Source organism: Coregonus lavaretus, assembly GCF_964263955.1.
Source record: "Coregonus lavaretus genome assembly, chromosome: 3".
Lineage (NCBI taxonomy): Eukaryota > Metazoa > Chordata > Actinopteri > Salmoniformes > Salmonidae > Coregonus > Coregonus lavaretus.
In genome coordinates, this window is record NC_139990.1 from 17,266,468 (window position 1) to 17,398,133 (window position 131,666).

The 131,666-nt window shown below is 42.6% G+C and overlaps 2 protein-coding genes across 2 annotated transcripts; one reads left to right on the top strand and one right to left on the bottom strand.

Moving 5' to 3' along the window:
• Window positions 1-27,128: 27,128 nt before the first annotated feature.
• LOC311122740 (uncharacterized protein) lies at window positions 27,129-94,686 on the top strand (the record flags this gene model as incomplete). The annotated part of the gene is made up of 62 exons (XM_084158097.1): window positions 27,129-27,222; window positions 27,500-28,066; window positions 36,541-36,621; window positions 52,595-52,706; window positions 54,260-54,383; window positions 54,617-54,892; window positions 55,477-55,557; window positions 55,799-55,918; window positions 56,101-56,145; window positions 56,270-56,332; window positions 58,568-58,606; window positions 60,273-60,326; window positions 60,532-60,585; window positions 60,692-60,745; window positions 61,813-61,866; window positions 61,997-62,041; window positions 63,699-63,752; window positions 63,876-63,929; window positions 66,178-66,213; window positions 66,405-66,434; window positions 66,733-66,786; window positions 66,951-67,004; window positions 72,536-72,589; window positions 73,996-74,049; window positions 74,216-74,269; window positions 74,401-74,454; window positions 74,759-74,812; window positions 76,928-76,972; window positions 77,094-77,156; window positions 77,284-77,337; window positions 77,693-77,734; window positions 78,123-78,155; window positions 80,204-80,257; window positions 80,599-80,652; window positions 81,977-82,030; window positions 82,133-82,186; window positions 82,336-82,389; window positions 83,354-83,458; window positions 84,242-84,286; window positions 86,343-86,420; window positions 86,520-86,555; window positions 86,675-86,773; window positions 87,004-87,039; window positions 87,155-87,268; window positions 87,719-87,772; window positions 87,938-88,045; window positions 88,208-88,261; window positions 88,470-88,523; window positions 88,725-88,778; window positions 90,576-90,629; window positions 90,736-90,780; window positions 91,419-91,472; window positions 91,568-91,621; window positions 92,069-92,122; window positions 92,545-92,616; window positions 92,825-92,860; window positions 93,037-93,081; window positions 93,172-93,351; window positions 93,538-93,604; window positions 93,717-93,899; window positions 94,163-94,240; window positions 94,493-94,686. 62 exons carry the CDS (start codon window positions 27,129-27,131, stop codon window positions 94,684-94,686), a joined length of 4,875 nt encoding a protein of 1,624 aa, XP_084014223.1.
• Window positions 94,687-99,098: 4,412 nt separating this feature from the next.
• On the bottom strand, window positions 99,099-120,846 carry LOC311108778 (uncharacterized protein; the record flags this gene model as incomplete). Its single annotated transcript, XM_084151522.1, has 38 exons — window positions 99,099-99,307; window positions 99,517-99,603; window positions 100,170-100,364; window positions 100,469-100,523; window positions 101,207-101,353; window positions 101,560-101,592; window positions 101,696-101,740; window positions 101,846-101,881; window positions 101,979-102,104; window positions 102,353-102,406; window positions 102,526-102,579; window positions 103,003-103,047; window positions 103,459-103,512; window positions 103,659-103,712; window positions 103,844-103,897; window positions 104,023-104,076; window positions 104,232-104,285; window positions 104,384-104,437; window positions 104,834-104,887; window positions 105,036-105,089; window positions 105,353-105,409; window positions 105,679-105,720; window positions 106,113-106,184; window positions 106,453-106,506; window positions 106,650-106,673; window positions 106,828-106,863; window positions 106,973-107,017; window positions 107,643-107,714; window positions 108,150-108,185; window positions 108,342-108,434; window positions 108,642-108,659; window positions 109,325-109,405; window positions 109,967-110,116; window positions 110,432-110,678; window positions 112,551-112,680; window positions 113,754-113,828; window positions 117,081-117,166; window positions 120,818-120,846. 38 exons carry the CDS (start codon window positions 120,844-120,846, stop codon window positions 99,099-99,101), a joined length of 2,865 nt encoding a protein of 954 aa, XP_084007648.1.
• Window positions 120,847-131,666: the final 10,820 nt, after the last annotated feature.

Consider the following 131,666-nt stretch of genomic DNA (forward strand, 5'->3'; position numbering starts at 1 on the left):
CTGTAACCCCACTATAACACTACTGTAACCCCACTATAACACTACTGTAACCCCACTATAACACTACTGTAACCCCACTATAACCCTACTGTAACCCCACTATAACACTACTGTAATCCCACTATAACACTACTGTAACCCTACTATAACACTACTGTAACCCCACTATAACACTACTGTAACCCCACTATAACACTACTGTAACCCCACTATAACACTACTGTAACCCCACTATAACACTACTGTAACCCCACTATAACACTACTGTAACCCCACTATAACACTACTGTAACCCTACTATAACACTACTGTAACCCCACTATAACACTACTGTAACCCCACTATAACACTACTGTAACCCTACTATAACACTACTGTAACCCCACTATAACACTACTGTAACCCCACTATAACACTACTGTAACCCTACTATAACACTACTGTAACCCCACTATAACACTACTGTAACCCTACTATAACACTACTGTAACCCCACTATAACACTACTGTAACCCTACTATAACACTACTGTAACCCCACTATAACACTACTGTAACCCCACTATAATACTACTGTAACCCCACTATAACACTACTGTAACCCCACTATAACACTACTGTAACCCTACTATAACACTACTGTAACCCCACTATAATACTACTGTAACCCCACTATAACACTACTGTAACCCCACTATAACACTACTCTAACCCCACTATAACACTACTGTAACCCCACTATAACACTACTGTAACCCCACTATAACACTACTGTAACCCCACTATAACACTACTGTAACCCCACTATATAACTACTGTAACCCCACTATAACACTACTGTAACCCCACTATAACACTACTCTAACCCCACTATAACACTACTGTAACCCCACTATAACACTACTGTAACCCTACTATAACACTACTGTAACCCCACTATAACACTACTGTAACCCCACTATAACACTACTGTAACCCCACTATAACACTACTGTAACCCCACTATAACCCTACTGTAACCCCACTATAACACTACTGTAACCCCACTATAACACTACTGTAACCCCACTATAACACTACTGTAACCCCACTATAACACTACTGTAACCCCACTATAATACTACTGCAACACTGCTGTACTGTATACTGGTCAGCTCCCAACACTGTTGCCACATCCCACTGACATAGCCAAGTACAGTATTCACTATTCACCCCATAACAGACTACACTGTATCAAGACTACACCGCCAAGGTAAAACAAGAACCAGTCTATATACTCATACATTTCCAAATTCATTCCTTAACAAGACATGTTACAGTTAAAAGACTTGAGTTCAAAACCTTACCTGCTGGGGCAATTACGTTTTACTCCAAGAAGAAGTTATTAACTAATTCATTTCGTGCATTTATTAAGAATCACCCTCCAGCAGAGATAGGATAGGCATCTCATTTGAAGCACCAAAAACAAAGTGAAGCTCATATTTGTTCAAGATAGATAGCGTGGCTTAAAAAGTCATTTTAGTGTTGGCTTAAGGAGATGTGAAGAGAGAGAGAACATCTCTAGCCCCCAGACATCTACAATGATCAAAATACAAGACACTTTGAGCCAAATAAGATATAATTCTACATTCCGATTCAGAATGACCTAGAAGAATCTGATTTAGACTGGATAAACATGTGAGCGAGGATCTTACTCACTGACTTACTTCAGCCTCCATTCCTCTCTATCCTTTCTGTGATTATAAAGATGAACTGGAATACACCTGTGTGTGCTCGTAATTAAAGCACAAGACAACTACCAAACTGATTTTAATTCACACCAAACGCTAAAGAGATGAACTGTTGTACTGAAATGCCACAGGAGGCCGATACTTGTCTAATACAATGTCTGGGTGTAGAGGAGATGGGTGGAAAAGTATTGAGAAAGTCTCCTTATTACACAGAAAGAAATCAGCAGCAAAGTTCCCCAAGCTTGGTGTGAAATGTAAATGAACCACAGTGACAGACTGAGAACTCATATTGCCTCAGTGAAGGTGTGTGTGTGTGAGGATGGTGATATACAGATATAGGCTGTAAATAGCAAAAAAGGTCTATATCTGGAAATAGCTGCCAATGCCTGGGGAAGATGCATACTGGGCTGTGTATGTGTGTGGTGTTACAGAAGGGGTTCAAACCCAGGTCTTCTGCACACTAGAAGAGCACATTAGTCCGCTAAGCCAAAGTCTAGGCATAGAGATGCAGGAGGGGGATGCTGGAGGACGCTGACTGACAGAAGAAGAGGCCTGTGTGTTCTACCGCTGGATGTTCCCTTGCCCTTTTTCAGTAGGTTGGATCTCTGCAGAGCAGAGCAGAGCGTGGTGATCACTGCAGTCCTATTTATCCAGCCCCTTGCTCTTATGTCTTCCCCCTCATCCCACACCATGCTAATTACACTGCCAGAGCCACGGACGTCAGGGATGGAGGAGGACAATAAGAACAGTGGTGGTGCTCTCTGTTCAACATTAAGCCTGTAATTTCACCACAGCTCAAATGATCATCTAAGCAGAGCCAAGTTTCCTCTGGATGGATGGAGGAGGGGTTTTATATACCAGCAAGAAGGTGCTGATGGTGCAACAGAAACAAATGTTATTTTATGTAGGATTATTTGGGAAGTTAGTGAATACATGAATGACTAACAGGGAAGATGGAAGATGTGTGTGGCACATGAATGAGACGGTATGGGAGAAAAACTGCCTCAAAGAAAACCAGCTGGCTGAAAACCACCGTGATGTGAGAATTCATGAAAACAAAAATCCAGTGGAGTAGGCAGAAATCCGTTGATGGCAGGACCAGCAAAAATTTAACTGGGACAAAACATTTGCAATCAAATCATCATTAAATGATCATAAAAGAATAGCCTACCATGCCCTCCTGTAATTGATTGCACACAACTAACATGTGATTTCGCAATACAGACCAAATATTCTTATAGCCCTACAGTACGTAAATCTATGACTCTTGCATTTAACATGTGACTCACATAGACCTACACATAATAACACATAGCCTATAATGAATAGATTATGAGACTAGAACATAATGCCCTGATATAACAGTAATAATCACAATAGACAGCCATAGCCTATATAGACTAGAACAGTGGTCACCAACCCTTTCTTAGTCGAGATCACTTTATGAGTCAAAATGCAAACTGAGTGTAATTCTCTGCTGGGTGCAGGAGATCAAGTGTGCCTACAATGTATTTTGTGATATCAATGAAATGATCAATAGTCTATAAGGCCTAACTATAGCACATGGGTGGAGAAGCACAGAGCAAAGTTCTATTTCCAAAACTCAAGTCTCAAGCTAGGCAATATGATAAGACTGATAATAGGTCCGTTGTTGTAGCTCATCGTAGCATAAATGGAAGTCACTTTTTTATTTTTTTCACTGGACTGATGGTTGAAGTGGAGAAGTGTGTTTCATGAGTTCTAAAAGCGTTGAATAAAAGCATTGTTGTAGCGATGATCATGGTCTCTGAATGTACTGAAACTGTCTTTAAGGCCCAAGATTAGATCAATGCAATCAGTGATTGATATAGAGGGGGACTGGAAGCCCTTCGTGGCGAAATCACTGATATCAAATAACTTGGCAAATGCTCCAACATCCTCTTCTATACACAGACTCTTGAAAAAATTTAACAATGAGCTTTGTTTGGCCATTTTACTGTTTTTTGCTAGCCAAGTTGGCTAGTGAGTCTTGGCTAGCTAGCGAACGGTGAGAAGCCTACACAGTGTAGCCTAGCCTACACAGCGATAGTTACTGTTTACTGCACATGGTATCAGTGTGAAGTGACACATGCCAGAACCCACCCATTATTTTGGAATTGATAAGTAATTTGTTTTTATTGTTTTTTCCCCCGGTAAATAATCAAGCATAATTCAAATTCATTATATAGGCCTAAATGAAATATATTTAATGTACAGCACTAGATTTTATGTAAGATGTCTTTGAGTGTCCTGAAAGGCATCTGACAAATAACATGTATTATTATTATTATTATTATTATTATTAGTAGCAGTAGTATTACTGAGCATACAAAACATTAAGAACACCTGCTCTTTCCATGACATAGACTGACCAGGTGAATCCAGGTGAAAGCTATGATCCCTTATTGATGTTACTTCAATCACTGTAGATGAAGGGGAGGAGACAGGTTAAAGAAGGATTTTTAAGCCTTGAGACAATTGTGTACGTGTGCCATTCAGAGGGTGAACGGGCAAGACAAAAAACGTAAGTGCCTTTGAACGGGGTATGGAAGTAGGTGTCAGGCCGGTGCACCGGTTTGTGTCAAGAACTGCAACATGCTGGGTTTTTCATGCTCAACAGTTTTCCGTGTGTATCAAGAATGGTCCACCACCCAAAGGACATCCAGCCTACTTGACACAACTGTGGGAAGCATTGGAGTCAACGTGGGCCAGCATCCCTGTAGAACGCCTTCGACACCTTGTAGAGTCCATGCCCCCGACGAATTGAGGCTGTTCTGAGGGCAATATATATATCCCTTTAGTTTCCCCACCCCCTCCCTACCCCCACCCCCTCCCTACTGCTTGCTATGAATTGCATTTCATGGTGTATGCATGTTCAGGCCAGTGCTTGACTTGGACTGAGAGAGGCGCCGGTACTCATTTTGGGTGCTGGTACCATTTATATTTAGGTGCAGGAAATATTCTATAAGAGGTGCAGGAACTCAAGCAGAATAACATTTTAGGTGCCGGTACTCAGTTCTTGTAAGCTCCTGCCCAAGTCAAGTGCTGTGCTTCGGGTAAAAAGACAAATAATGACCTGTTGAGAACACTGACAAGTAGAGAATACATTTTTTGGGGGGCTCAATCTGATTGGGTGGGCCTGGCACCCAAGTGGGTGGATCTACGCCCACCCGTGTCCACCCGTGCCTATGCCCCTGCAAAGATCTACACCACCTTGTAGACAATGGATAAAAGTGTCAGTTAGGTCAACTGGAGGTAAATCATGTACAAACTTGCTGCTGTTTGAGACTGATGTTGAGATACAGGAACTCCTGCAGGCAGCACACTAGAGTCTCATGTCTAATCTAACCTGTCTGAATAGATTTACACAGGAATGTGAGTAGGTAACTGCATGCCATATGCAATAGGCTACCGATTAAAGCAAGATCACAGACACTTTTGTTATTCTAACCTATATTACTCCCATGCATAGTGGCACATACAATACACTGTAGCCTGCTGTCAGATAGCAAACTAATATTTCTCTATCAGTTTATGTAGAAATTAACTAAGGGCTCGATTCAATCCGTAGCACTGAAGTTCCGCGTTACAGCATGATTGAAATTTAAAGGCAATGTTCCCGCGTTCGCAGAGACTGCATTCACGGTAAACTATGCAGATGTTGGCTCAATCGGAAATTACCTTTACATTTCAAGTGCGCTATAACGATACAGATTGCATCAAGCCCTAAGATATTTGGATATATTGACAGACAAGATCAGGTACATGTCCCTAGCTTCCTCTGAAGTTCTCCAAACTCCATCCATATCTCTGGAATCACTACTTGACTTCTATCCAGTGATGCAGTGAGATAACCACACACTGAGAGTACCACAGTTCAGAAACAGACTTCAGTGGTGTCTGGCGACATCTAGTGGTCATAATACAACACTAACATTCCCCATTATGATTCACTCCTAAATACATTTGATTTGAACAAAATGCCATTGATCTCATGTAGTTTTCTAGTCAATAGGCTTTAATCAATAGGTCATTAAAGAATGAAAACAGTATTTGATAACTACCCTGCATGTGGAGCCATTGGCCATTGGCACACTACCCTAGCCTCCTGTAGCTCAGTTGGTAGAGCATGGCGCTTGCAACGCCAGGGTTGTGGGTTCGATTCCCACGGGGGGCCAGTATGAAAAATGTATGCAATCACTAACTGTAAGTCGCTCTGGATAAGAGCGTCTGCTAAAATGACTAAAATGTAAAAATGTAAAATGTCTGCTACATGTGGAGTCATGGTTATTAAGGATGAAACCAGTACCAGTCCCCAGGCTGGCTGGCAAGCTGCTGTCCAGTACCATCACCCTGACCCTGTATGAACACACTACCATGTGGAGTCATGGTTCTCTCCAGGTGTCCCTGAGCTGGATTTGGGATCATTACAGATGGCCCTGCTGCCCGCTGACCCTAATCCTCCTAATGATCTTACAGCCAGTCAGCAGGCAACTAAAACCTACCTGCCCTGCCCTTTACTGTAGTGTTATCCCATCCCCTGCTTTCAGGCCAGTGCTGGACACAGCACGGAAAGGGACAGGGGAAAACACTAACAACAACAGCCTTTCCTCCTGGGCTCTCTCAGGGAAGAAATGATTCTGCAAAAATTCAAGCTAGAGGAATTTGCCAAACCTGTGAGTATTATAGATGTATATCATCATCACTTACCTATCTCCTTCCTAGTTGTGTTGTATCTTATTGGGATTATATATATACACTGACTATACCAAACATTAAGAACACCTTCTTTATATTGAGGTACCCCCCCCTTTGCCCTCAGAACCTCAATTTGTCGGGGCATGGACTCTACAAGGTGTCGAATGTGTTCCACAGGGATGCTGGCCCATGTTGACTCCAATGCTTCCCACAGTTGTATCAAGTTGGCTGGATGTCCTTTAGGTGGTGGACCATTCTTGATACACACGGAAAACTGTTGAGCGTGAAAACCCAGCAGCATTGCAGTTCTTGACACAACCGCTGCGCCTGGCACCTACTACCATACCCAATTCAAAGGCACTTAAATATTTTGTTTTGTCCTTCACCCTCTGAATGGCACACATACACAATCCATGTCTCAATTGTCTCAAGGCTTAAACATCCTTCTTTAACCTGTCTCCTCCCCTTCATCTACAATGATTGAAGTGGATTTAACGTGACATCAATAAGGGATCATAGCTTTCACCTGAATTCACCTGGTCAGTCTATGCCATGGAAAGAGCTCATCATGTTCATACTGTTTTGTACACTCAGTGTATATTGGCGGTAGGACACATTGTATGATGCTTATTAATGTACACATGCAGTGAAATTATCAGACATTGCTTGTTATATGCGGTCTATAACCTTTTCAGGAATGAATGACACTATTTAGAAGAGGAAGAAATTATTGGTTAAATGTGTACAATGTTTGCATCAGTTTCTGTAATGTACAGCTATATTATAGGTTTACATTAACCACTATCTTCAGGAAATTGTTATTCTGATTAATTAGGTGATTCATTAGTTTAATGTTATACAAAATATATGAGCTACTTTAACAGTCTTTATGAGCTGAGAAATCACAAAGAAAATTGCATTTTCCTCATAAAACTAATGAGAATATTGAGATCTGTGGAAAACAATCTCAAGTAAGATATTTAATTCTTGATATCAAGGTTTTTTACTGAGCAATCATTCAGTTATGAATGTTCCATTCCTATGCCAATGTTTTTGAATGAATTGAAGCTTTAAATTGGCTATCTTTGTGGAAATCTGCAATGGAATGTTGAACTCAACAAGACGTTTACAATGAGTATACAAAGTAAGACAGTTCGACAACCTCTAGAGCATACAGTATTTAACATTGATGGGTCTGCTTTATAAGTATAAGTATTCAATACTTTGCTATAATTTCATCTGACGGCTTTTCAGTGTTGATTGTCTGTGTTAGATATTCATGTAATGTAAGCGAGTGAGTGATATTAATTTGTGAGTGATGTGTGTTTTGGTGCAGGGCTTGCCCCGACCAGAAGGCCTGCTGACCTCTCAGGCTAAAAATACCATGATGCATCTCACCGGCCAGAACCACCGGCTGGCGTCTAAAAATGTATGTGATTCCAAAACACCTGGCCTCCATCTGTCAGCTACACAGGGAGGGGAAGAGGAGGAGGTGGTGATGGTGAGTCGGCTTAAGCCTGGCTCTGCCATACTGCCAACTCTGGGCCTAGAGGGCCCTGCCACCCAGAGAGACTCCTCGCTCCTGGTCAGGTATGTATTATGTACTGTTGGCTCACTTGGCTGAGGCAGCTGTACATGTATTTTAAATTTGTCAACAAAAAATAATTTGTTCATTCATTCATTCATTCATTCATTCATTCATTCATTCATTCGTTCATTCGTTCATTCGTTCCTTCCTTCCTTCCTTCCTTCCTTCCTTCCTTCCTTCCTTCCTTCCTTCCTTCCTTCCTTCCTTCCTTCCTTCCTTCCTTAAATCCTTCCTTCCTTCCTTATTTATTTCCTTCCTTCCTTCCTTTCTTCCTTCCTTCCTTCCTTCCTTCCTTCCTTCCTTCCTTCCTTCCTTCCGTCCTTCCTTCCTTCCTTCCTTCCTTCCTTCCTTCCTTCCTTCCTTCCTTCCTTCCTTCCTTCCTTCCTTCCTTCCTTCCTTCCTTCAGGTCCAGGTCTCCCCTGCCTGGCTCATCTCGAGAGAGGGAGAACCTGCCCCCGCGGCGGCCTCTGAAGCTGGCCCCTCTGGAGCTGCCCAGGGAGGTACAGAAGGCCCAGAGACAGAAGATGAAGGGGATTGGGCTGCAGGCCAAGACTGCTGCCCGCAAACTGGACACTACGGTAGGGGACCAACACTGCCACAGGAAGGTGAAGGCCTGTGGGGTGAGAGGAGAGGGACCAGAACTGGTTAAAGGTGCGGCAGAGTGTGTCTCCACCCCAGCCACACGTCCCCTACCCCTGACTGAAACAGCTCCCAGAGTCCAGCGACAGCAGAAGGTTCAGAGAGCGGATCTTGCTCATACCAACCCAATCCAGAGACAAACAGGAGACAGGCTCTCAGAAGACGCTGGTACTGCCATTAAAGACCTCCATCCTCCTCCTAGCAGCAAACCAGCCTCTCCCTCTGCCTCTTTCCCCGTCAGTGCCAAAGCTCAGGCCCAGCAGGCGGTAGCACCATATGGCGAGGAGAGCGTATGCCAAGCGACCGGCACGTTCCAGCAGGAGACCGGTAAAAAGAGGCTACGTCTGAGGAGGGCAGAGCGCCTCGAAGAGGATCAGAGCAAATCTAACATGTCAACAGGAGGATTACCTGGGGAAGAGGCCAAGCTGGCAGGAGGTGTCCAGCAGGGAAAAGCCCTGAGGGTAGAAAAGACAGAGAAGGCTCTGAGGACAGAGAAAGCCCTGAAGGAGGCCAGTCGCATGCTGGAGAAGGCTTCCAGGAAGAACGCCAGGCCGGAATCACCGGAGAACCCGCTGGAAGTGTCTGGAAAGGCCATCAGGAGAATGGCAGTGAGCAACCTCCAGGACGCTGTCCTTTGACCTCTGACCTCTGATCTTTGACCTCTTAACCCCTGACTCCTTTTGACCAGCCCAGGAATTAGTGAAAACAGACTTGATAGTGTTAAACGGTGTGTTTACTTGCGCTTATCACCTGGAGATTACTATAGAAAAGCCCCTGTATCTTACTTCACACAACATCTGGTATTCAAAGCAACAAGCCAGTTACCCTGGCAGGCAGTATGTACAGTATAGTATATAACACAGGATAAATATATTATGGACCAAAAACATACTTATTTATTTATTATTTTGTAGAAAGATGATGCTTGTAATAAAAAATGTTGCATACCAACATGGTTCTATTAGAATATGTCAAAAATAGTAACATTTAACCATTATAGATATTCTGATGAGATATGTCTGCATATGCAGGTGACATAATTATATTTGAGCTTCACAGAGTATGTAAAGCTATGCGAAACTGACATGCATTCAGGGATTATTATCAAGGACTCATCTGACCGATACATTGGCTTCATCTATGACCACTGAAACAGTTCCATCTAGTCCAAACAATGGCATTGATTCGTAACATATCAGAACTCACAAACAGAGCCGCAGCAGTAATCAGATGTTTACATTGACAACAGCAAATAAAGTTCATGAGATTTGAAATATGCCATTGTTATGTCTTTTCTGAATCAGCCACCCCATAGATTGGGTACTGTGTGTTTAGTCCTTCAGTTCATTATATCATCTTTCTGCACCTTAGCTACTTTGTCAGGTGTGCATTAGATTCCTGTAGTTCATATAATCTAAGAAGAATGCAGTAGTGGTGCGTGGGTAAAATCACAGGGGAAGCCAGAAGAAAAGCCATATTACAACCTATGTGTTGTGATAATTGCGTTGTTTGCTCTATAACCTGTTAGTTCATATGCCTTGACACCGTGATATATAGGACTAAGGCTGAGACAATAAGAAGACACAGTGGCAGAATAAATTCAACCACACCTTTGTTTCATCACAAAACCGGAGAGCAACATCTGTCCGGTGGAGTCCACAAATCATATTGCATGTAACAAACAGTTACATGACCTGCAGCATGGTCTAGCGAGTTAATGTTTCCAACATTTTCGGACCATTAAACAACTATTGATTTAGAACCACGGAGAGTTACCACAAATCGCAAAGAAAACAGGAGCTGCCTCCACTATTCTAACACCATTTCAACATCATCAAATCACCTATGGTTAATCTAATACAGTGACAATTAAAAGATACCAGAAACGATTTTGTCCAATCAACGTAAGCTAAATATGATATGGCTGTTTTCTGTGTGTGTGTGTGTGTGTGTGTGTGTATGTGTGTGTGTGTGCGTGCAAGTAGAAAAAACATGACTCACCCTACTTGTAGAGAAATGCCAATGCTATCCTCTCTTTCATGTTGATAAAACGGTCTATCACTCTGTCATACAGTACACCAGCTTTCTTCAATTCCGGTCCTGGAGGGCCGAAACACCTCTGTTTTTCATCCTCTCCTTCTAATCTGGGGCTAATTCAGACCTGGGACACCAGGTGAGTGCAATTAACTACCAGGTAGAAATAAAAAACAGAAGTGTTTCGGCCCTCCAGGACCGGAATTGAAGAACCCTGCAGTACACAGTTTTATATTTTGTTGTCCAAGGGTACCTGGCTAAATTGCATGCTCTCTAGCCTAACTTCCATTCATGGGCAACGTTAGCTAGTTACATTAGTTACATTAGCCTTCTACATCTAGCTACATATTGAACTGCAATCCTCTCACAAGAGGGGCACAACAATGAATGAATGAATGGTTGGATCAGAATCGCCATTATAATCATTGGCCAGTACTGAGAATTAAGTAAAACCACAAGTCCAAATCCCTATCTCCATCAATGGCTAATTTAGGAAAGGGCCAATTTTAGCTAGCTAACCACCGGAGGACAACAACAAAACGAGATGCAACAATTCAAGTTGTTTCTGTCAATGAGGTATGCTCTCAATGCGATTTGATAGGAGTGACGCCAAATCAAAACTGGCTTCCCTTTACACTTTTTTTGGTGTGCCAGGACCATTCACAGTTGAGCTCACTCAGTTTAGCTCAATGATGATTGGCTATTATTTAATACTTTTCAAGGGAGGGCAAATGCTCGCTGGCTTCCCTTGCATTCAATGCTATGGGCAGCAACAATGTCATACTCTTTTGGACCAGACAGCATCAGATAGATGTCCTACACATACAGAGGCAGAGGGGCGCTGTTTCGCTCGTTCAGATGCTTTCTCCGGTGAGATACATTCAGCTTCTTGCGAATTGAAGGAAAATTATGAAACACAGATAGACGAAAGATAAAAATGTTATATACATTGTAGAATAATAGGGAAGACATCAAAACTATGAAATAACATATAGTAACCAAAAAAGTGTTAAACAAATCAAAAGAGACTTTATATTTGAGATTCTTCAAAGTAGACTCCCTTTGCCTTGATGAAAGCTTTGCACACACTTGACATTCTCTCAACCAGCTTCACCTGGAATGCTTTTCCAACAGTCTTGAAGGAGTTCCCACATATGCTGAGCACTTGTTGACTGCTTTTCCTTCACTCAAACAGTTTGAGCTTCTACTTCTAAAAATCCACCTCTCCAGAAATAAGTCTATCACTGTTGCCGCTTGCTACAGACCCCCCCCAGCTGTGCCCTGGACACCATATGTGAATTGATTGCCCCCCCATCTATCCTCAGAGTTCGTACTGCTTGGTGACCTAAACTGGGATATGCTTAACACCCCGGCCGTCCTACAATCTAAACTAGATGCCCTCAATCTCACACAAATTATCAAGGAACCTACCAGGTACAACCCTAAATCCATAAACATGGGCACCCTCATAGATATCATCCTGACTAATTTACCCTCTAAATACACCTCCGCTGTCTTCAACCAGGATCTCAGCGATCACTGCCTCATTGCCTGCGTCTGTAATGGGTCCGCGGTCAAACAACCACCCCTCATCACTGTCAAATGCTCCCTAAAACGCTTCAGCGAGCAGGCCTTTCTAATTGACCTGGCCCGGGTATCCTGGATGGATATTGACCTCATTCCATCAGTAGAGGACGCCTGGTTGTTCTTTAAAAGTGCTTTCCTCTCCATCTTAAATAAGCATGCCCCATTCAAAAAATTCAGATCTAAGAACAGATATAGACCCTGGTTCACCCCAGACTTGACTGCCCTTGACCAGCACAAAAACATCCAGTGGCGTACTGCATTAGCATCGAACAGCCCCCGCGTAATGCAACTTTTCAGGGAAGTCAGGAACCAATATACACAATCAGTTAGGAAAGCAAAGGCTAGCTTTTTCAAACAGAAATGTGCATCCTGTAGCACTAACTCCAAAAAGTTTTAGGACACTGTAAAGTTCATGGAGAATAAGAGCACCTCCTCCCAGCTGCCCACTGCACTGAGGCTAGGAAACACTGTCACCACCGATAAACCTACGATAATCGAGAATTTCAATAAGCATTTTGCTACGGCTGGCCATGCTTTCCACCTGGCTACCCCTACCCCGGCCACCAGCTCTGCCCCCCCTCCGCTGCAACTTGCCCATGCACCCCCCACTTCTCCTTCACCCAAATTCAGATAGCTGATGTTCTGAAAGAGCTGCAAAATATAGACCCCTACAAATCAGCTGGGCTAGAAAATCTGGGCCCTTTCTTTCTAAAATTAGCCGCCGAAATGGTAGCAAACCCTATTACTAGCCTGTTCAACCTCTCTGTCGTATCATCTGAGATCCCCAGAGATTGGAAAGCTGCCGCGGTCATCCCCACAGCTCTCCTTCCGTAGCCTCCAACTGCTCTTAAACGCTAGTAAAACTAAATACATGCTCTTCAATCGAACGCTGCTTGCACCCGCCTGCCCGACTAGAATCCCTACTCTCGGCGGGTCTGACTTAGAATATGTGGACAACTACAAATACCTAGGTGTCTGGATAGACCGTAAACTCTCCTTCCAGACTCATATTAAGCATCTCCAATCCAAAGTTAAATCTAGAGTCGGCTTCCTATTTCACAACAAAGCCTCCTTCACTCATGCTGCCAAACGTGCCCTCGTAAAACTGACTATCCAACCGATCCTTGACTTCGGCGATGTCATTTACAAAACACTCTACTCAGCAAATTGGATGTAGTCTATCACAGCGCCATCCGTTTTGTCGCCAAAGCCCCATATACTACCCACCATTGTGACCTGTACGCTCTCGTTGGCTGGCCCTCACTACATATTCGTCGCCAAACCCACTGGCTCCAGGTCATCTATAAATCACTGCTAGGCAAATCCCCACCTTATCTTAGCTCATTGGTCACCATAGCAAAACCCACCCGTAGTATGCGCTCCAGCAGGTATATCTCACTGGTCATCCCCAAAGCCAACACCTCCTTTGGCCGCCATTCCTTCCAGTTCTCTGCTGCTAATGACTGGAACGAACTTCAAAAATCTCTGAAGCTGGAGACTCTTATCTCCCTCACTAACTTTAAGCATCAGTTGTCAGAGCAGCTTACCGATCACTGCACCTGTTCACAGCCCATCTGTAATTAGCCCACCCAACTACCTCATCCCCATATTGTTATTTATTTTGTGCATTTGCACCCCAGTATCTGTATTTGCACATCATCTTCTGCACATCTATCATTCCAGTGTTAATACTAAATTGTAATTATTTTGCACTAGGCCTATTTATTGCCTTACCTCCTTAACTTGCTACATTTGCACACACTGTATATAGATTTTCTATTGTGTTATTGACTGTATGTTTTGTTTTATCCCATGTGTAACTGTGTTGTTGTTGTTTTTATCGTACTGCTTTGCTTTATCTTGGCCAGGTCACAGTTGTAAATGAGAACTTGTACCTGGTTAAATAAAGGTGAAATAAAAATCAAAAATAAACTCTGCGGTCCAACTCATCCCAAACCATCTCAATTGGGTTGGTTGATTGTGGAGGCCAGGTCATCTGATGCAGCACTCCATCACTCTCCTTCTTGGTAAAATAGCCCTTACACAGCCTGGAGGTGTGTTGGGTCATTGTCCTGTTGAAAAAAAAAATGATAGTCCCACTAAGCGCAAACCAGATGGGATGGCGTATCGCTGCAGAATGCTGTGGTAGCCATGATGGTTAAGTGTGCCTTGAATTCTAACCGACAGGGTCACCAGCAAAGCACCCCCACAACATCACACCTCCTCCTCCATGCTTCACAGTGGGAAACACACATCTAAAAAAATCTCAAATTTGGACTCATCAGACGAAAGGACAGATTTCCACCGGTCTAATGTCCATTGCTCGTGTTTTTTGGCCCAAGCAAGTCTCTTCTTCTTATTGGTGTCCTTTAGTAGTGGTTTCTTTGCAGCAATTCGACCATGAAGGCCTGATTCACACAGTCTCCTCTGAAAGTTGATGTTGAGATGTGTCTGTTACTTGAATTCTGTGAAGCCTTTATTTGGGCTGCACTCTGAGGTGCAGTTAACTCTAATGAACTTATTCTCTGCAGCAGAGGTAACTCTTGGTCTTCCATTCCTGTGGCGGTCCTCATGAGAGCCAGTTTCATCATAGCGCTTGATGGTTTTTGCGACTGCACTTGAAGAAACTTTCAAAGTTCTTAAAATGTTCTCTATTGACTGACCTTCATGTCTTAAAGTAATGATGGACTATCGTTTCTCTTTGCTTATTTGAGTTGTTCTTGCCATAATATGGACATCGTCTTTTACCAAATAGGGCTATCTTCTGTATACCACCCCTACCTTGTCACAACACAACTGATTGGCTCAAATGTATTATGAAGGAAATATATTCCACAAATTAACTTTTAAAAAGGCAGACCTGTTAATTGAAATGCATTCCAGGTGACTACCTCATGAAGCTGGTTGAGAGAATGCCAAGAGTGTGCAAAGCTGTCATCAAGGCAAAGGGTGGCTACTTTGAAGAATCTCAAATATAAAATATATTTGGATTTGTTTAACACTTTTTTGGTTACTACATGATTCCATATAAGTTATTTCATAGTTTTGATGTCTTCACTATTATTCTAGTAAAAAATAAAGAAAAAACCTTGAATGAGTAGGTGTGTCCAAACTTTTGACTGGTACTGTATGTTTTTTCCTTTTTTTCGTGGTCAAATTTTTGGGGAAGCCTGGCTTCCTTTGGCATCCACGAATACACACCACTGGAAAAATGTAAAAGTGAAATATTTTCAGAGTCTTTAAGCCAGCCAGGTCAACCGTGATACATGTCAGTGTTCGACATCCATCCATGTCTGAGGAAATCAGGAGATTACTTGGAAGCCAGCCACTTTTGGCAACAGCGAGTGCTGTTACCTTCAAGTAGATTTCAGGCATTATGGACGGGGATGGTGGATGGGCATAAGCATCTGATTCCAAAGCTTGCAAGTTCAAATCCAGTGATAGAAAGTTGTTTTTGAGATGTTTGTTTTTAAGCTTATCCCAAACATTAACCCTTACCTTAAGCATTCGGACTTAATGCCTAATCTTAAAATGTCTGTGTTAATCCCTAAACTTAACCTTAAACCCTTTGAAATTTGACGTTTTGCAACAACTTCGAAATTTGACATTTGAGAAACATGGATGAATGTCTAATTCTGACGTGACACTGTGAGAGCTAGTTGCTTTAAGCAGTGTTTTTTCTACTATCAAAATGCATTACAGCTCTGTGTGTGTTTAGCAACAGATCAAATCCCATCCCTCACTGCAACAAGTGAATCACTCTGAAAAAGTGACTGAAGAACACTCACATAAAAATGTCTACTTTCTGCCAATCGGAACAGAGGATGCTACTCTATACATCCAAACTTTGAGATGATCCATTTCTTTTCAAGTTATTCCTTAAATCTAGATTTAGAAATTCCAGACAGTAGTTATGGAATTTAATTTAGGTAATGTATGTTGACCCTTGACTAAATCAGGTAGTTTATCATAGAAATGTCTCCCAAAACATACAGTTGAAGTCGGAAGTTTACATACACCGTAGCCAAATACATTTAAACTCAGTTTTTCACAATTCCTGACATTTAATCCTAGTAAAAATTCCATGTCTTAGGTCAGTTAAGATCACCACTTTATTTTAAGAATGTGGAATGTCAGAATTATAGTAGAGATAATGATTTATTTTAGCTTTTATTTCTTTCATCACATTCCCAGTGGGTCAGAAGTTTATATACACTCAATTAGTATTTGGTAGCATTGCCTTTAAATTGTTTAACTTGGGTCAAACGTTTCGGGTAGTCTTCCACAAGCTTCCCACAATAAGTTGGGTGAATTTTGGCCCATTCCTCCTGACAGAGCTGGTGTAACTGAGTCAGGTTTGTAGGCCTCCTTGCTCGCACATGCTTTTTCAGTTCTGTCCACAAATTGTCTATAGAATTGAGGTCAGGGCTTTGTGATGGCCACTCCAATACCTTGACTTTGTTGTCCTTAAGCCATTTTGCCACAACTTTGGAAGTATGTTTGGGGTCATTGTCCATTTGGAAGACCCATTTGCGACCAAGCTTTAACTTCCTGACTGATGTCTTGAGATGTTACTTCAATATATCCACATAATTTTCCTTCCTCATGATGCCATCTATTTTGGGAAGTGCACCAGTCACTCCTGCAGCAAAGTACCCCCACAGCATGATGCTGCCAACCCCGTGCTTCATGGTTGGGATGGTGTTCTTCGGCTTGCAAGCGGCCCCCTTTTTCCTCCAAACATAACGATGGTCATTATGGCCAAACAGTTCTATTTTGTTATATCAAACCAGAGGACATTTCTCCAAAAAGTATGATCTTTGTCCCCATGTGCAGTTGCAAACAGTAGTCTGACTTTTTTATGGCAGTTTTGGAGCAGTGGCTTCTTCCTTGCTGAGCAGCCTTTCAGGTTATGTCGATATAGGACTCGTTTTACTGTGGATATACAGTGGGGGGAAAAAAGTATTTAGTCAGCCACCAATTGTGCAAGTTCTCCCACTTAAAAAGATGAGAGAGGCCTGTAATTTTCATCATAGGTACACGTCAACTATGACAGACAAAAGGATAATTTTTTTTCCAGAAAATCACATTGTAGGATTTTTAATGAATTTATTTGCAAATTATGGTGGAAAATAAGTATTTGGTCAATAACAAAAGTTTCTCAATTCTTTGTTATATACCCTTTGTTGGCAATGACACAGGTTAAACATTTTCTGTAAGTCTTCACAAGGTTTTCACACACTGTTGCTGGTATTTTGGCACATTCCTCCATGCAGATCTCCTCTAGAGCAGTCATGTTTTGGGGCTGTCGCTGGGCAACACAGACTTTCAACTCCCTCCAAAGATTTTCTATGGGGTTGAGATCTGGAGACTGGCTAGGCCACTCCAGGACCTTGAAATGCTTCTTACGAAGCCACTCCTTCGTTGCCCGGGCGGTGTGTTTGGGATCATTGTCATGCTGAAAGACCCAGCCACGTTTCATCTTCAATGCCCTTGCTGATGGAAGGAGGTTTTCACTCAAAATCTCACGATACATGGCCCCATTCATTCTTTCCTTTACACGGATCAGTCGTCCTGGTCCCTTTGCAGAAAAACAGCCCCAAAGCATGATGTTTCCACCCCCATGCTTCACAGTAAGTATGGTGTTCTTTGGATGCAACTCAGCATTCTTTGTCCTCCAAACACGACGAGTTGAGTTTTGACCAAAAAGTTATATTTTGGTTTCATCTGACCATATGACATTCTCCCAATCCTCTTCTGGATCATCCAAATGCACTCTAGCAAACTTCAGACGGGCCTGGACATGTACTGGCTTAAGCAGGGGGACACGTCTGGCACTGCAGGATTTGAGTCCCTGGCGGCGTAGTGTGTTACTGATGGTAGGCTTTGTTACTTTGGTCCCAGCTCTCTGCAGGTCATTCACTAGGTCCCCCTGTGTGGTTCTGGGATTTTTGCTCACCATTCTTGTGATCATTTTGACCCCACGGGGTGAGATCTTGCGTGGAGCCCCAGATCGAGGGAGATTATCAGTGGTCTTGTATGTCTTCCATTTCCTAATAATTGCTCCCACAGTTGATTTCTTCAAACCAAGCTGCTTACCTATTGCAGATTCAGTCTTCCCAGCCTGGTGCAGGTCTACAATTTTGTTTCTGGTGTCCTTTGACAGCTCTTTGGTCTTGGCCATAGTGGAGTTTGGAGTGTGACTGTTTGAGGTTGTGGACAGGTGTCTTTTATACTGATAACAAGTTCAAACAGGTGCCATTAATACAGGTAACGAGTGGAGGACAGAGGAGCCTCTTAAAGAAGAAGTTACAGGTCTCTGAGAGCCAGAAATCTTGCTTGTTTGTAGGTGACCAAATACTTATTTTCCACCATAATTTGCAAATAAATTATTTAAAAATCCTACAATGTGATTTTCTGGATTTATTTTCCTCAATTTGTCTGTCATAGTTGACGTGTACCTATGATGAAAATTACAGGCCTCTCTCATCTTTTTAAGTGGGAGAACTTGCACAATTGGTGGCTGACTAAATACTTTTTTCCCCCACTCTAGATACTTTTGTACCTGTTTCCTCCAGCATCTTCACAAGGTCTCCCGAGTGGCGCAGTGGTCTAAGGCACTGCATCGCAGTGCTAGCTGTGCCACTAGATATCCTGGTTTGAATCCAGGCTCTGTCGTAGCTGGCCGCGACCGGGAGATCCATGGGGCGGTGCACAATTGGCCCAGCGTCGTCCAGGGTAGGGCAGGGAATGGCCGGCAGGGATGTAGCCCAGTTGGTAGAGCATGGCGTTTGCAACGCCAGGGTTGTGGGTTTGATTCCCACGGGGGGCCAGTATGAAAAAAAATAAAAATAATAATAAATAAATACAAAAAATAATGTATGCGCTCACTAACTGTAAGTCGCTCTGGATAAGAGCGTCTGCTAAATGTAAGTTGTAATGTAAGTCCTTTGCTGTTGTTTTGGGATTGATTTGCACTTTCCGCACCAAAGTACGTTCATCTCTAGGAGACAGAACGCATCTCCTTCCTGAGCGGTACGACGGCTGCGTGGTCCCATGGTGTTTATACTTGCGTACTATTGTTTGTACAGATTAACGTGGTACCTTCAGGCATTTGGAAATTGCTGGATGAACCAGACTTGTGGAGGTCTACAAAACGTTTTCTGAGGTCTTGGCTGATTTCTTTTGATTTTCCCATGATGTCAAGCAAAGAGGCACTGAGTTTGAAGGTAGGCCTTGAAATACATCCACAGGTACACCTCCAATTGACTCAAATTATGTCAATTTGCCTATCAGAAGCTTCTAAAGCCATGACATCATTTTCTGGAATTTTCCAAACTGTTTAAAGGCACACTCAACTTAGTGTATGTAAACTTCTGACCCACTGGAATTGTGATACAGTGAATTATAAGTGAAATAATATGTCTGTAAACAATTGTTGGAAAAATTACTTGTGTCATGCACAAAGTAGATGTCCTAACCGACATGCCAAAACTATAGTTCGTTAACAAGAAATTTGTGGAGTGGTTGAAAAATTAGTTTTAATGAGTCCAACCTAAGTGTATGTAAACTTCCGACTTCAACTGTATGTGAGATTTATAGTTCAATTGTTTTTGTAGGTACAGTATGTGAAAATGAACTGACAGTGAGAAAACACATGCAAACCACATCACAGCCATTCTACATTGATTAAAAAATGTATGCACTCACTAACTGTAAGTCGCTCTGGATAAGAGCGTCTGCTAAATTACTAAAATGTAAAAATGTAAAAAATGTAAAAACTTCTGATCAAGTGAGTCGTATTAGGCAAGTTGACAGACTTGACACATGAACCCAAAATCAGGGTTCAGAAGACAACAAGAGCCTTCTAACACACTACTTTCTGCTTTGAGTCATGCTGCATTCTGAAATTTTTATGTATATGTGAACCCTGAGGGAATTGAACCTATGACTATAAGGAGTCAGATCACTCCTCAACCCTCAATGAGTCACTCTGACACAAGTAGCACAGTAAAGTCCATCTGCCCCAGACCATCATCCGGTCACCAGACTTCATTACCATCTCACACCACACCGGGGCTATAGTTAGACTGGCCTGTGCTCACTTGCCCTGGCTGACTGACTACAAAGGTAATCACAAATAGGATCTCAGAATGTATAGCCGTTATGTCCAATGTACAGTACCAGTCAAAAGTTTGGACACACATACTCATTCCAGGGTTTTTCTTAATTTTTACTATTTTCTACATTGTAGAATAATTGTGAAGACATCAACACTATGAAATAACACATCATCTAGTAACCAAAACAGTATTAAACAAATCAAAATATATTTTATATTTGAGATTCTTCAAAGTAGCCACCCTTTGCCTTCATGACCGCTTTGCACACTCTTTGCATTCTCTCACCAAGCTTCATGAGGTAGTCACCTGGAATGGAGGCGGTGGCTGAGAGAGAAGCTGTGTGCCTCCTGTCTCTGAGGGCAGAAACACTTCAGATGGATGCAGTCCCGGCAGCCGTAAAGAAAAATAATAATATATATATATACCCAGAAAGTTGGTCTATAATTGGCCAGGCCTGTCAGGGTTCTTTATGTCTGTGAGCTGAGCAGCTAGCTAAAGCAGTACAAGCTCGTCCCCTAGTGAAACCCTACACTTTCCCCTTCAGTCAGTTTCTCCCTCACTCCCACTCTATCCACCTATCCAAGAGGTTGTAGCAGAATCTCACTTTTGACTTTTTATCAACACTACACTGGATTGACATCGCGTGGATTTTAGGATTACTTGATCCTAATTTCTTCACACCTGTAAAGGAGGTACCTTGGGGGGGTTTTCATTGGATGGGGGATAATGCCTTTATGCTGAGCTAAGGGACAAGTGCACATGTGAGACTTGGAGGATAGGAGCCACACAGAGAGAGAGACCAGTGAAACTAAGTGATCCGCAATCCAGGTAGGATTAAATCAATCCGTCGCATATATATTGTTTTATTTCTGGCTATTGATATTGTTTATTTGGAGGGTAGTTTTGTGTTTTTGTGCATTTGGATGTTTGTGTTTGTGATAAATTGCTCAGAGGAGCCACATGTTTGATGCTCCATCAGGAGTAGCTACCGGATCCAGGTCAATCTTTTCCTTTTGGAGTGGAAAACTGCTGCTGTTTTTTACATCATTTGCTGGATGATGGAAGTCAGGTTTCTGGAATAGACATCTACATTGTAGTCCCTGGTCTGCCATTGAGAGAGGAGGTGGAAAACACAGGCCCCATGCAGGATATAGACCATACTTTGTACGGGGGAGATCTGGGCTCAGGATTGGGCTGCTGAGCTGACTATGTAAAATCACCATGTTTTTATATTTTTTGTAATAATAAAAACATCTTATTTCAAAGTCAACATGTTGAAACTGAGTTGAAAGCATACGTCATATAGGGAGCATATGTGGTGACAACGGGTGACTGTGGTGTAAAATGCTTTATCTGATGGGATAAAGATATGAAAATGCAAAGTAGCACTAAATGATTGTTTAGTTTCACAATTTGATATGTTGAATAGTTAGTTATTAAAGATGTAGGCCTATCATACAGTGGGGAAAAAAATTATTTAGTCAGCCACCAATTGTGCAAGTTCTCCCACTTAAAAAGATGAGAGAGGCCTGTAATTTTCATCATAGGTACACGTCAACTATGACAGACAAAATGAGATTTTTTTTTACAGAAAATCACATTGTAGGATTTTTTATGAATTTATTTGCAAATTATGGAGGAAAATAATAATTTGGTCAATAGCAAAAGTTTCTCAATACTTTGTTATATACCCTTTGTTGGCAATGACACAGGTCAAACGTTTTCTGTAAGTCTTCACAAAGTTTTCACTCACTGTTGCTGGTATTTTTGGCCCATTCATCCATGCAGATCTCCTCTAGAGCAGTGATGTTTTGGGGCTGTCGCTGGGCACACGGACTTTCAACTCCCTCCAAATATTTTCTATGGGGTTGAGATCTGGAGACTGGCTAGGCCACTCCAGGACCTTGAAATGCTTCTTACGAAGCCACTCCTTTGTTGCCCGGGCGGTGTGTTTGGGATCATTGTCATGCTGAAAGACCCAGCCACGTTTCATCTTCAATGCCCTTGCTGATGGAAGGAGGTTTTCACTCAAAATCTCACGATACATGGCCCCATTCATTCTTTCCTTTACACGGATCAGTCGTCCTGGTCCCTTTGCAGAAAAACAGCCCCAAAGCATGATGTTTCCACCCCCATGCTTCACAGTAGGTATGGTGTTCTTTGGATGCAACTCAGCATTTTTTGTCCTCCAAACACGACGAGTTGAGTTTTGACCAAAAAGTTCTATTTTGGTTTCATCTGACCATATGACATTCTCCCAATCCTCTTCTGGATCATCCAAATGCACTCTAGCAAACTTCAGACGGGCCTGGACATGTACTGGCTTAAGCAGGGGGACACGTCTGGCACTGCAGGATTTGAGTCCCTGGCGGCGTAGTGTGTTACTGATGGTAGGCTTTGTTACTTTGGTCCCAGCTCTCTGCAGGTCATTCACTAGGTCCCCCCGTGTGGTTCTGGGATTTTTGCTCACCGTTCTTGTGATCATTTTGACCCCACGGGGTGAGATCTTGCGTGGAGCCCCAGATCGAGGGAGATTATCAGTGGTCTTGTATGTCTTCCATTTCCTAATAATTGCTCCCACAGTTGATTTCTTCAAACCAAGCTGCTTACCTATTGCAGATTCAGTCTTCCTAGCCTGGTGCAGGTCTACAATTTTGTTTCTGGTGTCCTTTGACAGCTCTTTGGTCTTGGCCATAGTGGAGTTTGGAGTGTGACTGTTTGAGGTTGTGGACAGGTGTCTTTTATACTGATAACAAGTTCAAACAGGTGCCATTAATACAGGTAACGAGTGGAGGACAGAGGAGCCTCTTAAAGAAGAAGTTACACGTCTGTGAGAGCCAGAAATCTTGCTTGTTTGTAGGTGACCAAATACTTATTTTCCACCATAATTTGCAAATAAATTCATTAAAAATCCTACAATGTGATTTTCTGGATTTATTTTCCTCCATTTGTCTGTCATAGTTGACGTGTACCTATGATGAAAATGACAGGCCTCTCTCATATTTTTAAGTGGGAGAACTTGCACAATTGGTGCCTGACTAAATACTTTTTTCCCCCACTGTATGTCTTGCAGGTGGATGACTGGATAGTTTTTACAAGACTGAAAAGTTTCCCAGTAGGCAATATGCTTTCATTTTTGTCAGCTTTAAAAACACACTAATTACAGCAATTGCAGTCATTTCACTAAGTAGGCCTTGAGCTCAATAATAGTGGCTTTAAAGCCAAAGAAAGTTTGAGGGCATAAATAGCTCTGTGGTAAATCAGATAAAGTAAGCTACTGCTAAACTAACCAGACTAGAGGTTAAACCTAACATCATGATGACCATGCTCCTGGCGGATAATGGACAATCAAGCAAAGTGTAGGACATCACACAATTGTTAAGTGGCTGTGAGCACTCCCCTATGACCTACTGTAGCTGTAGAACGCAAGACAGGAGAGGAGGAATCATATGAGAACAGAACTTAACTTGGTCATGTTCTACTACTAAGTTCCATGTTCTCAGTAGGAATCACATTCACATAACACATTTTTAAATGGGTTCCACTATTTCCCTCCATTTCACTTTACTAAAACATTAACACAGCTGTATTCCTTGATTTGATTATCCTGTCACTGCTATGTAAGATACAGTGCATTCAGAAAGTATTTAGACCCCTTTACGTTTTCCACATTTTGTTATATTACAGCCTTATTCTAAAATTGATTAAATAAATAAAAATCCTCATCAATCTACACATAATACCCCATAATGACAAAGTGAAAACAGGTGTTTAGAGATTTTTGTAAATGTATAAAAAAACAACAACAGAAATACCTTATTTACATAAGTATTCAGACCCTTTGCTATGAGACTCGAAATTGAGCTCAGGTGCATCCTGTTTCCATTGATGATCCTTGAGATGTTTCAACAACTTGATTGGAGTCCACCTTTGGTAGATTCAATTGATTGGACATGATTTGGAAAGGCACAGACCTGTCTATACAGTGCCTTGCAAAAGTATTCATCCCCCTTGGCGTTTTTCCTATTTTGTTGCATTCCAACCTGTAATTTAAATGGACATTTATTTGGATTTCATGTAATGGACATACACAAAATAGTCCAAATTGGTCAAGTGAAATGAAAAAAAGGACTTGTTTCAAAAAATTCAAAAAATAAAAAATAATGGAAAAGTGGTGTGTGCATATGTATTCACCCCCTTTGCTATGAAGCCCCTAAATAAGATCTGGTGCAACCAATTACCTTCAGAAGTCAGATAATGAGTTAAATAAAGTCCACCTGTGTGCAATCTGTGTGCAAAAGTGTCACATGATCTCAGTATATATACACCTGTTCTGAAAGGCCCCAGTCTGCAACACCACTAAGCAAGGGGCACCACCAAGCAAGAGGCACCATGAAGACCAAGGAGCTCTCCAAACAGGTCAGGGACAAAGTTGTGGAGAAGTACAGATCAGGGTTGGGTTATAAAAAAATATCAGAAACTTTGAACATCCCACGGAGCACCATTAAATCCATTATTTAAAAATGGAAAGAATATGGCACCACAACAAACCTGCCAAGAGAGGGCCGCCCACCAAAACTCACGGACCAGGCAAGGAGGGCATTAATCAGAGAGGCAACAAAGAGACCAAAGATAACCCTAAAGGAGCTGCAAAGCCAAGGGGTCTGAATACTTTCCGAATGCACTGTATGTATAACATTCACTGTATAAAAACAAAAAAAAACTAGGATAAAGCATTATGAAAGTTCAAGGAGAATGGTAAGACATTGCCACATCATCAGTCTTCCATACACCAAAGCAGCACAGAGCTTTCCCCACACAACACTAGTCTAGCCCTCTGATGACAGTGTAGCATTGGGCCCACAGTGTCACTGATTTCTGTCCAATTAAAAATCACTCAGTACTCTCAATCAGTCCAGTCATTGGGTTAGTTTCAATGGGCCTGCTCCAAGAGTGTCAACTTACACATTCCTCAATTAATCTACTTCCAGAAGAGATGCATACCTTTAGAATAATCCTCAACGATTAAATGAGTGTTTGAGTACAGAATGGTAGCTATTTGTAAAATCAATATTCCCTAAATAATAGCTGCTTATCTGAATCACAAGACATTTAAAATCATATTGCATTCCAATTTTCAAGGAGAATATTGTGGTTTAGGATATTGTGGCTTAGGCAACAGGAAATGTCCAGTTGTCTCTCGCACCTGTCTGCTTCTTGGTAGTATGTGATAGTGATCTGTTGATGTCTGGGCATTTCCATCTAAAAGGACCCATGAGCACCAATGATTTAAAAAGGACTTCATAAATACATTTGAATTGACCCTCCCTCTCCTCTCTCTGCCGCTCTCTGTGATCTCTCTCTCCAGTTAATGTCACTTCTCCTGGCTCTTACTAACACCTACCATTTACTGTAACAAGCATCCTTACCCAATGAGCAATGACTGACACCGGACGTCCATGGACGTTGGAAAGTGGTTGAAATGTGGTCAGTCTGTCAAGATGTACACTACCTGTCAAAACTTTTAAAACACCTACTCATTCAAGGGTTTTTCTTTATTTGTACTATTTTCTCTATTGTAGAATATTAGTGAAGACATCAAAACTATGAAATAACACATATGGAATCATGTAGTAACCAAAAAAGTGTTAAACAAATCAAAATACATGTTATATTTGAGATTCTTCAAATAGCCACCCTTTGCCTTGATGACAGATTTGCACACACTTTTTTTGTTACTACATGATTCCATATGTGTTAATTCATAGTTTTGATGTCTTCAAAACAATGTAAAAAATAGTAAAAATAAAGAAAAACCCTTCAATGAGTAGGTGTCTCCAAACTTTTGACTGGTACTGTATATGTTTCACATGTTTGGACAACACAGTACAGTACAGTAGAGCATAGTAGAGAACAGTACAGTAAAGTAAAGTAGAGTACAGTATAATGTACTGAATTGTACTCTACTCTACTGTACTGAACATATCTACTTTACTGTACTGTACTAAACTCGACTCTACTGTGATGTACAAACTTGTGAAACATAGCCGTCTATGATTGGTTCAGACTTGTGGTCTTGTTTGGAGGCGGAGCTCATTACAATAATTGCCAGTTTGTAAAATAATACCCAAATATGCAAAAAAAGGATATTGCATATTTCCACCTTTGTGTACCTATTCAGGATACATCACCATGAAGAGAATGACTTTCATATCCATAATTATGCATTTCTGTGTAGTACAGATCAGGGACCCATGACGTCATTCCCTTACCATAATTCTGTTCACCTGCTGTAGTTCAATAACCAAAATACATTTTTCAAACTCAAGGTGTCATGTCATAGCTGACACCCCATTGTTTCTGCAGACATCTTTGAATATTAATTCAGAGCAGATATTTTACAGAGTTTTTTGGAAAACGTGGTAGCATAAAAACTGAGGGAGATTTTATTTTGTTACCAAACTTTTCATCTGCACAGTTCTTCCAGTAAACGTGTTTTTGTGAAATGTTCTGTGTAAATTGTTCAAAGTAGTCCTTGTGCATAGTCACATGGTTTGTTAAACTTTGAAATCAATGGTTTTTGTTTGGGCTACATTTTAAAGTGAAAAACCTGAGTCAAAGCGTAATTCCGTTACCCTCGAATTGTCCATCTACAGGTTGGAGACCTTGATGGTGATCACAACCTAAGATCAAAACAGAACCAGAGGCTGATATGGAGCTGCGACTGGGATGCAGGGCTTCCCTGGTTCTGGTCATACTGGCCCTGACGCTCTCAGGACAGAAGGTTGATGCTCAGAGCAGGGCAGGTAAGGGCATCAGCTGTTACTAGCTGGTTCACATAGTATTTGTTTTCCTTTATATACTTTGAGCCATACTGAGCTTGTCTGGCTCAAAGGAACCAATGGAGTAGTCCTAAAAGTAGAAACCCTGCCCACCTGGCACTCCACACTAGCTCAATCTTCAAGAGTTAGAAATAAAAATAAATAGAATTTGAACCCAAGCCTGGTTCTTTCTATCTTTATGTACAGTACTGGGAATTCCTCAGGTCTTAATTCTAACATATTACCATCCACTTCCTCTCAGGCTGTAAGAATGTGCACTATGACCTGGTGTTCATCCTGGACACGTCGTCCAGTGTGGGGAAGGAGAACTTTGAGAAGATCCGCCAGTGGGTCTCCAACCTGGTGGAGTCGTTCGACGTGGGCCCGGACAAGACGCGTGTGGCCGTAGTGCGCTACAGCGACCGGCCCACCACAGAGTTCAACCTAGGACGCTATCGCACCATGGACGAGGTGAAGAGGGCCGCCAGGAACATCCGCTACCTGGGAGGGAACACCATGACAGGGGACGCCATAAACTACACCACCACCAACATCTTCACTGAGCGGGCCGGGGCCAGGCCTGCAGCCAGGGGCATCCAGAAGGTGGCTATCCTCCTGACAGATGGGAGGAGCCAGGATTACGTGTTGGAGCCGTCAAAGGCGGCGGCGAAGGCCGGGGTGAGGATGTTCGCGGTGGGCATCGGGGAGGCTCTGAAGGTGGAGCTGGAGGAGATCGCTGCCGACCCTAAGAATGCTCACGTGTTCCATGTGACAGACTTCAATGCCATCGACAAGATCAGAGGGCGGCTGAGGAGACGGCTCTGTGAAAGTAAGTAACTAATCACACAGGCTCTGTGAGAGTAAGCAACCAATCACAGGCTGAGAAGGAGGTTCTGTAAAAGTAAGAAACCAATCACAGCCTGAGAAGGAGGCTCTGCGAGAGTAAGCAACCAATAACAGCCTGTGAGAGTAGGTTATCAGGTGTAGGATTTTTCTGTGACTTCCCTTACTCTTTAGTTTGTCAGTTTTGAGAAAACAGATTCCAACAAGATGTCTATATTACATACACAATCAGGATGACAGAATTGGGTTTCAAATTCAGTTGAAAATGCTATTATTTCTATCAATCAAAAGCCTCAACCTTCTTACTATACAATCTGTGCCTTTAAAATGCACTTTGAAGATAGCTAAATCTATATCACTCTGAAAGTATGTACCCTTAAAACACAATGCAATTATCCCATTAACCATACACTACAAAACTAACACTTTTACGCCCCTAACCAAACCCCTCATCCCAAACGCCACCCTACACCTTCATTTAATTACAGTACATTAACCATTTCAAATGGATTTCCTCTCGAATAGGCCATTCCCCTTGACTAAGCCAGCTCCTTACTGTACTTCCTCGTCTCTGACTGGGTGTGACATGATATGTGTGAGGTGTGGGCGTTAAGCAGAGATCGGCTAGTAAATTACAGTTTTTGTGACAGATTCATTTTTGTGGCCGCTTGCCCCAGTGACTACTGGGTAAATGTTTGCTTAAGATGTGCGGAATGCTGGATAGTCTGATTTACTCTAACCTCAATGTATTTTCCAGGACCCAGCTACACATCCTCCGACAGAGACACTTTCAGTACAAATATGTTGCAATATTTTTGTTAGGCATTATAAATAACAACAACTATACACTACCGGTCAAAAGTTTTAGAACACCTACCCAGGGTTTTTCTTTATTTTTACTATTTTTTACATTGTGGAATAATAGTGAAGACATCAAAACTATGAAATAACACATATGGAATCATGTAGTAACCAAACAAGTGTTAAATAAATATATTTTATATTTGAGATTCTTCAAATAGCCACCCTTTGCCTTGATGACAGCTTTGAACACTCTTGTTTATAACTGTAAGTCGCTTTGGATAAAAGCGTCTGCTAAATGGCATATTATTATTATTATTATTGGCATTCTCTCAACCAGCTTCACCTGGAATGCTTTTCCAACAGTCTTGAAGGAGTTCCCACATATGCTGAGCACTTGTTGGCTGCTTTTCCTTCACACTGCGGTCCGACTCATCCCAAACTATTTCAATTTGGTGGGGGTCGGGGGATTGTGGAGGCCAGGTCATCTGATGCAGCACTCCATCACTCTCCTTCTTGTTAAAATAGCCCTTACACAGCCTGGAGTTGTGTTGGGTCATTGTCCTGTTGAAAAACAAATTATAGTCCCACTAAGCCCAAACCAGATGGCATGGCGTATCGCTGCAGAATGTTGTGGTAGCCATGCTGGTTAAGTGTGCCTTGAATTCTAAATAAATCACAGACAGTGTCACCAGCAAAGCACCCCCACACCATAACACCTCCTCCTCCATGCTTTACGGTGGGAACTACACATGCGGAGATGTCTTCACTATTATTCTACAATGTAGAAAATAGTAAAAAATAAAGAAAAGCCCTTGAATGAGTAGGTGCTCTAAAACTTTTGACCGGTAGTGTATATTAAAAATGCCTTGACAAGAAACATTTATAAGTGCTAAAACAGTGAGGTGTGTGGCCTGGAGTACTCTGGGCTGGTGAGGAAAGTAGAGGAGTGAGTATATACTGTACGTACACTCTGAAAATAAGAGGTTCTTGGAGTATCCTTTAAAAGGGAACCCCTTTTGATGGATCCTCGAAGAACCTTTTGAATATCAAAAGGTTCTTTGAGGATCCATTAAAAGGGGAGAACCCTTTTAAATAATAATAACACGCATAACAATAACAACAATAACACAATATTTTAGTTCTCAGTGATAATTATAATTTTAGGGGGAAAGCAGAATAAAAAAATCTAATATGAGGTCAACTCCCAGCAGAGCCCAAAGACCAATGGGTATATCCTCTGGCGTGTTGATGTTAATGTGTTGATGTTCTCCGTATCCATACCCAGAATGATTTTGCAGTGCATGGTGATTGAACAGGTTTCCTGTTATCTTCATCAGAGGTGTAGGGAGGGTGAAGTCTGTGAATCCAAAAAATTTAATTGTACAGATGATTAACAAAACATGCACACGACAGAATTCATAGCTTGGTTTTTGTGGTGAATGTGAATGAAAAAAACTGTTTTGATAATAACTTTGTATGCCTCCTCATATGTATACCTACAGACACAAAAGTGAGCAGTTCAGTCATTTGCACCCAATACAGCTAGCCTTCAACATATTCTTATAGCCTACATATTCTTACCTCTTTGTTGATTGATATCCATTGAATTGTGTCCATTTTCTGTTTTAGAAAGATTTGCACAAATATGAAAAGATAGATGGTATCATCATGAAAAAATATCAATTTGGATCATACAAGGGACAAACCTTACCTTAAATTGAGGAGATCTTTACATTTATCAGTTAAGTGCCTGCACCTGCTGTCCTTTCAAATTCAAATCCAAATGTTTCAGTTGGGCAGTTAGGTTCCTGCAAGAACCCCCACCAACTAAGGAGGCTCCTCGATGAACCCCACCTCCTATGGAGTTCTTGGAAGAACCTTTTGGGGGGCATTTTCAATGCCAAGAACCCTAAGGTTTTTCAAAGAACTTTGAGGATCTTAGAAGAACCCTTGATGAACCCCTAATTTTTAGAGTATACAGGACAGGAGGTGGAAGATGGTTGGTTGGATGCTTCACACTCCATAGTTTGCATTCCCCACTAAAACTAGCGGGACGGGAAAGCAGCGTATGCCTGAAACTGAAAAGTCTAAACGGAATCCTTGGGACCTCCCAACTCTGACATCACCCCATTTAAAGTTAAGTTAAGGTTAGGGAAGGGTTATGGTTAGGGCTAGGGCAAAGACAGCACAGTATGTTTTAGAAATGTTGTGCTTAGGGTTTAGGGTAGGGACGTCCCAAGGATACCGGATAGCACCTATGTGCCTGAAACCCTGGCCGCAAAACAGTAAATAAGGAAGTTGAAATGACACGGTCACACGGCTGTACCTGATGATTAGGGCCTCGTCACGAGATAAGTATTGGACCATCATTTCAACATAGGCTTTCTCTGAAATGCCACTCCATTGGGAACTGGTCAAAAGTAGTGCACTACGTAGGGAATAGGGTGCCATTTTAGATGCACACATTGTCTCACTCACTGCTGTTAGAGCACAACAGGACAGCAACACTGCAATACTCAGAGCTGTGTTTAGTGTTAACTCAGAATCACACTGTAAGCAGAGCTTCTATTCTTTATTTAAGTCAGACAGGCGTCCTTGTGTAATTAGCGATACTTGACTTTGGCAGGGCGCTAGGAGATTCATTTGGAAGCTCTTAACCCTTCCCTCTGAGACCACAGATTCCAATGGTCATATACCCACCTTAGAGTCAATCTATACATTCCTCACTAGTCATAATGGCACATGCTTTCAGACATGCAATCTATTGTGTACTCAGGGGTCACTACACAGAACCTATTTTGCCCTGGACAACAAGTTCATCTCTAGGATCACCATGCTATTGTATCTAAGAATATCAGTGGGCACCGCACAGAGTGGCCCAAGTTATTTTCACTCTGAAAATTACAGTTCCAATGTTTCAAGCAGGTCCCAAAGAGCAGTTTAGGACTTCTACATTGTATGCTTTCATCTTTTCATCTAACGTTACCAGCCCACCACTGTTAAACAAAGTGCTGGGAGAATATAATTATATATATATATATATACACTACCAGTCAAAAGTTTGGACACACCTACTCATTCAAGGGTATTATATATATTTTTACATTGTAAAATAATAGTGAAGATATCAAAACTATGTAGTAAACAAAAAAGTATTTTATATTTGAGATTGTTCAAATAGCCACCCTTTGCCTTGATGACAGCTTTGCACACTCTTGGCATTCTCTCAGCCACCTTCATGAGATAGTCACCTGGAATGCATTTCAATTAACAGGTGTGCCTTCTTAAAAGTTAATTTGTGGAATTTCTTTCCTTCTTAATGAGTTTGAGCCAATCAGTTGTGTTGTGACAAGGTAGGGGGGGGGAATATGAATATGAATATGGCCCTATTTGGTAAAAGACCAAGTCCATATTATGGCAAGAACAGCTCAAATAAGCAAAGAGAAACAACAGTCCATTATTACTTGAAGGTCAGTCAATACGGAACATTTCAAGAACTTTAAACGTTTCTTCAAGTGCAGTCGCAAAAATCATCAAGCGCTATGATGAAACTGCTCTCATGAGGACCGCCACAGGAATGGAAGACCAAGATTTACCTCTGCTGCAGAGGATAAGTTCATTAGAGTTACCAGCCTCAGAAATTGCAGCCCAAATAAATACTTCACAGAGTTCAAGTAACAGACACATCTCAACATCAACTGTTCAGAGGAGACTGTGTGAATCAGGCCTTCGTGGTCGAATTGCTGCAAAGAAACCACTACTAAAGGACACCAATAAGAAGAAGAGACTTGCTTGGGCCAAGAAACATGAGCAATAGACATTAGACCGGTGGAAATGTGTCCTTTGGTCTGGAGTCCAAATTGGAGATTTTAGGTTCCAACCTCCGTGGCTTTGTGAGACATGGGTGAACGGATTAACTCCGCATGTGTATTTCCCACCGTAAAGCATGGAGGAAGAGGTGTTATGGTGTGGGGGTGCTTTGCTGGTGACACTGTCTGTGATTTATTTATCAAGGCACACTTAACCACCATGGCTACCACAGCATTCTGCAGTGATACGCCATCCCATCTGGTTTGGGCTTAGTGGGACTATCATTTGTTTTTCAACAGGACAATAACCCAACACACCTCCAGGCTGTGTAAGGGCTATTTTACCAAGAAGGAGAATGATGGAGTCCTGCATCAGATGACCTGGCCTCCACAATCCCCCGACCTCAACCCAATTGAGATGGTTTGGGATGAGTCGGACCGCAGAGTGAAGGAAAAGCAGCCAACAAGTGCTCAGCATATGTGGGAACTCCTTCAAGACTGTTGGAAAAGCATTCCAGGTGAAGCTGGTTGAGAGAATGCCAAGAGTGTGCAAAGCTGTCATCAAGGCAAACGGTGGCTATAAAATATATTTTGATTTGTTAAACACTTTTTTGGTTGCTACATGATTCCATATGTGTTATTTAGTAGTTTGATGTCTTCACTATTATTCTACAATGTAGAAAATAGTAAAAAATAAAGAAAAACCCTGGAATGAGTAGGTGTGTCTCAACCTTTGACTGGTACTGTATAAAAACAGAAACATTTAAACCCAACTAAACGAGAAAGGTGTGTTAGCCAAATCAAAGACTATTCAACTGCCATAATCTCTTTACTGATGAGGTAATAGAGCACACAAGATTTGCTTCAAAGTGCAATACCACTGTAGGTTTGGCTATCCCAGTGCTTTGGCTTCAGAGGATGTTGTTGATTAATAGCTTCCTAGTCTGGAAACCCAAGGAGACCCAAGGCCCATAGGAATTAGATGAAACATTGTTTTGTATTTAATTAAACTTCATTTTTTCAATTTCATATACACTGAGTATACCAAACATTAGGAACACTGTCCTAATATTGAGTCGGGGCATGGACTCTACAAGGTGTCGAAAGCGTTCCACAGGGATGCTCGCCCATGTTGACTCCAATGCTTCCCACAATTTTGTAAAGTTGACTGGATGTCCTTTAGGTGGTAGATTGTTCTTGACACAAACCGGTGAGCCTGGCACCTACTACCATACCCCGTTCAAAGGCACTTAAATATTTTGTCTTGTCCATTCACCCTCTGAATGGCACACATACACAATCCATGTCTCAATTGTCTCAAGGCTTAAAAATCCTTCTTTAACCTGTCTCCTCCCCTTCATCTACACTGATTGAAGTGGATTTAACAAGTGACATCAATAAGGGGTCATAGCTTTCACCTGGATTCACCTGGTCAGTCCATGTCATGGATATTTTGTCTAGTCAGTGTATATATCTGTACGTTTTTGTTAAACTTAACAATGAACAGCAGGCTAAACAAGGCCCATCACCTGCTTCACTATGTTTCCTGTTGATACAAGATCATGGACACACTTGACCTTGCATGACCTCCTATTCCACCCATGACATGGCATTTCCACTCTCAGCAGATATCTCTTTCCCAGCGGTGATGCAGTTTTGACAATGATACAAAAGAGCAGCATGGCTGAATACAAGACAGACATACATTCCGAAAATAACCCAGTAGGCAATGAGCCCCAAAATGCAGATTCAGCTCAAGTTGTTGTTGCATTGTATGTTACTGCTGGTGTATCAGACCTATGAGATAGCACTGGGCCCCAAAAGCTAAGGGTTCTGCCCTGCATTGCTTCCATTTCAAAAACTCTGAGGCGGATCTCTAAATTATAGATGTTGGGCCACAAGGAGAGGGAGTAGCTAGCTCTGCATTGAGCTCAGTCAGACCTTCAGTTATGGCTGCATCTTAAAACACATTAACGCACAGCTGTCCTTTCAAAGCTAGCGTTGTAATTGTAGGCCACAATAGGTATGTAGTATTAATCTAACCATCTCTTTACAAACTGTGTGCGTCTATCGGGAATTAAAGACCTCCTATAACCACCAGCAAAGCCTCTTCGGTTTACAAGTTTGGAAATGCTTAAATAAAGGAAAACTCCACCCAAGAACTATCTTTTGGTATTTGTTTCATTAGTCCATTGTTCATACAGTCCCAAACTGTTTTGCGTGTCAGCAATCAAGTTTTCAAGATATATAACTTTCAAAATACAGAAATACGGCTGGTATGAGGCATTTTGCACCATATGTTTTTAAAAAAGTTAAAAGAAAGGCATGTAACCCGAACAAGCAAGGACACAAACAAACAATCACACAACATAAAACACCTCTCAGAGAGAGAGACCACATCAAATTTAGAAATGATCGGTTGCTTATTTCCTTTTCTGCCACAGTAAACAACTTATTATGGCAGCTAGACATGAACACTGTGACACATTGTAACAGTCTACCAAGGATAAACTGTTTACCTGGATTTTCCCATTATGCACTTGACTCTGCATTTACAAAGAACAAGGCATGTCAAGAGTCTGAGCCGTCCCTGTAAAATGGATACCATAGTTAAGTTAAAGCCTCCTTAACTCGACAAAGTCCTTTTTATAGCCACGATTAAAGAAAATTACAGGGTCTGATAGTACATGATTGCCAGAGACACGATCTGCTGTGCGGTTTGGGTGTCTGCCTGCTTTACACACACACACACACACGTACACGCACACGCACGCACACAGACACACACACACAGACACACTTGAGATTAACAATACATTTGGTTAAGTGCAGTTAGTTCCTCTGATGCCAACTTATCATAGCATCACAGTTCAAAGGCAATAATGTGAGTTAAAACTGAATTCCTCTGGTCTTAACACAACTATGTTGAGGAATTTAAATCATTTTACCGTCAACACCTTTTAGTGCCAGTGTGTCTGCTCTCCTCTTAATCGTCATAGCTGACATTTATTTCAGAGATTTTATCAATAGAGATCAAAGGAATGCAATAGGAATTGATGTCTCTAATATGCCTGTTTTGCACATGAACATCATACAACAAACCATACAGTATTCCAGGAAAGTAGAGTGAGGTGGGCAAAGCAATGTACAGTACAGTTACAGTATACCCCCTCTCCAACTGAGCCACTAGTCTCCATCCCAGTTTGAACAACATACAAAGAACCCCATCCCATTGTCCCAGCAGCATTGATACCTGTTACTGCAGCAACAACACATAGAACATTCAGGATCGGGTATTCCCTCCTACAAATAGAAAGTACCTCTCTGCCAATGTAAACTAACCCTGAGTGGGGCTGTTGCCTTTTCTCTCTGTCACCACTGGCATCACTTGGCTGTCCTAGGCCTTTGAGATATATGTGTGTGTGTGTGTGTGAGTCTAAAACTGTCACCACTGGGGTTGGTGCATGCAGCCCCCACTCCTGCTGGAGCCAGAGGCAATGTATCTTCTGTCTGGGGGCAGTCTGTCTGTGTCAAACAGACTGTCTCAGATCTACTGGTAGTTTCAATGAAGGATCCCGTTTCAATGGGACACTCCCATCATAGCTCTGATCACCTAGTTAAAACGAATGAGCTTATTCAATGAAAACTATGTAGCTAACACGGTTTCTAGGATAGGTCAAAGATAGAATTCTGTATAAGAATTGTTTTTAATTTCACACTGTAAACATTGATTTGTTGACTACATTAATCCAAGCATGTATTATTGCAGCGTAAAACAAATTATAATACAAAGTGTTAACTTGAGTTACTGTTACCCCAATCTAATTCTGCTCTTCTGCTGTCTCAGACGTGCTGTGCCCCAATATGAAGGTCCAAACAGACCGCTTCAAGCCCAACAGCACCAGCTATGGATTGGAGGAAGTTCCAGGTAAATACAACTTTTCTTCTCCCTTTTTTCACTGTTAAACTTGCAGAATGGTCAAATGCAATGTATCTTACGTCTGACTGCAAGGATCATCGCAATCATGGTGATTAATAGCGTCTGAAAATAGACCTGCTACACAAATACCTGTTTTTCATGAACATTTTTATTGAAGACAAGATGGTAAATTAATTGCTAAATGACTTTCTCTACCTTCTCCTCTATCACACACAAAGGAAAAAGTATTTGAGCCAAGCCAAAACATATCTATTCATTTATCCATTCGCTGGGGCAGTTTTCCATTGTTATAATCTTACAAAAAGTATCAAAGCTTGCACCTGAAGTAGCCTACTTCCCTAGAGTTGACCCACATACTTCCATTCGACTACAAGAGAAGGTGTGACATTTTGCTAAATGAAAACAGACTATATTACTATCTATGACAACTTAAAAATAGTAATTATGGTCTAGTTCTCTATTTACTGGTTATATTAAGGCAATTAAGCAGGTTCAGGTTGTTCTTGTAGTCTCTATTTTCAGTGGCTATGTATTTACCGGTATATAAAAAAAAGTGTTTCTGAGAAAAGTGGAGCAGTAGTGCTTAACCAGATAGGTAGAATGTTGTCTTACAGTCTTAAGGGATCTGAGTTCCTGTCTATGCCTCCCACTCACATTCATCATGCTAAGAGGAAAAACAGCCACAGACGAGGAGGGATGTCTGACTCCTGCTACAGCCTCTTTACCCGGGGAGAGGAAACTGTCAAATGTAGTGTGAAACGCTTAAAATATAATGAAAGCAGATCGGAAAACAAGTATTGGAGTGATGGCACTGAGATATCTAATCATAGAGAACATCAAGCAGAGAGAAATGTTAGATTTACGGGCTGTTAAAAATGCTAATTTGCCTCGTAATCTAGTGTATCAAAGCGGTATGAATAATAACATACTTCAAGAGTTTTACTGCTTAATCCTTTTTCCTTTCCTGCTCCTGAGTGCATGACTACAGTGCATTCGGAAAGTATTCAGACCCCTTGACTTTTTCTATATTTTGTTACGTTACAACCTTATTCTAAAATGGATTAACCTCTACGGAATCGTTGTGCCAAAAACGGGACAGTTGAGCTAACGTTAGCATGACTGTTTTAAGTAACCGCAAACTTTCCAGGACATACACATGTCTTATATGGGCAGAAAGCTTAAATTATTGTTAATCTAACTGCACTGGCCAATTTACAGTAGCTATTACAGTGAAAATACCATGTTATTGTTTGAGGAGAGTGCACAACAAAAAACTTATCACGGCTAGTGGTTTGATACATCCCCCTCTGAAGGTAAATAATGTACTTACATTCAGTAATTTTGCTCTGATTTGTCATCCTAAGGGTCCCAGAGATAAAATGTAGCATAGTTTTGATTGATAAAATACATTTTTATATTCAAATGTAGAAACTGGGTTCTACAGTTTGAACCTCTGCTGTCTCTGGCTCCAAACCCACCCCGCCTTGCCATCTAGATGTGTGAAAGTTAGTGTATAAGCTAATGATCCATCATGTATGACATTAACTTACATTTTGTATTACCATATAATGTTTGTATGTTCTCTATAGTTATGTACTTGCAAATGTATCAATTGACCAATTCGGCAAATTTGGGCAGATACAAAATAGTCCAGTATTGCAATGCTTCACTGGATCAATCTGAAACTTTGCACACACACTGCTACCATCTAGTGGCCGACATCTGAATTGCGCCTAAACTGCAATATTATACTGTGGCTTTTCTCTTGCATTTCAAAGATGCTTACCAGATCTAATGTGCTATATTCTCCTACATTAATTTCACATTTCCACAAACTTCAAAGTGTTTCCTTTCAAATGGTATCAAGAATATGCATATCCTTGCTTCAGGTCCTGAGCTACAGGCAATTAGATTTGGGTTTTTATAAATTTTTGCAAATGTATAAAAAATTTAAAACTGAAATATCACATTTACATAAGTATTCAAATCAAATCAAATGTTATTTTTCACATGCGACGAATACAACAGGTGTATACCTTACAGTGAAATCCTTACTTACAAGCCCTTAACCAATAATGCAGTTTTAAGAAAAATAAGTGTTAAGTAAAAAATAGATAAGTAAAAATTATTAAAGAGCAGCAGTAAAATAAAATAACAGTAGTGAGGCTATATACAGGGGGAACCAGTACAGAGTCAATGTGCGGGGGCACAGGTTAGTTGAGGTAATTGAGGTAATATGTACATGTGGGTAGAGTTAAAGTGACTATGCATAGATAATAAACAGAGAGTAGCAGCAGCGTAAAAGAGGGGGTGGGGTGGGATGGGGTGGGTGGACAATCCAAATAGTCTGGGTAGCCATGGTTAGCTGTTTAGGAGACTTGGCGCTCCGGTACTGCTTGCCGTGCGGTAGCAGAGAGAACAGTCTATGACTAGGGTGGCTGGAGTCTTTGGCAATTCTTAGGGCTTTCTTCTGACACCGCCTGATATAGAGGTCCTGGATGGCAGGAAGCTTGGCCCCAGTGATGTACTGGGCTGTACGCACTACCCTCTGTAGTGCGTTGCGTTCGGAGGCCGAGCAGTTGCCATACCAGGCAGTGATGCAACCAGTCAGGATGCTCTCAATGGTGCAGCTGTAGAACTTTTTGAGGAACTGAGGACCGATGCCAAATCTTTTCAGTCTCCTGAGGGGGAATAGGCTTTGTCGTGCACGACTGTCTTGGTGCGTTTGGACCATGATAGTTTGTTGGTGATGTGGACAACAAGGAACTTGAAGCTCTCAACCTGTTCCACTACAGCCCCGTCGATGAGAATGGGGGCGTGATCAGTCCTCTTTTTTTCCCTGTAGTCCACAATCATCTCCTTTGTCTTGATCACGTTGAGGGAGAGGTTGTTAACCTGGCACCACACGGCCAGGTCTCTGACCTCCTCCCTATAGGCTGTCTCATCGTTGTTGGTGATCAGGCCTACCACTGTTGTGTGGTCGGCAAACTTAATGATGGTGTTGGAGTTGTGCCTGGCCATACAGTCATGGGTGAACAGGGAGTACAGGAGGGGACTGAGCACGCACCCCTTTGGGGCCCCCGTGTTGAGGATCAGCATGACAGATGTGTTGTTACCTACCCTTACCACCTGGGGGTGGCCAATCAGGAAGTCCAGGATCCAGTTGCAGAGGGAGGTGTTAAGTCCCAGGGTCCTTAGCTTAGTGATGACCTTTGAGGGCACTATGGTGTTGAACGCTGAGCTGTGGTCAATGAATAGCATTCTCACGTAGGTGTTCCTCTTGTCCAGGTGGAAAAGGGCAGTGTGGAGTGCAATAGAGATGGCATCATCTGTGGATTTGTTGGGGCGGTATGCAAATTGGAGTGGGTCTAGGGTTTCTGGGATAATGGTGTTGATGTGAGCCATGACCACCCTTTCAAAGCACTTCATGGCTACAGACGTGTTTAGGCAGGTTATCTTAGTGTTCTTGGGCACAGGGACTATGATGGTCTGCTTGAAACATGTTGGTATTACAGACTCAGTCAGGGACAGGTTGAAAATGTCAGTGAAGACACTTGCCAGTTGGTCAGGGCATGTTCGGAGTACGCGTCCTGGTAATCCGTCTGACCCTGTGGCCTTGTGAATGTTGACCTGCTTAAAAGTCTTACTCACATCGGCTACGGAGAGCATGATCACATAGTCATCCAGAACATCTGATGCTCTCATGCATGCTTCAGTGTTGCTTACGTCGAAGCGAGTATAGAAGTGATTTAGCTCGTCTGGTAGGCTCGTGTCACTGGGCAGCTCGTGGCTGTGCTTCCATTTGTAGTCTGAAATAGTTTGCAAGCCCTGCCACATCCGACGAGCATCGGAGCTGATGTAGTACAATTCAATCTTAGTCCTGTATTGACTCTTTGCCTGTTTGATGTTTTGTTGGAGGGCATAGCAGGATTTCTTATAAGCGTCCAAGTTAGAGTCCTGCTCCTTGAAAGCGGCAGAACTACCCTTTAGCTTAGTGCGGATGTTGCCTGTAATCCATGGCTTCTGGTTGGGGTATGTACATACGGTCACTATGGGGACGACGTCATCGATGCACTTATTGATGAAGCCAGTGACTGATATGGTGTACTCCTCAATGCCATCGGAAGAATCCCGGAACATATTCCAGTCTGTACTAGCAAAACAGTCCTGTAGCTTAGCATCTGCATCATCTGACCACTTCCTTATTAACCGAGTCACTGGTGCTTCCTGCTTTAGTTGTTGTTTATAAGTAGGAATCAGGAGGATATAATTATGGTCAGATTTGACAAATGGAGGGCGAGGGAGAGCTTTGTACGCATCTCTGAGTGTTGAGTAAAGGTGGCCTAGAGTTTTTTTCCTCTGGTTGCACATTTAACATGCTGGTAGAAATTAGGTAGAACATGTACATTTCCCTGCATTAAAGTCCCCGACCACTAGGAGCGCTGCCTCAGCTCTTTACTCAGTGCCTTAATGAAGCACCTTTGGCAGTGATTACAGCCTCAAGTCTTCTTGGGTATGACACTACAATCTTGGCACACCTGTATTTGGGGAGTTTCTCATATTTTTCCCTGCAGATCTTGTCAAGCTCTGTCAGGTTGGATGGGGAGCGTCGCTGCACGGCTATTTTCAGGTCTCTCCTGGGCCACTCAAGGGCATTCAGAGACTTGTTCTGAAGCCACTCCTGCGTTGTTTTGGCTGTGTGCTTAGGGTCATTTCCCTGTTGGAAGGTGAACCTTCACCCGTCTGAGGTCCTGAGAGCTCTGGAGCAGGTTTTCATCAAGAATCTCTCTGTACTTTGCTCCATTTATCTTTCCCTTGATCCTGACTAGTCTCCCAGTCCCTGCCGCTGAAAAACGTCCCCACAGCATGATTCTGCCACCACCATGCTTCACTGTAGGGATGGTGCCAGGTTTCCTCCAGATGTGATGCTTGGCATTCAGGCCAAAGAGTTAAATCTTGGTTTCATCAGACCAGAGAATCTTGTTTCTCATGGTCTGAGAGTCTTTAGGTGCCTTTTGGCAAACTCCAAGCGAGCTGTCCATGTGCCTTTTTACTGAGGAGTGGGTTCCGTCTGGCCACTCTACCATAAAGGCCTTATTGGTGGAGTGCTGCATAGATGGTAGTCCTTCTGGAAGGTTCTCCCGTCTACACAGAGGTACTCTGGAGCTCTGTCAGATTGACCATCAGGTTCTTGGTCACCTCCCTGACCAAGGCCCTTCTCCCCCGATCGCTCAGTTTTTTAAATTAAGAATTTGCAAAAATCTCTATAAATCTGTTTTCGCATTGTCATTATGTGGTATTGTGTGTAGATTCAGGATTTGTATTTATTTAATACATTTTAGAATAAGCCTGTAACATAACAAAATGTGGAAAAAGTCAAGGGGTATGAATTCTTTCCGATTGCACTGTACATTGTTGGTATTATGACGGATTTAGTGTCAACTGCCAAAACGTAAACATTTTCACTCAAAAGGGGGACGACGACTCTGAGGTACTGGAACACTGAGAAAAAAAGTGACAAACACAACGTAGCATCGCAGCAGACAGAGTAAACAGCTAAGTAGCCTACTATCTATTGTGGTGAAATGGACAGCACTCTCAAAGGTGCTGATTAATTCAAAGCATTTTAGACGTCAACAAAGTATGCCCACATACTTGAGTGTAGCTGCGGGGCTTACACAAGTCCACATTTCTTATAGCCTAATTTTCTGTGTACAGCAACAATTTCAGACGTTACTGCAGAACACCAGCTATATGCATATGCACACATACTCAGCTGTGGGGCTTACAAGACCCGAATTTCAAATAATTTTCAAGACATAAATGTAGCAGTAGAACAAATATCATAATTTCGGAATATAACTTCAAATAAAATAAATCAATGTAGGCTGCAGCAGAACACACATATAATAATATATAGACCTCCTGCCTATGTGATAATATGAAGCACATATTCCGATTAACTTCACAGTACAGAACAAGTTTGTATAGGAAAACAATTTTCCTACCTTAGTTTCAAAACCTCCCACAATGACTCTCCCCATGTCAAGTCCATTTATCTCCTGACAGTCAATTTCCTCCTCATGGCCATGAACGGGCCTGTGGCTGTGACATTTACTCTCCTTCTAAGGCTGTTCTGAAGACTCTGGCTTTTTCCTAAGGGCTCTTAGTTTTTTTCATGTCAGAGGTAGAGGATGTTACTGTACATTCCACCCTCTCTTTTGCTTGCTGGTTTAATCCTTCCAGTCGTTTCTAGACCCAAGCTCCCTACCTTTTTGCATGTTGTACAGACCAGCTTTGAATTCTACATGACAAGCCAGGTGTTATACGTTTGCTTGTTCTTGAACTGCAAATTGCCTGCTCCGAGCACCTCGTCGGTGGATGCAATGCCCCCCCCCAGCTCCCGTCTTTTTGTTATCAACATGTCGTCAAACTCAATTACCTTTTCTTATACATTTTTTGGGGCGCTTTCCTACGTTTCAAATTCAGTAGGGAGACGACTAGCCTAGGCTACGTGACGTGATTACATAGGGACCTCTTCACTAGCTCACCAGCACTACCAAGACCTGTGTCAAGATCAGTTACTTACCCCACTGGCCCTCCCCATGACCTCTATGTACAAATAAGAGAGCAGGTCTAGAATCAGTGTGGCAGGATAGGATGATTACACAGAAGGATGACCGCGCTTTTATATGATGGTCTTTCTGGGGGTCGGGAAAAATAATGAGGCAACTTAATTTAACGCTCATCGCTTTTAGTAGAATGTTTACAGTGCGAACAGTGAAACAATTAATAAATCATGCCGGGAGAGGTACCGGATCTGGGTAAATAGGTGCCGGAACAAACAAAGTCAGATCTGAGAGGTGCCGGATCCTTTTCCGGCAGGATCTGGCTCAAATTAAGCACTGCTGAACATTGAAACAGCTAATCATCCAAGTTCAGGAAAACCCTATCTGGGGGTGAACAGAGGTTTAACAATGTTGGTTGTAAACCTGTCTGAGAAAATGAGGCCTTCTGGCAGAGCTGGTGTTTGTTTCTGGTGTTTAAAACAACAGTTCCTCCGGTGGTTCCCACTGACTAGACATAATACATCACATCCTCTAGTAGACAACACCAGTGCTAATTATGTGGCCGGGCCTTTACTATAAACTGCAATATAAAGAGAATAAATCAGGATAAATCACTAGAACTACGTAGCCAAAGTTGTTTGAAGATGCTTCACATTCACAACAACAGTAAATGTATGCACACATGACTTTAAGTCACTTTGGATAAAAGCGTCTGCTAAATGGTATATATATATATATATATATATATATATATTATTTAATATATATTACATACAGCTGAATTGTGCAGGCAGATCTCAGTGTGTGCTTGATTGATTGGCAGATATGGGTTAATATACACACTCAAGTACGCACACACACACACACACACACACACACACACACACACACACACACACACACACACACACACACACACAGACACACACACTTTCACACTTACCACATTCACTACTGTTACTGTTTATTATCTATCCTGTGGCCTAGCCACTTTACCCCTACGTACCTACAGTGCCTTCGCAAAGTATTCAGACACCTTGACTTTGTCCACATTTTGTTTTGTTACAGCCTTATTCTAAAATGGATTAAATAAATAAAAATCCTCAGCATTGTACACATAATACCCCATAATGACAAAGGGAAAACAAGTTTTTAGATATTTTTGCAAATGTATTAAAAGTAATAACAGAAATATCTTATTTACATAAGTATTCAGACTTTTCGCTATGAGACTCGAAATTGAGCTCAGGTGCATCCTGTTTCCATTGATCATCCTTAAGATGTTTCTACAACTTGATTGGAGTCCACCTGTGGTAAATTCAATTGATTGGACATGATTTGGAAAGGCACACACCTGTCTATATAAGGTCCCACAGTTGACAGTGCATGTCAGAGCAAAAACCAAGCCATGAGGTCGAAGGAATTGTCCTTACAGCTCCGAGACAGGATTGTGTCGAGGCACAGATCTGGGGAAGGGTACCAAAACATTTCTGCAGCATTGAAGGTCCCCAAGAACATAGTGGCCTCCATCATTCTTAAATGGAAGAAGTTTGGAACCCCCAAGACTCTTCCTAGAGCTGGCCGCCCGGCCAAACTGAGCAACCGGGGGAGAAGGGTCTTGGTCAAGGAGGTGACCAATAACCTGATGGTCACTCTGACAGAGCTCTAGAGTTCCTCTGTGGAGATGGAAGAACTTTCCAGAAGGACAACCATCTCTGCAGCACTCCACCAATCAGGCCTTTATGGTAGAGTGGCCAGAGGGAAGCCACTCCTCAGTAAAAGGCACATGACAGCCCGCTTAAAGTTTGCCAAAAGGCATCTAAAGACTCTCAGACCATGAGAAACAAGATTCTCTGGTCTGATGAAACCAAGATTGAACTCTTCTGCCTGAATGCCAAGCGTCACGTCTGGAGGAAACCAGGCACCATCCTTACGGTGAAGCATGGTGGTGGCAGAATCATGCTGTGGGGATGTTCTTCAGCGGTAGGGACTGGGAGACTAGTCAGGATTGAGGCAAAAATGAACGGAGCAAAGTACAGAGAGATCCTTAATGAAAACCTGCTCCAGAGCACTCAGGACCTCAGACTGGGGTGAAGGTTCACCTTCCAACAGGACAATGACCCTAAGCACACAGCCAAGAAAACGCAGGAGTGGTTTCAGGACAACTCTCTGAATGTCCTTGAGTGGCCCAGCCAGAACCTGGACTTGAACCCGAGCTAACATTTCTGGAGAGACCTGAAAATAGCTGTGCAGCAACGCTCCCCATCCAACCTGACAGAGCTTGAGAGGATCTGCAGAGAAGAATGGGAGAAACTCCCCAAATACAGGTGTGCCAAGCTTGTAGCGTCATACCCAAGAAGACCCGAGGCTGTAATCACTACCAAAGGTGCTTCAACAAAGTACTAAGTAAACGGTCTGAATACTTATGTAAATGTGATTTACTTTATTTATTTTTTGAAAAAAATGACAAAAACCTGTTTTTGCTTTGTCATTATGGGGTATTGGGTGTAGATTGATGAGGAAAAGTAACAATGTAATCAATTTTAGAATGAGGCTGTAACATAACAAAATGTGGAAAAAGTCAAGGGGTTCGAATGCACTGTATATATATATATATAATCTTTATCTTTAACTCTGCACTTTAAATAGAACCATGAGGAAACCTATAGGAAACGCTATGCTGAAGTTCTGAAAATTCCCACAGAAGAACATTGTTTCTTAACATTCTCTCAACTATTTGAGAACATTCCCAATGTCAAACCAGTTTGAGAACGTTTCTAGAACATTACCAAAATTGGAATGAATGTAACCATGTTTGAACTTTTAGGAAACATTCTGTTAAATAATGAAATACCAAAAAAATAAAGTTTTTTTGTCAAGTTCCTTAAATGTGCTGAGAATGTTCCAAAGCCAAGCAACTGTCCTGCACCATTCCCAGAAAGTTGTGGGAAAGTTGTATGCAAAATATCCATAGGGCAACCATGCTCTCACCAAGTTCTAAGAAACATATGGTTCTCGGAACGTTATGTGCTGGATTGGGTTTAAACTCCACTTGTTTAAAGAAGAGGCCTAAAATTAGCTTCTGTATGCAGTTATGTCATGGTGTTCCAATGGAACAGTTGTGTGTGCGAGTATGAGTGTGTGTGAAAGGACTGAGGTTTCCAGGGTTAGTCACCCAGCATATTAAAGTGGTTTGAAAAAAACACACCCTTTTAAAAAACAAACACGTCGCTATGGGAATGCCAGCAGGGCCAGGGGCAGGGTGTTTACTAATGTTTCCAGTTATCTATCTGATCTGAGTACCAATGCCAATGCCTATAAATACACAGCCAGTCTAGCATAATTCAAGAGAAAAGTGGGTTGAATTATATTTGTGTCTACTATACATTTTTCTTACAGCAACTGTGTACAGTTGAAGTCGGAAGTTTACATACACCTTAGCCAAATACATTTAAACTCAGTTTTTCACAATTCCTGACATTTAATTCTAGTAAAAATTCCCTGTCTTAGGTCAGTTAGGATCATCACTTTATTTTAAGAATGTGAAATGTCAGAATAATAGTAGAGAGAATTATTTATTTCAGCTTCTATTTCTTTAATCACATTCCCAGTGGGTCAGACGTTTACATACACTCAATTAGTATTTGGTAGCATTGCCTTTAAATTGTTTAACTTGGGTCAAATGTTTCGGGTAGTCTTCCACAAGCTTCCCACAATAAGTTGGGTGAATTTTGGCCCATTCCTCCTGACAGAGCTGGTGTAACTGAGTCAGGTTTGTAGGCCTCCTTGCTCGCACACACTTTTTCAGTTCTGCCCACAAATGTTCTATAGGATTGAGATCAGGGCTTTGTGATGCCCACTCCAATAGCTTGACTTTGTTGTCCTTAAGCCATTTTGCCACAACTTTGGAAGTATGCTTGGGGTCATTGTCCATTTGGAAGACCCATTTGCGACCAAGCTTTAACTTCCTCACTGATGTCTTGAGATGTTGCTTCAATATATCCACATAATTTTCCTTCCTCATGATGCCATCTATTTTGTGAAGTGCACTAGTCCCTCCTGCAGCAAAGGACCTCCACAGCATGATGCTGCCACCCCCGTGCTTCACGGTTGGGATGGTGATCTTCGGCTTGCAAGCCATCCCCTTTTTCCTCCAAACATAACGATGGTCATTATGGCCAAACAGTTCTATTTTTGTTTCATCAGACCAGAGGACATTTCTCCAAAAAGTACGATCTTCGTCCCCATGTGCAGTTGCAAACCGTAGTCTGGCTTTTTTATGGTGGTTTTGGAGCAGTGGCTTCTTCCTTGCTAAGCGGCCTTTCAGGTTATGTCGATATAGGACTCGTTTTACTGTGGAGATAGATACTTTTGTACCTGTTTCCTCCAGCATCTTCACAAGGTCCTTTGCTGTTGTTCTGGGATTGATTTGCACTTTTCGCACCAAAGTACGTTCATCTCTAGGAGACAGAACGCGTCTCCTTCCTGAGCGGTATGACGGCTGCGTGGTCCCATGGTGTTTATACTTGCATACTATTGTTTGTACAGATGAACGTGGTACCTTCAGGCGTTTGGAAATTGCTCCCAAGGATGAACCAGACTTGTGGAGGTCTACAATTTTTTTCTGAGGTCTTGGCTGATTTCTTTTGATTTCCCCATGATGTCAAGCAAAGAGGCACTGAGTTTGAAGGTAGGCCTTGAAATACATCCACAGGTACACCTCTAATTGACTCAAATTATGTCAATTAGCCTATCAGAAGTTTCTAAAGCCATGACATCATTTTTTGGAATTTTCTAAGCTGTTTAAAGGTACAGTCAACTTAGTGTATGTAAACTTCTGACCCACTGGAATTGTGATACAGTGAATTATAAGTGAAATAATCTGTCTGTAAACAATTGTTGGAAAAATTACTTGTGTCATGCACAAAGTAGATGTCCTAACCGACTTGCCAAAGCTATAGTTTGTTAACAAGAATGTTGTGGAGTTGTTGAAAAACGAGTTTTAATGACTCCAACCTAAGTGTATGTAAACTTCCAACAGTATCTGGTAGTACAGTAAGCTTGAATAACCTGCTGTGCTGTGTTCATTCATAAGTTTCAGTCCAGACTGCAGACTGCTATTCATGCCACAGAGAATCACTCTGAAGAGAGTTTTAATCAGGCTACAGTACACATTTTCTCAGTTAGAGTTGAATTACATTTCCCATATGTCCATAATTCAGAAGAAATATGCCTTGTGAATGTCAATATGCGATACTTAACATTGTTCAAGGGGCAGTTAAGTTTCATCATGAAGGTGTTAATGTGAGAGTGCTGCTGAAGCCTTGAAACACACAGGCTGCAGATACACCATTAGCAACAGAGTAAAAAATAACCCTAAAACATACAGGGGCCACTTAGCCCTGTCATTGCATGCTGTTGGATAACTGTCGAAGAGGCCCCATAACGCATCAACTGTCTGAGATGATAAACATTCCTCTGACCTGCTGCATCCATCTACTTCATCTCACAGCAAGGAAGTGACAACTACTCAGACAGACAGACAGGTCTACTGGTCTGTGAGGTTAACTACCCTGCCCCACCCCGCCTAGAAAATGATGGTAGGGTAAACACTGGGGTAACTAGCCTGTTGGTGCTTTATCAGAGACTTTGAGATCAGATGTAATCTGGGTGGGTCGTGGTCGAAGGAGGTACCCAACTATCCATAATCCAGCTGTGAGTTATTTTGTAACTCTGTTTTCTCTTCTGTCACTGTGCTGCACTATGCAAAAACTCTCCGTGCTCCATGCGCTCGCTGAGTCCCATGCTTTAGGGACGAGCCAGGGCTGTAGCACAGACCTGTAATTTGGATTGGCAGAGGATGCTGTATAATCATCATCCTCCAAAAAGTTATTCTGAACTGCCAGAGAACAGACAGCCAATGGGGCGACCTGGCTCTGTGGGGAACGCCAAATGAGTGCAGTGACTGGGAAAAGGAAATATATTCTTTTGATCCGGGCAGATGGCAACATCTGAGCGTTGGCTAAGCTGCCGTGATCGTCGGTTCATAATTACACACAGTGGGGACATCATGGCCACCAGTCTATGCTTCTATGGTTCTCTGCTGACTCTCTTCAGTATTTATCAACATGTTGGGTCAGACCAGACGACCAAAGTCTATCTCTCAACACAGATGTAAATGAGTTAGGCATGATGATTACTGAGTGACTAATAGGGTTCCTCTGGCTCTGAATGGTTATATCACCTGTCAATCTTGCCACTTGTTCAATAGGATCACTGAATGGTAGGACACCCTATGCCTACACCAGTCTGGGAATTTTTCATTCAAACAAGTTTAATAGCTACTCTGGCGGTCAATTAGTGGGTAACCACAAACTACACAGGGGATTTCCTTCTGTCTGTAACTTTTCTTTTCTCAAGTGAGGACATAGGGTGGACACCTCAAATATGCATAGTTCTACACCACTTTAGGGTGTGAGAATTGTTTGGTATTTTGAGTGATCATTGGTTGTTTTATGCTGGGATGACAAATGCCTATTTGCTATATCCAGAATCACTAATATCACAGCTATACAATACCTTGGGATCTCTCTCTCTCTCTCTCTCTCTCTCTCTCTCTCTCTGTCTCTGTCTCTGTCTCTCTGTCTCTCTCTCTCTCTCTCTCTCTCTCTCTCTCTCTCTCTCTCTCTCTCTCTCTCTCTCTCTCTGTCTCTCTCTGTCTCTGTCTCTCTCTCTCTCTCTCTCTCTCTCTCTCTCTCTCTGTCTCTCTCTCTCTGTCTCTCTCTCTCTGTCTCTCTCTCTCTGTCTCTCTCTCTCTGTCTCTCTCTCTCTGTCTCTCTCTCTCTGTCTCTCTCTCTCTCTCTCTCTCTCTCTCTCTCTCTCTCTCTCTCTCTCTCTCTCTCTCTCTCTCTCTCCCCAAATAGAATTGTATCAATCTGACTAGATAATAAGGAAATATATACAGTTGAAGTCGGAAGTTTACATACACTTAGGTTGGAGTCATTAAAACTTGTTTTTCAACCACTCCACACATTTCTTGTTAACAAACTATAGTTTTGGCAAGTCGGTTAGGACATCTACTATGTGCATGACACAAGTAATTTTTCCAACAATTGTTTACAGACAGATTATTTCACTTATAATTCACTGTATCACAATTCCAGTGGGTCAGAAGTTTACATACACTAAGTTGACTGTGCCTTTAAACAGCTTGGAAAATTCCATAAAATGATGTCATGGCTTTAGAAGCTTCTGATAGGCTAATTGACATCATTTGTGTCAATTGGAGGTGTACCTGTAGATGTATTTCAAGGTCTCCAGTAGTTGATCTAGAAGTATTGGAGAGACTACAGAAAGATAGGGAGGGTGTTGATCCAGCTGATTTCTTTAAGAGACATCTGGAAACTGTGTATCAGGATTTTGTGGACATTTCAGCATTTGTAGTGCAGGAATGTGGGGTGGAAGTCAGGAAACGTATTACAGATCATCTGGCTGTATATATGGCGGAGCTGATGGCCATACTGTCGGCATTGCAGTGGGTGGAGGCGGTAGATGAACAGGCTAAACAAGCACTTAGTAGTGGGGATGTTGATGTTGAAGTATCAATGAGCAAGGCAGAGGCAAAAAGACGGATATACAGTTGAAGTCAGAAGTTTACATACACCTTAGCCAAATACATTTAAACTCAGTTTTTCACAATTCCTGACATTTCATCCTAGTAAAAATTCCCTGTCTTAGGTCATTTAGGATCACCACTTTATTTTAAGAATGTGAAATGTCAGAATAATAGTAGAGATAATTATTTCTTTCAGCTTTTATTTCTTTCATCACATTCCCAGTGGGTCAGAAGTTTACATACACTCAATTAGTATTTGGTAGCATTGCCTTTAAATTGTTTAACTTGGGTCAAACGTTTCGGGTAGCCTTCCACAAGCTTCCCACAATAAGTTGGGTGAATTTTGGCCCATTCCTCCTGACAGAGCTGGTGTAACTGAGTCAGGTTTGTAGGCCTCCTTGCTCACACACGCTTTTTCAGTTCTGCCCACATATTTTCTATAGGATTGAGGTCAGGGCTTTGTGATGGCCACTCCAATACCTTGACTTTGTTGTACTTAAGCCATTTTGCCACAACTTTGGAAGTATGCTTGGGGTCATTGTCCATTTGTAAGATCCATTTGCGACCAAGCTTTAACTTCCTGACTGATGTCTTGAGATGTTGCTTCAATATATCCACATAATTTTCCTTCCTCATGATGCCATCTATTTTGTGAAGTGCACCAGTCCCTCCTGCAGCAAAGCACCCCCACAGCATGATGCTGCCACCCCATGCTTCACGGTTGGGATGGTGTTCTTCGGCTTGCAAGCAGCCCCCTTTTTCCTCCAAACAGAACGATGGTCATTATGGCCAAACAGTTATATTTTTGTTTCATCAGACCAGAGGACATTTCTCCAAAAAGTACGATCTTTGTCCCCATGTGCAGTTGCAAACCGTAGTCTGGCTTTTTTATGGTGGTTTTGGAGCAGTGGCTTCTTCCTTGCTAAGCGGTATGACGGCTGCGTGGTCCCATGGTGTTTATACTTGCATACTATTGTTTGTACAGATGAATGTGGTACCTTCAGGCATTTGGAAATTGTTTCAAATTATGTGGATATATTGAAGCAACATCTCAAGACATCAGTCAGGAAGTTAAAGCTTGGTCGCAAATGGGTCTTCCAAATGGACAATGACCCCAAGCATACTTCCAAAGTTGTGGCAAAATGGCTTAAGGACAACAAAGTCAAGGTATTGGAGTGGCCATCACAAAGCCCTGACCTCAATCCTATAGAATGGGGAATGGGCCAAAATTCACCCAACTTATTGTGGGAAGCTTGAGGAAGGCTACCCGAAATGTTTGACCCAAGTTAAACAATTTAAAGGCAATGCTACCAAATACTAATTGAGTGTATGTAAACTTCTGACCCACTGGGAATGTGATGAAAGAAATAAAAGCTGAAATAAATCATTCTCTACTATTATTCTGACATTTCACTTTCTTAAAATAAGGTGGTGATCCTAACTGACCTAAGACAGGGCTTTTTTTTTACTAGGATTAAATGTCAGGAATTGTGAAACTGAGTTTAAATGTATTTGGATAAGGTGTATGTAAACTTCCGACTTCAACTGTATATAGTGAGAAACAGTATAAATATCATCCTATTTACTTGGGTAATTGGTATCTCTCTGTCAGTCATTTTCAACCTATAGGTATTTTTCGTGGTTTTCAGTGCGTTGCTCTGGCCTTGATGATCTGTGCTCCCTCTAATGGTGATCAGAAAAAAGTTCCACAAACCATTTCAATTATTTGATTTACTCAGCTATAACTCTAGGCTATTTTCTGTCCCGTCTGTTGCAGGGTTCGACCTGATGGAATACTTCAAAGTGGGAAACATACTGGGATCAAGGATTGATGAGGGCCAGAGCTTCTATGTTCGACTTGGGACCATGCCTATTGTACAACAGACAGAGTGAGTGAACTATTCTGTATTTGCTGTGACAAATATCATGCAATATCGCGCAGGCCACAAGGCAATGGCAGTCATGGCACAGGTGTAATATTTGGCCGTGTGCATAGACTGGTTGGTTGTTTAGCAACAAAACCGACGTGTGCGCAACTATGGGGCAAAACAGACTGGGAATTGCCTTAGATTGTTGACAACATGTAAACTATATTTAATATCCAAATATTTATTGAAAACATAATCACATTTGTACAATGAGCACTTGTTGTCTCTCAAATACATTGTTACAGTTGTTGGTTAGCTAGCTAGTGAATTTTTGCCATATTAGCACAGACATGACATTAGTCAAAACACCTCAAAACAGGTATCAATAACAAGATACAACGAGCCTCCTATGATTCCCCACATAACAGCTTCTTGTCATTGTTGCTAGAGATCTGACCATTCAGAATCATAACACCACAATGCCTTCTGCCCCATCGATGCGCACATCATTTTCATGACGTTGTCAGCCAACCCGTCTATACCGATGATGAATCTAAACCCTGGTTCTGGCTAGAGGGAGTACAGCTAGGGCTGTTACGGTGACCGTATTACTGCCACACAGGCGGTCACTAGACATGACGGCAGTCAAATTCCACCTAACCGTTTAGTCACGGTAATGTATTTAAGTACGTTGTTGTAGTGGGGACAGTAACATTAGTAATCTCTAAAAATTATACTTTAAGGAAACTGTTTTTTATAAAGTGTATGTATATATATATATATATATATATATTTTATGTTTAGCTCACATAATATATAAAAAAAATATGTATTAAGGTGTCTGTAATATAATAAATGTATATAAACAAATGTACACATTAATGTATTTCTATAGCTTCCAAAATATTTTTTATAACAGTGGAGGCAAGATGGAGGCACGGTGGCTTCAACACAGCGCCCCCTATCAGTTATCTAATGTATATATAAACCATTGGTCTATACAAGCCTTGAATTACCAGAATGCGTAATAGCGCTACAATTTTGTGCCAGTTCTTACATGTTATTCAATTGAAGTCAATGTATTTTTCTCTTTAGTCTAAGTATTTTTCTTCCTCATTAATTATAATGTTATAATTTTTTATGGTAGTTGAAAAGCTAAACGAACAACAACAGTTAGTGATGAAAAGCTCAGTTGCAAGCTGATTGATCAAATCAAAGTTTATTGGTCGCGTACACAGTTTAGCAGATGTTATAGCGGGTGCAGCGAAATGCTTGTATTACTAGCTCCTAACAGTGCAGTAAAATGTCAAACAAGTTCACAAATAATGAATAATCCAAAACTAGAAACAAGAAATCAAGAATGTCAGAACTAATCTAATTAACAACCCAAATAACACTGTATCTAAATCTATACATATACTTTATATACCAAACAGATATAGTAAGAATGATCTGTAGGCCTACAGCAGTAGATATACTACAGTGAGCTATGTCAATAATCCAGTGATAATGCATGCATGTAGTGTGGATGAGGTGATTGATTGGCAACCCTCTGTGCTGTTGATTTGTTCCAGAGACGTGTTCCCTCAAGGTCTGCCAGATGAATATGCCTTTGTGACGACTTTCAAGTTCAGGAAGACCTCGAGACGGGAGGACTGGTACCTCTGGCAGATCTTTGACAAGTATGGAATTCCACAGGTGGGTTATCATAGTGGTGTGTGTGTCAACAGACCCCATGCTGAGTCCATTTGATTGCCAATTGCAGGGCTGGCACACAGACAGAGATGCATGACTATTATTTTCCTGATCATTTATGACATTGAATATCATAGAACATTTTATATTTGCCTATCACATGCATATGAGAATCCTTTCATTATTAACATATTCAACTTTATTCACTTGATCCTTCCACCGTCGCGCCTACCCAGGTGTCTATCCGTCTGGACGGTGAGAACAAGGCAGTGGAATACAACGCAGTGGGGCTGACCAAAGACGCAGTGAGAGCTGTGTTCAAGAACGAGGAGGTGGACAACCTGTTCGACAGGAACTGGCACAAGATCGCCCTGAGCGTTGAGGCCAAGGCTGTGTCTCTCTACCTGGACTGTAAACTCATCCAGACCCTGCCCATCGGGGACAGGGAGGATATCGACATCCACGGGAAGACTGTGATCGGGAAGAGGCTGTACGACAGCGTGCCAATTGATGTGAGTAGCTGGGTGTTACAAATATCAGGGTTGAGGTTAAGAGCAGTGGGAAGGTCAGGGTATTGGAAGTATGCTACAGCATGTGGTGGAACAACATGATGGATTAAAGCTACAATTTGTAACTTTTTGGGCAACCCAACCAAATTCACATAGAAAGGTGTGATATAGATATGTCATTCTCATTGAAAGCAAGTTTAAGAAGTAGTAGATCTGTTCTATGTGCCCTATTTCTTTGCTTCCCAATCTTAAATTTGTTTTTGCATCTTTTACTTTCGGTTTTGTACACCAGCTTCAAACAGCTGAAAATACAATATTTCTGGTTATGGAAAATATATTTCACAGCGATTTAGATGGTACAATGATTCTCTACACTGTACTTGCTTGTTTTGTCACATAAACTGAAATTAGGCGAACTATTAGATTTTTAGCAACCAGGAAATGGCGTCGAGATTTCTGCATAGTGCATCTTTAAGGAAGAACTGTTTATATTGTATTTCTAGACTAGTGTCCATCTTGTGATTCTGTGTTCATTTACTGTACTGTAGTGTACATTTTGCTTACTTTGTGACTTTCTGTCCCTGCAGTTTGACCTTCAGAGGATGATGATCTACTGTGACTCCAAACACGCTGAGCTGGAGACCTGCTGTGATCTGCCCACTGGGCCGGTGAGTCAGACAGTCAGACAGACAGGGCACCTGTCTCTGTGGTAGGCCACTCCAGGAGCATGTCTGCCATGGTTCTCATACTCACCTTACAGTGGTGAGCCACCCCAGTGAATCAGCCAATCATCTGTCACTGTGGTGGGCCTGGGCCCCTCTCCTGAGAGACATCTTTCCCTTTTCTCCTTTTCTCTGTCCTGTCAACTTACCTGGCTCACCTTTCCACGGTAACACTTTTAAATTCCAGTGCCCCAAGAAGGTGGTGACGGAGGCCCCTCCCATAGAGATCCCCACCCCCACCCCTGCAGGGGTGGAGCAGCAGAGAGGACCCCAGGCGGTCAACTGCTCCTGTCCCGCTGGAGAGAGGGTAAGATGCATAGGTCAAAATTCAATCATAGGCCATAGCTCCTCTATGCCTTACAATGGAAATGTGTTTGACGGTTTCCAAAGATCTGTTTATTTAATGTTTTACTCATATGCAAAAGAGGTCTCATTTTCAATGTGACTACCTGATGAAATAATGGATCAATAAATGTTCCTTCCCCACAGGGAGAGATCGGTGTACCTGGCGTTGCCGGTCCCAAGGGTGTAAAGGTCATCTAATGCTCATCTTAAGCCATATCTCATATGTGATACAAACAATATTCCTATTTCCTAGATCTATTTCTCTGGGCTCGTTGTTGTGCTCTGTCATAATGTCACATGCCTACTCTTACAGGGTGATACTGGTGCCCTGGGACCAGCTGGACCTACTGGCCTCAAGGGAGCCAAAGGAGAAACTGTATGAAAACATTACTGTGATAATGTCAAACATACTAATGCCTCATTTACATATCTGCTATGTTAATTTGACACTGTTTCTCACAGCAGGAAAATAATCCTGCAGCAACAGGAAATGTGAATTGTTATTGGATTATAATTAATGGACTTTTGTAGGGGTTGATAAATATTTTCGTTAGGGCAAATCAAGTCTGACATTTTAAAGTGGAAATTAACAACTTTAGAAGCCTTTTTAAACTTTGACTACGCTACAATTTGCATTTCCTGTTGAGCTGCAAAATTCTCTGCGACAACAGAATATGAAGATAGCGGATCTGTATGGGCCTGACATTTGAAAGACAAGCAGTTGACATAGTAAACAGTCATAGTAGCACATACAGTGGCTTGCGAAAGTATTTACCCTCCTTGGCATTTTTCCTATTTTGTTGCCTTACAACCTGGAATTAAAATTGATTTTTTGGGGGTTTGTATCATTTGATTTACACAACATGCCTACCACTTTGAAGATGGAAAATATGTTTTATTGTGAAACAAACAAGAAATAAGACAAAAAAACTAAACTTGAGCGTGCATTACTATTCACCCCCCCCCCCCCCACCCCCCCCCCCCCAAAGTCAATACTTTGTAGAGCCACCTTTTGCTGCAATTACAGCTGCATGTCTCTTGGGGTATGTCTCTATAAGCTTGGCACATCTAGCCACTGGGAGTTTTGCCCATCCTTCAAGGCAAAACTGCTCCAGCTCCTTCAAGTTGGATGGGTTCCGCTGGTGTACAGCAATCTTTAAGTCATACCACAGATTCTCAATTGGATTGAGGTCTGGGATTTGACTAGGCCATTCCAAGACATTTAAATGTTTCCCCTTAAACCACTCAAGTGTTGCTTTAGCAGTATGCTTAGGGTCATTGTCCTGCTGGAAGGTGAACCTCCGTCCCAGTCTCAAATCTCTGGAAGACTGAAACAGGTTTCCCTCAAGAATTTCCCTGTATTTAGCGTCATCCATCATTCCTTCAAATCTGACCAGTTTCCCAGTCCCTGCCGATGAAAAACATCCCCACAGCATGATGCTGCCACCACCATGCTTCACTGTGGGTATGGTATTCTCGGGGTAATGACAGGTGTTGTGTTTGCGCCAGACATAGCGTTTTCCTTGATGGTCAAAAAGCTCAATTTTAGTCTCATCTGACCAGAGTACCTTCTTCCATATGTTTGGGGAGTCTCCCACATTTTAACTTATTTTTTTATTTCAGAAATTGCTTTTTTCTGGCCACTCTTCCGTAAAGCCCAGCTCTGTGGAGTGTACGGCTTAAAGTGGTCCTATGGACAGATACTCCAATCTCCGCTGTGGAGCTTTGCAGCTCCTTCAGGGTTATCTTTGGTCTCTTTGTTGCCTCTCTGATTCATGCCCTCCTTGCCTAGTCCGTGAGTTTTGGTGGGCGGCCCTCTCTTGGCAGGTTTGTTGTGGTGCCATATTCTTTCAATTTTTTAATAATGGATTTAATGGTGCTCCGTGGGATGTTCAAAGTTTCTGATATTTTTTTATAACCCAACCCTGATCTGTACTTCTCCACAACTTTGTCCCTGACCTGTTTGGAGAGCTCCTTGGTCTTCATGGTGCCGCTTGCTTGGTGGTGCCCCTTGCTTAGTGGTGTTGCAGACTCTGGGGCCTTTCAGAACAGGTGTGTATATATACTGTGATCATGTGACAGATCATGTGACACTTAGGTTGCACACAGGTGGACTTTATTTAACTAATTATGTGACTTCTGAAGGTAATTGGTTGCACCAGATCTTTGCTTCATAGCAAAGGGGGTGAATACACGCACCACTTTTCCATTATTTATTTGTTAGAATTTTTTTAAACAAATTATGTTTTCATTTCACTTCACCAATTTGGACTATTTTGTGTATGTCCATTACATGAAATCCAAATAAAAATCCATTTAAATTACAGGTTTTAATGCAACAAAATGGGAAAAACGCCAAGGGGGATGAATACTTTTGCAAGGCACTGTAGCTTGTTTACCTCATATTTGAGTTTTTGTTGTTGTAGTGTTTGAAGTATATGATTTTTAAAAATCATGTTTAAACTTCCTGCTAGATGATGTGTTAATCTCCGTAGATATTAGACTTAGAAGTTTCTGTTATTTTTTGTTGCATGCACCTCTTATCTTTTCCGCTGCCTTTTCTTTCTCCAGCCTCGATAATAATTGATCCATGTTGATTGATTATTTGCAGGGCAAAGTAATATCTGTCAAGGGAGACAGAGGTGAGAAGGTAAGATCATAGTTTTGACAGTCAATCTCCTCACATGTCATAATAATAATAAAAATAATAATAATAACATAACAACGCATGGGCATCATCATATCCTAACCCTCTACAACCAAAGATGTCTGTCTCATTGGATCTATCACACACAGCTAACACAGACATAATTACATCTCCTGAAGTAGCACTGTATAATTTTTTTTTTTTTAGGAATACCACAACATTCTTTAGGAGTAGGAAAATGGTCCTACATGTCATAGTGAGAATTACAGGACTGTTGGCCACAGAGGAAGTGTAGCACAGAGGACAAGCCCACACAGATGCCCCCCCGCTCCGTTAGAAACACACACTTTGGGTCTGTTAAACACACACACACACGCACACACACACACACACACACACACACACACACACACACACACACACACACACACACACAATGGGTTGGCCCTACGTGGCATTGCCAGCTGGGAGCTATAGGATATAATTTCCCCCTCAGCCCAGACCAGGCCAAGCATGTAGCATACAGCCAGTCCAGACCACACTAAATCTGGGTTCAAATAAGATTTGTGTCCTTTTTAATGCTTTTCCTGTGCTTGAATGAGTTTGCCTGGTGGAAAGTCCCAAAACCATCTGACACTCCAGGCAGGGCTCAATCAAGTGCTCAAAGTATTTGAAATATTTGAAATACTATGTGAACCCAGATCTAGTCCAGAGGAGGATACTTAAGATGGCCACAGTGTGGGCTGGAAAGCAAGGCCACACTTCTCGCATCTCTAGTTGAAATGCACTTCAAGTTATGTTATGGTGACATGGCGTGGTGGTGGAATTTCAACTCAATATTAGTAAGGTGTTCCTAATGTTTGGTATACTCTGTGTACATCCTCAACAGACTAGACTAGACGATCGTACAAAAGCGATTTAAAGTATTTTGTGTATAATGTATTTTCATTATAGGCTGCCATTGGTTGTATGAAGACGTTTTGTTGCAATGTTTCTCTCTTTTGATGAAGAAGTGACGTGCGTCAAAGTGATACAACCTCTGAGAGTAATGAAAGGGTAACATTGGTTTATGAAGTAAAGTCACAGTAAAGTATTTCTGGTTGTCGAAGGCTTAGTGGCACTATGTAATTAAACACTCATACATTTTTTTGTTTGTTTCTTCTAAGAGTTACAATTATTTGGAGGGATTCCTTGGCAAAAAGAATGACATCAGAGCACAAACCAAAACTACAATGTTAAAAGGCTATAGAAACTTTCTAAGCCATTGTTCCTTGAGTTTGAGGTTGGGGTTGGGTTGGCTGTGTGTGAGTGAGGTTGAGTTAGGGTTGAGTTTGGCTGTGTGTATGAACTGACCTCTGCGTTGAGAACACTGTGGGTCTTCGAGAACCGGACCGGACCGCTGTTACCATAGTTTGGCCCCCAACGCCATGGCTCAAAAGTTGAATGTGTTTGAACTGTTTGCCCTTGCTTGTTTACGTGCATTGTCTGTATTCTTTATGTGAATAACTGTCTGTTTTGTCCTAACAGTAATCTACTAATCCCTGTTCAGGAAATGAACCCCACCATGTTGTCTCACAGCACCTCGTCGCTGTCTGCATCTGTTGTTACGCCATTACACCTATGCATCACCGGTGTCCAGCCACTCTAACCTCCTCTCCTCTCTCTACAGGGTGATCCTGGTAGCCAGGGGACATCCGGTGACAAAGGATCCAAAGGGGAGAAGGTGAGATGATCCTAAAGAGTTTTGCTTTTCCACTGTTCTGTACCTCTCATGACATGTCTGTCACAGAGGTGCTTAATGAAATGGTGAGGCTTGACATACTGTATCTGTTCTGCTGTTTGTCTGCAAGTAGACTCTATATTTGGACACATACAATAGACAGGAATGAAATACTTTTTAGATGTTTGCGTTTTAAAACCAATTCCAGGGAAGCAGTGGAGCTGCAGGTCTTGCTGGGAAAGATGGATCTAAAGGAGAAAGAGTAAGAGACAACCACCTTAAACTAATATTCTCCTACAATAAGTTACTGTAATTATAATGTAAACATTTCTGATTAACTTCTGGATCTTTCTGCTTTATTGTGACAGGGTGAATCAGGACTGGCAGGCGGTCAGGGATTACCTGGACCTCTGGGACCAAAGGTGGGTGATCGTTCTATTTCTCCTTGTAGATTCCATATACGTCTCGGACAGTATACAATAGCCAATGTACTCTCATGACTACATGCAATCTGCTCTTTGCAAACCCTTTTCTTGTGTTTGGATTTGTGGCAGGTTAAGTGAGAGTTTAAAGAATGTAGGCAGTAGAGTTTTTATTCGGTTTTGTCTACTCTGATATCAAAGACAGCCTTGTTCTTTGTGTTCTGTGTCTTGGTGGGCATTTGACATTTGATGGACAATTACCTCTGCTTGCTATTGATTTCCTGTGACTTGGTTGGCTGACTTCTGCTGACTTCCCTTGTCTGAGGCAGCTGGAGAGGGAGGGAGAGAAGGGGGAGAGAACGCAAGAGGGAAAGTGGGGGAAGAGAGAGAGGAAAGAGAGGGAGGGGAAGAGGGTGTGGAGAGAGTGTGGTTAGGTTTGGCCAATGTGCTGTGTGACCACTCAGTCTCAGACTCCCAGACAAAGAGAAGGTCTCAGCTCAGACTGGCAGGGACGAGTGCCCCCTGTTGACAGAACTAGATTTTGTAAGTTAATGTTTTTTAGACTGTACACCAGGGAAATTAGTCAATTATATCAAACAAAAACCTGAACATAGCATGTTTTTGTAACTGTGAATTCCATGTTAATACTGATACGTTTGTATTGTGGTGAGTTTACTCACTACCTACTTCCTAGCTAAGCCCATTGCTCCTCAGGGAGCCTCTGAGGAGGCTCTCACTTGCCCACTCTTGGCTCAGTCAGAACAGAGGTCAGGGGTCAGGGTTCCCCCAGAGGGTCACAATGCTAACAGGTGTTGTTGCTGTTCTGGGTGTTTATTGGCCTCTACAGGATCCATATACCTCCCAAGTTATCTTGTCAAGTTAGACACCGCAAAATTGGCTTTTACCCCTTTTAATGTCTTGCCTCTCATATGACCTTATATGTAATATTACTGCTCAACTTGAAATGATTGTGTAATAACATTGCATCAGTATTATCTGTATGTTACCGGTCTTTACTCTGCATCTGTTATCCGTCAATATAATGTCTGGTCCTTTTGTTCCTACAGGGAATTCAAGGAGACTCAGGACTTCCTGGTTCATCTGGACCCAAAGGTGTCAGTGTGAGTAGAAGTTACAGTAAAAAATAGCTCATATATAAGCTAAATAAATAAATGCTTTTGTCTCAGACAAACCTATGTTTTCTTAAAGTATCTTTGGATGTTACTGTATGTCTGTGTTGTACCACGTTAGGGTGAAAAAGGTTTGAAAGGAGATAAAGGATCTGCAGGATTAAGGGTAAGTATTATTACATGTCCTATATTTGATTCAAATGATCATCAAGTATCATAGGTCATCACAAGCATGACTGGTTAAAGAAATCAAATATAACTGCATGTACAGAGTTGAGAATAGTAAGCTCCAGCAGGTTTGGTTAACTTTAAAAATAGCAGACACACCTAGCTGGTATGTGCAAGTGTGGGTATACCAATTCCCTGTGGGTATACTCATTTAAATAAAGGTAATTAAATGTTTAACAATTGACAGATATTTCCTATTTAAGGGTTAAGTCCATCGTTTCTGAGAAGGAATATAAACCCCCATCCCAGAAGGGAGTAATGGTGCAGACAGATGTAAACTTGCTTCCCTGATGCATTCGCCACACTTCCTGTCCTGGGCTTGAGGGGGCGGATCCTAATACTCATTCAAGGCTAGCTACCTACAGTACTGTGTGTCAATGCCTCCGTTTCCTCTCAACTTTAAGGGTTCCTGAAATATAGACTTTCACTGCTGCTGATGGCCATTGACTAGGACGTAACACACTAGTCAGTCAGTCAGAGTGATTGTGGCCTATGATTATAATGATTATACTGAAGTAGCAACCAAAATGGAGTAGTGTATATGATTCCTGGCCTACTTGGCTTCATACAGTATGTCAAGTGGGTCGTTGAGGACTATGATTGTTATTAGGCTTTTGAGATACAGATTGCCCTCTGCTTTGGGTGATGATGTGGGATGATAGGATTTAGATGTGCTGGTAAGTGTCATAGAGATAGACTGGGGTTAAAGGAGAAGGGTTTTAGACAGCGAGAGTAGAAGGTTATTTAAGATTATTATTATTTATTTATTTTATTATTTTATTTATTATTTTATTTGTATTTATTATGGGTTGTGTGAAATTAACTGCCAACCGAGATGAAAACGGTAACACCTACATAAGGACTTCATTACACACTCATAACCCATGTATACCTGTACCGCATCCATTGGTCGTTGACATACGTCTCTGTCAGCACGTAAAGTGTAGAATAATACTCCCTGTACAATACTGTCCATACATTTACCACATGGCTCTTCTCCACCAACCTCCACCAACCCTGACCCAAAGCCATGTAGCAGGTTTGAAAAACATAACAGCATGAAGCAGGTTCTGACAGCTTAACAGTGGGGTCCTGTAGAAATATGATGATGATGATGGCTGTATTTTCTGTGTTTCTGAGCTGTTATGTTATAGCCATCAGTCAGCCAGTCAGTCAGTCATTCTGTTTTCGGAGAGAACAGAAGTCTGGAGAAGCGTTTACTTCTCTGGAGGTGACAGCTGAAGTGGTGGTTCAGAGCAGGAAGTGGTGGTTCAGAACAGGAAGTGGTGGTTAGGAGAGGCTTCTGGCGGTCAGATGGGGGTCAGGGGTATCCATGTTGTTGGCAGATGGAAACAGTCACAAAGCCTGACAGACATGTGAGATGTGTGTAATATATTCAGCACTAGCTACCTGCTGGTGTTGACTGCCAAAATGATGTTCTTTTGAAACAACAAGGCCTTGGATAGAATGCAGTACAGATGGGAAGATGTAGCAAGGTTATTGTTAGTCACAGCAGGCAACTTTTGAATCTCATTTCTTATGTACCTAGAAGACCCTTTCTATTTTCATTGAACACTGTTCCTTGATCCTCACAGGGTGACAAAGGTATTGACGGATTCCATGGAAAACCTGGTGTTCCTGGAAAAGATGTGAGTTGTCATTTTCTGATAATGTTTTTCAGGTGCATACAGATGTTTACAGAAGAGAACGTTCCTTTCACTGGTAGTCTACTGCTCATTTCTGAACGCTGTTTGTTTCGATTTACTGTCTAGGGTTTGGGAGGACTGATTGGTGCACCTGGAGCCACTGGAGTGAAAGGGGAAAAGGTACGGTCTTCTCTCTATCAAACACTGTAATACAACACATGATCATGAACAATACAACATATGAAACGGAGTGACTCACAACATTAGTGTCACGATCGAGGTAAGGAACAGACCAAGGCGCAGCGTGATGAACAAACATACTTGACTTTATTACCGTCAGTGATAATAAGCACACTAAACAAAACAAGAAACGACTCGTGACGTCCACGGTGACAATGACCGAACACGGAACAAAAACCCACAAACACCAAGGGAAAACAGACAGTATAAATATGGCTCCCAATCAGAGACAACCAGCCAACAGCTGACACTCGTTGCCTCTGATTGGGAGTCACTCAGGCAAACATAGAATACACAACCTAGAACACCCAACATAGAAACAGAACACATAGAATGAACACACCCTGGCTCAACATATAGAGTCCCAGAGCCAGGGTGTGACAGTACCCCCCCTAAAGGTGCGGACTGCGACCGCGCCTCAACTAAACAAAACAGGGGAGGGCTGGGCGGCATACCTCCTCGGCGGCGGTTCTGGCTCCGGCCTTGACCACCACCCTCCAATACACCCCCCATAGTGCCCCTGGTCCAGTCTGTCGACTCGCACCCCTGGCTTGGTGCGTGGAGGAGGAACGGGCCTTACCAGGCTGACTTCTCGCACCCCTGGCTTAGTGCGAGTGGCAGGAACAGGCCGGACCGGGCTGGCGACGCGCACCGTAGGTTTGGTGCGAGTGGCAGGAACAGGCCGGGTCGGGCTGGCGACGCGCACCGTAGACTTGGGGCGGGTGGCCGGAACAGGCCGGACCGGGCTGGCGACGTGCACCGTAGGTTTGGTGCGAGTGGCAGGAACAGGCCGGGTCGGGCTGGCGACGCGCACCGTAGACTTGGTGCGGGTGGCAGGAACAGGCCGGACCGGGCTGGCGACGCGCACCGTAGGTTTAGTGCGTGGAGCAGGAACAGGCCGGACCGGGCTGGCGACGCGCACCGTAGGTTTGGTGCGATTGGCAGGAACAGGCCGGGCTGGGCTGTCGACGCACACCGTAGGCTTGGTGCGTGAAGCAGGGACAGGCCGGACTGGGCTGTGGAGACGGATAGGAGCCCTGGAGTGAAGAGCGGCCACAACCCGTCCTGGCTGAATGCCTACCCTCACACACTCTGTGTGAGGCATCCGCACAGGACGTACAGGGCGGTGAACCCCTGGCCTGGTGGCCTTCTGGATCCGCCCCCTCTTCTCCTCCGTCAGCCCCGTCGTCCATGCCGTGTGCCCCCCCCTAAAAAATTTCTGGGGTTGCCTCACGACCGTCCGACGACGACCCTGATCACGCCGTAGCTCCTCTCTACGGCGCGCCTCCACCGTCTCACTCCATGGCCGGCGATCCATCCCGGCCAGGATTTCCTCCCAGGTCCAGGACCCCTGCCCGTCCAAGATCTGCTCCCACGTCCAGGCTGCCTGCTCCTGGACACGCTGCTTGGTCTTGGTATGGTGGGTTTTTCTGTCACGATCGAGGTAAGGAACAGACCAAGGCGCAGCGTGATGAACAAACATACTTGACTTTATTACCGTCAGTGATAATAAGCACACTAAACAAAACAAGAAACGACTCGTGACGTCCACGGTGACAATGACCGAACACGGAACAAAAACCCACAAACACCAAGGGAAAACAGACAGTATAAATATGTCTCCCAATCAGAGACAACCAGCCAACAGCTGACACTCGTTGCCTCTGATTGGGAGTCACTCAGGCAAACATAGAATACACAACCTAGAACACCCAACATAGAAACAGAACACATAGAATGAACACACCCTGGCTCAACATATAGAGTCCCAGAGCCAGGGTGTGACAATTAGCAGGTAAAACAACCACATAATATCACGATCATTGCAGGTAAACCTTGAAAAAAGAGACGTTATCTGCAAAATCCTTAGTCAGACTGAACTGTTAAGTTACTGTCTGTGTTCCAGACATTCCTCTGTTTTCCCCCTCAAAGGCAGCCCACTCATCTGCCTGTCTTGAAACACTCTACTCTTGTCTGTCTATAATTACCACACACACACACCTCAAGCACTGTATGAAAAGTTAAACTTCACTTAACACTACATCCCGGAAACTACTATTTTTCTTGTCATTGAAATTATTAATGTCTCTGTGTCATCTGAAATATTACCCCATAAATCACACAAATGATTTAAAGAGACAACTTCTCAAATGTGTTTTATTTCCTGTCTGGTTTCACTGTCTTGCAGGGAGAGATGGGCCCTGCTGGAATGCCTGGGGATATGGTAAGTCCCTAAACATAATATGCAGTATATTTTAATGTCATGTACTGTATACTCCACTAGAATGGATGCCAAGTGCCAACCTGATACAACAACACAGAGTGATAATAAAAACACATATTTAAAATTTGATGTAGATTGCTGTTTGTTAGTCCTGTATAAAAGTGCTTTAAACCACACCTTTATTTTGGCAGGTTCAAAGAGAGGGCTTGAAAGGAGAGGCTGTGAGTACATGGATATAGTAATTTTATCTTCATATGTTTCTGTTCAGTATTTTTTGCATGGGTCTGTATCTTTAACACTATTACCAAGTCTCCATCTGTAGTCATAGAACAGTGTGTCAAGTAAGGTCATGAAGATTTGTACACTAGAAAGTACAGAGGTAGAGTTACTACACAGTAATGGCTACAGTAACATGGACAGTATAGCGTTCCTATGATGTACAGTATATTGTTACTAAGTGACAACTGTGTCTCCTGGACTCTGACTCTGTTATTTCTTTCTGTCTGTTCTGTGTTCCAGGGACCGCCAGGACCTCGTGGCCCTCCAGGACCTGACGGCCCCCCAGGACCTCCTGTAAGGAACCATCATTTATTACTTCCTATGTAGACCCCACCTTCATCTTTGACCAAATTACATGTCTCTGTAGAGATACCAGATAAATGCAAAAAAGCCCACTAGCTCTGTAGTTTTACCAGTCAGAGCTGAAGTAGAAAAATGACAAGTGCTTTTTCCCCCAGGGTGCAACCGGTCAACTTGGTTTACCTGGCGAACCTGGAGAGTTTGGCCAAAGGGTAAGAGTCTAACATTTGTTATAGGATTTACAGTACATGCCTTTCGTTACAGTTATACTGTAGGCCTGAATCTGACCTCACTGGTACTTTAGTCATAAGAGGTTTACTAGTGACACAAACAGTAGGTTTCTTCCCATACTCTCAAAACCACATAGTTCACCTTTTCTGTATGGCACTCAAAGGTTTATTTTTTCTCTCGGTATCAAAGCACTGTAGTCATAGTGACTGGATGTTGACGGTACACAGTAATCTGTATTACAGCAGTACAAAGCTGTTGGACTGCTGTTGGATTCCTCCCTCTGTTTTCTACAGGGACAGTTTAGGAAGTCAACTGTCTCACGGAAACAGGGATGAGCTGTTGGACTGCTGTTGGATTCCTCCCTCTGTTTTCTACAGGGACAGTTTACGAAGTCAACTGTCTCATGGAAACAGGGATGGTGCAAATGATTTATGAACCATAACATTTATACAGTTATATTCTATTCTAGGCAAGCAAATCCCTATGATAACATTACACCGTCATTTTCTGTATTGCCATTGTCGATGTGGTCTTTTTTGCACATATCTCTGGATGTATCTAATGGATTCATGAGTAGCTTAACATCTGGCTACTCTCTTGCCTCCTGTTGTGGTGGAACCCCCTACAGTGCATTCGGAAAGTATTCAGACCCCTTAACTTTTTCCACTTTTTGTTACGTTACAACCTTATTCTAAAATGGATTACATCGTTTTTTCCCCTCATCAATCTATACACAATACATCATAATGACAAAGCAAAAACAGGTTTTTGGAAATGTTTGCAAATTTATTTAAAACCCCCCCCCGGAAATATCACATTTACATAAGTATTCAGACCCTTTACTCAGTACTTTGTTGAAGCACCTTGGGCAGCAATTACAGCCTCGAGTCTTCTTGTGTATGATGCTACAAGCTTGGCACAACTGTATTTGGAGAGTTTCTCCCATTCTTCTCTGCAGATCTTCTCAAGCTCTGTCAGGTTGGATGGGGAGCGTCACTGCACAGCTATTTTCAGGTCTCTCCAGAGATGTTCGATCGGGTTCAAGTCCAGGCTCTGGTTGGGCCACTCAAGGACATTCAGAGACTTGTGCCGAAGCCACTCCTGCATTGTCTTGGCTGTGTGCTTAGGGTCGTTGTCCTGTTGGAAGATGAAACTTCACCCCAGTCTGAGGTCCTGAGCGTTCTGGAGCAGGTTTTCATCAAGGAGCTCTCTGTACTTTGCTCCGTTCATCATTCCCTCGATCCTGACTAGTTTCCCAGTCCCTGCCGCTGAAAAAGATCCCCACACCATGATGTTGCCACCACCATGCTTCACCGTAGGGATGGTGCCAGGTTTCCTTTAGATGTGACGCTTGGCATTCAGGCCAAAGAATTCAATCTTGGTTTCATCAGACCAGAGAATCTTGTTTCTCATGGTCTGAGAGAATTTAGGTGCCTTTTGGCAAACTCCAAGAGGGCTGTCATGTGCCTTTTACTGAGAAGTGGCTTCTGTCTGGCCACTCTACCATAAAGGCCTGATTGGTGGAGTGCTGCAGAGATGGTTGTCCTTCTGGAAGGTTCTCCCATCTCCATAGAGGATCTCTGGAGCTCTGTCAGAGTGACCATCGGGTTCTTGGTCACCTCTCTGACCAAGGCCCTTCTTCCCCCGATTGTTCAGTTTGGCCAGGCGGCCAGCTCTAGGAAGAGTCTTGGTGATTCCAAACTTCTTCCATTTAAGAATGATGGAGGCCACTGTGTTCTTGGGGACCTTCAATGCTGCAGACATTTTTTGGTACCTTTCCTTAGATCTCTGCCTTGACACGATCCTGTCTTGGAGCTCTACGGACAATTCCTTCGACCTCGTGGCTTGGTTTTTGCTCTGACATGCACTGTCAACTATGGGACCTTATATAGACAGGTGTGTGCCTTTCCAAATCATGTCCAATCAATTGAATTTACCACAGGTGGACTCCAATCAAGTTGTAGAAACATCTTAAGGATGATCAATGGAAACAGGATGCACCTGAGCTCAATTTCGAGTCTCATAGCAAAGGGTTAGAATACTTATGTAAATAAGGTATTTCTGTTTTTGTTTTATTTATACATTTGCAAAAATAATGTATAAACCGCTTCAGACCTGTCAACAGCCCTACCCCAGGAACCCTACAAAACACTACAGCAGGCTGTAAAGGAGACAGGAAGCAGTGACTACCCAGCAAGCTGGGAACAATCCCAGGACATTAGCTAACATTCCTATTAAGTTCTAGTTAGGGTTTTATCTAACGCTATGATGATAACATCCCCCCAAAACATTTAAATAATGTTTTTCCAGAAAATGTGTTGAATGAAATATTCTTGGAATGTTCTCCTTTTTTTTTGTCAACGCTCTTATCCAGAGTGACTTACAGTTAGTGAGTGCATACATTATATTATTATTGTTTTTTGTTGTTTTCATACTGGCCCCCCGTGGGAATCGAACCCACAACCCTGGCGTTGCAAACGCCATGCTCTACATCCCCTCCCCTACCCTGGGCCAATTGTGCACCGCCCCATGGGTCTCCCGCTCGGCTACGACAGAGCCTGGATTCAAACCAGGATCTCTAGTGGCACAGCTAGCACTGCAATGCAGTGCCTTAGACCACTGCACCACTCGGGAGACATGTTGTTATGCACAACATCTGTAACAACCACCACAGAATATCCCCCTAAGGTTCTTATTAAGGTTTCCAGGTAATGTAATAACAAAATGTGTTCTGGGAATGTTCTTCCAACATCAGGCGAATGGACAGTTTTTGTGTTATTAGAACTTTTAGGGCAACCTAATTAATGTTCTGGGAAAGTTCACAGAACCAATTTTGGTTTGCTGGGTAATCTGACCGAGCCAGACCTCCTGGAGGGAGCAGTACGATGTTACATCAGCTGGAGTTTAGATGGCACACAGTTGATGGAATTAGATGTTTTCTAACTATGACAACAGGAGCTCTATCTGTCACTGTATTGTGTTGAGGAATACCCTCACCATAGGGCTCTGATGGTAATAGAAAATTACATGACAGGTTTCTCACTTGGAAGTGGTGACGACACTGTATTTGGTATGGAGAAGGCATCACCCTACCTCCGTAGTATAGTTTTTTGTTGTTGTCATTTAGCAGATCCAGAGCGACTTACAGAAGCACTAAGGATTACATGTCTTGCTCAAGGACACATAAACAGATTTTCACCTAGTAGGCTCAGGGAGTAGAACCAGTAACCTTTCAGTTATTAGCCCAACGCTCTTAACCGCTAGGTTACCTACCTGCTTTGTCTTTCTTGTATCTGCTACCTCTACTGTAGCTCTAAGTCTAGCCTGTTCACTGTGGGGTATTCAGAGTGGATACCCTGACCTAGTCTACTCTGTTCTGTTCTGGGCAACACAACAGTTAGTTACAGTTCATCTATTTTCCCTTTTACCTTTTTGGCTGTTCTGTTGTGACTTGAAGCACTTACAGTGAGGGAAAAAAGTATTTGATCCCCTGCTGATTTTGTACGTTTGCCCACTGACAAAGAAATGATCAGTCTATACTTTTAATGGTAGGTTTATTTGAACAGTGAGAGACAGAATAACAACAAAGCCAGATTTCTGGCTCCCAGGTGTCTTTTATACAGGTAACGAGCTGAGATTAGGAGCTCCTAATCTCAGTTTGTTACCTGTATAAAAGACACCTGTCCACAGAAGCAATCAATCAATCAGATTCCAAACTCTCCACCATGTCCAAGACCAAAGAGCTCTCCAAGGATGTCAGGGACAAGAATGTAGACCTACACAAGGCTGGAATGGGCTACAAGACCATCGCCAAGCAGCTTGGTGAGAAGGTGACAACAGTTGGTGCGATTATTCGCAAATGGAAGAAACACAAAAGAACTGTCAATCTCCCTTGGCCTGGGGCTCCATGCAAGATCTCACCTTGTGGAGTTGCAATGATCATGAGAACGGTGAGGAATCAGCCCAGAACTACACGGGAGGATCTTGTCAATGATCTCAAGGCAGCTGGGACCATAGTCACCAAGAAAACAATTGGTAACACACTACGCCGTGAAGGACTGAAATCCTGCAGCGCCCACAAGATCCCCCTGCTCAAGAAAGCACATATACATGCCCGTCTGAAGTTTGCCAATGAACATCTGAATGATTCAGAGGAGAACTGGGTGAAAGTGTTGTGGTCAGATGAGACCAAAATCGAGCTCTTTGGCATCAACTCAACTCGCCGTGTTTGGAGGAGGAGGAATGCTGCCTATGACCCCAAGAACACCATTCCCACTGTCAAACATGGAGGTGGAAACACTATGCTTTGGGGGTGTTTTTCTGCTAAGGGGACAGGACAACTTCACCGCATCAAAGGGACGATGGACGGGGCCATGTTCCGTCAAATCTTGGGTGAGAACCTCCTTCCCTCAGCCAGGGCATTGAAAATGTGTCGTGGATGGGTATTCCAGCATGACAATGACCCAAAACACACGGCCAAGGCAACAAAGGAGTGGCTCAAAAAGAAGCACATTAAGGTCCTGGAGTGGCCTAGCCAGTCTGCAGACCTTAATCCCATAGCTAATCTGTTGAGGGAGCTGAAGGTTCGAGTTGCCAAATGTCAGCCTTGAAACCTTAATGACTTGGAGAAGATCTGCAAAGAGGAGTGGAACAAAATCCCTCCTGAGATGTGTGCAAACCTGGTGGCCAACTACAAGGAACATCTGACCTCTGTGATTGCCAACCAGTGTTTTGCCACCAAGTACTAAGTCATGTTTTGCAGAGGGGTCAAATACTTATTTCCCTCATTAAAATGCAAATCAATTTATAACATTTTTGACATGTTTTTTTCTGGATTTTAGTTGTTGTTATTCTGTCTCTCACTGTTCAAATAAACCTACCATTAAAATTATAGACTGATCATGTCTTTGTCAGTGGGCAAACAAAATCAGCAGGGGATCAAATACTTTTTTCCCTCACTGTAACTGTACCTTAGTGTGTTGTTACTATTGCTGAGAACTCCACTGTGGTGGGATGGGGGCTGGTCTGAGTGTATGTGTGTATATTGAGGATGTGAAGTCACTGAGGGATTTCTGCTGTGATAATGGTGCTGTCATGGCCGACAGGGCCGACAGTGCCAGTTACATGGTTGATCAGCCGTGTAGTGGACCTCTCCTGGCTCCTCACACGCACCACAGTCCACACCGCAGCCATTATCAGTCAACTGTTTCCCTGATGAGCCTCAAAGAATTCTCCACCCGCCCATCCTTTACATATACAGTATCAGTCGCAACAGTAGGGCCATCTCAGGTGAAACATGACGCAGTACCTTAAACAATCCTGCAGAGGGCATTATATCAGTGCAGAGAATCAGAGAGAATAGAATTCAAGTACAGGAGTTGCCAGAGCAGCAGAGGTTTTAAAGGGTTGATTTTTACCAAGAGAATAAACATGTTTTCCGGCACAGGTTTATTTTCTCCCAACGTGACATGTTTTGATGTATGATGGTTGATTTTGCGTCTTCCTTTTTCAGGGCAAGAAAGGTGAAAGTGGATTACCTGGTGTTGACGGGCTACCCGGACCACTTGTAAGACTACTATTTTTAAGATTACTATTTTATTTCTATGTGCTATACATTGCAGGCACTCTTTATTGTGTTCTACTATAGTATCAGATCATTTACAGATATATTCCATGACGAAAAAATCTGTTGGAACATGAAAGCTATGTGTAACAGACAGTATGATTGATTCTCTGCGTCATAAGATCTATTTTTGACACCATGAATGGAGTATGTGTCAGTTATCATCACATCTCTTAAACCTGGCTCTGGCTCATTCAATGACATTTCCTTCTGGATGTTAACTATTCACCATGGACCACATACCTGACGCTATTTCTCTCTCAGCACTAGCTTCACTAAACACCTCCACTGGAGGGAAAATACTTAATTCTCCACATTACATAAATTAATTAATATTCAATATCACTCTTAAAAGCAATAATTAGTTCCTTAGGGTCTGGAATTCCTCTTGACCATGTGACCACCCTACCAGCAGTGGTGGAAAAAGTACCCAATTGTCATACTTCAGTAAAAGTAAAGATACCTTAATAGAAAATGACTCAAGTAAAAGTGAAAGTCCCCCGGTAAAATATTACTTGAGTAAAAGTCTAAAAGTATTTGGTTTTAAATATACTTAAGTATCAAAAATAAATGTAATTGCTAAACTATAGTTAATTATCAAAAGTAAAAGTATAAATAATTTCAAATTCCTTATATTAAGCAAACCAGACGGCAACATTTTTATATTTTTATTGTTTACGGATAGCCAGAGGCACACTAACACAGACATCATTTACAAATAAAGTATTTGTGTTTAGTGAGCGCCAGATCAGAGGCAGTAGGGATGACCAGGGATGTTCTCTTGATAAGTGTGTGAATTGGAAAATGTTCCTGTCCTGCTAAGCATTCAAAATGTAACAAGTACTTTTGGGTGTCAGGGAAATGTATGGAGTAAAAATACATTATTTTCCTTAGAGAAGTAAAAGTAGTCAAAAACATAAATAGTAAAGTACAGATACCCCCCCAAAATGTCTTAAGTAGTACTTCTAAGTATTTTTACATTTACATTTTAGTCATTTAGCAGACACTCTTATCCAGAGCGACTTACAGTTTAGTGAGTGTATACATTTTCATACTGGCCCTCCGTGGGAAACGAACCCACAACCCTGACATTGCAAGCGCCATGCTCTACCAACTGAGCTACAGGGGACTACTTAGTTACTTTACACCACTGCCTACCAGGAATAACTCATTGCCCTACTCATGATATTTCCACGACTTGGAGCTGACTGAATATCAGGCCAACCTAGAATACGATATTGTACATTACAATACTCTGCCATCTAGTGGCTGATCCTGGTACTGTATGTCTTGCCGGTTGGACTGAGGTTGATGACAGTCTTTATTGATGATGCTGTGTCTCTTTATAGGGTCCCCAAGGGCCTCCTGGAGGGCAAGGAAACCCTGGACAAACTGGACCTCCTGTGAGTTCTGTGCATCAACAATCCATTGAAGGCTGTACAGCAGTATACTGTCAGCAGTCATCCCAAAAGCTCATCCAAAGCAAATGGAACCCACATAGAGGAAATTGAAAAAAAAAAAAAATATATATATATATATATATATATATTGTCCCTTTTCTTTGCTCAGGGTCTACCTGGCGAGATTGGATTTTCAGGGAAACCAGGAGAGCCAGGCAAAGCTGTAAGTTTACTGAATTTTTTTCAACATTTACATGTTACATGTTTGACATGTTATAATATGATTCACTAATGTAACATTGAGTTGTCGAAGTACTCATGTCCCAGACTTAACCCAATATTTATTGTTGGAAGGGTTTACCTGGAAACGATGGGCTGGATGGAGTTCCAGGAAATGACGGAGCCAAGGTCAGTGTAGTAGTAGTAGTAGTAGTAGTAGTGATTAATGTTTCATAACCAACTGAATGTTTCAGGTTTTAATCCTCACTAACAGAAAGGAAACATCTAATAAAATGTAGCATTCCAAAGGCATAGAGGATGTTATTCTTACTGACATGGTTAGGTTCTCAAAATGTTGTCACATGGTAATGCCATGACCAACCTTCTTTCACAACCTGTTTGCAATGTTGTGACAACATTATGTGTTAGATAGGATAATATCTGATTCAATACCATAAATGTACCAAGCTGTGTTCTTCATTCATCTCCATAGGGGCCTAGAGGAGAGTCTGGATTGGATGGCTTCCCTGGTAAACCTGGTCCTAAGGTACAGTGATACTACTCTTTGTCTGCGTCCACAATGGCACCCCTTTTCCTATATAGGGCACTCCATAGAGCTCTGGTCAGAAGTAGTGAACTACATAGGAATTACAGTAGGGTGCCATTTCAGATGCAACCTCTGTCTGGACACCCAGGCCATATCAATGGCACTTCATAAAAGTGATGCAGCAGACTAAAGTTTATACAGTGAGGGAAAAAAGTATTTGAATACCTGCTGATTTTGTACATTTGCCCACTGACAAAGAAACGATCAGTCTATAATTTTAATGGTAGGTTTATTTGAACAGTGAGAGACAGAATAACAACAAAAAAATCCAGAAAGACGCATGTCAGAAATGTTAGAAATTGATTTGCATTTTAATGAGGGAAATAAGTATTTGACCCCCTCTCAATCAGAAAGATTTCTGGCTCCCAGGTGTCTTTTATACAGGTAACGAGCTGAGATTAGGAGCACACTCTTAAAGGGAGTGCTCCTAATCTCGGCTTGTTACCTGTATAAAATACACCTGTCCACAGAAGCAATCAATCAATCAGATTCCAAACTCTCCACCATGGCCAAGACCAAAGAGCTCTCCAAGGATGTCAGGGACAAGATTGTAGACCTACACAAGGCTGGAATGGGCTACAAGACCATCGCCAAGCAGCTTGGTGAGAAGGTGACAACAGTTGGTGCGATTATTGCAAATGGAAGAAACACAAAAGAACTGTCAATCTCCTTCGGCCTGGGGCTCCATGCAAGATCTCACCTCGTGGAGTTGCAATGATCATGAGAACGGTGAGGAATCAGCCCAGAACCACACGGGAGGATCTTGTCAATGATCTCAAGGCAGCTGGGACCATAGTCACCATGAAAACAATTGGTAACACACTACGCCGTGAAGGACTGAAATCCTGCAGCGCCCGCAAGGTCCCCCTGCTCAAGAAAGCACATATACAGGGCCGTCTGAAGTTTGCCAATGAACATCTGAATGATTCAGAGGAGAACTGGGTGAAAGTGTTGTGGTCAGATGAGACCAAAATGGAGCTCTTTGGCATCAACTCAACTCGCCATGTTTGGAGGAGGAGGAATGCTGCCTATGGCCCCAAGAACACCATCCCCACCGTCAAACATGGAGGTGGAAACATTATGCTTTGGGGGTGTTTTTCAGCTAAGGGGACAGGACAACTTCACCACATCAAAGGGGCGATGGAGGGCCGTGTACCGTCAAATCTTGGGTGAGAACGTCCTTCCCTCAGCCAGGGCATTGAAAATGGGTCGTGGATGGGTATTCCAGCATGACATTGACCCAAATCACACGGCCAAGGCAACAAAGGAGTGGCTCAAGAAGAAGCACATTAAGGTCCTGGAGTGGCCTAGCCAGTTTCCAGACCTTAATCCCATAGAAAATCTGTGGAGGGAGCTGAAGGTTCGAGTTGCCAAACATCAGGCTCGAAACCTTAATGACTTGGAGAAGATCTGCAAAGAGGAATGGAACAAAATCCCTCCTGAGATGTGTGCAAACCTGGTGGCCAACTATAAGAAACGTCTGACCTCTGTGATTGCCAACAAGGGTTTTGCCACCAAGTACTAAGTCATGTTTTGCAGAGGGGTCAAATACTTATTTCCCTCATTAAAATGCAAATCAATTTATAACATTTTTGACATGCGTTTTTTTTGTTTTTTTTGTTTGTTATTCTGTCTCTCACTGTTCAAATAAACCTACCATTAAAATTATAGACTGATTTTGTTGATCATGTCTTTGTCAGTGGGCAAACGTACAAAATCAGCAGGGTATCAAATACTTTTTTCCCTCACTGTATGGAGCCTATAAACGTGACTTTTAAAGTATCCCTTTCACCTGCGCTGGAAGGATCATTAAATAGGAGATGGAGTAGTAAAACCAAATTAATGGCATTATGTTTCAATTCAGGGAGTTGGATAGAAACCTTCTGAGATATACCCGTGCTTTTATAGACATAACCATTTCTTATTGCGCATGGCTCCTTACAGCACCCCATTTGAATGCAAATGAATGCAAGGTAGTTCATAGAAAGTGTTACAGAAATGTCAAGTGTGGTCTGAGGAATCTTATGGTCTCATGATGACTGAATGCTGCTATAGGGTGAAGAAGGACCACCTGGACCAAGAGGACCTGGAGGAGAGGGGGTGAGTTAATAATACCTGGCTATGACCTTAAATCATTATACTCAACTCAAAGTTCCTCATCTCACATGCTCTTCATCTTTCTGTCTGTGTGTGTGTGTTTGTGTGTGTGTGTCTGTTTCAGGGACAAGTTGGTTTAACTGGACAACCAGGTGTTGTTGGACCAAAAGGAGAGAAAGGAGGACAGGTGAGTTTGTTCTCATAAGCATCATTAAAGCTATACTCTTGAATTTGTGCTTCAGCCCAACGACAGCTTGCATCTAAATCTCATTGTGTACTATGCTCCTGTTTGTGTCTTGTGTTTTATTTTTTAGGGTGACAGAGGACAAGATGGCTCTCTCGGGCCAAAGGGTGACAAAGGTGACAAGGTAAGATGGAGATATGAGACATTGATTTACAAAGATTCATGTAAACAGCTAGATACTGTATGTCACAACATCCTTTAAACGCCCTACGATCTCTTACCTTTACTGTTACTAGACAGTCAGTAACAATGAACAAGATTCTTGTTATTGTGTGATTGGATAAGCATGCTTATTAGCATAAAAGCTTCGTTAGCTGCATGAAAGATGTTTGCTGCTTGTGTCAGAGAGTGTGTTAGTCACAGAGACTTCCTCTTCACTTTGTCTCACCAACGACCACCAGGGGACTAGTTTGTTGTAATGAGCTAATTAACTTTCTCACACTGTGTGTGTGTGTGTGTGTGTGTGTGTGTCGCATCAGGGTGACACGGGACCAAAGGGAACTCCAGGAATACCAGGAAACGTGAGTAAAGTAAACAGATGTTGAATGGAGCAAATGACCATATTAACCACAGGAGGTTGGTGGCACCTTAATTGGGGAGGACGGGCTTCTGGTAATGGCTGGAGCGCTCCGGCCATTATTATGAGCTGTCTTCCCCTCAGCAGCCTCCACTGATATTAACACATTGTAATATACCTCAGGGAATGACAAGATGTATTGTAGTAAATTCGAACTTTGAAGATTGACATGTCTGTGAGCCGAATAATATTTTTGTCATGCATATATGAAGTACATTTTTTTAAATGATCCATGTACAACTAAGCAAACAAAAAACTTCCTGGAAAAATGCATTGCAATTTGAGGATGCTTATTGGCTAACTGGTCTCTCTGTGTTATGTTTTTCTCTCAGGTGGCCAATGTTATTCCTGAGCCTGGTGAGCCTGTAAGTACTGTAGAAACCAACAAGATCTCACTTATGTTTAGACATTAATTCCAGTTTGGGATAGGGTTAAAACAGAAAAAAATAAGTGCCTAGCACTGGGATTGAACCACAATCCTCGGAGCCGGAGCATGTGGTTTAAGGCTGTGAGCCTACTTGATATACAGTGGGGGAAAAAAGTATTTAGTCAGCCACCAATTGTGCAAGTTCTCCCACTTAAAAAGATGAGAGAGGCCTGTTATTTTCATCATAGGTACACGTCAACTATCACAGACAAAATGAGATTTTTTTTTCCAGAAAATCACATTGTAGGATTTTTTATGAATTTATTTGCAAATTATGGTGGAAAATAAGTATTTGGTCAATAACAAAAGTTTCTCAATACTTTGTTATATACCCTTTGTTGGCAATGACTCAGGTCAAACGTTTTCTGTAAGTCTTCACAAGGTTCTCACACACTGTTGCTGGTATTTTGGCCCATTCCTCCATGCAGATCTCCTCTAGAGCGGTGATGTTTTGGGGCTGTCGCTGGGCAACACAGACTTTCAACTCCCTCCAAAGATTTTCTATGGGGCTGAGATCTGGAGACTGGCTAGGCCACTCCAGGACCTTGAAATGCTTCTTACGAAGCCACTCCTTCGTTGCCCGGGCGGTGTGTTTGGGATCATTGTCATGCTGAAAGACCCAGCCACGTTTCATCTTCAATGCCCTTGCTGATGGAAGGAGGTTTTCACTCAAAATCTCACGATACATGGCCCCATTCATTCTTTCCTTTACACGGATCAGTCGTCCTGGTCCCTTTGCAGAAAAACAGCCCCAAAGCATGATGTTTCCACCCCCATGCTTCACAGTAGGTATGGTGTTCTTTGGATGCAACTCAGCATTCTTTGTCCTCCAAACACAACGAGTTGAGTTTTTACCAAAAAGTTCTATTTTGGTTTCATCTGACCATATGACATTCTCCCAATCCTCTTCTGGATCATCCAAATGCACTCTAGCAAACTTCAGACGGGCCTGGACATGTACTGGCTTAAGCAGGGGGACACGTCTTGCACTGCAGGATTTGAGTCCCTGGCGGCGTAGTGTGTTACTGATGGTAGGCTTTGTTACTTTTGTCCCAGCTCTCTGCAGGTCATTCACTAGGTCCCCCCATGTGGTTCTGGGATTTTTGCTCACCGTTCTTGTGATCATTTTGACCCCACGGGGTGAGATCTTGCATGGAGCCCCAGATCGAGGGAGATTATCAGTGGTCTTGTATGTCTTCCATTTCTTAATAATTGCTCCCACAGTTGATTTCTTCAAACCAAGCTGCTTACCTATTGCAGATTCAGTCTTCCCAGCCTGGTGCAGGTCTACAATTTTGTTTCTGGTGTCCTTTGACAGCTCTTTGGTCTTGGCCATAGTGGAGTTTGGAGTGTGACTGTTTGAGGTTGTGGACAGGTGTCTTTTATACTGATAACAAGTTCAAACAGGTGCCATTAATACAGGTAACGAGTGGAGGACAGAGGAGCCTCTTAAAGAAGAAGTTACAGGTCTGTGAGAGCCAGAAATCTTGCTTGTTTGTAGGTGACCAAATACTTATTTTCCACCATAATTTGCAAAGAAATTCATTAAAAATCCTACAATGTGATTTTCTGGATTTTTTTCCTTCAATTTGTCTATCATAGTTGACGTGTACCTATGATGAAAATTACAGGCCTCTCTCATCTTTTTACGTGGGAGAACTTGCACAATTGGTGGCTGACTAAATACTTTTTTCCCCCACTGTAATAGGCTCTCACATAGCCCTTAGTGAATGGTATTGAAGGCATTTCCCAACATCCTGGGGACCTGGATAAACATTGAATACTGAAGTCGATCTGGTGTGACCTGGCTGGTAGAAACTGCTCTGTGTTAGAAATGTTCTCCAGGCCTAATGCATGTCTAGGAATATTTTATGTTGATAAAAAAAAAAGTGTTTTTCCAGTCCTTGAAACTGTACACAACACGTATTATTACACAGCAATATTTCACAACTTGGACATGCATTTATCCTTTTTCTTTCTCCCTAGGGAACACCTGGAGAGAGAGGAGAAAAGGGAGAGCAGGGGAATCCAGGAGAGAATGTGAGTTATTCAGAATTAAAGGAGCCTTCTACCAAAGGAATAACATTAGGTTGCATTTTTATAGGAGTAAAAAATACATATTTTCATTAGGAATGTAGTGAAGTGAAAGTTGTACGACTTAAGTAGTACTTCAAAGTATTTTTATTTAAGTACTTTACACCACCGCTGCAGTTAGTGCTTTATGCTTGTACGCTAAAATAGTAACAGTGCTCTATCAATAGGATGGGCACTGTTCACTTTGAAAGGACTCATATGGCATTGCAAAAGAGCAAAATACGGTATAATTTGTTTGATGTTGAACATCATTCTGGGGATGTTACTAACCTGCGTGTTGTCTGAAGGGTCGACGAGGACTGCCTGGTGAACAAGGCTTTGCGGGACTGCCCGGACCACAGGTAAGGAGTTCAGTCAATCAATCAATCAATCAATCAATCAAATGTTATTTATAATTGGACACACCTATTCACAACCCATGTAGAGACAATAACATAAGTAGGGCCCTATAAAATCGGTTGCATTTTTTTGTTGCCTAATACCGTTTTGTACAGTGCTTAAAGAACGACTGCTTTTAAAAAGCAATGGATCTCTTTGAAAATGGCCTATGTGGCATCAATATAAGTCAGAAAATGTTACTCTAGTGTCAAAATTGACTACAAGATGTAAATAGGATAATTTTGGTCATAAAGTCAGTCTCGTCTAAAACGGAGTTTGGAACATCCACGCGTCACAAAGGTTAAATTAAGGTATGTCCATTTGCCCACTAACATGGGGTGAACAGCTGCAGTGATTGTTCTCTAACCAATAGCATAGACAGTGCGACAGACCTGCTAGACAGCTCTGACTGTTTACATAAGACAACATGTCGCCATTTTTTTACTTGAGAAATACTGCACCAAACACCTTAGTTAGATGTAAAATTGCACAACTAAAATATCCTTGGCAAAAACGTCAAAATTGATTAATTCTGGGGATTTTGAGGAAGTGAAATAGGCTTCCGCATCTACAGTGTCTCATAGGGGACATCATTAACCAAATCAGGAAACACACCTCCAAGACTGAAATCTAGTTTTTCTAATGATCAACAGAAAAACACACATGCCAATAGTCGTGTTCAGTCGCTCTTTAAACCACATCAGGAGACCATTTTTTAGGTCTGGGAAAAAATCTAAGACATTTTGATTTTGGAGCATATCCTAGTTACCCTTTAATTCATTTGCGCACCTAGCAAGAGGCTATTGTTTAGCTGTGTTTTTGTAGCGCACATCTGATGGTAGAGTTTGCAAAACAAATACCCTGAATTGATGCAAATAATCATGATATAATTTTGCCAGGTAAGCACAGCCTACTTTGTAGTTAACATTTAATTGAGAAGAAGGTTTCCTTGGCATCATCTCTAATGGCTACACAAAGTGGTAGACGCGAAAGTTGCAGGAAATATGAATCACTGATGCATTCTGTTTATGTCTAATGATAAACTTAGACAAATTAATACATTTTCAATAAATGTAGTTGATTCCCTATAAGCTCAATCATTTTTTGGGATATTGTTGAATTCCGTTTTAATGCACCGCGGATTGTATAGGGCCTTACATAAGGTGTCATCCATTGGAAAATAGAAGCCAAACCTCGACATAATTTGTCATATTATACTGAATGATTTCCACTTACTTCATAGCCTTAAATGACTGGCAAGTTTGTTTGTTATCCCCTTCAATTCAGGGACCTAAAGGTGACATTGGCCCTAAAGGAGAGACTGGGAGACAAGGAGAGCCTGTAAGTTCTGGGTCCTTACTGCGATATATTTGCTCTCAATTACATGTCTGATAATACTATTACATATAGACAGTTGTGAATGAAGTCTTGTTTCTATTCCAGGGTCCTCCAGGATTGCAGGGTACACAGGGCGTCCGTGGACTGCCTGGCAATGTGGTAGGTTAATTTTGTGGAAATGACAACCCCAAAATATTTTCAACATATGGAATTTGTGTGTTGGTGTTCGAGAATGTCCCTAATGCTTTAAACTAACCTTTAACCTAATGTGTGCCCTGAACATACTTCTCTCTCTGTCTATTACACAGGGCATCCCTGGAACCATTGGACCACCTGGAATAGCTGGACAGAGAGGAGAGCGGGTCAGTAACCGTATCACTGCTTTGCTATATGGATCAAAACGTGATCTCAAATGTGTTGTTCTAGGGACATCATATTGTAACCTGTAACTCGTGTGTTCTAGGGACATCATATTGTAACCCGTAACTCGTGTGTTCTAGGGACATCATATTGTAACCTGTAACCTGTGTGTTCTAGGGACATCATATTGTAACCCATAACTCGTGTGTTCTAGGGACATCATATTGTAACCCGTGTGTTCTAGGGACATCATATTGTAACCTGTAACCCGTGTGTTCTAGGGACATCATATTGTAACCCGTAACTCGTGTGTTCTAGGGACATCATATTGTAACCCGTAACCCGTGTGTTCTAGGGACATCATATTGTAACCTGTAACTCGTGTGTTCTAGGGACATCATATTGTAACCCGTAACTCGTGTGTTCTAGGGACATCATATTGTAACCTGTAACCTGTGTGTTCTAGGGACATCATATTGTAAGCCGTAACTCGTGTGTTCTAGGGACATCATATTGTAACCCGTAACTCGTGTGTTCTAGGGACATCATATTGTAACCTGTAACCTGTGTGTTCTAGGGACATCATATTGTAACCTGTAACTCGTGTGTTCTAGGGACATCATATTGTAAGCCGTAACTCGTGTGTTCTAGGGACATCATATTGTAACCCGTAACTCGTGTGTTCTAGGGACATCATATTGTAACCTGTAACCTGTGTGTTCTAGGGACATCATATTGTAACCCGTAACTCGTGTGTTCTAGGGACATCATATTGTAACCTGTAACTCGTGTGTTCTAGGGACATCATATTGTAACCCGTAACTCGTGTGTTCTAGGGACATCATATTGTAAGCCGTAACTTGTGTGTTCTAGGGACCTTCTATTGTAACTCGTGCTGAATGAATGACTACTCTATGCTATGCAACACTATGCTATGCTCATCTCCCTGTGTGTGGTGTGTTCCAGGGAGAGTTGGGGAAGGAGGGTCGTGGTGGCCCCCCAGGCCCTCCTGGAGATGCAGGCATACAAGGACCCCCTGGCCTACCAGGGAAGGGCAAAGACGGACAGAACGTAAGACACAGAAACATCACTCTTCATAAGACATTCAAACCTCGTTTTTACGTTCAAACCTTGAGTTTCTCCTGTCTGTGTGACCACTATAACCAAGGTCGAGAGTTTTGCCTGGTCTTGTGGCATAGTCAGGAAAAACTCCTGACTACAGAGTTAACACATATCTAACTTGTTATCCAGACTCTAAGAAATATGAACCAGAGTTTGTTGGCACTTATCCAATCAGGCTCTGGGGTTTCAAATTAAAAGCCCTTCACATCCTGTACGGGTGTTGGCTGCACATGTCCATAAATCAACATGCATTTAAATACAACCATATTACAATATGACTGGTTAGTGGGGTACAACCCACATTATACAGTTATGCCAGCGATTTGACCTGGAACCTGTTTACTCATTTTCTACACCACAGACATATGGTGATAGTGCTGAGAAAGCAAACAAACAGAGCATACGCAGTTTCTGCTTTATCACATGAAACTAATGAAGGAACCCAGCAGGACGGTGTACAGGTGCTGTGTGTGTGTGGTTCATAACAGTTCCATCTTACTACTGTCAGCTGCTGGCCTATAACATATAACCCTCATGCATACACCAGTACAGTACACTATTTGCACAAATATGTAGTGATTGTTCTCCACTATATTAAATTGGTTTCTGTTACCCTAGTCCAGAGAGCTGTAGGACCATTTTATTTTATTCTATAAGACTTTAAATGCCACGTTTTTTTATTTGACCAGCCAGTGGGCTGATAATAGTGTTATGTGTGATATTATATTACAGGGTGATCCTGGACAGCAGGGAATTGAAGGACCGCCCGGCCAGAAGGTAATGTCATTGGGGGTGGAGGGGTAGAGAGAAACATTAATGCCTTGAAGCTAGGGTGATTCTATCTGTTGACAAAAAGGTTTTATTTTTCTCTAACTTAGGAAGAAAACAATCCATTCTGGTTGGACAAAAGCAATTTTCTGTGACCACAATACTGTGACTGACACACTGATTTAACAACAACTTTTTTGGGAGCAGGAGATTGGTTGGGGGGGGAGAGACTGGCGAGAGTAATTGATTGAGGATAGTGCAAGGTAGAGGCCATGCATGGACATTCTGTTGATTCCATCTTTGTAGTTGTTAAACATCCTCCATGGTCACCTTTACAACCGCCACAATGAATTCTAAAACTTCTGATTGGATTCTCTGTTAGAAATAAACACAAATGTGATGTATCTTGCCTGAGCAGCCAAGACCTGCAAAGATCAACAACCACTCTGCTCAGCACAGCAGAACTATCTGAGCCAAACATTACGATAGTACAGTCGTGGTCAAAGGTTTTGAGAATGACACAAATATAAATTTTCACAAAGTCTGCTGCCTCAGTTTTTATGACGCCAATTTGCATATACTCCAGAATGGTATGAAGAGTGATCTGATGAATTGCAATTAATTGCAAAGTCCCTCTCTGCCATGAAAATGAACTTAATCCCCCAAAAACTTTTCCACTGCATTTCAGCCCTGCCACAAAAGGACCAGCTGACAATCATGTCAGTGATTCTCTCGTTAACACAGGTGAGAGTGTTGACGAGGACAAGGCTGGAGATCACTCTGTCATGCTGATTGAGTTAGAATAACAGACTGGAAGCTTTAAAAGGAGGGTGGTGCTTGATATCATTGTTCTTCCTCTGTTAACCATGGTTACCTGCAAGGAAACACGTGCCGTCATCATTGCTTTGCATAAAAAGGGCTTCACAGGCAAGGATATTGCTGCTAGTAAGATTGCACCTAAATCAACCATTTATCAGATCATCAAGAACTTCAAGGAGAGAGGTTCAATTGTTATGAAGAAGGCGTCAGGGTGCCCAAGAAAGTCCAGCAAGCGCCAGGACCGTCTCCTAAAGTTGATTCAGCTGCGGGATCGGGGCACCACCAGTGCAGAGCTTGCTCAGGAATGGCAGCAGGCAGGTGTGAGTGCATCTGCACGCACAGTGAGGCGAAGACTTTTGGAGGAAGGCCTGGTGTCAAGAAGGGCAGCGAGGAAACTACTTCTCTCCAGGAAAAACATCAGGGACAGACTGATATTCTGCAAAAGGTACAGGGATTGGACTGCTGAAGCCTGGGGTAAAGTCATTTTCTCTGATGAATCCCCTTTCCGATTGTTTGGGGCATCCGGAAAAAAGCTTGTCCGGAGAAGACAAGGTGAGCGCTACGGTCAGTCCTGTGTCATGTCAACAGTAAAGCATCCTGAGACCATTCATGTGTGGGGTTGCTTCTCAGCCAAGGGAGTGGGCTCACTCACAATTTTGCCTAAGAACACAGCCATGAATAAATAATGGTACCAGCATGATGGAGCACCTTGCATGATGGAGCACCTTGCCATAAGGCAAAAGTGATAACTAAATGGCTCGGGGAACAAAACATTGAAATTTGGCCAGGAAACTCCCCAGACCTTAATCCCATTGAGAACTTGTGGTCGATCCTCAAGAGGCGGGTAGACAAACAAAAACCCACAAATTCTGACAAACTCCAAGCATTGATTATGCAAGAATGGGCTGCCATCAGTCAGGATGTGGCCCAGAAGTTAATTGACAGCATGCCAAGGCAGATTGCAGAGGTCTTGAAAAAGAAGGGTCAACACTTATGGAATGCTTGTAATTATAATTCAGTATACCATAGTAACATCTGACAAAAATATTTAAAACACTGAAGCAGCAAACTTTGTGAAGACCAATACTTGTGTCATTCTCAACTTTTGACCATGACTGTACAGTAATGTCATCAGAGAGTATTGGCTATTGCATTAATAGGACACAGTGTCCCCTGGTTGGATGGTTACCAAGGTTCTGTTGATGTCTCATTGGATGGTAACCAAGGTTCGGTCTGTGTGTTCCAGGGCCAACCCGGATCCAAGGGACTTCAGGGGGTTCCAGGGGACAGGGGTCCTCCAGGAGAAGGCAAAGATGGACCCCCGGTATAGACAACCACGCCATACACACAACCACACACACACACACACACATTCAATCTTGCAGCATATCTTGAACATGTCTGAGAACATTTTCTTTTACAGGGACCTTCAGGGCCCAATGGTGCAGTTGGACCGCCGGTAAAAACATTTTTGTCATAATTATGCTCAGCCTTAGAGTGACCAAGTCAATGTGAAAACGTAAACTGGGTAACGTTCAAATAAAAGTTTAACTGACTGCTGTTTGTTTCCTGATTCAGGGCTTGAGAGGTCTGCCAGGCGTCGCTGGTATACGGGGACCTGCAGGACACAATGGTTTACCAGGAAGACCAGGAGAGAAGGGATCCCCAGGAGAGCCAGTAAGTTGACCAGTACAGTAAATTGCCTTGTAAACGTCCCAACAACACTGCAAACAGAGACCAAATACTGTACCTTCACTATACTGTACCTTCTTTGTCACTGCACTGACATGATGGCACACCTATGGGGATGTATTCAAACTCATGATGTGATAAACAATGTGAAGTTTATAAGTCCAATCAACCTTTGTTTAATAATGGACCAAACTAATATACGCCATCTCTTTCAGGGAGCAGCAGCAGACTTATCGGATTTGAATCTGAAGGTAAGGAGGAGAGCGCCATTACCATAGTACTGTTTCCTCCATCTTGTTAAAGCATACAGTATATTCTGAGACAGACAGATTATTTCATCACTCAGTGTTTCTCTTTGTCCTTCAGGACGTGTGTTCAGACTGCCCAGCCGGACCCCCAGGACAGCCTGGTCTGCCAGGGACACCAGGGGACAAGGGACAAGCTGGATCCCCAGGGAAGAACGGACAGGACGGGTACCAAGTAAGGACAAAGTCAGAGCACCATGCTATTCCATCTGTTGTATGATAAATGTATCTCTTACTGGGAGATGCACATCCTGAATCATTAATAGGATTAATATGATCTTCTCCATACCATTTCTTCATCTCTAAACACTACAAAGAGAACTTCATAGAAGTAGCATGCCTCAGACTGTAGCCCAGGAGAAGAGCGAGGATTCTCCTGTATCCATCACACTGTTTGACTGAAGTAGCGGGAAGCTATCAGGCTGGCTCTCTCAGCATCGTTAGGCTTCCTGTCCTCTGGGGGGTACAGTGAATGATCAGGACCTGGAGACAGGGCTGCTGATGGTCTTTTTAGAGAGCCAGAGATGGGGAGAGAGAGGGAGAAAGACAGACCAGAAAGAGAGATGTAGAGAGAAAGCCTTTAGTTAGCCAGAAACTGATTGTTTCTCTGTCGTTATCATTACAGGGCCAGGCAGGCCCGACCGGACCCACTGGACCCCCAGGAGCTAACGGAGAAAAAGCAAGTCCTCCTCAACCACACCCGCACACTTTTACCTTCCGTAGAACATGAATTATTGAGTTGAAGACCTGAAAACATCCAGTGGTTTGTGTCTGTTATGTCACCTGCCATACAACACAGTGGCCAGAGGTGATATGCATTATTTATTTACTGTTTGTCCTACAGGGTGTGAAAGGTGATAGAGGACCCCAAGGAGGACCTGGAGACAAAGGTGAAATAGGCCACACCGGACCCCCTGGCCACCCCGGTGCTGCTGGTATCATGGGTAATCCTGTGAGTACCTGCCTGTTGGTACTACCAGTATCTACCATAGGCCATCATCTTTGCTGTTTAGTAGCCTAGTTTCATATCCCTGTGTGCTGTATCGCCAACTCCTATGGTTATTGCAGTAGGATGAATGTTCTTTCTGACTCTTCCCTCTTCGTCTCTCTGTAGGGTAACGACGGTCAACCCGGCCCCATCGGTCCCCCAGGAGCCCCTGGAGAAAAAGTCAGGATGTTGTCAATGTGTTTTATTTCCAGACAGCATATTACACTACATGTCATCAGTTTTATATCGGGCTCATCCCACTGGCTGGCCATATAGGTCAACTGGGCTGAGTGTTGTTGTGGCAGAGGTCATTAATCATCCTAGTGTTGTTGTTGATTTATCATGGTTGAATCTGTGGAACTATCTTGTGTTTGTTTTCATCCTGCAGGGCAAGGAGGGGATGAAGGGAATCCAGGGTCCACCAGGTCTACCAGGCTTAATGGTGAGAAACTGTGTTGATAAAGTTTTGTGAAAGAATATAAATTACCTGCTAAAGACTTAGTATTCATAGAGGTTGTTGTGGTATTGTTATTATCTCAAGCTATCCATGATAACATAAGTGTAACTTATGGAGTGGACTGTAAATAAACATTTCGAAAATCAAGGCTAAATGCTAAAAGGCTGAAAGCTGAATGTTCCGCAGGGTCAAATGGGTAAAATTGGCAAAGATGGCCGCCAAGGAGAACAAGGAGAATCTGTGAGTACACATGATATGGCCTGATTATATTCCCAGGATATCCTGTATGTCCTGTATATCCTATTGGGACTTCATTTCCAGGGATACATTATGTACATAATCAGTCATAATGGTCCCTGGTTATACAGTGCATTCGGAAAGTATTCAGACCCCTTGCCTTTTTCCAAATTTTGTTACGTTACAGCCTTATTCTAAAATGGATTAAATTGTTTATTACTTCCTCATCAATCTACACACAATACCCCATAATGACAAAGCAAAAACTGTTTTTTAGAAATGTTTGCAAATGTGTGTGTGTATATATATATATATATATATATATATATATATATATATATATATATATATATATATATATATATATATATATATATATATATATATATATATATATATATATATATATATATATATATATATATATATATATATATATATATATATATATAACAAAGAAATATCACATTTACAAAAGTATTCAGACCTTTTACTCAGTACTTTGTTGAAGCATCTTTGGCAGCGATTACAGCCTCGAGTCTTCTTGGGTATGACGCTACAAGCTTGTGCCGAAGCCACTCCTGCGTTGTCTTGGCTGTGTGCTTAGGGTCGTTGTCCTGTTGGAAGGTGAACCTTCGCCCCAGTCTGAGGTCCTGAGTGCTCTGGAGCAGGTTTTCATCAAGGATCTATCTGTACTTTGCTCCGTTCATCTTTCCCTCGATCCTGACTAGTCTCCCAGTCCCTGCCACTGAAAAACATCCCCACAGCATGATGCTGCCACCACCATGCTTCACCGTAGGGATGGTGCCAGCTTTCCTCCAGACGTGGCGCTTGGCATTCAGGCCAAATAGTTCAATCTTGGTTTCATTAGACCAGAGAATCTTGTTTCGCATGGTCTGAGAGTCCTTTAGGTGTCTTTTGGCAAACTCCAAGTGGGCTGTCATGTGCCTTTTGGCTTCCGTCTGGACACTCTACCATAAAGGCCTGATTGGTGGAGTACTGCAGAGATGGTTGTTCTGCTGGAAGGTTCTCCCATCTCCACAGAGGAACTCTGGAGCTCTGTCAGAGTGACCATCGGGTTCTTGGTCACCTCCCTGACCAAGGCCCTTCCCCCTCGATTGCTCAGTTTGGCCCGGGTGGCCAGTCTAGGAAGAGTCTTGTGGGTTCCAAACTTCTTCCTTCTAATGATGATGGAGGCCACTGTGTTCTTGGGGACCTTCAATGCTGCAGAAATGTTTTGGTACACTTCCCCAGATCTGTGCTTTGACACAATCCTGTCTCGTAGCTCTACGGACAATTCCTTCAACCTCATGGCTTGGTTTTTGCTCTGACATGCACTGTCAACTGTGGGACCTTATATAGACAGGTGTGTGCCTTTCCAAATCATGTCCAATCAATTGAATTTACCACAGGTGGACTCTAATCAAGTTGTAGAAACAACTCAAGGATGATCAATGGAAACAGGATGCAACTGAGCTCAATTTCGAGTCTCATAGCAAAGGGTCTGAATACTTATGTGAGTAAGGTATTTCTGTTTTTTTATTTTTAATAAATTTGCAAACATTTCTAAAATCCTCTTTTCACTTTGTCATTATGGGTTAATGTGTGTAGATTGATGAGGAATGTTTTATTTAATCAATTCTAGAATAAGGGCTGTAACGTAACAAAATGTGGAAAAAGGGAAGGGGTCTGAAAACTTTCAGAATGTACTGTACATGGCAAAATGTGTGTCCCCTTTATATTTACCTGCACATCATTCCCTTGGTCTGTGTAATCTAAGTGTGAGTGTTGTGATCTCAGGGTAAACAAGGAGAGCCAGGACCACCAGGACAGCCAGGACTCAGGGGAATGCCTGTGAGTAACTAAAATTGTGGGAAGTATTATTTAACCGTGTGGTTAATGGAAATATCCTTTCACTAGTAATATTGGTGTATTCATGTTGATGATTCTCTCCATACAGGGCTTCAAGGGTCACAGAGGAGAGCCTGGACCACCAGGGTCAAAGGTCAGTCCATTGACTCCCATGTCACAATAGGCAACACATCAGATGACTAGGCCATAACTTGTTGAATATGAACGTGGGCTTATGTCTTCCCTGGTCTGTCAAGATCAAATCATCTCACTCTCAAAATTGTGACACATGCCTACTCTCATTAAATCTCATTCAGCTCTAGGATACGATATCTGTCACAGTAGTATGACCAATAGCATGTCTCAATATAGTGTGACCTATTATAGTGTGACCAATAGCATGCCTCATTACAGACACCACTGAGTCACTAAAACACAGTGCCAGGCTCACATCACTCCAGCCTTTTCTCTGACAGAGATGGACCAAGTGCCCAAGTGCATCACCAGAACACCTCTCTTAAGACAGAGCATTATGTTGGTTTGACTCCTATCTGCCTATGGATTTTATAGACCACATTAGATGTATAAGAATGTCTCGCCTTGACCCCAGACTCGTACATCCAGGCCATCAAGGTCAAGGGGTGGAGTTTTCCTCTAATCCCTATAGATTTTACCAGTGGAGCCCCTTTCTATAGCTATAATCAAAACATTTTGATTAAATTAGGAAAAGAGAAGCCTATTGTGAATTGATTGGTTGCGTTGATTAATATCTTTCTGTCCTCGACCAATCAGGGTGAAGATGGAAAGGAAGGACGTAGCGGACCGGAGGGTAAACCTGGCCAAGACGTGAGTGAGAACACCAATTTAACCAATCATAACTCTGTAAGTATCAACATACAGGGAATGTCTTACTAATGTATGCGTTGTGTTTGTTTTTGAAGGGTAATATTGGACCACCTGGACCAGAGGGCCTGGCTGGCCAGAGAGGGGAGAATGTAAGTCACCTTTATACTGCAGTAGACAAGCCTTTATCTGCTGACACTTACCACACCAGACCTAGCACGATGACAACCTGGTGATAGAAAGTCAAAAAGTGTCTGTATTTCTCTCTCTGTCTCTCTCTCTCACTCTTTCTTTCTCACTCTTTCTTTCTATCTGTCTCTCTCTCTCTCTCTGTCTCTCTCTCTCTCTCTCTCTCTGTCTCTCTGGTCTCTCTCTCTCTGGTCTCTCTCTCTCTGGTCTCTCTCTCTCTGGTCTCTCTCTCTCTGGTCTCTCTCTCTCTCTCTCTCTCTCTCTGGTGTCTCTCTCTCTCTCTCTCTCTCTCTCTCTGGTCTCTCTCTCTCTCTGATCTCTCTCTGGTCTCTCTCTCTCTGGTCTCTCTCTGGTCTCTCTATCTCTTTCTCCCTCCCTCCTTCCATCTCTACCTCTCAACCTCTCTCAAGGGTAAACCTGGTGAACCAGGACCTTCAGGAAAGGCAGGAGCCCCTGGTACTCCAGTGAGTGATTATTTATTTATATACAGCAGGAACTGCTCTTAACATTGCAGACATCGTGGTCCTAGCTTCTGTGAAAACAGAAATGTGCACATGCAGTGAAATGCTGTTTGTATTTAGCGAACACAGCAGCTTCCCTCTGCCCTGTATCTGGTACTCTACAGCCAGCTAGATCAAGCCCCACCAAGCCCCACCAAGCCCTTGTAAATATGAATATTAATCACTTGCAGCTGTTTCATCTTCCACCGCAAGATCTTTTATGAGATTTACCTCCAAGAATAGCAACGTTCGTAAGAACATCAGATAGCTAAACGTTAGGTTAATCTCACCCAAGTGGGGCTGCCTGTGAGTGTTCAACTACAGTATGACTAAAGTATGACTACGCCATGTGAAAGTCATAAGCCCCAATGTTTCTGTGTGTACAGGGTCAGGCTGGAGCCAAGGGAGATGCTGGGAACCCAGGATTACCAGGCTTTAGTGGTCCCAAGGGACCCTCGGTAAATAGGGATTCCTGCTCCTTTTGTTGTCAACGTTATCACTAGCGTGCTAAGCTACTGTTACTACGTCTCGTAGTCCTACCACTCATGTTGGAACAGTCTGAGTTGATGTTCTGCCATAAGAGGATCTGAAGTTACAAGCGTTTCTGATTTAATCAAATGTATTTATATTTAAATGTCTCTGCCTTCGATCTCTCTATCTATATAGGGTCCTACTGGTCCTGTCGGTCCAGAGGGGAAACAGGTAAGAACCATTAATTGATTGATTGATTCGTTTGTTGATAGATTTTTGGAGATGTATTTCAATTTTCATCAGCTACTTTTATCATCTTTACACTATGAAATGGATTTGTTGTGGAACATGGATTGGGAGATGTCTTGCCCACAACACATTAAACCAACTCCTTGTCTGTTTCACAGGGTATGTCAGGCAGAGCAGGAGAACGTGGAGTCAAAGGAGAGAGGGTGAGTACATACAGGAGCCTGCCCAACCAAAGACCATAAACAACATTGTTTATATTGTCTCCGGGTGTGTTTTGTTGGATGTCTTTGTAGGGCGACTCAGGTGGGAAGGGAGATAAGGGACCTGTTGGAGATTCAGGTATGCCTGGTAACCCGGGGCCCCCAGGCCGTAAGGGCCACACAGGGATGATGGGTATGTCCGGGCCCCCAGGAGAGGTGGGACTTACCGGGCCTCGGGGAACACCTGGAAACCCTGGACAACCAGGACCACGGGTGAGTAGTGACCTGAATATTTGCATTAGCTACCCAGAGTAAACCGCCAGGTTTTAGCTCAGCAGGACAACAGTCTTGTGGTTTACAAAATCTGGTTCAAACCCAGACACAGTCAAAGTGCTATAGACAATAGTACAGACATCTAGAAATCGATGACATAAACATGATAATTTCTCCTTCCAACAGGGAGAGTCAACATCACTGGAAACAATGAGAAGGCTGATCCAGGAGGAACTAGCTAAAGCGTTAGATGGTGAGACTGGCGTATTGTTAGGGACAATGGGACATTAGTGCAATCTGCGATGTATGTTTGACCTCGTATAAGCTGTGCAAGTCATAATCGTGTCTGTGTGTTCCACCTCCAGCCAAAATGGCGTACCTGATGGCCCAGATCCAGCCGGGCCATGTGAAGAGCACGGCAGGTCGGCCAGGACCTCCAGGCCCCTCAGGGAAAGACGGGAGCCACGGTCGCCCCGGACCCCCAGGGGAGCCTGGCATGCCTGGGCAGAATGGAGGAGACGGCATGAAAGGGCCCATGGGTCCTAAAGGTAATTGATCCAAAGTGAAGACCCCATTGTTATTGGTCACACATACTGTATTTATTGGTTCAGATAAACAGACACTGTGAGAGCATAATATTAAAAACTGTAATATTGTCAAACCACTACATGAGAGGTTTCAGGTTTCCACTACACCCAGAAAACACATTTTTGCCAACCATTGATAATAGTTGCCTTTGGTGGTCTTGATTTAGGTTGTCTTGATTCAGACACATTGTGAGTGTTATGTCTGTCATCTCTGTGACGTCCAGGTGAGAGAGGATCCAGAGGAGACAAGGGGGAAAACGGAGTTGGACAGAGAGGAGAGACTGGACCATCTGGTCCTATAGGTACAGTACTGTTCCTCTATTACAGCATTACATCAATAGAATGTCTCTATTACTACTATATCATTCGTAATGGATGATTGTTTGTATCCTTCTTGAGATCCTTAGTTGCTAAACTATGCGCTATCCAGCACAAGTGGGGTGAGTGACTGAGTGACTGACACATGAACTTCCTAAGAAAGCAGCAGTTGCTTCAGTGTGACTCTTTGCCATTCACTTTACCATTTAATGTGACTTTGCTATTCCACCCTCCAGGTCCAGCAGGTATGCCAGGCTACGGTAAGGACGGGCAGCCCGGGGCGGCTGGAGCTCAGGGAGAACCAGGGAACCCTGGCCCCCATGGCCAGCCAGGCCCCAGCGGACCCCCAGGACAGTGTGACCCCTCCCAGTGTGCCTACTACGCTAGTCTGGGATCACGACCCCACACCAAGAACGTCAAGGGGACTTAAAGAGACAGAGACACACAAACAGAGGGTGCATCCGAAATGGCAACCTCTTCCTTATATAGTGCACTACTTTTGTCAAAAGTAGTGCACTATAAAGGGAATAGGATGCCATTTTGGACGCAGCCAGAGAGCTACAAGTCCAGCTATTTATGAACTGGGATGTGTTAGGATGAGCCAAGAACTTTTCTTTCCATAAAGATATATCTCCTCAGTTTGGAGGGAGCTCGAGAGAAGTGTTCTGCCTGCCTGCCGGTCAGAATTTGTTTGTTTGTTTTTGTTATGGGGGTTTGGGGGTGGAATGACCAGGGGAAGTGGTTGTGGAGGGTTGGCTCGAAGGACCATGTAAAAGACCACAGACTACAGTCATGCTTACTGGGCTATAATGTGGCGGCACAGAACCAGGCCTGGGTTCAAATAGTATTTGAACCAATGGAATAGTCCCCAAAAGTGCAAACCCTGCCGATCTGTCACTTTAGGTAGGCTCAATCAAATCCTCAAAACTATTTCAAAGAAAACAAAATACCATCTGTACCCATATCTGGTAAAAGATGGAGCCACAGTTACAGAACGGCCATTTAACTGACTCCAAGTTATACCGTAATAGTGTCGTCACTCTCCCAGCCTACACAGTCATCAGACTGCTATGGGTTTAACATTAGATTTAACTTCAGCCCATCAGTCAATGGCCATATCATTGATCCAGCGGTAGGCAGCTCCTCTGGAGTCAACTGGTAATGATCCAGTCAAGTTATTTTTATTGATGGGAAGGGAAGATTAGCCTTACTGAGGCACAATCTGAAATATAAATATTACGTTTCATAGAAGGATCTTTAATGAGCCTGTGGATGGTGGTGAACGACTGCATGCTTTGTTTTGCCTTGCCTGTAAGCTTCTAATAGTGCAATTGTCTTGAATAATGATAGCCGGGCCACCAGTACTAGTCAAGGTGAATACTGAACTCTCACATTCTCTGGGTATCTGTAGAACTCTTATTACTATCCTGACCTTATTACAAACTAAGATACTGTGTCAACAACAAAACCATTTGTGACAGCTTTAATTGCCTATTGTACAGTGTTTGTTCATTGTTCCTCCAAAGCGAATCCAACTTCATGAACGTGTAAGGTCGTCAAGTAGACAAGACCCATAAGACTTTCAAAAGGAAATGGAAAACTAGAAAATAAAAACTACATTTCCCCTTTCGTTTCTACTTAAGTGTCTCTGGTGATTCCACAGAGTCTGCCAGTAAACAGTCTGGAGAGAGAAGGCACTAAAACCACAGCCTTTGTTCCACTCGTTCCTCAAACGTTGCTTGTTTCCTGGTTTCACGCTACGGTCTCTCTAACGTGTCACTTCCTCCTGCTTATTAGCCAGTCCCCCTGTGGCACAGGCAGGCCGGGGAAACAGTGACTCAAATAAAGACATTGTTTTAACTAAATCTTTAAGTGCTATACAAAATGAGTTCCTTCTTCCCTGTATTGTGTATTCTGAATGGTAAAGTCAGTGAGTATTCTGTCTGAAGGATGTCTTCCTCACTCATCCCACGTCCCTGGTGGACCAATTATACCCTCTCTAAAACTCACAAGATGAGTCGAGGGAGAGAGAGTCAGTAAAAAAAATACAATAGATAGCTCACTGCTCACTCTAGGGGAATTATTTTGGTTTGAAAAAGGAGAAGAAATGTAACACATCAACGTTGAGGTTCCGAAATGTTCATCAGATCACCAATAAAGTAAAATAGATATATTGTCTTTTAGGCCTTCCTTATATGGATGTGAGCCTGGATCCAGCATGTATTTCTAGAACACAGTAAGAACACCCACAGTGTTCCAGAACCCAGGCCAACACCAACACCAACAGTGTTCCAGAACCCAGGCCAACAGCCACAGGGTTCCAGAACCCAGGCCAACAGCCACAGGGTTCCAGAACGCAGGCCAACACCCACAGTGAAAACACTGCTTGGCCATCTGCACCTCAGGTCACTTCATTGAAGGTCATCCAAAGTGCTCTCCTGAATATTTAAAGCTAAACATTCTGTGCCTACATTGCCCATTGTACTGTAGCCTATAAAACGGTGCCTCATGATCCATAGCAGTCAAAGGAACAGATATACTCTTCACTGACTTCAATACACTTTACTACCACATCACAGTGGAGATGAGTCGACTTCGTTATGAATTACGTTTCAGAATGCCAGAATGCCAAATAGGAGCTATATAACAATAACATAATGGTTTTGTAAATGGAAAACGCTTGTTAGCCCATTGATATGAACATTAGAATGTCTGATGTTTGCTGCCAGTGCTCCCAATGCAAATAATGCATAAGGTGCTAGTTTATAATTATGTTTGGCTTGTTTCCTCATTTCATATACATTTGTGATCATTCAAAACAACCAACTGTATGTAACTGATTTAGAGTTTTTGTTAATTATACTGTTAAATTATTCACAGTTTGAACTACCAGTAGCTTACCGTATGTGGAATGTTAAAAATGGTTTTACGATGGTAATCCTTACCTGTTTATCCTAAAAGATTGGTGCTAAAATATCCTAAATTAGTGGCTGGTATATTTGTACGTATTGGAAAGGTATGTTATGTACTGTATCATGTTGTAATAAAGACTGGAACAGATCCATTTTTTAGAAAAAGGCTTTTCCTTTCCTTTGTGAGTCATCTTTCTGTGTCCTCTTATAAGTGCAGGTTTGATCAATGTTTAATACTACCAGCTAATTTACCAGTAGACCCTGCAGGCATATGACAAGTCCATTGCTTCTATTGAACATCAATAGCAACTTCTACAGACCCATTGAAATGAACAGTAATCGCTCAGTTTTACATTTTCTCCCGGCATCATTTGCATAGCAAGCACGATTGGCACTTCTGTAAAATATCTAACCAATTTTTTATTGCTAATTAGAATTTTAATTTTGCTGAAATTATCCATTGTTCAACTGTTGGTATGTTAGTGTTTTATGGACAACCTATAACCTATTATTCTATGGGATGCCAGTAGATCCATGATTAGACCTATGAGGACAAATAGATTATGTTGAGAGGGGGAAGAGGGGGAGGAGGTGGAGGAGGAGGGGGAGGAGGAGGGGGATGGGGAGGAGGAGGAGGAGGAGGAGGAGAGGAAGGAGGAGGAGGCTAGTTCTAGCCTGCAGTAGCCCAATCTCCTGTTTTCAGCCACCGGCCAGCAGCCTTCTAAAGGTCATATTGACTCAATAAATGAAGCTCTGGTGTATAGACTCAGAGGATAGGATTTTGACTCTCTCAGTAAATAGGCAACGGTGGACTGCAAGACCCTGCAGACGTCTGTAACAAAGACTGACCAACCTGGTGCCCTGTAGGTCTTGGTCCATCCCCTGGATGTAACAGCGTCAACAGATAGAACTCTCTAATGGTAATCATGATGTCACAAAACATCTCTCAAATGGTAATGCTGAAAGTCATAAAGCTGTCAATACATTTTGGTATTCTGTGAATGCATGTTATATCTGTCTCGAAGGACCAACATAAAAAAAATTGACTAATGGTTTGTTCTAAAATACTTCCCTAAAGGTAAAGGTAGCTGTTTTTACATTCATAAAAACAACTCACGGGTCTGATGTGAAATATTTCCCAAACAAAACAGTTTATTACATTGTTAGAAAAAAATAAACAGGGAAGAACATGTGTACTCGTACTGTACAACCTCTGTATAACATACATCCTATGTTCAAGTGACTGAATGAAAACATGAATTACCAATATCTGTCTATGGCTCATCATGGTAGTGGACTTTTGCCGTTATTTATTGTTTATTGATCAATATTGAAAATGAATGATTCCAAAGCGCAGTTTGAGGTTTTCTTATTTGTGAAAGGCTGAACTTCGTATTGTACATGGTGCTGGAGAGGACGTTTTTGATGACTTTATTTAAACAAGGAATTAAAGAGTACATGCATAGAAGAAAAATACACACATTATTTACCTTTGTATTACTTGAAAACCAAGATATTGCCCTGTTTGTCTACCTGAATCTGTGGGTATGAATTGAACAGCATGAATTGAACAATATGGTCATTTTAGAAGTTTTTGTAATTTGCATTTGTCTTTGGGACAGCACTTGGGCCATGATGGGCCACTCATCAGTTGAAAGGCTAGCTTAAAATCAATAGCAGCTGTCTTAGAAAGCACAACATCAGATAAGCTCTCTCTACAAAGAACGAGGCATCAGTCAAAAATATGAAAAGTTAGTTATCTATACAGTATTCTAAATTACATTTGCCTTGTCTCTGTTTCTCTTTGGTTCCGTGGTGCGATGATGGAGACGTGAAGACTCCCATGTATTACCCCTCCTGAACTGGGTACCTCACGTCTCTCTTGCTGCTGCTAGAGATGGAATGTGTTCCGAGGTTCTGTTTGTGTTCCTCATGGCCCCTTGCTGTAGCTGGAGGATTTCGTCCCCCCACTCATCATATAGAGAGGTGGGGGCCTGCCTATACAGTTTGAGGGGTCACAATACCCTGGGGCTCCTGTAGCTCCCCTGGGACCAGAGGCACCTGGGCTACCGTTAACACCGTCTTTACCGGGAGCTCCATCTTTACCGTCCTTCCCGATGCCAGGGATGCCAGCCACACCTGAGAGACAAAGGATGAGGTTGATGATGGCAACAGTTACTGAACAACGCCTCCTCATGTCAATGTGTAACTGACTGGGTTCAAACCCAGGTCTCTTGAGCGACACCAGACTGTGTTAGCCCGCTGAGCTAAAGCATTGGCATAAACTTGAGGAGCTAAAATCTTCAGGTCTTAGGCAAGATAAGAATGGGGGGAGGGGGTGGTGTTACCTTGGGGGCCTGGCTCGCCTGGAGTTCCTGGGATTCCCACTCCGTTTTCTCCCTTATGTCCTGTATCTCCCTTTATACCAGCTTCACCTACAGAGAACAGGAAGACATTTCCTTTCACATGTTGTTCATTGACTGTCTGAAATGGGCTATTATCCCCACAAGAGGTATGTGTGTGTGTGTGTGTGTGTGTGTGTGTGTGTGTGTGTGTGTGTGTGTGTGTGTGTGTGTGTGTGTGTGTGTGTGTGTGTGTGTGTGTGTGTGTGTGTGTGTGTGAACAACAGGGATGCAATAAAAAAGAATTTAGCAGAGAGGGATTTAAGTGCTCTGTTGTCTGATTCAGCCCTCGATGTGAATGCTTGACTCAAGCCCACCTACAAAGAAAACACACTGTACAAGCACACTGTACAAGCTCTTTCAGAGCACTAAGCTACTGTACTGTGGAGACAATGTCTAACTATTTGTACTGTGTCTATACTTTTCAAGTTGCAGTTTCTATGTTCTCTACTGTACACAATGAAATGGGCATTTCCAAGATGGCCCAAGTATTCCATTGGAATTATCAGTTCTTTATACATTTCACCTTTATCTAGTAAGTTATTGATACATAATTCCCCATTATCTTTGAGCAGCTTTGAGTATCCACCTAGTCCTACCTTGTTTTCCAGGTGTGCCTGGTAACCCAAAGTATCCAGGTGGTCCCTTCATTCCCATCAGTCCTCTGGGACCGGCCTCTCCTGCAGGCCCTGCTGGGCCCGGGGGACCTGATTGGCCTGGAAGTCCTGTCATGCCAGGGGCCCCGATCGCTGCTGGTTTCTTTAGGACCTCTTTCTTAAACTCTGCTAAGTGTTCTAGATGGAGAGAATGATTCAAATGTCAGTTTAACAAAGCACCCTACGTGGCAGTCTGTCTTAAATCACTGTTACAGTGTATAAGCTACACAATATTCACATACCTTCAACAATTGCTGAGCATAGTTCGCGAAGTTGGATATCATTCACTTTAGGACCCTATTGGATTTGGAAGGGGAAAAAGTATATTAATGAACACCTGTGTGTTTTACAGTCTTCCTTCACTTGCTTGGAAGAAGGTACTTACAGGTAGGCCCCTAGGCCCAGTTTAAAGGCACTTACAGGTAGGCCTCTAGGACCAGTTTAAAGGTACTTACAGGTAGGCCTCTAGGCCCAGGTTAAAGGTACTTACAGGTAGGCCTCTGGGCCCAGGTTAAAGGTACTTACAGGTAGGCCTCTAGGCCCAGGTTAAAGGTACTTACAGGTAGGCCTCTAGGCCCAGGTTAAAGGTACTTACAGGTAGGCCTCTAGGCCCAGTTTAAAGGTACTTACAGGTAGGCCTCTGGGCCCAGGTTAAAGGTACTTATAGGTAGGCCTCTGGGCCCAGGTTAAAGGTACTTACAGGTAGGCCTCTGGGCCCAGGTTAAAGGTACTTACAGGTAGGCCTCTAGGCCCAGGTTAAAGGTACTTACAGGTAGGCCTCTAGGCCCAGGTTAAAGGTACTTACAGGTAGGCCTCTGGGCCCAGGTTAAAGGTACTTACAGGTAGTTCTCTAGGCCCAGGTTAAAGGTACTTAAAGGTAGTTCTCTAGGCCCAGGTTAAAGGCACTTACAGGTAGTTCTCTAGGCCCAGGTTAAAGGTACTTACAGGTAGGCCTCTAGGCCCAGGTTAAAGGTACTCACAGGTAGGCCTCTAGGCCCAGGTAATCCATGTAACCCTCTCTCTCCCTCCAGACCATTGGCTCCCTGGGGACCGGTCAAACCCTCATGACCCGGCTGCCCTGGTCTACCATTTTCCCCGGTATATCCTCTCATGCCCTTCTCTCCAATCTAGAGGTTAGTGGACAACACAACATGACTTAAATGTTAACTGTATACCATACAGCATTCAATTATTCCATAAACCAACCAACCAATCAACCAATCAAACAATCAACAAACCAATCAAACAAACAACCAACCAACCAACCAACCAACCAATCAATCAATTAACCAACCAATCAACCAATCAATTAAACTGTAACATTGTTCTGTACCTCTCCTTTGATCCCAGGAACACCAGGAGGACCCTATAAAACAACAATAATCAACTGAATTAGGACCATTGTAATCACTACAAATACAGGGGAATACTAAAGCTAGAGCAGATGTATCTCTCAGTAGAACATATACCTGGTCTCCTTTGACTCCAGAATCGCCTGTAAGACCTGGATCACCCTGTGGAGAGAGGTAAGATTGTCAATACAGATAGTGTATCTTACAAAAGAATACTGTCTCATTGTTGACATGATATATGGTATTGACGTGAATCCATAGACTTACTTCACTTCCCTTTGGGCCAATGGGACCAATAGGACCCTAGGAACAAGACACAGGAAATTAGAAATCATTCAAACCCATTCATCTACAAACTGACAACTATTACCAAAACAATAGGCTACACATCAGGACTCACCTGGTCTCCCTTATATCCAGTGTGACCCTTCAGTCCCTTTTCACCAGTATCACCTTTGTCCCCTTTGTCACCCTGCATGCCTGTATCACCTGTGACCCCAACTGGTCCCTGCTTTCCGGTCTCGCCCTGGGGAGAGTGAAGCAGGATCAATAAGACTCACGGTTATTATTAAAGATACTCTAATAATTGTGGGTTGATGTGAGTTTAGCTATCAGCTCATTGTTACCATCAGATAGGGATCGTTATTGATGAGCAATATGCATGACAATCATATTTGAATATATGAATAAAAAATGACTACTGTCATGTAGATTTAATAACAGACTATTATAAGCTGTTGAACTACAATAAAATGTTAAAAATTGTCAACTTACAGTAGCTCCCTTGTCTCCTGGTTTTCCATCTTCTCCTGCTGGTCCAGTTGCCCCCTAAACAAACAATATAGTCTTATTAAGCTCTTCAGCACCATCAGTAGAATATGGATCCACAGTCATGGCTAGCGGTGTTGAGTGATAGTAAACACTAAACTATGAAATTTGATACTCACTGTTTTCCCAGGAACTCCGATTGGTCCTACTGGTCCGTCAGCTCCTGTGTCACCCTGGACAAAAAGCATACTGTTTACAATAGACAACAGAAGGAATGAAATTGTACCCAAGATACGCACACACGCACACAGACACACACACGCACACAGACACACACACGCACACAGACACACACACGCACACAGACACACACACGCACACAGACACACACACGCACACAGACACACGCACGCACACAGACACACACACGCACACAGACACACACACGCACGCACACAGATACACACACGCACACAGACACACACACGCACACAGACACACACACAGACACACAAACACACACAGACACACACACGCACACAGACACACACACGCACACAGACACACATACGCACACAGACACACGCACGCACACAGACAAATAAATGCACACAGACACACACATGCACACAGACACACACATGCACACATTTTACCTTGGCACCTCCAGCTCCAACCAGCCCCTGCTTTCCTGGTAACCCCTGCAGAAAAAACACACAGGATATCCTCAGAATACCGTACAGTATATTGTTATTTTTTAGAGTATTACAACATATGGGATGGACTACTTCCTTGTTGTGTTGTTTCTGTTGATTCTGTTTCCCCTGCTATGTCCTCTGACCTGTGTAACCACCCAGACAGGCGAGGATGGGACGGTTGTGGTTTCTGTATTGGATGTTTCCTTCTGCATGGCTGTTTGCTTCTAAATGTTTTATTAATCTGGTCTGCAGTGTGGTTTGACTGGAAGGCAACCAACCTCTCTATTGATTTTCATAGCTTTTGCTTTTCTTTTAATACCAACAAAACCTTGTAAGGCCATCTAATCTATAATTATATTAGTAGATTAATGATATTTATTTTAGACAAATGTCAAAGATTAATATTAGACTCACTGGAATTCCGACGATACCCCTGATTCCGACAGTCCCGGGAACGCCAGCTTCTCCCTGTTGGAAAGATGAAAGGTACGTTCACAGGATAACAGATTGATTGACAGATCTTTTAAGACTGGATATATTCTCTTTATTTAAACTATACTAACTAACTATACTAAACTCTATATATGTACAGCAGTCATAAAACGTTGACTGACCTTAGCTCCATCCACTCCATGGAGTCCATCCATGCCATCTGCCCCAGGAGTACCCTGTAATCACAGCATCATAATCACACTCAATCTAACTATACAACTAACACTACAAAAGGATCTCGCATCCATCTGATAACGTATTAGTAAGGAAATAAGATCAATTGATGTTGTATTGTATGTTTACTCACAGTGTCTCCTTTTGCACCAACAGGACCCTGCTCTCCTTGAGGACCGATGGCTCCCTGAGAAAATGCACATGCAATGAACCATGCAACAATTTAGGCAAACAGAAAGGCTTGGAACAAAACAATTTTTAGAAAGGCCAGTAAAAATGCTAGAGATACTGTAGAAGAGAGGAGATACTCACATCATCACCCTTTTCTCCCTCCAGACCCTGACGTCCACGAACGCCCTCCACACCCTAACAGAAAACAAGTGGTCACTACAGAACATAATGGCAGACATTTTGGAAAACACTGTTCAGTTCTAGGTAATATCAACCACAGTCTGTCCTCCAGTCATTGATAGAAAATGGCAGTTATAAGTGATTGAGTTGATTAAATTAGTAGTGCTTACAGGAGAACCCGGTGGTCCGGTGGGTCCTGGGATGCCGTTGAAACCAGGGGGACCCTGAGAGGAGGAGAAAACACGGATGGTGAGTTTAAGATCCTAAACGCTAAAGTAGAACATCAACAAGACTTGTAGTAAATATAGTTTGAAACCCTTACCCTGTCTCCCTTATCTCCAGGACTACCAGGAAAACCAATAGGACCTCTTTGTCCCTGGAATGTATTACAGATGTTAAAATGAATAATATTTGATATGATTCACAGTGATGCACAGCAAAAACATTAAACAGTTATAAATGGCTGGTTGTATGACCAATTTCCACTTGAAGCAGAAATCCTATGTACCATCTCTGAATATGCAGATACTAATTTTTTGCTTTAGGCAGAAATCCTTTGTAACATTTTAGTATGCTCAAGATACACCATTTCCAATTGAGGCAGAAATCCTGTGTAACATGTTGGTATGCTCATTACCTATGTTCTGCTTGGAACAGGAAGAAATAGGTATACAAATGACAAAACGAGTGACTGGGACTTTCGTTATCAGACAGTGAAGTAGAATATCAGCCTGGATATGTTGGTATCGTTCAGAGCAAGGAAGGTTCTTACATCATCTCCCATCTTGCCTGGTAGGCCCTGCACCCCAGATGGTCCTGGCTCGCCCTGTGGATTAGCAACATAGGAAAAACACAAATACTCACATGTAGTGATTTGTATGCTTGAACAATCATCCTAACCACCCAATGTACTTAAGCACAATGTCAAACATCACACTTCTTCACTAAACATCAGAATTGATTGCTTGTCATACCTTTTGTCCAGCTTCCCCTGCAGCTCCATTATCACCTGGTATTCCCTTGTGTCCCTGGAAATGACATAGCAATCCAGTTTAGACTGAATGTCATCTACTATCAGAAGCTCTACACATTGGTGGTTCATACAGTGATTTTCCCCCTACAATGTAAAGTGCTTTGAGCATCTGGAAAAGCCATACATCAATCCATTAAATTATCAGATACTGGTATCTGAGAGAAAACCAATGGCCACCATGTTGTGAATAATGATAAGGGCTCTGTTGCCCAAAGCCAGGTATGTATTAATTCAGTGTCTGTCATTAAGATTCCTCACCTTCATCCCTGGTAGCCCTGGGTTTCCCTGTGGTCCAGCTGGACAGGCAGCAGGGCACTGCAGACAAACATAGACAGACACAGATATAACATTATCACTACACCTGCAGAGGGCTCACCTCCTATTCAATAGCCACTGACCAAAGAACACTATAGCTACCAATTTTCCACATGCAGGTTTGTTAAAATTAAATGACAGCAACAACAACAGTTTCTAAAGGAAGTGTGAATTAAGCTGAAGTGTAGTTATTACAACAACATTAGGCTCTGAACCACCTAGTCCCACCCTCTAGCAGACCCTCTGAAATATGATAAAAAGAGACTCACATCTTCCCCACTCCCCTCAGCTTTGCCAGCCCCAGGTGGTCCCTTAAAGACAACAGAGTGAGTGACACAGTACATATCTCTATGGAGTGACATCTAAAACCGAGTTTAGATGTCCACAAACACTACAGCAAATATATCCAGTGTTTGAGGCTGTGCAATCAACATCCAGTAATGCAGAACTGATACTGATTATCACTCTGCATCAGGGTTAAGATGCCACCCTAAAAGTCAGAGAGAACTCTTATGACAATATTGATAAAATAAATACTTAGGTTAATGGGAAAAACCAAAGAGACATAACCACAATAGAGAGGAACATAGGTCAAGACTCCAAGTCGGGAAAACAGAGATCAATTCACACAGAGATGATACAGATGTTGAATTCACCAATTTCAGGTTAGAGCCAGAAGTCAGAGGTTAGCATCAGTACTTACCACAGGTCCAGGTGGTCCTGGTAGACCAGCAGGACCAGGGAGACCCAGACCACCTCTAGGCCCAGGGGGACCCTGATAACAACATGGACAGTTACATTTAGACATGAAACACACAGAGAATGTCCTAATAGACACTGAAAAGTCTGACATATCAGTAATGTATGTTACAAAATGGTCCACAGACTATCAAAAGGACCAATGATAAAGTAGCACTATGACTGCTATGACACACAGTGCAGAATGCAGAACATATCCTGTATGTTTTTATTGCTGGATGTGTTCTGTTTAATCAGTCATTTACTATAGTTGTGTAGGATGTGATCCTTATTTGAACACTGACCTCAGGCCCAATGTTCCCCTCATCTCCTGGAGTTCCTGCTTTCCCAGGTGGGCCCTGTAGGAGCGACATACACAAGTTATACGATTATTCTATAGCCCGTTAGTAGGACTCGATTAAAAAACTGTATGCTGTATTAATGCTGTTTAGAACATGGGGTGAAGATTATCTAAAGATGTTGAAGAGTGTGTAGGACATACGGGGGGTCCAGCTGTCTCAGGTCCCTGGGAAATGAGAGAAAAGAACAATCAGATAAATCATATTATTTAGCTATAGAAATGAAGTGTTCTGACATGTTCCATGGCTTGATGGCTATACATATCAGCAAAATATTCCCATATATATATATACGATGCTCTAAAGATAGTGGATACTTACGGGAGAACCTGCTGGCCCAGGAAAACCTTGAAGTCCCTGTTATTAGACACAGAACAGTCAAATATTAGTTAACATTGTCCCTGCTGTTACAGTTATTAGCAAAATATTGTTTCTTTAGTAGGTTCCGGGAAGAGAAATAACTCACTCTCTCGCCCACAGGTCCTCTTGGGCCCATTGAACCAGGTACTCCCTTCATTAAAAATAGGAGAAATCATTGATCTGGCCAAAGCTAATAAATAAGGTGATAGAGAACAACTCTTTCTTACTCCACAAGACAAAATAGAGGTTGAGTGTGTGACAGGTGGTGTGTGTGGTACAGGTTGATTGTGTGACAGGTGGTGTGTGTGGTACAGGTTGAGTGTGTGACAGGTGGTGTGTGTGGTACAGGTTGAGTGTGTGACAGAGGGTGTGTGTGGTACAGGTTGAGTGTGTGACAGAGGGTGTGTGTGGTACAGGTTGAGTGTGTGACAGGTGGTGTGTGTGGTACAGGTTGAGTGTGTGACAGAGGGTGTGTGTGGTACAGGTTGAGTGTGTGACAGGTGGTGTGTGTGGTACAGGTTGAGTGTGTGACAGGTGGTGTGTGTGGTACAGGTTGAGTGTGTGACAGGTGGTGTGTGTGGTACAGGTTGAGTGTGTGACAGGTGGTGTGTGTGGTACAGGTTGAGTGTGTGACAGGTGGTGTGTGTGGTACAGGTTGAGTGTGTGACAGGTGGTGTGTGTGGTACAGGTTGAGTGTGTGACAGGTGGTGTGTGTGGTACAGGTTGAGTGTGTGACAGAGGGTGTGTGTGGTACAGTAGGAGGTAGTGATCCTTACAGCAGCTCCTGGTAGGCCAGGCAGGCCTCTCTGTCCAGGCAGACCGATCTCCCCCTTGTCCCCTTTGACGCCCTGAGTTACAGACACAACAGATGGCTGAGTTACAGACACAACAGATGGCTGAGTTACGGACACAACAGATGGCTGAGTTACAGACACAACCAAAGCCATATATAGCAGACCCAACCAAAGCTAAGTATTGCTCTGTCCACAAAAAAATCTGACAAACAGCTTTATCATCTGTCTGCATCGCTCGTCGCCGTTGCTAAGATACTCCATGGCATTGCCAGTCAGCGTTTAATCAACGAAAGATGTGCAATTCTCATGAGTACAGACAGAGAGAGAGAGATAAAGGGAAGACAGGGTGGAGTAGAGAACACTGATCTATTTTTTGCAGCTAAATTGATTGTAAGTAATGACATAGGTTGAGCTACAGGATGGCAACAAAGAGTAAAATAAATATTTAGAGAATGAAACACGTTTAATAATATGACATCTCGTACTTACAAGAGCGCCAGCACTGCCAGGTGAACCTGGAAGGCCCTGCAAGAAAAAAGAAAGACATTGGTTATCCATTCTAGTCATTGAGAATAGAGAATTAAGAAAAGTGTGTACTGGCTGTCTAAGTTTGAGGCAATATCCAGCATGGATGCTATGGTTAATTTTTCATTCTAGTTTGGATGGGGTGGATAGACTTACATCTCTCCCGTCTCTGCCGTCCTCTCCGTGTGGCCCCCGGGGCCCCTCAGGGCCGGTGGGACCGGGAGGGCCAGGGACAGGCTTGGGGTCAGGCTGGAGGGAGAAGAGACAACACAGTCGATGAGTACATGAGAAGGAGTGAAGGCCACTCTGAGGGGAGTGGAGAAATGTCTTACTCCAGCCAGAGTTTGATTGTGCCACTAAAGTAACAAAGCATCGAGGCAATTAGGCAACAGAGCATTGAAGTAGATTATTTGCCCCAAAAACACCAAGAAAAAAGAAGGTAGAAAAGATAAATACCTCAGCATTGGCATACATCTGAAGAAGCAAGAGAAATAAGAAACATGTAGAGTTAGTGAAGTAGTCACACCACCTTCACCCAAAGTGTCAGAAGAAGCTACAGCATTAGTCCAAAAACAATAGCTGTGAGCAGAGTCATATAGGATCTATCTATGGCTCTGGCTGTGAGCATATCATGCTGTCATTTACATACAGAACCCCATAGTAAACTGCCCACCTGTACCATTTTAGTGTTGGCGTACTGAAAAGATACCAGTGTACGCAGAAAAGTTACCCTCAAAGCTAGAGGGAATAGACCATTGTCAAATAAAGACAGACTGGAGCTTTTCATTCTGCAGTCTATGGGACAATAGGTCTCTACCCACTCATAACAGCATGTACTCTAACCTACAACTCTGACCCGAGGAGTCAGACTTTAATGTGCTGCCACTTTATGAAATGTGTCTAGTCTAAATTGAGAGTGAGAGCTGGCAGTATTCTCTCTGTATAAACTTAACTGCTTATTTGACATATTTATTGTAATCATAGCACTCCTACAATAGTATAACAGGCCATCCTATCTCTTCACAATTTTGCAGGTGCAGATTCATAGAAGCCAGTTAGTGAAAGTTATGTTGCTGGTCAATATGAACCCAAAACCAATGCAAGTATAGACCAGGTGGAGCCAAGGTTGTTGTTGTTACCTCTGTGGCAGGCAGCTCCTGGCAGTTCTCTCTATTGGCTCTCTTTGGGTCGCAATGGATCAGCATCCACTGGAGTTCAAACTAGAATGAGACAATGGCATGATATTGATCATTTAACATAACATAGCATAGCATAGCATGGCATGGTTAAACATAACATAAAGTATCATAACATTTTTCAGCTTCAATCAAATATTTGTTTGATAGAGTCATATGACACTAAAACTATGCCTATGCTTGCTTATGGCACAGTTATTCTAGTTCTGTTTATGTTCTCTACGAGCTGAATGTGTTTAAAGCCTGCATTTTCCTCAAGGGAGATTTCCGAGTAGAGGAACATGATTTTGTGGCAGTGGAACCCCATTGAGCCGCAGTTCTGCTGTGGCAGCAGCACTTTAGAATTACAGCAATGCTCAGCACACATATAAACCCATACCCTCTATGGTTGAAGAGCTTCACAGACTCATATGATAACGCTTACTGTATAACAAAGCACCGCTGGGGAACCAACACCTTCTCAGCCTTAGCCTGATCCCAGATCTGTTTGTGCGGTCTTGCCAACTCCTATGGTTATTGTCATCTCAAACAACGACCAAAAGAGTTGGCAATACAGCACAATACAGCTATCCCTGCCCCACTCACCACAACAGAAGCATTAGCGTCAACGTCCAGCCTCCCAATAAGTGTATCTCCCTCTGTGTTCACTGGGCCTTTCCCCTTGATGGGCTTCTTGTCCACGGGCTGACAGTCCACATACAGGGTGACCTGGTCTCTCTCCACCCCAATCATCACCTGTAAGGATATGGTATAGGGTTACTGTTGTTGATCCTCAGGGGCCACCGTAATTCATCCGGAGACTGCTAGCTAAATAAACCAGTTTTGAAACTGCTAATTTTGTAATCAGTCATCACTAATTACATTGTACCAGGAGTAGGGTTGCATATTTCCAGTAACTTTCTCAAAATGTCCAGGCTTTCCAGGATTTCCCTCTTATTACCTCCTGATTCCGGGAATCTTCCATCTGAGATCTCTGGAAAAACTGGGAATTTTGGGATAGTTACTGAATTTTGCAATGCAAACCAGGAGTACCATCACTCATTCCATCACCTTGTGCCACTTGGTGTTGAACAACACAGATAGCCCTGGGAAGGTAACGGTCTGCAGGTTGCCGTCCTGGCCCATCAGGAAGTACTCCAGCGCTTGTTGGTCTCCGTTTAGCCTGAGCCCCGCCTGCTTCCAGCCGTCCTCGTCCACCACCTGCCACACGTTCCACACCTTGTTCACCGTGTTCTTGATCATACGGAACGTGACCATGACGGAGTACTCGTCAGGAAAACCCCGGGGGAAATTGAGCCTGGGTGAAGAAGAACAGAAGATGAAAATGAAGATAAAGATGGGTGGGAGAGGGAGGAGGAGAGGAAAGGGTTGATACAGGAAGGAATCCTCAACAGGGAAGCCCCTAGGGACGTTCATCCTCAGTAGGAGAGGGATGGATGGACAGAGGAAAGGGTTCAAATGTATCTTTACAAAATCGTAATTTAGATGATTCTCATAAAGAATGCAGTTTAGTTAGAGTCATAGAGAAGAGGTCACAGAGGGCGACGTTTCTCAGCGGGTAAAAAAGCAGCTTTCCATCACATGCACACAGTTTGGTTCTAGGATTTCAGAACTCTGATGGCGGCTAATGTCAAAGACACTCCATCATCATCACAAAGCATCACACACAGCGATTCAGTTCCCTTCCCGCTCCTCACGCCCACGATAACATTCTGAATGGAGACATCAATCAAACCCTAACACTTTTATGTTCAAAGCTCTCCAGTCCTCTCTCTTTCTCTCTCTCTATCCCTCATCTCTCCCTGTCTCTAATGCATGATGCATGCATAACGCAACAGTTACAATTAATCCAAAGGAACAATAAGGCCCCTCAAACCCATCAAACCTTTCTGTTTTAAACAGAAGCAGAGCCCCAGTGGCTCTGATCAACAGATCAACTAAGCAGTCGACCCGTCTCAGTTTCTAACACTCATTATAATCTAAAAGGGAAAACTGATCCTAGAGCAGCACTCCTACTTAACGCTTTAGAAATACGAGCCCTGGGGTTTTAACTAGCCATGCCAAAGGCTCCATAGGTGGTGCCTTAATGGGTGGGAGCTGCAGAGCTGCAGTCAGCTTGTAAATAGATCAAGACAAGGCAATAAAAAAGGAGTTTCCTGTAACCCAATAAAACAAATGAAGACCACTCTCTCTAACGTTCCTGCTGTGTGCCTGTGTGTCTGTGTATGTGTGTGTGTGTGTGTGTTAAGTGCACCTTGGGAGAAAGTCTCTCACAGCCTAGGCCAGGGTTTGATGTGTGTTGTGTTGTAGGCCTCTATCCCCTGCAGTGGTAAGGGCACAGGAATCGGAAATCAACCTTTCTGATGACAGACTTCAAAGCCCAGACAGACTGGACACTGGACTCCAAGGGATACATGTTTTTGTGATTAGTGTCGCGTTGTCCTGAGTGGCATGAGGCAGACTGGAAGGTGTCAGTATGTTACATGACAGAATGTGAAAACAGGCCCACCACATTAGCCATACCAGACCAGCAGTGAAACACTAGAAGACAGGTTAAGTTATGTAAAAAGGTAACCATTTAGCAACAACTTCTAGCCTATTAAGCAATGTGCAATCAGTCTAAGCTGAAAATGGCAGATTGTGTAGTGGTTTTAGATCAAACAAATTACGGGATACAGCACCAGGCTAGACGATCCCCACACATTCACTGCTTGATCTAGACAAGACACACACACACACACACACACACACTAAAATATTAATAAAACTACAACTAAGAATGCAGCATGATTAAATGTGTCTCTGTGTTTCCAGGAGGAGATATTTCGGGGGGGGGGGGTGGGGGGTTCCCCCCTCGTCGCCAAGAGATGCCAAATAGGTTCAGACATGTTGTTCTGTGCCAATTACAAGCTGTTTCACAGTGTGATAACACCTGTATGGAACCTGTAATAATACAACACCTGCATCGACCCAGGGGAAAGCATTTATTTGTGTATGTGTGCATGTGTGTGTGTGTGTGTTTAGCGATTATATGTGTGTTTCTCTTTCTGGTTTCTTCATTCTTTCTTTACCTGGTAGATATTTGAAAGCTGGCCTCTCTTATCAAACCATAATAATATAACACCTGCATCGACAAGCTCCAGCATTTTCTTTTTCTGTTTTTCCTTACCTGGTAGGAATCTGGAAGTTGGCCTCCCTATCGAGGCGGTACGCCACCTGGAGAGGAGTGGAGCCCTCCACCTTCCTTACCCCCTTCAGAGGAATAACATCCAACTGGAACTGGGTGATCAGATCAAACCCTAAAAGAGATTTAAACTGATTTTCAGATATCTCCTGTATCGTTCAGAATGAATGACATGTTACATTACCATACATATCTCTTGAATCATTCTGGTGAAGTATATGTTATATACTGTGTTCCAGAAGTACAAAAATAAAAATGATGCACATCTGATTGACAGGTACTGGACTTTTTTGTATCCTACACACAGTGTTATAAAAGTGCAAGGGCATATTTCTGGTTCACATTCTAGTTTGCAACAAGTCATGTAAAGTGGACATTTTGGAATTTCAGTGTTGTCCCACTTTACTATGTTTAACGGTTTATTCTTATTTAGTAATCTGTATGAAACACTGGGTGCAGTGATATGACTAGCATATTATTCTAATTAGTTGTTCTCTTGCTTGGGCTGGCAACACATAGTACAACATGTGCTTTGAAGGCAGCTAGTGCATCTGTTCCTACCAGGGCGCTGGTACACAATTAACATCTTAATGAGCTAAAATTGTTCCTACTAAAATCTGTCAGGCTTCAGCAGAATATTTTATGTGGCTCATTTGAAATCTAAAGGTGTCTCAAGTCATTAAGCATTTAGACAGCCCAGTTCACTAAGCAATCACAGCAGCTAGCTTAATTGTGACATTCTGTATTTCTGTAAACCAAGGCTGGTGGTTTTCTGGTCATTTAAAATGTAAGTCTTTGCTGTCTAGTGAAGAGAAAAACCACAGGGACTATAGTATTGAACTCCCCCTTCTGACCTGGTGTCTTGAAGAGAGGTGATACTTGGTTACAGAAAGACATCTCATTACTACTGGCTCAGAGCTCCTGAGATATCTTGTAGTGTATGATACAACGTTGGGTATGTAGTATGTCTTCCCATGCAGGTCTCCTTTGATTACATCATAAACTATATCCACATCTCATGGTACAGGGCGCAAGCAAGCTGTGGCCAAAGTCAGACCGCAGTGGAAGCAAATTGTTGCTGCCTTATGTCCGACCAGGGATGAAGAGGACTAAGTTAGTACGCATATTCACATAGTCAATATTTCTAAAAGACAACATATGATTGTTAGTATTTACTGTATACTTTACCTGGAAGGTCATCTTGTCCATTTCTCATGGGAGGGCAGACAGCTGTGTCCCCATCTAACCTGTTGAGATCTAACTCTGATGGAAAACAAACAGAGACAGCAGCTTGGTTAGGATGTTTCTGTTCACAGCACCAACCAGACACCACAAGGTAAGAATGCCAATTCACCTTATGCTCATGATCCACACTGGATGCATTTTTAATGTTGGTTATTCTTAAAGCTGCAGCGTCTATATTTCTCAAGTTAATTACACAAGCACAAACTCAACAGCGTGTTTATTGTATTGAAAAGAATGGACACATACTTTGATGTGCTTTATATATGTTAGTATGGGATGACAGAGGTTATGTTGATGAATGTTGTAGTGTGACTGTGGATCGGGTAAGGCCATATTGCCTTACATACCCTGTAAAGCCTGTAAAGAGACTAACGAAGGTCAGACTGACAGGTAAAACCTCTTTGTACCTGTGATTTATTGAGATGCAAGTCCCTCTGGGGACTAATGTAATAAGCTATGAATCATAAATCACACTATTGTGCTTTAATTTCTGCTTTCATCCTCAATGTTTTTCTTGGGCGATTGAGTGACCTATAATGGTCTTGTGTCTTTAGTCTTTGTTAATTTACTATAGCCTACATATCTGGCTGGAATTCTAAATTCTTAACAGTCATTGGATGGGATTGATTGAAAAAGAAAGCTACTGCAATGTAACTTAAACCTGATGTGATTTTTTACATTTCCTTCTCAACTAAAACTTTAAGTGAACCTTGAAACTTGAAACAATGACAGCGGAAACATTTGATAATGTTTCATTAAAGAGCCTTGCTCTACTGTAGTAGTATCATCTCAATGTGAAGCTACTAAAGTGTTCCAGATTCAGAGAACAGATCTCCTCCGCTCCTCCTCCTGTTTTAAAGGAGGATGAAAACACCTTGCAGGGAAACTAGGAAACAAAGATATGGAAGTAATGAAACAACACTGGGAGCCGGAGGGCCTCTATCCTCTACTCCCAGAGTCGATAACCTGAGTCAGCTTATTTGGATGTTCAGAGTGTGGAGGCAACACATCTGGAAGCCCCTATTGGCTCCACCATAACTGCTGAGTAGAGGGGATACTTTGGGGAGATGGTATTTATCCTGTGTATTTAGTGGCCATAAACACTTCTCTCACTGTGCAGTGTGGGCTGTAAGTAGTTAACGACTCCCTCTCCAACACCATGGATTGTGTCCCAAATGGCACCCTATTCCGTATATAGTGTACTACTTTTGACCAGATCCCTAAAGAAAAAAAATCCAGAAAATCACATTGTAGGATTTTTTATGAATTTATTTGCAAATTATGATGGAAAATAAGTATTTGGTCAATAACAAAAGTTTCTCAATACTTTGTTATATACCCTTTGTTGGCAATGACACAGGTCAAACGTTTTCTGTAAGTCTTCACAAGGTTTTCACTCACTGTTGCTGGTATTTTGGCCCATTCCTCCATGCAGATCTCCTCTAGAGCAGTGATGTTTGGGGCTGTCGCTGGGCAACACGGACTTTCAACTCACTCCAAAGATTTTCTATGGGGTTGAGATCTGGAGACTGGCTAGGCCACTCCAGGACCTTGAAATGCTTCTTACGAAGCCACTCCTTCGTTGCCCGGGCGGTGTGTTTGGGATCATTGTCATGCTGAAAGACCCAGCCACATTTCATCTTCAATGCCCTTGCTGATGGAAGGAGGTTTTCACTCAAAATCGCACGATACATGGCCCCATTCATTCTTTCCTTTACACGGATCAGTCGTCCTGGTCCCTTTGCAGAAAAACAGCCCCAAAGCATGATGTTTCCACTCCCATGCTTCACAGTAGGTATGGTGTTCTTTGGATGCAACTCAGCATTCTTTGTCCTCCAAACACGACGAGTTGAGTTTTGACCAAAAAGTTATATTTTGGTTTCATCTGACCATATGACATTCTCCCAATCCTCTTCTGGATCATCCAAATGCACTCTAGCAAACTTCAGACGGGCCTGGACATGTACTGGCTTAAGCAAGGGGACACGTCTGGCACTGCAGGATTTGAGTCCCTGGCGGCGTAGTGTGTTACTGATGGTAGGCTTTGTTACTTTGGTCCCAGCTCTCTGCAGGTCATTCACTAGGTCCCCCCGTGTGGTTCTGGGATTTTTGCTCACCGTTCTTGTGATCATTTTGACCCCACGGGGTGAGATCTTGCGTGGAGCCCCAGATCGAGGGAGATTATCAGTGGTCTTGTATGTCTTCCATTTCCTAATAATTGCTCCCACAGTTGATTTCTTCAAACCCTGCTGCTTACCTATTGCAGATTCAGTCTTCCTAGCCTGGTGCAGGTCTACAATTTTGTTTCTGGTGTCCTTTGACAGCTCTTTGGTCTTGGCCATAGTGGAGTTTGGAGTGTGACTGTTTGAGGTTGTGGACAGGTGATAACAAGTTCAAACAGGTGCCACGTAACGAGTGGAGTACAGAGGAGCCTCTTAAAGAAGAAGTTACAGGTCTGTGAGAGCCAGAAATCTTGCTTGTTTGTAGGCGACCAAATACTTATTTTCCACCATAATTTGCAAATAAATTCATAAAAAATCCTACAATGTGATATTCTAGATTTTTTTCCCTCAATTTGTCTGTCATAGTTGACGTGTACCTATGATGGAAATTACAGGCCTCTCATCTTTTTAAGTGGGAGAACTTGCACAATTGGTGGCTGACTAAATACTTTTTTTCCCCCACTGTATGTGTTATTGTATCTCTCTGACAGCTCGGAAGAGAGGCTTATACAGATCTAGGATCTTATTTTGAGCCAGTTTGCTACAGAAGGAAAATAATGTGAATTATTATGTGGATTATAATTATTATAATTTATTTGTAGGGGTTGATACATTTTTTGTTAGGGCAAATCAAGTCTGACATTTGTAAGTGGAAATTACAAACTTTAGAAGCCTTTGTAAACCAAATATACACTACAACTTTGCATTTCCTGCTGTGCAGGAAAATGTCTTCAACAACAGGATGATCAAATTAAGATACGGCATCTGTAACAATTAAGAAACCAGAGATTATCTGAATTAATTTTACAGACTAGTACATTACGCTACACTACGTCTGCTATTTCTGTCTTAATAATAGATTTGCATTTGTAATAAATGGAATGACCTGTGATAGTATTCTGAAACAACTTGTGTGTTTTGATACCAAAAAGAAAGTTAATTATCCATATCAAAAGTAGTTGGGCAAACAAACACCACATCCCAGTAGTACACCGTTATGAGGAAGTGATGTGCCCATCATGATCCTGGAGGCTTCTGGGTAACTTACGGCCGAGGGCAGGAGAGAGTAGCAGAGAGAGGAGGGCCATGCAGGTAGAGGGGTACAGCAACATTGCTGGGTGCCATGGTCGCTTCCTGAGGGAAGAAAGAGAGAGAGAGAGAGAGAGAGAGAGAGAGAGAGAGAGAGAGAGAGAGAGGACAGCTCAGTCATCATGTCTTTGGCCTGAATTGATTAAGCTTTAGAGTAGTGACACATTAAAAGAGATTACAACTCACGTAGACACATCAATATTATCTGACAGAAGTGACATACAGTATGTGACATACTGATCTTTACTGTATTAATAATCACAATCAGTTTAATAGATCAAGATCTTATGACAACACAAACACAGAAACCCATCAATTTCTCCTTTGACAGGTAATGGGGGAAACTGTGTAATGATGATGTTCATAAGCAGTGCCAGACACAAGTGTACATCTATGCCAGACACAAGTGTACATCTATGCCAGACACGAGTGTACATCTATGCCAGACACAAGTGTACATCTATGCCAGACACGAGTGTACATCTATGCCAGACACAAGTGTACATCTATGCAAGACACGAGTGTACATTGTCTAATACATTAGCTCAATGTCTGTCATTACTAAGTAGGCTTATAGAAATAGTAAATTAATAGCTACACACAGTAAAGACAGACATTGTGTCGTAGAAAGCAGAAACAGAGAAAATAACTTTGGAGAACAGGCCTCTGACAATTGTTGTCATACACAGGCCTACACCACAGGTGCTGTTGAGGGGAGGACTGCTCATAATAATGGCCTGAACGGAGTGAATGGAATGGTAATCTAAACACATGGAAACCATGTGTTTCATGTATTTGATACCATTCCACCAATTCCGCTCCAGCCATTACCACAAGCCCGTCCTCCCCAATTAAGGTGCCACCAACCTCCTGTGGCTTACATATGAATGTGTACTACATAAAACAACAACATTGTGCTGTGTGTCCTCAGACCGCTCCACAGACAATTCTCTCTCTTTCCCTCCCCTGGCCTTGTTTTCCTCAACCCTCCACAGCCTCTTCATCAGCCCTATCAGAAGGCTGACAGGCAGGGTGATATGGAGTGATGGCCGAGGCACCAAGGCAGTGTGTGACGGCAGAGACAGTCTACATGAAGGTATTTTTTAGAAAGAGAGATGATCGGTGGCGTGTTAAAGCTGAGATCTGCATTAGGGGAAACAGCGCCACTGGCTGCCCCCAGGCGCATTTGTTTTGTTTATTAAACGGCAGTGAGGAGCTCTAGCATCAAGGTAAAACAAATAATTGTTTGAAGTAACATCTTTATTGTTGTAATATCGCAAACGAACATGGCAGTTTCACTGCTATGGATTCCAACTTTAAGGAGACAGGGAGGATGGGAGAGAGAGGGGGGTGCTGTCAGAGAAATGACTAATGGCTTACTCAGCAAGGTCCCTACAGCGAAGGGAGGTAAGAGGCAGTTAGCCACTAACATATGCCCTTCACCATGGAGGATGCTGCCCAAATCACTACAGCCTGGCAGCCCTGCATCTCCCCATGCCCATCAATCTATCTACCAGCCTGTTAGCCAAGAACAGCCCTGGCCTTATAATGGTTATGGGGAGGGCTTTCACTGACAGGAACCCTGGACCACAGTACAGTACATCCACCAACACAAACTACAAGACTATCTGGAACAGGTAGCTTTTGTTTGCTTTACTGTGAAATAGCTCGTGTAGCTAAGTTGGTAGAGCATGGCGTTTGCAACGGCAGGGTTGTGGGTTCGTTTCCCACGGGGGGCCAGCATGAAAAAAATTAAATTATGTATGCACTCACTAGTTGTGCAGAGTATGTATGCACTGGATAAGAGCGTCTGCTAAATGACTAAAATGTAAATGATTTTGTCCTGCACCACTAGTTGTGCAGAGCAGTTTTAGTGTGAGACATGAGAGTGAGGGGAAGGAGAGAGAGAGAAAGAGAGAGAGAGAGTGAGAGAGAATACAATGTAGCACTAATTGGGGTTAATTCACAAAAAATATGTCCTTGTACATTCCTTCTGGGCTTTTCAATTTGCATTGGTCCTTAGATCCAGTCTGATATTGTGACATACAGGAAAGGAAAGCTTAGTGTTCTTTGATGCCTTGTGTACCATAGACTCCCAACCCTTGGGGATAAACTGTCACAGCAAGCAATAGCATCAAAAATGTTCTGACACTGATGGTCTGGGAAAGCTTGACAGCGATCTTAACATCAGCTCTTGAGCTGCAGAAAATATCTTTGGAAAAGCAATTGTGTTTTGACTTTTTCCCATACTATGTTGTCAGGCCACAGATGAAACTATAAAGCAAGCCAACAGGGCAACAACCTCAACAACTCTATTCTCAGGGGGAAATTCTAAATCAAAATGCTGCATCTCAGCCAGAGTTTCTAGTCTATACTACTGTGTCGTGAAAGTAAGGTCAAAGGCATTAAGATTGCGCCTCTTTTATCTTTCATCGAGAGCAATTACAACTCGGTGATCAGTCATCACTCTCTCTGAGTGAAAAGCACAGTGTGTTATCTCCAGCATCCAGAGCTTGTTTGAATGTTTTCTGGCCTCCTCGCTGTGCCTCTGGTGTCACCCATATGGCCTTGTCCCCAAGCGTCCCAGAGCCTGGACCGTGTAGTAAGCCTGCACTCTAGCTCTCCTGGCGTGACTTCTGTTGCTCTCATTTGTCTTAATTACACCAACTGGACCCTCATTCCAGTCTCTGCTGCTCAGCCTTACAAATTAAACCCTGCAGTATCACTCACTTGAATTAGTAAGTTAATCATTTGGTAGCATTCCCCAGACAAAGCTTTAGGTCATAAGTGTGTGTGTGTGTGTGTGTGCCACTCTCATTGCCACAGGGGGTCAAAAGGTGACAGGCCAGCATGCACGCACTGACACACACACAGGCAATTAGGCACACACACACCACATGGCAGTGTCTGTGTGACAGAGGCTATTCGAGAGGCCAGATGGATCTTTAACAGAGCTCTAAACCATGATAAAGACACAGTTAACCAGCCCACTGGAGAGGTAAGAAGGAGAGGAAGCCTGGTTCTTAAGGCTTAACAGCCGTTTTAATTCCCACAAAACAAGGTTTATAGTCTACGCGTGAGTGTGTGTGTGTGTGTGTGTGTGTGTGTGTGTGTGTGAGTGTGGGCCAGATTATAAAGCTGTGTTATCTCAATCTTGGCCTCTGGCCATGGAGCTTCTATAATCCATGCAGAGCTAAATATTATAATGTTACTGCACCAGCATGCAATATCACTGGTTAATTTCAAGGCTGTATAAATATTTCCAATTTCTAATAAAAGGTACTGTATGTGTAAGGACTTTTTTCTTATATAATATTTCGTCATTATTCTGAGTCAATGGCTCAGGGGAATCTGATGATTTTACTTTTTTTTTTTTATGTATCAGTGATAAAAAGAGTGGATTCCTACCAAGCAATGTTTCCCAAATCTCTCCTCTAGTACCCCCAGACATTCCATTTATTTGATATATTCCAGTTGTAGCACACCTGATTCAACTAGTCAACTAATCACCAAGCATTTCATTACAGGATTTGAATCATGTAATCTGGTTCTGGAATACATCAACTCTGACCTCATGATTTTCCCACACCAAGGTCACACTCAAGTGGATCACAAAAATGTCCCAATCCACCCAGATATTACCACTTCCACATATAAATAATGACATAATACATGTATCATTCAAAAAGCTCTTACCTTGTCAAGACAGCACAGTGGTGCTCCATGTTTTACTCCCGTCTAGGAGCGAGGGGCGACGCAGGGCTTTAAGAGCAGACAGACAGATAGACAGACAGAAAGCAGTGGGTGAGGTAGAGGAGCAGAAGGGGCCACAGACATGAACCTTAGCTTATTTCCCCCTGAAGCTCAGTCCTGGTGCTGGGAGAGCATGGTGAGGACTGACTGGTGGGACCAGGGCTGGGGATGCTCAAACTGGGGCTGAAGACACATAAAACCTGCTTCAATGGATTCCCATTGGACAGGGGCTATTCAGGAGGTGGCGACTAGGTTTTATTACCAACACTTAAAAGACATGTTGGAGGCCTCTAGGCCTTCCCTTCCTCCTGTTACACCTTTTCCTCTCCTCCCTCCCTCTCTCTCTCTCCTTCACTGTGCCCCATAATGATATGTGTTGGCTGTGTGTAATTCTGTTAATAATTACGTTGCAGGTTAGGGATAGGGATGCCCTAGGAGAGTGTAGAGTGATGGAGGAATGAGGATTTCATAATCGTGTAGGTCCTTTACTGTACCCGAAGAATGCCTCTATAGTGTTGAGGTGAGGAAAGACCTGGTTTTTAATTTAAAGGTCCTGGTCCACACAGACAGGGTTGTTTGCTTGTACATGTTTTATGTAATGGAGTGTGTGATTGGCTTTTTAGAAGACTTGGTGATAGATATACTGTATGTTTAGCTGTTTGTTAAGTCCCAGGGAGAACTACAAAAGGTCTGTAAATGTAACATCACACAATAATAACCTATTATGTTTGTCACAATATTTTCTATTACATAGCTGTACATAAGTATATTGCATATCTGTCACGTGAAATTGATCCTAACTGATTCAAGTACTGTATGTTTAGTCATAACTACATAATAGTCAATCAAAAAACTAGCTATCCTATCAAGTATCAGAGAGATTCCTAACCTCAAAGCCAAGTTACATAGGCCCACTAGGCTAAAAATGTCCGCCCCTGCTGAGAGGAACTGTCTGGACTTTTACAACAACAAGTTTAGACTTTAGCTCAGCCTGTTGACACAGTCTTGTGGCACGCAGGAGATTTGGGTTTGAACTCAGTTGTTCAAACACAGAAGTTGTATCTATTGTTGTGTAATTCTACAATGTAAAATAGAAATACTCAAAACACCATGATTGCATAATAAAACCATGAAAAGTAGTGCACCTAACCTGAGATCTGGTGTTTGGAGGGTGTTTATAGGTAAACCCAATGTAAGTGTTATGATACACAGAAAGTGTTTTAACCTCTATGTGATCAGTGTCCCGTATATGGGACGGTTGAGCTAACGTGCGCTAATGTGATTAGCATGACTGTTGTAAGTAACAGCAAACTTTCCAGGACAGACATGTCTTATATGGGCAGAAAGCTTAAATTCTTGTTAATCTAACTGCACTGTCCAATTTACAGTAGCTATTACAGTGAAAAAATACTATGCTATTGTTTGAGGAGAGTGCACAACAAAAAAACGTATCACGGCAACTGTTTTGATACATTCACCTCTAAAGGTAAATAATGTACTTACATTCAGTAATCTTGCTCTGATTTGTCATCCTGAGGGTCCCAGAGGTAAAATGTAGCATAGTTTTGTTTGATAAAATCAATTTTTATATTCAAATGTAGGAAATGGGTTCTACAGTTTGAACCCCTGCTGTCTCTGGCTCCACAGCCACCCCGCCCGGCCATCTAGATGTGGGAAAGTTAGTATATAAGCTAATGATCCATCATGTATGACATTCCTGGGAGTGTGTAAACTTACATTTTGTATTACCATATCATTTTTGTATGTTCTCTATAGTTATGTACTTGAAAATGTATCAATTGACCAATTCGGCACATTTGGGCAGACTTGATACAAAATAGTCCAGTATTGTAATGCTTCACTGGATCAATCTGAAACTTTGCACACACACTAAATTGGGCCTAAACTACAATATTATATTGTGGCCTTTCTCTTGCGTTTCAAAGATGATGGAACAAAAAAAAAGAAAACACGTTTTTTTGTTTGTATTATCTTTTACCAGATCTAATGTGTTATATTCTCCTACATTCATTTCACATTTCCACAAACTTCATTTGTTCAACTTGTTTCCTTTCAAATGGTATTAAGAATATGCATATCCTTGCTTCAGCTTTGGGTATGTCATTTTAGGTGAAAATTGAAAAAAAGGGTCAGATTCTTTTAAAACAGAGTAGAAGTACTCTGAAACACCCAAAGTGGTTCTTCAATCTGAATATTGGTGTTTTTAAGAGAGTATTGCCAAAACACGTTTTGGGGTTTCAGTGCATGTAAAAGGCAGCATCAAAACACACCCAGAAAAGTTTAGGGGAGACTGTGTCTCTCATACAATCAAATGATTTTGAAATGCAAATGGTTTATAGCCTAAATATTGATTGATGGAGAATATTTTTGTGTGGAATTCCAACATATATTTTTTGAATGCTTTATTTAGAGAGATTAGAAACAGGAGGAGACAGAGAAGGAGTGAAAGTGGGACAGGTAGAAGCAGAAATTCAACCCATGAATTCTGGGGCAGTGAAATCGTACATTTCTTTGGAATTTCATTGGAATTTTACACACTCAACCACATAGAGAACATTTTTGTGATTTAACTGATTGGAACTTTGGTTTTAATCTCTTTGCACTTCCTAATTTGCCACGTGGCAATGTTTTTAGAGGATTGTGGGTAATTCAACATTTGACTTTATGATTATTTTACACAATGTTGTATGCATGTTTGAACAAAGAAAATGATACATATTAGTATTATGCAGCTTGTTGTACCATGAGGTGTAATGGATCATGATGAACGGATATCAAAACCATCAGGCAAAATGACGTTCAATGATGAGACGACCCATTTCCATATTTCCAACTTTTAATGGTAGAGGCAAATACAGTAAGTATCCTATAATACTTGCTGTAAAACCTCTAGTGCACTGTGCACTGTGTTCAACAATGCCTACAAAAATGGGTTAAACTGGTAAATAATCAGATACATAAATCAATGTTAAACATTAATATACTCCAGAAGAAGTTATCTAATTCTGCACTAGACAGGATTTGAAACATCACAATGGTGATGTTCCCACGGGGGGCCAGTATAAAAAAAAATATGTAAGTCGCTCTGGATAAGAGCGTCTGCTAAATGACTAAAATGTAAATGTAAATGTAAATGTGTTTTCAACCTTTTCCGGTAGTGCTCCCAGTCCCTGGCAAGGTGTTGCGCAACACTTGATTAAGTGGTGTTACAACACACCATGCCAAGTTTCAAAACATCTCAGGATGATGTGTTTCAATACTCCAGCAAAGTTAACGTTTTGTACCCTTCACATTGGTGGCAGCTCAGTTGCCACTAGTTTTGCTGTTATAAAGCACTTCATTTTAATAGTCTAATGGACTATGTGTAGCTCAAGCTTTGATAGATTGCTGGCAAAGGCCATTTACAAAGGCTCAATGACCCCCCCCCCCCCCATGTAAATGGTTATACATCTGTTATAGCCTAGTGTAGAAATTGTGACCTATGAGTAGCCTGGCCCTACACTGTAAAGGAACTATATGCAGCCAGTCAGTCTCAATGCCAGCTCTGATGATGGTCTTGCTAAACGCAGGACTTCTGTTTAAGAGAGAAACACATATTTCACTCCGCAGGTCCTAACAGCACATATAGATAACTATATAGATAACTACAGGAAGTGTTTATACCTTTACCAGATGGTTCTAGATCCTTCTGGTCACATTACTCTATCTACACACCTGCAATCCCTCTTCTGTCAGATGCATAGGGGATAATGATGGGTAGAACATGTTAGAGATTGACCCTGGGCCCTTAGATAAGACTATACTACAGAGAGAGAGAGAGAGAGAGAGAGAGAGAGAGAGAGAGGAGAGAGAGAGAGAGAGAGAGAAGAGAGAGAGAGAGAGAGAGAGAGAGAGAGAGAGAGAGAGAGAGAGAGAGAGCAAGAGAGGATGGGGAAGAGGAACTATGAAAGTGGAAATGAGATGCACAATAGCCTACAGATGTTGAGTCATTGGGGAATGTTATTACTGGTACCTGAGATAACTCCACGATTCTGAGGAAGCTGTCATGTGACATCAACACATCAGTAGGCTATACCTGTGTAGGCATCAGATCACAGAATAAAGCCTGAGCATGATAATATATATATATATATATATGCCTGTTTATGAGTGCTCCAACCTGTTTACCAGGAATTTGTCTTTAAAAAAAAGTTTTTATTGGGTAAACCCTATCACTAGATTACTGTCATTGTTGTTGAGCACTCTTCCTACTTATTTTGTTTTCTGAAGAACAGAGGCCTACCTTAACTCATAACTCCATGACTTGTTGGCTATTTTCCATCCCATAATAGCCTAGTTGTTGTTGGATACACCAAACTAAGAAATGCTAACAATCCAATGACTGTAAACATAGCCTATTGTATTTGTGTCAATCTTGATGGTGAAAGTTGTCAGGTGGACTAGTTCAGGTGTTTAATTTCTCAGCCGGCGGTGACGTCAGCCCGTCAATTGTACGCACAGTGCAAAAGCATGCAGCACCATCGCAGGACACTGGCCCACCCGTGCATGCTGACTGTTAATATTCTCCCGAAACGATGTGTCAACCACCGGACAAAGGATAAACAAGAAGCTAAACCACGAGACAGGCCAGGCGCACCACTTAGACAAATTGAACATTACTGTCATGATGGGGGAAACGTAAGCTAAGCTAGGAGGCTGATATCTAGTGGTTTGCACTGCAGAAGAAGAGGATACAGGGGCTGAATGGATAACCATGGCAACAGCAGCAGCAGCAGGAGAAGCGCTGAGCAGCAGCTTACAACAGTGATATAAACACTGAACACAGACAAGACATCATACATCCGCAGACCGGAAAGGCAAGGGTCGCTGCAGGTTGTGAAGCCAAAGCCTTGTGGATATTAGACAGTGGTGGACACTGGGTATTGCGTGGGTATTCGCAGCGCAGCAGTGAGCAAGGTAAGGTTTGTTACATTGTAGCTAGCATCCTCATTGTCCATCACAGTGCAGTGGGACAGACGGAGAATATAACCGGCCGGCTGTTGCTTGCTGCTGTATTGTGAAACTGAGAATGTTTTGACAAGATTGTATCAGACCTGGCCGCTACATTGTTGCCAAAGCTCCCGCTCATAATTTAGTTGAGGTTAAAGGGTTGATATCTATAATAGCAGCGTTGGCTATAGCAGCATCACTAAAATACCAACAGTAGAACGTTGTGTCTGCCACGCACGCACACACGCACGCACACACGCACGCGCGCGCGCACACACACACACACACACACACACACACACACACACACAGACAAACACACACACGCACACACACACACACAGAGTAAATCATTTTATTGAGAACATTTGGCAAACCCCCATAGCTGCTTAGTGGAGGGCAGGTACTTTGTCTGCTGTACACTGCATGGAGCTGTCCGCTTGGTGAACAGTCTACTCTCCTAGAACCTCAGCAGACCCCTACAGCAGATTCCTGAAGTGATAAAACAAGGATTTTCCAGCTGACTTCAACCCACCCAGGTCCATCCGCTCCGGGCAAAATGTAGTCAGACCACAGGGGACTTTCGTGTGAAGACAGCATTGATGCATCGTAGAATCTACTGTTAGACATCTTATTCCACCTCCCGCAACCCTCCAACCACTGTACCAACAGCCCCAACCACTGTATGAACAGCACACAGGCCACAGCAATGTTATGTTCCTTGGCTAGTTGGATGACTTGATGAGGTGAATTGCTATGATATATTATATTAGAACCATTGGATAAATGCTAGACATTGTTATCAGCACAGAACAGAACTGCAAGTTCAGTAAGTCACTGCAACCCCCCACCCACTCTCCACCATTCCTCAAATGTATGTGTGACTGTGATCTAAACTAAGTATTCCTACAGTAGCTAATGTCCTTAGAAGAACTTGGCCCAGAGTTCACTATAACATGATTGACATAATCCTCTCTCTCCTTTACACAGTCAGTCAGGCTCTCTCTGTATCACGTCTGTTCACTGCAGCTCCCTTCCTTACTCGGTGCTTTATTCATAGGGATGGTGGCTTTTAAGAAGCGTGTAGTTCACATATCTCATATAGCCTAGTTCCAGTTGGTGCATGGAGAGACAGATCAGTGTACAACTCCAGCATAGGCCTACTGGTATTATTGTAACTCCACAATACATTTAGGCTAATTTGTCTTAAAACAAAGAAAATAGCCATTTAATTTATTGTGTGGCATACAGTATAAGGATACCAGTGTGCTGGAGTGTCTTTGTGGGATGATGTTGTTGTATTCCAGTATGTTGTATTTATTTGTAGTGATGGTGTCTTTGCCTTTTATTCTAGGCCGCTTCATGAGATGGAGGTTAATTATGAAGTGAGTGTGTGAGATACATTTCCTGTCATGTGACGATGTTGTGTAAACATTCAGCCAGTTGTCATGACACTGTGACTCTGTCCTACGATTACACCTACGCTTGGCCTGTTGTCTCAGTTATGCCTCTCCAAATTCTCACTCCAAATATAGGCTAGTAGCTACAGTAGGCTGCTACACTCTGAATATTGTCCCCCTCTGACCCTGAGATATGTGGTTATACTGTCAGAAGTAGAAAGAAATAAGGTAGCCTACCTGCAGACTGCAGTTTCAGCATTGTGGTAAAAAACTGTCAGCCCTCAAAGGTCAGCCCTCAAAAATATGGATTCAAATGTTATTTCAGGTCTACCAACTACTCGTAGGCTAATATAGGAATACTACGTGTGTGCTGGGTTTTCTCCTTATTTCAGTTACTGAAATGTCAGTCTATTTGCCAGCTGAACATACAAGCTAGGTCAGTGAGAGAAGAGCCAGGGGCTTGTTGTGCTTATTGTGGTTGAGAGATTAGTGGTGACCAACTCAAGTCCCTCATAGAGCCCCAGCGTGCCTGTTATAGCCTCATAGAGCCCCAGTCTCAGTAGTGTAACCTGTAATAGCCTCATAGAGCCCCAGTCTCAGTAGTGTAACCTGTAATAGCCTCATAGAGCCCCAGTCTCAGTAGTGTAACCTGTAATAGCCTCATAGAGCCCCAGCCTCAGTAGTGTAACCTGTAATAGCCTCATAGAGCCCCAGCCTCAGTAGTGTAACCTGTAATAGCCTCAGAGAGCCCCAGCCTCAGTAGTGTAACCTGTAATAGCCTCATAGAGCCCCAGCCTCAGTAGTGTAACCTGTAATAGCCTCATAGAGCCCCAGCCTCAGTAGTGTAACCTGTAATAGCCTCATAGAGTCCCAGTGTGTAACCTGTAATAGCCTCATAGAGTCCCAGTGTGTAACCTGTAATAGCCTCATAGAGCCCCAGCCTCAGTAGTGTAACCTGTAATAGCCTCATAGAGTCCCAGTGTGTAACCTGTAATAGCCTCATAGAGTCCCAGTGTGTAACCTGTAATAGCCTCATAGAGCCCCAGCCTCAGTAGTGTAACCTGTAATAGCCTCATAGAGTCCCAGTGTGTAACCTGTAATAGCCTCATATAGTCCCAGTGTGTAACCTGTAATAGCCTCATAGAGCCCCAGCCTCAGTAGTGTAACCTGTAATAGCCTCATAGAGCCCCAGCCTCAGTAGTGTAACCTGTAATAGCCTCATAGAGCCCCAGCCTCAGTAGTGTAACCTGTAATAGCCTCATAGAGCCCCAGCCTCAGTAGTGTAACCTGTAATAGCCTCATAGAGCCCCAGCCTCAGTAGTGTAACCTGTAATAGCCTCATAGAGCCCCAGCCTCAGTAGTGTAACCTGTAATAGCCTCAGAGAGCCCCAGCCTCAGTAGTGTAACCTGTAATAGCCTCATAGAGCCCCAGCCTCAGTAGTGTAACCTGTAATAGCCTCATAGAGCCCCAGCCTCAGTAGTGTAACCTGTAATAGCCTCATAGAGTCCCAGTGTGTAACCTGTAATAGCCTCATAGAGTCCCAGTGTGTAACCTGTAATAGCCTCATATAGCCCCAGCCTCAGTAGTGTAACCTGTAATAGCCTCATAGAGTCCCAGTGTGTAACCTGTAATAGCCTCATAGAGTCCCAGTGTGTAACCTGTAATAGCCTCATAGAGCCCCAGCCTCAGTAGTGTAACCTGTAATAGCCTCATAGAGTCCCAGTGTGTAACCTGTAATAGCCTCATATAGTCCCAGTGTGTAACCTGTAATAGCCTCATAGAGCCCCAGCCTCAGTAGTGTAACCTGTAATAGCCTCATAGAGCCCCAGCCTCAGTAGTGTAACCTGTAATAGCCTCATAGAGCCCCAGCCTCAGTAGTGTAACCTGTAATAGCCTCATAGAGCCCCAGCCTCAGTAGTGTAACCTGTAATAGCCTCATAGAGCCCCAGCCTCAGTAGTGTAACCTGTAATAGCCTCATAGAGCCCCAGCCTCAGTAGTGTAACCTGTTATAGCCTCATAGAGCCCCAGCCTCAGTAGTGTAACCTGTAATAGCCTCATAGAGCCCCAGCCTCAGTAGTGTAATAGTATTCTGCATTAAATAGTAATCTGAAAGTGTGTATTTAACCCAAATAGGTGGCACTTTTTCATTATTAGGGTTTAATGATTTTTACCTGCTAGCTCATCAGAACGGCAGAATATGGCCACAAGCAGCAGCACATTAAAGGGCCTATTGTAATTGGACAGAGCATCCCATCAGCTACTAGCATGGTAAATGATGAAGAGCATATTAGGACTGACCCCATTTAGTCGACTGGTTGTTTGTTTGGTCAATAGGCTGTTAGTCGACCGAGATTTCTTTAGTCGAGCATTAGCAAAAAAAAAAAGACAAATCATGGTGTACAAGTCACCTGTCTGATTGGTGCCTGTCTGAGTGGACTGATCCATTGTGGAGGCCATGGGGATGGCCCAGTCCATCAGTCTAAGACATGTGCTACTGAAATTGTATATGGTTATATTGTGTAAGAACAATGGTGCGACGCTAATACATTTTTTATTATTTTATAACTTATGCGCTTTCTCCTGCACTGGATAGTGGTCGCTGTTCACGGTTCTGAAATACATCAGTGCGCTGTTGAATTGGCACCTTTTCCTAGATCATGTTGGTATGTGCATAATAGCAAAGTTAACCAGTATATTTGTGTTGAGAACAATGCGGCGGAGGCAGCAGCAGAATGAGGAGATGAGAAAACAGCCCTTGCCTTATTGTCTAAGAAAAGTGAGGAGAGAGGAAACCCCATAGCATATGATATGCTATAGGTCAGGCCCTATTGGTAACGTGCAATGCATACATGTGTCACATAAAGAGAGCAAGGGTTGAGGGAATAGGGAATGTTTTTCCTAAACAAATGAGGGATTTCGGTAACAGACTTTTTCAGTCAGAAATGGCTGTAATTATGTTGCAGCTTAAGCGACAAGGACAGTGCGATAAACACTTTGATGTTCTGTGGTGGGTGCTGCAGCAGGGAGGAGAGAGAAACAACGGGTGCTCATCACAGTCAATCAATTGCTGGTTGGACTCCCTCTAGTCATCTGTGTGTCTTAATTATTTAATCAAACAGTGTGCTTAAAGCATCAGACAAGCTCAGTGAATATAGTTGATTCGATTAAAACACATAGGATGTGTCTATATATGGAAAAATACACATTTAAAAATGGTCAAAAGAACAGAAGACTCTTGGTCGTCCAATATTTTTTTCTGTCGGGGACAGCCCTAGAACATATCATACTGGACAACAATCTCCAGCTCTTAGTATTCTGTCTAGACTTCATCTGTCTTAACACTTGAATTACAGTGTGAAGGTCTCTTTGAATAACAGATGATCAGAACTGTAGACGTAGCAACAACCTATCTGGCTTATCTCGTACATACAGTATGCTTCATTTAACTGACTATAGAGAACTCATTTTGATTAAACAGAGAGATCCGGTGAGACAAGGCCACAGCAGTTGACCCAGCTGGAGCAGTGTAGGTCAGGGACATCTAGCAGCACCTGTTCAATTCTATGATTCAATGCCATTCATTCAGCACGTGGAATCTTTGTTACCAGGCTAGTACACTTCGTGCAAGCAGGCCCACACATCTCTTCAATTGCTATGACTAACACATTACAGTCAGCAGTCTTTTTCACGTCAATAGTAAACTTTGAAATGGAAGCTGATGGCTCAACAGAGTAGTAGAGACGAGATGGTAAGGTCCTTTTTTAATCCTCCTCCTCCTCCTCCTCCTCCTCCTCCTCCTCCTCCTCCTCCTCCTCATCATCATCATCCTCCTCCTCCTCCTCCTCCTCCTCCTCCTCCTCCTCCTCCTCCTCCTCATCATCATCCTCCTCCTTCCTCCTCCTCCTCCTCCTCCTCCTCCTCCTCCCTTCCTCATCATCATCATCATCATCCTCCTCCTCCTCCCATCATCATCATCCTTCTCCTCATCCTCCTCCTCCTCCTCCTCATCATCATCATCATCCTCCTCCTCCTCATCCTCCTCCTCCTCCTCCTCCTCCTCATCATCATCCTCCTCCTCCTCCTCCTCATCATCATCGTCATCCTTCTCCTCCTCATCATCATCAACAGCGCAGGCAGACGAACTCAGTAGAAATAAGGAAATGATCGTAGACATGTAATACCCTTGAAACTCTTTGTGTGTGTGGATCACAGAGATCCTATCAAAGTTATATGTAATTCTATGGTCTGGAGAGATGGTGCCTGTGAGTTATTTACATTCAATTATTGATCACTTTCTGCCGAGGTTGATTAGCAGGGGAGAGAATGCAGCCTCCGCCATATACAGTACTTCTGCTGGCAGTTAATATGATCTAGCGGTTA